We start from the raw sequence: 127,864 nt of genomic DNA on the forward strand, positions 1-127,864 counted from the left end.
ACACATATTAATATGGAGAACAAGATGAACAGTTTGGATCGACCGTTAGAATTTTGAAAAGTCGAATATTGATCCGTTGCATGGAGGCCCTCTATGCTATGCATAGCATGCTAGCATATTCCATATATATATATATATATAGGCTGCGGCTAATTTGCTGCCGGCAGTGCTGCCGCCCCTTTTTTTATTTTATGATGTCCAAACAACAAATCCAAATCATTAGATGTTTAATCTATATTATAATCTACTTGAAGACCAAATTTTACATTTTTTGGATTTTTTTTACTATTTATTAAGCTGGTTTGAAAACCGCTGATTTCAATGCTGCAGAAATTTACTGAAATCAACGGTTTTCAAACCAGCTTAAGAAATAGTAAAAAAATTCCAAAAAATGTAAAATTTGGTCTCCAAGTAGATTATAATATAGATTAAACATCTAACGGTTTGGATTTGTTGTTTGGACATTAGAAAATAAAAAAAAGGAGCGGCAGCACCTCCGGCTAAAATGCTGCTGGCAGCAAATTAGCCGGACCCATATATATATATATATATATAGAGAGTTAGGCTGGGGTGCTATGGATAGCATAGTGACCTCTATGCTACGGCTCAATATTCGAGTTTTCAAAATCCAAACGGTCGATCCGAACCGTTCATCTTATTCTCCATATTAATATCTGCTTGGAGACCAAATTTTACATTTTTCTGAATTTTTTTACTATTTATTAAGTATTTTACAAAATTGTTGATCCAACGGTGGCTGCACAAAACAGTAAAACCGTTGGATTAGCGATTTTCAAAGTGGCTTAATAAATAGTAAAAAAATTCAGAAAATTATAAAATTTGGTCTACAAGCAGATATTAATATGGAGAATAAGATGAACGGTTCGGATCGACCGTTTGGATTTTGAAAACTCGAATATTGAGCCGTAGCATAGAGGCCACTATGCTATCCATAGCACCCAGCCTAACTCTATATATATAATAGTTAAGAGATAATATATAGTACGTATATATATACAGTATTGATTGAAGTTCTGTACGGCAATACGTAGTGCCAAATGTTAGCTTTCTATAGCACTTGTGAAAATGATATTTTGAAAGAGACATCCCTGTATACATTTAGAAATGTATTAACACTTGATTGTGTTTCTAAAAATAAGACAAAGATCATTTAGGGTGAGGTGCACGCTTTGCAGGGAGAAGAAGAAATTAATGAAACATGCGGCTGTCAATGTGTCATACAGTTGAAATGATAATTAGATGGTGATTCTAATTGTACAGCAACCAGTAGATGGCTTAAGAATGACGGTTATATATTTTTTTTAATATTAAATTTCACTTGCTCCTTTCAAAAGACAAACGGGGGGTTTAGTCATTAGTGGCAGCAGATTTTCAAGATTTAACATGTCAATTTGCAAATTTTGACATTCACGCCCCTGAAATATGATAAATTAGTTAATTTGGGAGGTTAATGATGCTTGTATTTGTTATAATCAGTGTTGTAAAAAACGTATGTTGAGGCCGATTAGTCGTTGGCGGTGATCAAATCGTTATGGATTTTTTTGACTAATCGACCGATTATTTCCGATTATAGCCGATTATTCCCGATTAATCGCTTGGCGGTACACTATCCATCCGACAACTGCATACCATTATTTACAACACTGGTTATAATCACTCTGAATTATTAGTTTGCCATCCCTTTGTTCCTTATTCCTAATTAGCACATACAATTGGAACTGGGTAGTTAATTATAATATTTTTATTTTATTTTGCTGGTTCCCTTTATTGAGGATTTTTCACCAATTCTATCAATTAGTTTATAGGATAAAAAGTTTTATGTAACCACACCCACCAAAATAATTCATACTTTAAATTAGTTTCAAATTAGTCCTTGTAATGATGCTAAATTTTTTCCATCGCAGGAACATTCTGCTGCAACCGTGATAATTATTTTATTTTGAGTCCTTCAAAAAAAATTATTTTATTTTGATGATGACTAGCTCCCTGACATGCACTGTATTTATCTGTACATGTTTCGACTTTTTATTGGGTAATATAGACATTTGGAACAAATTTATTACTTTATGAATTACACGTGGATCATCTATGTCCACTTGTTCTTTTTATTATCCTGGTCAATAAAACAAAAAAAAGGGTCTGAATAGTCAAAATAATTACTAGAAATTAATTGTTAATAAGGACGTGTTCGGATGGCTAATTTTTCATATTGATGGGATGAGATTTATATCCCGAAGTGTGTTTGGCAGTCATCTGATAATGGAAAAATTGACTCACGGAAAAGAACAAAAATATAAAAATCAAATTTGTATGTAAATGCATGAAAAAGAAACACGAGGTTAGACTTAAATTTGTTTCCCACATGTCATCTCGTGCTCACTCTACTCTCTCCCTTTGCATATTATTAATTTTGTTTTTTTTCATCATCACCTTTGCGTTTAATTTTGATAATATTATTATTCAATATATTATCATATTTTAATTATTAAACTTCAGATTATTAGAATTGATCATAATTTTATCAAAAATTATTAATAAAAACATATTATTGACAACTAGTATTTAAAAAGAATAAATATATTATTTTTATGAATATTTTTCTCACATTAAAATTTCCCACAACTATACTGCACAATCGAACCAACATTCATTTTAGCACATGTCCATAACCATTTACATGCATCTCCAGGGGTATGGATTCTCATGAATTAATTTGTGAATTTTCCGTATCTGAAAAATCTCATCCCGTGATAATCGAAGATGTCCTAAGAGAGTTTAAAAATACAGTAATAAAACATAATAAATTGTATCAATCAACGTAAACCTTGCATGATTAAAAAAGGGAAATATGCCTATATATTGAAAAATGTCTCATATGCATGTACATATAGCAATATTTGTTTTTTTAACCTAATAATTTTCTTGATAAAACTTATAATTACTTTCTACGTGGCATTTTTTTTTATGAGAACCCATAAGAGATTGTGAGATATGTATGCTTAAATAAACATAAACATTTTTATTACGTAAACCATTTACTTTCTGCTAAATTGAGAAAGCATCTTCGGACGTAAAGATGGTTCCATACTTCCAAGTAATAATTGGTTAGTACCTTTTTTTAACTTAATTATGTGATCGATAGGTTGAGTCATTAATTAATTAGGTAGGTTTCTAAGCTTATTCACATACTTTTATTCGACAGTTGACTTGAGATACCAATCATTTACTGTATCATTTCCAGTTCTTTTGATAAATTATATGAAATAAACCATCTACTGTATCATTAACAGTACTTCCTGATAAATTATTTGAAAAGAACCATCCGCTGTATAATTAACAGTACTTCCTGATAAAATATTTGAAAAGAACCATCTACTGTATAAACCCCAAAAAAATATTGTCCAGGGACCGTTGGCCGTTTGGATAGAGACGTTGCAGAAACATGCATTAAATTCTCATGCAACCAAAATCTTTCTACATACTTTTCTCTACCTCTCGGCCATACACTTGGCCACAAATAACGGCATATATATGTAACCACGTACTCATGTCCACATTAAGAGCTTGATAGCTTGTTTTATTCTACTATGATCTATACTTCTACTGGTCAATTGACTTGTAAGCATACCATCTTAGTGTAGTAATTAATATTATAATGCAAATTGTAATTCTTGAGTTATATATATAATTAGGTGCCGTACGTAAATACGGGGACAATTTTTCTTGTTTGACAAAGTAAACACAAAAAGTCATGGTTACTTAAATATATTGTGTCTCTTTGAAATGACTGTTTAAAAAGGCAGGAAAATTAATTATGATAAAAAAAAAAAATTATCAGGTACCAACAAAAATTAAATGCAGAGACCGGAATCTTGGGGAAAAAAACTGCCATCGTGTCTCCTCGTCCTTTCTGTTCTTTGCTTTCAGAAATCACCATTTTTTTCACTTTGACAATCATTCCACCAAAATGCTTAAATATATTCACATTTTCTGACAAATCATCGCTAGTACAATTTTCAGCAGTAGTGATAAGTGATAACTAGTTTTGTGAAATTTGGCGCTGACTCCCATTTTGTTGTTTTCGTATTATCCTTGTAACTTGTAAGTTCCGAAATAGGCAACCAATTAACTAGTTATCCATCATGTCATTTCTAGCTGAACTTTATTCAGATAGTAAAAAAGTTGGTGTAAAATACTATTATTCGGGTCAAAGTGCTGATTTTTATAATTTGACAAAGATGTTGATTTTATGCTTGTATGAATATAAGGTTAAAATAATTTAATTTATATGTAACTCAGAATAATGTTAATTTGAATAGTGTTAATAAATTATTTCGACAAAAAAATTATCAGCTTAATAGAAGTAATTCAATTTTTATTTTGCAAATTAAGAAAATTATATTTGGAATGCATCCGAATATAAGAGCAGTACTAGTTTGAAGTTAGTGTGGTGGATCCAGACATATCATATATTTTCTTCAAACACCATTTGAACAACTTAAAATTAAGCTGCTTTCTAAGAATCCAAGTGCAAGAGTACTCTTAGTTATAATTATGACAAATTATAATTTCAAACTTGCTAAATATTGACACAAGTATGTACTCCGTGCTCGAGTAGGATTTGACCATTGATTCCCCATCAAGTAATATTAGAGTAGTCGTCAAAATAACAATTCAAGAATATTATAAGAGCTTGTATCTTACGCAAAGGAGAGAACAAAATTAAATAAGAGTTGTTGTTTTTGTGAAACCATGAGCAATATCATCTCTCTCTATATTACATAATATGCACAAAACTAACAACCATCTGAAGATGAAAAAAAAAAAGAGGAGCAACAAAAAAAAAAAAAGGAGGGATGAGGCAAAAAACTTCTCAGCCATTGACAAAATGTGAGAGTCTTGAGAGGACCAAAAGAAAAAGAGATAAATTTCGTCAAATACCCAAAGGCACCAATTATAATTCATTGATATGACGCATATCTCCATAGTGCTTAATTATGCTAAAGGAGTAGTAATGATGAAGGTACTGTGTAATCATTTTGTCTAAGGACTGGAATCAACATCTAGTGGTGCCTTGTTTTCATTACCGATCTTAATGAGATATAATAATATGTCATTGTCTTTTAAGATCAAGATAGAGGCACAAACCAAATAATATCAGCCCCTTTTTAAATGACCCACAAAAGAAAAAAAAAAGAAGAAAAAAAAGACAACAAAATGTATTTACTAAGAAAGCGGAATTTAGAAATCCCAGAGCAAAGTTGAACCAAACGCACTAGGCACGCAAGCATCGGATTGAACCCACATCTCATCCGACCCGAGTCCAACATCGAAATCGAACCCGTATCCAATCTCATCATGCTCAGCATGGATCACAAACTCATCAGTAAAATCTGAACCGTTAACAAAATCAGACCCAGTCGACTCGGAGCCCTCGTCTTCTAATCTCGGAAGCTCCACAATTTCATCCAACAGCTCCTCTTCAACTGCGGCTGCATCGCGATTTGCACAATGATCGGTTGTTACCTCCATTGCAGCTGCCTGTGCTGCTGCAGCCTGAACATCACGGGGCGAGAGAGTGGCCGGGCGTGGCAACATAGCGGCCAATTCGGGGAAGTTTAGCACAGCACCTGCACCCTTGATACTCAATGCAGCGACGTCATGCGCACGTGCCGCCATCTCCGGCGTGGGGAATGTACCTAGCCAGATGCGGGATTTCTTTTTGGGCTCGCGAATCTCCGACACCCATTTGCCCCACGTGCGCATGCGGACACCACGGTACGACGGGTGGTGTTGGCTGGACTCACGGGCCCGTTTCAGTTTAGAGGTTTCGGGTGTCAGGCCCGGGTTACCAGGCTGGCTTGAAGATGAAGCTGAGGATGAGGTGGTTGATTCGTGATCAGATGAATCTGGCACTTGTGAAACCGTCATCTCTTGCTCTTGGTCAATTGAGCAAAGAAATTACTAAAACGGTTGAGTCGAAAAATGATCAGCCTTCTCAGTGCAGAGATGTACGTGAGTGTTAAAAAGATATTGAAGGATATATAATTGACAAGTTTTGTGGAGAGGGAGCGGAGAGAAAGAGGGGGAGATCAGAGAGAGAGAGAGAGAGGAAGAAGTGGAACTGTGAATGGGAGAAAGAAAGACAGAGAAGGAGAGAGAGGTAAGGGGTTAAATTGAATTGAAGGGAGTAATATTTCAGAGCGACATTACAACCACCATGGCACCATCCTTTTCTAAGTGACGCCTCCGTTCTTGGTGGGTCCCAATCCTGGCCCCGCTTTTTCTCCCGCAAATCATATATTTTTTTTCTTCTTTCGGATCTTCTCGGCTAGAAGAAAGAAAAAAATATATACGGGAAATAGAAAGCCGGGCCTACGGGCTTGCGTTCCCTTGTAACCCCCCCAGAAAGAACAAAAATAGAAAGTCATACTAACTACGGCCGTATTTGGGAGCGGCGCGTGTAAGTTTATTAATCTTGCTTGAATTCAGTATCATTTAATAATTGCTTTTAGTTAATTGTTTGCTTAAGTGTTATTTTATGATGTCATTGTCGTCGCTCTGTCTTTTGAAAGAAATTTGATATTCGTGTCGAGTGCAGACAATTAATACCAAATAATTCAGCCTACACTTAATTGTGGTGACGGTGATGATGATATCAGACTGTCAGTTGTTACTGTTATTTGCAGTGTTTTAATAATCTGTTTTTTTTTTTTTCTGTATTGAGAAAGCCACTCTATACTGTATATATGGTATGCGACCGCATATTCGGATTTTTATTCGAATTTATATATTCAGGTTTTCAAATGAAAAATTATAGACATTAACTCTAATAAACATAAATAAACATTACAAATAAACATAAATAAAACATAACAGAAGTTAGAACAACTTAACAACCCATAGTATAAATTACAAAATTACAAATAAACATAAATAAAACATAAGTTCAAACTTAAATAAATTGAATTATTCGGTTCTTATTCGAATTCTTATTCTCTATTTAGAAAAATTCAGCCGAATAGATAATATGCGGAAAAAAATATGCGGCAGAATATGATAATGATACAGTCACTTATAAAGTAAAATTTACCATTATTTACTATTCGTATTTAATTAGATAAAAAATTATAATGAAATGTTCCTATAAATATTCCATTGCCAACATAATTATGATAATGATATAGTCACTTATAAAGTAAAATTTACCGTGCGAAAGGGAAATAAATATTAAGAAAAGGGAGGTTCAAATGTCATTTTAGGTGTCTTGACTATATACCTTCACTTCTAAAATTTTAATAATTGAGAATCTAAATTTTAAATATAAAAAAATATCACTATTAAATGTGGACTATATAATTTTTCACATTAACAAAAACATTACGATTTTTCTACTCTATTTTGAATTTTTGATTGCCGACCACAATTCGCATATAAAAAACGTGATGTCATAATTTGTGTCATGGATTTTTGAAATTGTGAATTCTCATCAAAATAAAGCCCATGAGCTGCAATTTTTTGTGAGCGTGTAGAGGAGCATAGAAAAAGTACATATAGATCATGTGCAGTAAATTTATAAAAGTGTAGAGGAGCATAGGAAAAGTACATATAAAACCTTAAAACTTGCGTGTTTCTCCCTTCAAAATTCGTAATACGAAATTACTCTTCTAAACTACTAAGACTTCTCATAGTTGTCCAATCTATTATCTTTCCCCTTCTCATAGTTGTCCAATCTCTCATTCTTGTTTCACCAATCTTCTCTCTCTCTCATTGTTGCCCTCAAGTCCAATAAAGGCTTGAACTGATGCACATATATCGCTCATTATATAATTACTACAAGAATGAAAAGCTATCTGCAAGGATAAAAGTAATTATTCGTGAGGGTATACCGATATAAAAGTATTTTTTAAAAAAACGACAATAGTATCCGCGACCATATACCGATAGTATCCCTTGCGGATACTGTCCTATATATATATATGATCATCACTTATTCTCTATAATTCTTGGGCATCTAGTGTGACCGAGTTATTAATTAGGTGGCGAAGAAAAGTGAGAAGCCATGGATATAATGAAATATGCAAAACATTGGAGATGAGGTGTGTCATGCGTGACAGAGAAAAATATGAAGCTTGAAGTGAATGAAAAGGGGGAGTATGAACAATGCTTTATATCATCTTTAGAGTTATACATATGCTGATGGGATTGAGAGAAAAAAAAGGGTGTATATAAGTCCATTAAATGTGAACTAATTAAGGTCTATATTTGAGGTTTTGTGTATTTTATTGAACAATAGGTAAATACAATATTATAAATATTAGAAGAGAAAGGACATATATGAAATACTGCCTTCATCATCATCATCATCATCATCAAAGGTTAAAAAATGAAGACGCCAATTTTTAAAAGAAATATGGTTACCCCACCTAATTCTGTAGAAACAGACAATGCCTACGGAATAGGATAAGCAAAACTTGTGTTAATGCTCATTTAAACCAACTGAGTACGTACTATCCACTTGTAGAACTTAGAATCTGACCTAACCAATCATCCTCTTGATCATGGCTGTTATCTAAAGGAGAGGAAGAAATTAATTGAATTTCAAGCAAGTACGCATATGCTATATTTAGGGGTGTAAACGGATCGGATATTATCCGATTTCGGCTGAATTCATATCCGGAAAATTACTTAAATTATCCGATTCGTATCCGTATCCAGAAAATTACTTAATTTATCCGATTCATATCCGCATCCGAGACTATCCGTATCCATATCCGAAAAATTATAACAGATAAGGATACAATAAGGATTTTAACTATCTGTATACGACCGTTTACACTCCTTTACCATAACAAATGTACTCTATGTTCTTAAATTGATTTATTAAAATGTATATAACACTATGACATGATTAGTGACTAATGTTTTGATAATATGATATATATTTTGTAACCAATAAACTTATTATGAAAAATACTATATCTAATTTATGAGTTAAAAAATTATATTTAGATGCTATTATTTAATATAATGTACATTAGTAAATTTTTTTAATTATCCGAATTATATTAATATCCGTATTCGTATCCGTCCGATATCCAATCCATATCCGTATTTGTATCCGTATCCGACCATTTACAGCCCTGGCTATATTCAAAATTAATTATTTGCAAAAATCAGTTTTATGCCGTACATGTAAAACATCTGTGTTGATTAAAGCAATGCAGGGCTTATCCTCTATAGCAAATATATTATAAAATATAGCGGATGTACATATCGATCTAACTGAAACTTGATGCCTTTATTGTTGCCGACTACCTTATTAATGTCTTTTTTTTTTAATAAACCTGGCAGTTGCTGCCTAGGATAAATTTTTATTTAAATATAACTACCTTATTAATGTCAATAATTTTTCTTTCATTAACACCTTTCCAGAAAGTGACAAAAATTATACTTTCACTTTATGATATCTTTCCAAAGACCTACGCAATTATTACCGATTTTTTTATTTATATCCAAAATAAAATATAAATTTAAAAAACTAACCAACTAGCTAATGAAATTGCAAAACTATCCAAACCGGTTAACCATTAACCGGACTCAAATCAAATTTCCGGTTATTGGTTTTCCGGATTCATTGAAATAGTCCGGTTAACCATTAACCGGAAATTTGATTTGAGTCCGGTTAATGGTTAACCGGATTTGTGAATTTTCCTTTTTTTTTTTTATTATTAAAATATTAGAAATGTTGAATATATTTCTTTGAAAATAAATGGAATACAATATAATTTGATTTATTAGAAAGACTGCAACTAATAACCCGGATCAATATTTTTCAGGCCGGATTTTTCGCGGCTGTACGAAAAATTAATATATTTCTTTATGTGCTATTGGAAAAAAATAAAAATGCTTAGATTCTGAGTTATTGATCCCGGTTCAAAAGTCACTTCTATGCAATCTAGAAAATATTGTGATCCTTCTAGGACATTTAATTTATAAAAAGTTGTATCTATTTTGAGAATTCTTTTTAAAAACAATTATTAAATAAATTAAAGTTTTTATTTTTTTTTCAAAAATAGAAACAACTTTTCATAAATTAAATGTCCTAGAAGGATCACAATATTTTCTAGATTGCATAGAAGTGACTTTTGAACCGGGATCAATAACTCAGAATCTAAGCATTTTTATTTTTTTCCAATAGCACATAAAGAAATATATTAATTTTTCGTACAACCGCGAAAAATCCGGCCTGAAAAATATTGATCCGAGTTATTAGTTGCAGTCTTTCTAATAAATCAAATTATATTGTATTCCATTTATTTTCAAAGAAATATATTCAACATTTCTAATATTTTAATACAAAAATAAAATAAAATAAAAAATTTCTGTTTTCAAAAAAAAAAAAAAAAAAAAAAAAGGAAAATTCACAAATCCGGTTAACCATTAACCGGACTCAAATCAAATTTCCGGTTAATGGTTAACCGGACTATTTCAATGGATCCGGGAAACCAATAACCGGAAATTTGATTTGAGTCCGGTTAATGGTTAACCGGTTTGGATAGTTTTGCAATTTCATTAGCTAGTTGGTTAGTTTTTTAAATTTATATTTTATTTTGGATATAAATAAAAAAATCGGCAATTATTATCATTTATACTTCTACCACTATTTTGATACCAATGTCTGGTTCATTAATTAAACTAGCTAAGATCTATAATGTACATGTATACCTATTGATCTTCATTGAATTAGGTGATATTTACTAAACAAATTAATGAATTTCTCCAAAGTTTAGGTGATAATTTTGAATCCTTTTGCAGGGTCAGAACACTATTAATGATAGTTTTCAAGATATTGGCGGCTGGTGGCTTTACCATTCTTTTTTTTTTTATTATTGTTTGTTTGTTTGGGCTTTATATGATATCTTCATCCGTTGGGTGTGCTATGGATTTGAAAGCATAGGATATGACTATTTTCCATTTCAAGTCATCTCTAGCTTGTTCTGTTGTGGGTTTTGTTTTGTATAAATTGATGCATGCTCTGTCAATATATATCTCAACGTGTAAAGTTTCATTCAGCGTTGGAATTTTCAATTAAACGACAAAACTGCCAAGAAAAATAAATCCATTGTCACCCCCAAATAATCTAATAAACCTTTCTCATTTTGTGATTTTCAAGAAAGTTACCTTACCAGTCTGATCTATCTGGCGGTTTTGGGTAATTTCAGTAAATCATCGCTAACTATGTTTACTATTTAGTATTATTGGTACATGCTGGTACGTAAATCGGACTTAAACTGTATACAACAGCATCAGCACACTGGTATTTTCAATTTGTCGAATTGGCACCTATCTGAAATTTCGCTATAGGTACAAGAAACCATAGCAATAATGAATCTGTTCTGTAACGAAGAAAAACGAAGTAGAGATCAATTAATACTTTTACTGGGTTTCCAATAATATATAGTAGCATAAACAATATGCAAACTGTGAGAGACTGTGGGAAAGTTTGTAATTTGCCCCTTAGGCCTTAGTACACTTATAGTTAGTGCCAGGTCACCTGTTCATGCTGCTAACAGTAGGAAATTTGTAATGTAGCCTACAGAAAAGAACTACTACAATTATTAATAATGAAATTCACTGGTCAGAAACTTGGCCTTATTGAAAAACTATGGCTGTCGATCGATACCCCATTTTAAAAGAAATGTTCATGTAATCCTGGCCTAGAGATGCCAGAGGTGGTTACAAAATTTTGTTATTGGACGGATTCCTTTTTTTTCTTTTGAAAACATGACAGAAGCTTGGACGGATTCCTTACCTTTGGATTCGGATGTTGATTTTGGATCAACTATCATAATTAACTAATTATTGAAAGAAAATTTGAACCAAGTAGTACATTTTTGGATCCACCACGTACTATTAAAGATTCCTTGGGAAGTGGTGGGAACATATATATTGCTCACAAAAAGTTGAAATACTGTAATTTTAGGCGTATTATAATATTATAAAATCAGAGAAGGTTCATTTTTACTGTATTACTATATAAATTTTTAATTATTTGGCTACATGATGTTTGCTTTAATTATTTGAAAAATAAAAAAATAATAATACATAAACCTTGTCAGTTGCCAATGATTTGATGACTTATGAGCATCTGTTTTGAGCTATCCAAAATTTGTTTTCGCTATACATTGCATTCACCATCTGCTCTGAGTTTAGATCCAGTGAAGTAACCCAAACTTTGGAATTTAAATCGGAACCTCCAGTTCGAATTCGAATAATCTATCTGAAGTAGAGTGCATACATCTCGAGAAATGAATTCGAATCGCGAAGCAATCTCAAGCGACAGATTCGAATCGGCGGTCTCTATCCAAAACCCAAAGATTGGGTTCCTGTAGGGGGTCCGGACCCATCTGCTCTAACGCTCTCTTCATATAATTTAATGTAAATTAATGTAACAACCGGCTTCAGAAAAAGAAATCAAGCATGGGCCCAAAATCTAAAATGGATCGATTTCTTAAAAGTTTCACTAGAGGACAGAAATGGGGACACCTGATCAATTCAATTATTTATTGTGACATATTGAATGGTAAAAAGGTGTAATATAAGGAAGTCTTTCTGACCTTGTTTGTACTGGCAAACCCTTTGGAGTGGTCTGAGTGTCACCTTGATTTTAGACAGTAAAGTGAAACCAAACTTTCTACTTTTCACTGTACCAGAAGTATGTTGAAAATATGCATTTATTTATAGGCAAAGGCTTCTATGGACATAAGGATCTATTTGTAAAATGAACATATTTTTATTTTCAAAGCTCAAACAGTCGATCCGAACCGTTCATCTTGTTCTCCATATTAATATGTGCTTGGAGACCAAATTTTATATTTTTCTGAATTTTTTTACTATTTATTAAGATGGGTACAAAAAATATCAAATTCAGACCATTGAATTTTGTACCCATCTTAATAAATAGTAAACAAATTCAGAAAAATGTAAACTTTGGTCTCCAAGCACATATTAATATGGAGAACAAGATGAACGGTTCAGATCGACTGTTTGAACTTTGAAAATAAAAATATGTTCAATTTACAAATAGGTCCTTATGTCCAAATAAGCATCACTCTTATTTATATATACAATTACAAGCTGTAAACCCTAACCAGCTTTACAATTCTGGCATGGTTGCTTATTTGTTTTTGCATGAAACTTCACCTTGGTTCTTCTGTGGCACAACAAAATTTGAACTTCATTGTTCAAGTACCAGGAGTTTACCACTGTTACCTAAAGTTAGATTTTTTTTTTTTTTATTATTATTATTATAGTTTGTAGGTCCCATAAACACATTTTTTTTTTTGCCTTTTGCAGAGATCGAATCCACTTTTAATGTGAAAGACAAACAATTAACCTCACCGAAGTAGTCATTATGATCCACATATATATAATGAAAATATTTTGGAACATCAATCTTTACTATTTACCAAAAAAATATGTTTCAGATTATTTTTAAGAAGACCCTGAAATAGTAAAAAATAAAAATAAATATTTGCATATTAAATTATGTCAACTCTCATAAATTCCAAAATTAGTAAAATAAAGTTCCGAAAACAGTTAAACTCGTCATCCTATTAGATTTTGATATGCAATTCACATTGGGCGACTTGAATTGACTGTTTGATTATGAAAAAAAATATGATCTGAACAATTATTGTTTTGGTTATATTATACAATTTTTTTTGAAGGACAGCTGGCAATATATTAATAAAAAAAAGACTATTTACATATATATTATACAATTTTTTATGTATATTTATTTGAATAATTTAGGAACTTTGATACATGATATTCTTTTTAATCTGATTTTCTATCTGTGTAAAGAGAATTATATCAAGTAAAGATAAACTTTGCTGATATATATTGTGCGTAACTCTCTCCTAACACTAGCCGATTTTGGTCATTTCTTAAAATTTATTTATTTATCTCTATGTAACATCTGCATGTATTTTGGCTATTGATATGCTATTTCAAATTAAATTAATACTGGTAAATTATTTCATTTCAGTTTTAAGTTAAATTCATGAGTGAGAGGCTATGGTTTTCTACATATAAAATCTCATATATGCAGTCAAGTTCAATTAGTTATGAATATACATGCTCATATACGGTCCATGTGGACTTGAAAAAGGCCTAAAAATCACTTTGCGTTGAAAGAAATTATAATTTATAAACCTTTATAATGTGATAAAGAACACAAACTACTAGATTAAACAAGTTTTTAGATATAAATTAGTTTTATTTTATCTATATTTCTTTAATAAAGTATAATAAAACTGCATTATTGCATATGTACTTTCACGAGTTTGGCTAGTATAACATCAGTGTCATTTCAGCCTATATAACACCAACTCAAAAATCTATCAAATCGACTTCGAACGACTAATCCAAACCGTTCAAACCAATTTACATTATGTGTGATGCATTTACATACAAATTTTTTATATTTTCAAGTTATTTTAGTATCAAATCAAGCGGTAAAAATATTGAAAAATGAATATATTAAAATTAACATAAAAACTCACATATTTGACCGCTTGACTTAATACTAAATAAATTCGAAAAGTTATAAATTTTGCATGTAAATGCATAATTAATGAAGTAAATCGGTTTGAACGGTTTGAATTTACCATTTGAAGTCAATTTAATAGATTTTAGAATTTGAGTTATATAGGTTGAAATGACACTGATATTATATTAGCCAAATTCGTACTCTTACATACAAATTCACATATGCAACGTGGTATGCACTATGCATGAGCTTTCTAAATGCATGAACAAAGCGATATTTTAGAATCCTGTGTATCATTGTGGATGGTTAGTTGTATCTTAGGTCTCAAATGAAGGCAAGACAAGTGTCCAAGCGAGGCGTACCTTTTCTAAATTACGTGGTGGCTGGTGCTATAGCTGTAGGCCTGTATAGTTTGTTTGGCGTCCAACCTTTAAACTCATGGCAGAAAAAATAAATAGGTGTTCCTCATCAGCTCGTGCCACTTGTGCGTGCGATAGAGGATGAGAGAGGGGGTGGGGGCGTACGGAAGCAAATTTGACCAGAGAACAGTATTTTGCATGCACCTAGCTGGCCTACAGTATTAATAAAGCACGTATGGGTCCACTGGATTTACAGTAAAATCAAATTCACAAGGAGATAGATTTACACTCTTTTTAAGAGAATGTTCGTTTACTTTTTTTTTTTCTGACAAAACTTGAGGACCAGGTATATTTTGAATTTTTGAGAAAAAATAACAATTAATATTGATCTGGTGATTTTTAAATGCAGTGAGTGATATAAGTAACTTATTTTTAGAAATATTTGTTTTGGTTATTTTTTATTATTTAGCGGGCTTAGATTCTCAAATCATCCCCATCATATGTACTAAATCTCGAACATATATTCCTTTTTACCAAAAGTAATGTCTTAATTTAATATTATTACTGTTGTTGTGTTAATCAAGGAATTAAAATAAGTTTATGTATATTAATGAAGAGCAAGTCAATCAATTAAACAAATGAAGCCCAATTTTAGACCGAACTAATAAGCTAGTCAGATTTTCAACTATAAACTCTCATTTATTCCCCAAAATTCCGTATTAATTAAGTAATAGAACACTGAACCCTGAACACTGAACACTGAACACTGAGCCGAAATTTTTATTAATAGGAAAAATATTAATTAAATTTCGAGATTGAAGAAAGCTTTTGAATTTTTTTCAGAAATAAGGAAAACGAGATGGAAAATCACGGCCATTGGCCGTTATGGTTTATCACGGCCATAGTTAGCGCCTAATTACTTAATAACTGATATAACTGATGAACCGGAAAAAAACCAAAAAAAAAACCGGTCTGTTATGGGGTAAAACGGACATTGTCCGTGATGCCCCATAACGGCCAAAGCCTGTGATGCCCCATAACGGCCAAAGAAATAGCGAGAGAGCGAGAGACAGAGAGTATTATTTTTCCCTTGTCCGTGATGGCCCATCACGGGCTTCTTTTTTTTTTTTCCTACGTCTGTTACTGCGCATCACGGACAGCTTTTGTTTTTTTTTATTTTTTTCGCTACTTTATCCCTGGCCGTAGTGCGCCATCACGGACAGTGTCCGTTTTACCCCATAACGGACCGGTTTGGTTTTTTCCCGGTTCATCAGTTATTGAGCTTAGGCACTAACTATGTTCGTGATAAACCATAACGGCCAAGGGCCGTGATTTCCCATCTCGTTTTCCTTATTTCTGAAAAAAATTCAAAAGCTTTCTTCAATCTCGAAATTTAATTAATATTTTTCCTATTAATAAAAATTTCGGAACACTGAGTGGTGAGTACTGATTTGTACCAAGGGAGAGTTGGAAGTTACCAAAACACCTTCGGACTTAAAAGAGGAAAACATTCAATGTTTGTATACCAACGAATGTAAGATGTACTTGAATTCCCTTTTAAACTTCATATTTGTGCATATTGAAGCCTCTAATGTGTGGGCCAGCATATTAATTTTCGTCTGTTCAGAAAAACTTTAATTGGTATTTAATTGAGAGTAAAGCTAGGGTGTGATATGCTTATCAAGAGAGTTTTGGTGAGTATAACTCCAAAAGTTCATCAGATCGACTTCAAACACCGAATCCAAACCGTTGAAATTCATGTGCTTCATGAGTGATGCATGTGCATGCAAAATTTTGAAAGTTTCGAGTTCATTTGCTATACAGTTAAGCGGTCAAAGAAATAAACATTTTATTAAGTTAATTTATAAGTTGTTTTATATAGTCAATTTTTATTATTTCTTTGACCGCTTGACCGTGTAACAAATAAACTCAAAACTTTTAAAATTTTGCATGCACATGCATCACTCATGAAGCACATGGATTTCAACGATTTAAATTTGACGTTTAAAATTGATCCGATGAACTTTTGGAGTTGTGTTCACCAAACTCTCTTGGTGAGTACATGCATCACACTCTAGCTTTACTCTTTAATTGAGACCTGAATGATTTACAATAAACATTTTTTTTACGATCATGGCTAAAGAAAGCCAAGCTTGTTTTGGACTGTTTGGACTGTTTGAACTAATGAACAGCACTGCAGACTTGCGTTCAAAATTAACAAATGTAGTTAGATAGTTTTGAATTTTTTTTTTTTTTTGAGAAAAAAACTAATGTCTTAGCATTAGTTTGATGTATTGGATTATTTTGAATGTTGTATTCTGCTTGGCTTCATATGTAATTCAGTAAATGATGGTTTGAACGCACGTCTTCGGTGAGAGCTTAATAAACGCATGTCTTCAATTCTGATACACATGACAGAGCTGTTTTTGATTCATGCAGTACAAATATCATGTATAAGATTGTTTTGAGCTCTATTGCAGTGATCTGTATGAATCAAAAACAGCTCTGTTAAAATGTGTACCTTCAATTCAATGTATAGAGTAAAATATTAAAAACATGAATACTATTGTTATTCTTTTTTTTTAATTGAGAATATAGAATAGAGAGTTATTTCTCTATTTTTATTTTTTTTATACAATGAGTTATTCCTCATAATTTACTTTTTTAATTGGCAATAGTGAAAATAAATCACATTCCCTCATGTTGAAATATCTCTTCGAGATTATCATTTTTATAGACTAAATTTTTCATTCCTCCTATGAATTGTCTTATTTCATCCAATTCGAATAGAGTGCGTATTTTAGAAAGAGAGGCAGACGAAGATTTCATATATTTTCACAGAAAACAATGGTAAATTCTTTTTTATTTAACAAATCTGAGCTATCAATTAAAATTTGACTGTTGAGAATTTAGAGGATGATATATATATATATATATCTATAAGAAAAAATAGCTTATAAAAGTCGTTAGGGTTTTGGCTCAATTTATATCATTAATTCTAAATTGAAAGGTTCAATTAATATGATACGTTTCATATAAACCACCTGATAAAATCCGAAGTGAACTACTCCACATAAATGCACCTTTTACATGTACTTCACTTGTATTTTTTTTATTTCATACTGGAAATAGAAAACTTAAAACTTATATATTTACATATTCAATACTATTTAACTTGAACTTTATTATAAGCATTCAGATAAGGAGATATGATGAGCATTTTGCAAGTAAAATATTAATACCTACGAATTCGGATATGAGCTACAAATTTATTAGGGATAAATATTTATAAAGTGTATATAAAATAAATTTATCTATATTTATAAATTTATTAATGATTTAATAAATTTATTAATGATTTAATAAATTTATTAATGATAAATTATCTATATTAATAAATTTATTAGGGATAAATATTTATAAAGTGTATATAATAATAAATATGATACCAAAATTTACTATATTAATTATTTTATTAGATTATTGACAAACGGACTTAATATAATAATAAAAAAATTATCTGCATATCAAATAATGTCATCTTTCAAAAGAAAAATATATTGTAAAAATAATCTAGAATTACCATATCCTATAAGGTTGTAATGTGTGAAAATATTGAGTGATATGAATTAACTGTACAAATAAATTAAGTATTATATATTTCAATCAAAATATAAATATTTAAATATTCACTAAACTTTAAGAAGCGCAAAGATAATTTGTGTATGCATTTGAAAGATCTCTTTCTTCCCATGTATAGATATAATTTAATTGACAATATTTAAATTGTATGGTAATGTGCTATTGAGCTACCACTTCTTGCTTTTGAGATAAAAGCCAGGTAACTTTTGACAAGACCTAACAAAATCTGACTTGTAAATTGTAATCAGTTCAATAAATTCAACATCCGAATTTAATCAGAATTAAAGAATAAAGGTGGAGTAAATTTCTTACTCCACGCTTAAGGAGCCAAACGAGGAGTAACATAAGCAGTTTAAGATGGAGTAAGATTTGAGCTAAATCGGAGTAACTTACACCACCTAGAGAGGTGGTTTAGCTTACTCCATCAAACATGATTAACTTATTCCGATTTAACTTGAAGTAAAAAATTTAATCCGGTTTAACTTTACTCCACAACCAAACATGACCAAAGCGTTTAGAAGGCCATGATAGAAGTTGCTCGAAAATTTACTCTCCTGTTGCATACGTGACAGGACAACCAAGGCAACTAGTGTCTAGTGATACTGCCAAATGCAACGAGACAATTTTTCCCAGGTAATTAGATCATATGCAATTACGAGTACTGCAATTCCTTGAAATTCATACGGGATTCCGGGAAATTCAGATGAATTTGGATCATCTGCATTAATGCACCGTGCGTTACTAGATCTAGATCTTTCGATTGAGATCTGCACTAATATTAAAGGGCTCTGTACATTAAAGGCGAGAATCGAATTGGCTTTTCGATCATTCTGATCAGCATAGTGACAAATGAATTATTCGGGTTCGATTCGGCAAGATCAAAAATTCGTGATTCAGGTATAATTCGGGAATGATTTGGAATTATTCGGACTAGAAATCTCAGTTCTGTAAGAGATAAAAAAAGAAAGAGAAAATGTAATGTCCCCCGGGCTACAGTCCCCAAAAAATCCCCGTGTATAAAAGCCTTCCTTTTTTAGCTTAGTTCTGACGCGTTTTTAACCGTCACAACTGCCATAATTTTAACTGCTATAATTTCAAGTACAATATGTATGTTTACAGAATTATATGTGTATGTTATAGGATAATATGTGTATGTTTACAGAATAATATGTGTATGTTTACAGGATATTATGTGCATGTTCACAGAAGGTGGTCCCCAACAGCTGTCACGCGTTTTCAACAGCTTTCACGCGTTTTTATGTTTACAGGATTTGTTGAATTAGTTTACAGAATTTAGTATTGATGTTTACATGATTTAGTATTGATGTTTACAGAATTAGTTGAAAATATCTGGGAATTTTTGGGAGATTGTTAGCTGCTTGAAAAAAAAAACCAAAAAAATAAATTGTTCTGGAAAAAATTTGGAAAAAATTCGTGAATAATTCGTAAAATTTGAGAAAAATTCATAAAATTCACGAATTATTCGGGTTTAATTCGGTCAACCGAATAATTCGGCGTTCGGTTCGGCATCACCCAAAAAATGAATTATTTAGATATAATTCGGATATAATTCGCGAATCTTATAGCTATGCTGATCAGACGACTGATATGCATTAAACTCAAACGATTCTCTTTGGAGTTGATGCAGAGGATACACGTTCAAATCCAGATCCAGTTCGATAGCCGACGTAGAATTTTTAAATTCAGAACGTTCTTTAATATGAAATGAATTTCAAAATGGACTCTTATTGTAAATAAAAACACTGAATTTTAATTGCTCGACTGAGATTGTTCCACGTTAATGTGTGACTGATCAGTTCAGTAACAGAGAGGTTTTCTTTTTCACTTTTAACACAAGAAACTTGAATCAATTTGAATAAAATTATATTTTTTTCAGATTTAGAAAAAAGTAAGTGAAGTCATCACTATTTGCGTTAAAAATTAATAAATTATTATGAAGTAAAAAAATCTACAAACTCAAACATGACATAAGAATTAAATTAGAAACTCGAAAAATAGAGGAGGAATTCACTTACAATATTCTATAGTTATTTCATCTTACAGCATGATTTTACAAAATTCAAACAGTTGATCCAAACTGTTCAATATGATCTTTATATTAAAATATGCTTGGAAAAAAAAGTTTATATATTTTTTAATTTTTTATTAAGTATTTTACAAAACTGTCTTTTTCAGACCATGGATTTTATACCCATCTTAATAAATAGTAAAAAAATTAAAAACAAATCTAAAATTTGATCTCCAAGCACATTTTATTATAAAGATCATGTTGAACGATTTGGATCGACCGCTTGAACTTTGAAAAATCATATTGTAAGATATTGTAAATGTTGTAAATGAATTCCTCCTCGGAAAAATATTATGATTTTTTTAATTTTCATTTTATGTGGCTCTATCTAAGATTGATTAGAGACTTTTTTATATTTCCAGAAAAGAATTAGAAACCTATAAAAAGAATCTTACTGAAATATGTTTAAAACAAAAATATTTTACACAAAACTCTAATTTAAGTTTTTTGAATTCAAAAAAAGCTGGTCTTTGCATCTGCAAAATATCTGACAATTTGCCAATTTAATGCAAAAAATTGTTGAAGATTGGCATAATTTAAAAGAGTGAAAATAACAGAAGGAAAATCATTTATTGGGATCATGAAAATTTTATACTTTGTTAATAAAGTGTAAATAAACCAATAGTTTGGAAGGGGCCATGTTAATTGCTAGCTAGGACCTAGGAGCGTACACATGTTGGTTTCATTTAATTTTGTGTATGCTTTTGATTTGAATTTTATAGTTGTCGGATTATGATACTTTCAATCCATAATCAATCATCATAATTATAACAAGTTGAATCTGTTATAATTTGATTTTTTTAGGCGCACATATTTTGCTAATTCGATGGCTTTCATTAATAAAAAATATATGACATGAACAAAAAATAATTAATTATTAATAACTAAGAAATATAAATAAAACAAAAACCCAACAAATGATATCATTCATGAGATTCTTAATAAGAACAAAAAATATATTCTAGCACTAGTATTCTATATAATCCAACACAACAATTTTAATAATAACAAGAACGTCATTTACTTAAAATACTATAAATATAGGGAAAATTTCTAGTGTACCCATACAAACTTTTGAAATAGCCAATTTCCCTATGAGGAGGGTTCAAATGCCTCCATCATGCCTCCATTTTTTAAAAATTTCATAATTCAAAATTTAAAACTTAAAAGTCAAAATAAAACCGTTGGATATGATCTACATCATTTTATCTATGCACGTGTAAAAAATTATGACATTTCAATTTTATTTGGGTTGTCATCAAGAGCTTGTTAAAAACTTACTAATGTGGATCATTTCTAGACGTTGATTTTTGAACTTATTGATTCACATAAAAACAAAATTAAAATGTCATAATTTTTTATGAGCACATAGAGAAAATAACATAGATCACATCTAATGGCTTTATTTTAACTTTTAAGTTTAAAATTTTGAGTTATTAATGTTTTAAAAAATAGAGGCATGATGGAGGCAAAAAAACGGAGGCATTTGAACCCTCCTCTTTTATAATTTGAATTGACTAATTTGTCCTTTAGTTTTAATGGAATAATCAATTTCTTCTAATTGTCTTCTTCTCTCCTTTTGCACACAATTATCTTCTCCACCAACAACCGAAATAAAACCAAAAAGAAAACACCAACCAAGGAAACAAATGATGAGATTTGCACCACTAATGCTCCATTTAGATCCCTATTATCGATAAATTACACCAGTTGTGAAACCCAAATGGACATAGACCTTTAATGCAAATTTTTAGAAACCATTGATTCTGTTGCTGAGGTTGTCAAACGATTTTGTTGTCATTATAACCTATAAATATACATAAAAGCACAAAAGGAGACATTAAGCTTTTGATGTTCGCCCTAAGGTTTAACTTATGAAGAAGGTTTCATTCTTTAAGCTAATCCTTTTTTCAAATGTTAAAATAAGTACGATACATAAAATAATGCATTGATGATTTTCGCCCCGGGTATGAAAAAAGTAGTATCTGATAAAAGAAATTGTGCATCGGTACTATAGTAAGAAATTGAGTTGACTTAGGATTTGATTAAAATGGGTCTAATTGGGTTATCAAATTGGATCCAAATCATTTCCTTTTTGTCATTTCTAGTGAAATTCAGACCCATTAACCATGGCTAGAGTTCAAGCTGTGTACTTCTTTTTTCTTATTCAATCCCATATATATTTTAAGAGACACCGCCATTTAAAATGAAGGGTATATTTGTCAATTCAAATTTTATAATAACTAAATAAAAATAGAGGAGGGTTCGAATGCCTCATTTTTTTCATACCTCATATTTTATATTTTCGTTTTCAAAGTCCAAATTGTTGATCCGAACTGTTCAACAAAATATTTATACTAAAATATGCATAGAGATGAAATTTTATAATTTTTGGAAATTTTTTGCTATTTTTTAAGATAGGTACAAAATCACTGTTTTTGAACCGTTCAAAAAACAGTGATTTTCTACCCATCTTAAAAATAGTAAAAAATTTCCAAAAATTATAAAATTTCATTCCTAACCATATTTTAGTATGGATATCATGTTGAACGGTTCGGATCGACAATTTAGACTTTGAATATGAAAGAAATGAAGATATAAAATATGAGGTATGATGAGATATAAAAAAAAAATAAGGCATTGGAACCCTCCTCATAAAAATATTAAGTAGATAAAAGGGGATAGAAGAGATTATGTTAAATTATTATGGGGATAGTGGCTATTATGTCATTTTTATGGGTAAATTGGCTATTATAGAAATTTAGATGGGTACACTAGAAAAGATAAAAGATAGATATACTTTCCTCACAAAAAAAAGCATCTGCCAAGATCTTTAAAAAAAGAAAAGAAAAAAGACGGTCATTTTTATTAATACCCAAAAAAAGGAAATTTTAAAATTGTTTCTGTATTTGATTTTTTTTTAAAACTACCCAAAAAAAGATAGATATACTTTCATTTTTATTAATACCCAAACCGCCCCTTATGGGGGCGGGCCACACCTCTAGCAGACCGCCTGTGGTCCGGGCGGTCCTTTTTTCTTTTAGAGAGATCTTAATATTTTGATTTAAATAATTTTATGAAATTTTTTTTTTCTTGTTTAGAGTGTATGCCAAAAAATAAGACATTTGGTATATTTATACAGTGATGTCGTAACTCTTTACAACTTTGATTTGATTTGTCAGTTGGATATCACAAGTCTAAAGATCACATTAATTAAGGACTTGACATTGATTCTTAATATTTATTTTATTCAAATATACACAAGGAAATATAGTTAGATTGCCTCAATGATGTCAACTTTTTTTTTTTTGGAGAATAATTGGATTATTTGATTATTGTCAACATATATCATTTGCTCGGAGATAGGCAAACAAACACAATAAATAGTAAATGCATTTTAAAATAATTATATGAATAATTCTTGAATAATCTTAGGCTTTTGACTAAACAAAATACCGATCGTTGTACGTCTACCGTTGAACGAAATACAGGTGGTCTGGTCCCTAGTGAACCCCCTCTGGCTCGAGTGGTCTGCTAGAGGTGTGGCCCGCCTCTGCAGGGCGTGGTCTGGTAGGGGTGTGGCCCGCCCCTGTAGGGGGCGGCTTGCTTGGTGTTTAGGGCCGCCCCTTGACCCAGCGGTCCGGGCAGTTTTGAAAAAAAAAAACAAACATGGGGCAATTTTAAATTTTTTTTTTTTGGAGGGTATTAATAAAATTGGCCGGAAAAAGATAGACAATTTTAACCATTCAAAAGATTTTTTCTATTAAATTGTGTTGATTAAAAATACAATTTAGAGGTCTTTCAAAAAATTATGTGAGATCCAAAATTAATTATATTATATGGTCAAATCGGACTTTAACTGAAATATTTCTTAAAATTTATAATCATTATGTATTTGATGATGGGTTAAAATTGCACTTCATATCTTACCAAATAAATTTAAATTCATTAATTGTGATACTGTTAACCAGATCGATCGGATTGGACAGATCGGGTTAGATGAATTGACCCTAAACCCTAATGATTGTGCCAATATAACACGACTAATCAGAGACAATTGTAGATGATTTGGTCCCACAAGATAATGGGGCAAACAAGGAAGTGTAGATGCCTTCTCTTTAATTATATTATATATTGATATTAGAAATTTTTTCATAAACCATAATTAATAAAATGAATTTTACGGAAACAATATGATTGATTTTTTTTTTCAAAAACCATAAGGACCTTGGGGTTCCCACGATCTCAATTTTATTTTCTTTTAAAAAAAAACATAATTTTTTTTCCAGACCATGGGGTTCCCACGATCTCAATTTTTTTTTTATAAAAATAATTTTTTTAAATTTTTTTGTATTAAAATATTAGAAATGTTGAATATATTTCTTTGAAAATAGATGAAATACAATATAATTTAATTTATTAGAAAGACTGCAATAAATAACCCGGATCAATATTTTTCAGGTCGGATTTTTTCGCGGCTGTAAGAAAAATTAATATATTTCTTTATGTGTTATTAGAACAAAATAAAAATGCTTAGATTCTGAGTTATTGATCCCGGTTCAAAAGTCACTTCTAGGTAATCCATAAAATATTGTGATCCTTATAGTACATTTAATTTATGAAAAGTTGTATCTATTTTTGAAAAAAAACAAAAACTTTTAAGTTATTTAATGATTGTTATTCGAAAAAATTCTCAAAATAGATATAACTTTTATAAATTAAATGTCCTAGAAGGATCACAATATTTTCTGGATTACATAGAAGTGACTTTTGAACCGGGATCAATAACTCAGAATCTAAGCATTTTTATTTTTTTTTTCTAATAACACATAAAGAAATATATTAATTTTTCTTATAGCCGCGAAAAATTCGACCCGAAAAATATTGATCCGGGTTATTTATTGCAGTTTTTCTAATAAATCAAATTATAATGTATTTCATCTATTTTCAAAGAAATATATTCAACATTTTTAATATTTTAATACAAAAAATTAAAAATTAAAAAAAATTCAGTTTTTAAAAAAAAAAAAAATTGAGACCGTGGGAACCCCACAGTCCTTGTGGTTTTTGAAAAAAAAAACCAATCATATTAGTTCTGTAAAATTCGTTTTATTAATTATGGTTTATGAAAAAAATTCTTTATAGTAGGAGTCCGAAATGGTACGGCCGTTTTGCGACTTTATATCACCTATTAAGTCTGTAACATGTTAAACTTTATTTTTATTCTCTCTCTCTCTCTCTCTTTTCTTCTGTAAAAGAGACAAATAGTACACTGTGCACCATAGTGATATTAAGTTGATTTTTTCCTCAAGAAAAAGATATTAAGTTGATTTGACTTCAAAAGGTAAATTGGGACCAGGAAGGGAGATGAGATAACACTTGGAAAAGAAGATGCTCATGTTGGAAACAAGTGAGAAGAGCATTATTTGGAACAAAAATTAGAATAATATATTTCATTTTGTATTTTCATTAGATTTGGTACTTCTAAGTGCAAGTTTTAACAAATTTTAATTTACACCTTGGCAGTCTTTGTCAAGTTTTAACAAACAAAAATTCTAATTAATCCATCAATCAGGGATAGCAATAGTTTGAGGAAAAAAAAAAAAAACCTAAAATGAAAATGCGGAAGCTTTACTCTACGGTTACTTGAAATTCATCTAGATCAACTTTATCTACATTTATTGTACTCTTTTTTTTTAATTAACTTATATTGTACTCTCAATTAATCTATATCTAGCTAATTCTATATATTGATAATAGAGTTGAGATAACCAAACTTGACACATGACATAATTAAATAATAGGAGGATGTTTTTTTTTTTTTGGTAAATTTTGATTAGATATCTATCTAATACAAATATAAATTTATAAATGCTAATTGTTAAACTTTTTTCAGTAACCTTTTATCTTTTAACGTTAATACAAATAATATATTCTTTATGAGTTCTTGGCAAACTGAAGAAATATCATTGACGAGTGCTCTTCTAGTCTTCTGCTATCATGTACATTTGCACGGTATATTGAACGAGCCTTCTCGTAAATGTATGATAAGTATTTTTCAAATGAATTGGAGCTTGCTGTTACCTAGGAATGAACATTATTTTTTTTATACGGTCATAGACTCGTAGCCAAAGATGCAGTCTCACCGGCCTATTTGTTTGTTCCTTACCATTGTGACAAATGGAAATCAATATTAAAGAAAACCAAGGAACCAGCTAATTTTTTCACAAACATTACTAGTTCTTTTTTTCTTTCTCTGTGTGATATATTACTTGCTGAACCATTATGCTATGTCCCTATGACGACGACCACTATAATATATAGGTGGTATGTGTTACAACTACAAGTAATATGCTATTAAATTTGCCAATCACTGAGTACAGTGATACTTTTGACGATTTACCAACCACTAATACAGTGATACTTTTTTAATAACTTGCCAATCATTGATACAGAGATCGTTTTCTATGATTCGGCAATAATAAACGTGTCAATTCGGTGATACTTTTGACGTACACGATCATTCTGGTCAACAAAACAACAAATCAAGTGCAGGAGCTTCAGAATTCCTATTGATCTATTAGAACTAAAAAAAATATTAATTATACACGACATATCATATATTGATACAATAAAATTCAAATTACAGTGTGTAAAGAGAGAAAGCACACGCGCAAAAATGAACTAAATCATATACACACGGTCAATTAAAATTAAACAGTATACTAAAGACACATGAGTCACCCTATGAATGCATTAGCTAGTGTAGTCTACTTGTAAGGCGCGAAGGAATACACTAGCTAGCTCGAGCTGTTGTGCTCAATACATCTAAAGTTGTGTGACGATCTGCTGCGTAGGACTTGCCAGTTGCGGCTTCTAGACCCAACATGTACACAAAGTTGGCCGTGACAGCCCATACGATTTGGGATCACATGTCATTAGCTAGCCGTATCTTTTTTTCCTGGGTAATAGGAAATGGGCATCGATCGACGAGGTGGCTCTGCCCCAGAGATGTAGGCATTTTAAATCGAACTCCCTTATCAACCTGAGTGTCAAATATCTCTATACTACAACAAAGTAAACGCTTTTTGCGAGGGAAAAAACGCATTTATGACGGTACTCCCTCGCGAAAAGTACCGTCGCAAAAAGAAAAAGCTGAATAATGAGAGTAGTCCGTCGCAAAAAATCACTTTTTTATCCTCGCGAAAAGTGTCTCATTCTTGTTGTCTATTTACTTTATTTGTACACGATTATTTAACTTGATTAGTTTAGAGGGTTAATCGAAAAACGTCTAAAGTGTTTCTGAAACTCTAATTAACCGCACTCTAAGTGTCGTTAGGGACAACACAAGTAAGACAGTCGGTTTAAACACCATATGGATGTTCCATCGGTCCCTCCACATTTTTGAAATCAATGTATTCTTGATTCATGGTTAAATTGAAATGACAAGCTGACTACTTAAAGACAAAAATGTTACTTATAAAAATTAAAGCAAGCATATCACATAAATTAAAACTATATTTCTTCTCCAAAAAGTTGCATATGTATGTTGTATATTTTGTTGAATTATAAATGTATATGTATGTTAAATAAATGTTGAATCTATTAATTGTTTCTGTATATTGAATGTTAAATGAATATTATTGTGTTTAGTATATTGTACATGTCGAATACTTCTGAAATTATAGATGTGTAATATTGTACCAGTATTATACATGTACATTGCAACGGAAACATATATATTATAAGAGAACAAAAATTATCACATGCTAAATAACATATTTTCATAAAAAAAATCGACTAAATAAAAAATAACATTTTTTGAATGACATATAAATGACCGATTTTTTTATAAATATTAAAAAAATATATAAAATTACGAAATCTACCCACTGTTTGATTGAAATTCGAAAAATACCCAATCCGGTTAACCAATAACCGGATTTGGGAAAAACTTCCGGTTAACCATTAACCGGTTACCCATTAACCATTCAAAACAATATATCCGGTTAATGGTTAACCGGAAAGTTGTTGTTGTTTTTTTTTTTTTTTTTTTTTTAAAACAGAAAATTAATTTTTTTTTGTATTGAAATATTAGGAATGTTGAATATATTTCTTTGAAAATAGATGAAATACAATATAATTTGATTTATTAGAAAGACTGCAACAAATAACCGGATCAATATTTTTCAGGCTGGATTTTTCGCGGCTGTAAGAAAAATTAATATATTTCTTTATGTGTTATTGGAAAAAAAATAAAAATGCTTAAATTCTGAGTTATTGATCCCGGTTCAAAAGTCACTTCTATGTAATCCAGAAAATATTGTAATCCTTCTAGGGCATTTAATTTATAAAAAGTTGTATCTATTTTGATAGTTCTTTTTTAATAACAATTATTAAATAACTTAAAGTTTATATATTTTTTCAAAAATAGATACAACTTTTCATAAATTAAATGTCCTAGAAGGATCACAATATTTTCTGGATTACATAGAAGTGACTTTTGAACCGGGATCAATAACTCAGAATCTAAGCATTTTTATTTTTTTCCAATAAAACATAAAGAAATATATTAATTTTTCTTACAGCCGCGAAAAATCCGGCCTGAAAAATATTGATCCGGGTTATTTGTTGCAGTCTTTCTAATAAATCAAATTATATTGTATTTCATCTATTTTCAAAGAAATATATTCAACATTTCTAATATTTCAATACAAAAAATAAAAAAAAATTAAAATTTTCTGTTTAAAAAAAAAAAAAAAACCCAACAACTTTCCGGTTAACCATTAACCGGATATATTGTTTTGAATGGTTAATGGGTAACCGGTTAATGGTTAACCGGAAGTTTTTCCCAAATCTGGTTATTGGTTAACCGGATTGGATATTTTTCGAATTTCAATCAGACAGTGGGTAGATTTCGTAATTTTATATTTCTTTTGGGTATTTATAAAAAAATCGGTATAAATGACATCTACGCATAAATAACATATTAAATGACATATATTTTTTGTTATCTTCATATTTTTCATAAAAAATCTCAAACAAAATGACATATTAAATGACAAATAATATTCCATAAATCATATTAAAATAAATAAATAAATGAATACATGACCAATAAATTGAAAATTCCATAAATGATATTTTAAAAATATAAACAAATTAGGACCAATCAGAAAGATGATACAATTTGCATATGGAGAATACGTGTGGTGAGAACATGTCTAAATAAATTTCAACTTCTACACGTAAAAAAATATAAAAAATATGCATAGAATCAAAATATTTGATCGGAGGGCTAATATTCAACCCAAATTTCATCTTTTAATCAAAATCATTGGCTGATCAGGACATCTACGTGCTTAATATAATACTGGAGATGTTAAATGACTAGGAAATATGAACGCTAGCCAATTATAAATCAAATTTAAAAAAAATAACAATCATACACGGTTCTTAAAAACAAATTTTGTACATAGAGTAGCATACACGGTTTGTATGGTTTTCAAAAATCATACACAAATCTTTTGCGAAGAGCATGTATATAACCCTAGTTATTATACACACTTACTATATCTGTGTATAAATCACTTTGTTTCAGTGCCTTTGTTTTAATATCGTATACGGTTATAGGAACCATGTATATATATATATGTTAGTACTATATTTCCTTTTTATGAAAGTCCGTAGGATGTTAGTACTATATATATTGATATGGTTCTGCAACGTGTGCAGTGGATTGACCTTAATTTTCAAATCAAACACGGTCACAGAACTGTGAGTCATTAGTTTTTTGAACCATGCACGTATAATCGCCTTTTCTGTAGTATTAGTGGTGGTTTTTCATCTAAATTGTATTTCAACAAAATATATATATATATATATAGAGGATGGCTAAGCTCAAATCGTTTGTTCCTGGACTCAGGAACAAACGATTCAGTTCTCTGATTTCCGAAGTTCAAATGGCCGATCCAAACCGTTATATGTTTAATCTATATTAAAATGTGCTTGGAGACAAAATTTTATATTTTTTGGAATTATTTTACTATTTATTAAGAGGGTTTGAAAGTCGCTGTTTTTTTATGGTGCAGAATTTTAATAAAAACAGCAACTTTCAAACCCTCTTAATAAATAGTAAAATAATTCCAAAAAATATAAAATTTTGTCTCCAAGCACATTTTAATATAGATTAAACATATAATGGTTTGGATCGGCCATTTGAACTTCGGAAATCAGAGAACTGAATCGTTTGTTCCTGAGTCTAGGAACAAACGATTTGAGCTTAGCCATTCTCTCTCTCTCTCTCTATATATATATATATATATTCAAACCATATATTGAAAAACTATAGTCTGAAGTCGACGATGTGGTAATATATTTGAATTATTTTCGTAATTTCGTTTGAATCAATATGGGACTATTCTGAATTTCTGATAGACATCCTTTATAGATTCTATTGAAAGCAAAGGCAGTATTCTGGTATAGTTATCGCGGAGTTTTTTTTTTATAAACTTAAAATTTAATTCTTTAAAAAATAGAAAGAACCACATTAAATTAAGATACGATATATTCCACCAAATACATATTTCTGGAACCCTATTAGTGGTGTGGTTTCAATATCTTTCCAATGTTAATTAAACTCCATATTGATTCCATATTTACCCAAAACTGTTGAGACCACACCGTAATCAAAACAGATCAATCCATACTAGTTGTTTTTTACATAATCAAAATTCTTTATACTAAAATTTCAAGTGAGATATAGAAAAGACGTACTGCTGGAACTTTTTGAGCAGTAGCAACGACGTTGACCCGAAATTTCATGATACTAACATAATTGAACAGTTTTTTTTTTTTTTTTTTGAGAAAGATAACTGAACAGTTTTACGTACATATAATTAAGATGCATGTGTTTGAAGAAAATGACATGTTCGCTTTTTTATGGATCCTATACAGTCCATGCGACCATGCATGCATGATTGATGGTTATATTTGATGGATGCATGCATCTTTTTAGGTTGCAACACGTGATCCTTGAGAGAATTCATATGTTGTACAGATGGTTTAAATTAAACCACAGCTAGACACGCTCACATGTTTCTCAAAGCCATGTTATGGCGGTATATATATGAATATGACATGCATGCATGTCGGGTCGGGTAAAGATTGTGAAGAGTGGATTAGATGTCAAATTGATTACGGGCTCAAGTTTTTGATATTGCAATCTATAGTGTATATAAAGTTATAACTACCTGTAGTGTATAGTTACAAGTACTGAGACGTTTCATATACATGGGTCCATATATACGTAATCGATGCACATGACCAAACTGTTTAGTGTATATATAACAACAAGCTTTTTGAATGAAAGAGGGGGTGTGATGTAGACATTTTTCCTTTTATTTTTTAAAAAGAAATTTCAAAAGAAAAATGATTAATTAATTAATTGGGCCCGATCATCATCTCGATAGTAATCACAAGTTGTCAGGAAACGACAAAACTAGCTACCATACCAAGTGATCCTAATATTGACCATGGAATCACTTTAAATTTTAAAATAATTCTTGAAAATAGAACAAATGTCTACATGCTTAAATTCGTATTTTCACTCAACAAATGGTTTTCATTGTGCTGTGGTCAGGGGACAAAAGACAGGCACTTTTCGCGAGGATAAAAAGTGACTTTTTGCAACGGAGTACCGTTATAAACGTGTGCTTTTTTATTTGCGACGGTACTTTTCGTGACGGAGTCCTGTCATAAATGCGTTTTTTCTCTCACGAAAAGTGCATACTTTGTAGTACAGGAGAAGTGGGATAATCGGCTTAGTCCCTTTATAAATTAATTTTATTTTCATTTCTATCATTTAAAAATATTAAATTTTATAAAAAAATAATTATTAGTATCCCTCATCAAATAAAATGAATAGAGATAGCGTGTTATCCGTGATATAGTAACATGTCATGCTACTCCTTCAAAATCTATTAGATATGCTTTAACGATGAATTCAAACCGTTCAAACTGATGTAATTCACGAGTAATATGCATTTACATGCAAAAATTATAAATTTTTGTACTCATTTTGTATAAACTCTAGCAGTAAAAAAAATAAAGATTGATAAGTCAATTTTAATGTATTTATTTTCATTATTTTTTTACCGCTTGAATTTATACTAAACTAATATAAAAATTTATAAATTTTATATGTAATATTTTACTTGTGAAGTAGATCGGTTTCTACCGTTTGAATTCTTCATTTAATATATATTCAATAAGTTTTTAAAAAAATAGTACAGCATGTCACTATGCTATAGACAGCACACTAGCCTTCTCCAAATAAAATTACGTAATATTTATTTATTCAGTTGTCAATTTTAATTTTCCCCGACTTGTTTTCCTTGTTTTCAGGTTTGACAACTATATATATGAGAGGATTTATATATAATATATTAAAAGATTTTGCAAATCGTCCCACCTCAAGAAAAAAAAAAGCCTCATGTATGCGCATGGAATAGTCCCAATTGCCCCCATAAACTTTCTTAATTAGAAAAATATTTTTCATCAAAAGTGTATACAAATAATTCTGTATATTCAGAAAGGCGCTGTTCCAATGACGTAAGAAGGCATATTTAACAGAAAATTCAATGCTTTGTTGGTATGTTGAGGGACAAACAGATTCACACCTATTAATGTATAAAGGTCCATAAAAATTCAAATTGAGTAGGCTCAAGAGTCAAAAGATGCAAATAATTTTACATCATAGTTTTGTAAATTGTTCCAAGGATTACCAAAATAATTAAAGTTAAACAAAATAGAGGGTTCCTTGCATATACAGAACAAAACTAATTTCAGACAATTTCCCTGTCAAAATTACCCCAAAGATTAAAAATCTACGCCTTTTGGGGTACTTTCTGTTTGATAAAATGTTCTATTGTAAGATTTTAACACTGTAAAAATAATTTATCTCTCGTACTTCTCTGTAATTTCTATTAATGGAACCTCTTTTAGATAATTGGGAGACCGTAATGAAATTGGCTATTTCTTTAAAAGAAAGGTGGCTGAAGCACGGCACTTTGGGTCCAAGTATCTGATCAAATTAAAGAATATATATCAAATCAAATTCTTTACAAAAGCCAATTCAAATGGGCCGAATTTCCCACAGAACTATTATACGCTACGTTCTGATTTACCATCTCAACTTTTGTTTTGGGCTAAAATTCAGCCCATTTAATACGGGCTTTGTAAAAAATAACTTGCCAAAACCATCAGCCTATTTGAAAAGTAGGCCTTTATTTCATGGTGGATGTCACAACCCTTATCCCAAACAGTGACAGTGATAAGCACCGCTCACTTTTTTCTGATTGAGAATTTCTCCCTGTATTTCTCTGTTTTTAGTGGAAGATGCTTGTTTGACGGAGAAAGAAGTGTGTGAAAGACAGCAGTAAAATCCAGGAGATGAAGGAAGAAAAGTAGAATAAGAGAACCAAAAGAGATGAGGTTCACAGGATATAAAGCAAGCTCTAATTTTTTCAATAAAGATATTTTTAGTAGGCTAGTAGATCAAGCAACAATTTTGCTTTCCTTATATTTTATGTATCAGATGCTTATTTATCATTCCATAAAAATTTCTTTTGGTACTAGTGATTATTGAACATGGTCTATACAATTATTTGTTAATTGAGGTTAGAGGTTTTACTATTGACAAAGGATTTTTTACATATCTTTTATTTTGTATCGTTAAATGTTTGAAAATCATCGAAACAAAACTTAAAATAAGAGGAATTTTAATTGAATGTTAAGCATAAAGCAGTTTTGTCCTTTATGACTTTTGCTGTATTGTTTTGGTGGCGTGTTGAAAAGGCAGACCTAAATTAATATGTGGAGAAAATGATATTCACTTACCATCAAATTTCGGCGAATCTTTCCTGATATTTGGATTTTGGAGCACTAACAAAAATCAATAAAATATTTTATAGTGTTTGCTTCTTCATGTCTTTGTTTTCAAGGTCAGATACTTTTTGAATTCGCATCCTCCAAGATATCTCATATTTTGCGTGACTTTTTGGAAAATCTCAACCGTTACAATACATTCTGCACCAATCTCAAAGCTCAAATAATACTGGCCCCCTACGTCACCCCCGAATAGGCACCGGACACATCGGTCACACAAAATATGAGATATCTCAGAGGATACGCACTCATACTTTTTTGGTTTTCTTATGTTGATTTTCTTTTTTAACAGACAGGAAGAATCTACATATCAGCTAATTTTTAAACAGAATATATGGATTTAAATAATGTTTTTTAGCATTTTTATGTCAAGGCTTGTTAACCAGATATATTGCTTTACATGTCAAACACAATTTAAGTGCAGCCACAAGTTAATAAATATATAGAAGATAAGATTTTACCAGGAAATATTTCAATTTGAGTTAAATGTCATTTTCATTAAAAAAAATACATGTAGGGGGGATCTTCAGTACCAGTATGGATAGACAAAACATAGATTAGAATTAATGGACGAATCAAAACCATGCGTGAACAAAATGATAAGTAGGGGCAAAGCCAATAATTATAATGAAGAGGGTTCAAATGCCTTCATTTTTTGTGTCTCCATCATATCTCCATTTTTAAAAACTTAAATAACTCAAAGTTTAAAACTTAAACGTCAAAATAAAACCGTTAAATGTAATCTATGTTATTTTTTCTATGTGCCCATAAAAAATTATCACATTTTGATTTTGCTTTTATATGAATCAATAAGTTGAAAAATCAACGTCTAGAAATTATCCACATTTGTATACAGTTTTACAAGCTCAAGATGACAATCAAAACAAAGTTGAAATGCCATAATTTTTTACATGTGCATAGATAAAATGATATAGTTCATATCCAACGGTTTTATTTTGAATTTTAAGATTTAAATTTTGAGTTATTAAAATTTTTAAAAATAGAGACATGATGGAGGCATTTGAACCCTCCTCAATTATAATAGAATGTGACAAAATTTTACATTGGATTTAATTTCATAAATATTTTGAACAGTAATCATATTTTTAAGTTTTTTCTTAAAAATAACATAATAAGAAAACTTTATTATATTGTTGATTGTATATCTATACATGTGATAAAGTTTTTTTTTTTTTTTTTGAAGCTGTCCTTCATGACGTACTTCTCATTTTTCTCGTACTTAGATATAATAGGGATAATATTTCATTAATTACGTGATGAAAAAATGAAAATGAGTTGCAGGAAATGGTTCAAGAGACCTGCTATTTTCATGTGATAATTTCTTCAGAGAAGCGCCAAAATTAATTGTCAATAGGAAATTTTAGAGTCACACTCTACAGCAAAACCGTGATTTTTATTTTTACCCAAAAAAATAATAATTTAATATAAATAACCACGGTTTAGCAGGAATTTTATACGGTCCCAAAAAAAAAAAAAATTCGGGCCATAAATATTCTATACGGTCCCCAAAAAAAGAAAAAAGTTTTGGACCGTAAATATTCTATACGGTTCGGAATTTTAATTCCGGACCGTATATATTCTACACGGTTTGGGCAAAAATAAAATTCCTGCTAAACGGTGGTTATTTATATTAAATTTTTTTTTTTTGGGTAAAAATAAAAATCACGGACAGCAAAAGCCCAACGTTCTTTGTTTGTTTCCTTTGCTAGAATTGATATTGCAGTCTTTCAATTCGATGGAACTGTTTCATTAAAAAAAAAAAAATTCATATATATGGGGTGATTCAATATTTTAAACCCTTTTTTTCTATATTGTAACCACACATCATATATTGTTGTAGTGGAACATAAAAATTAAAGCCGACTGAAGATCCAATTGAAAAGAAAAGAAAGAAAGAAAAAACAAGAGAAGAACCTACGTTATAGAGTTAGCATCAGTTGGACTTATTAAAACAAAGATTTGGGATTCCTTTACAATTAATAATTTGACAATCTCCATAATATATTTTCAAGCTAATTTAATTTTTCTTTTAAAATATAGAAAAAGATTGTAGACATGTTCTTGAATTTTTGAAATTGATTTCATATCAAGTTTTCAAGTCTACTTTTTTTTTTTGCATATTAAAAGCAATAAATATAATAATACGCAAAAACATAGGAAAAGCAATATAGTATTATGAAAAAAAAAATTATTGCTTTTAATATGCAAAAAAAAAAATACAATATATCAAACTTCACAGGGTAGGACATTAAATTTCCGAGATAGGATAACAACCCAATATCATATGGTCGAAAAAAATATATCAAAATCTAGAATAAGATAGATGCCCTACCCTAGACTATAGTGGCTCCACCACTAAGTCACAAATCACGTAACTTCATATTTTAAACTTTTAAATATTTTTTTAATTATTGTTAAAATTATCAAGTTAGCATTTCTATTTAATTTCCATCAATAAAAGAAAGCCTATATTATTGGGACTTCTTCATTTTTCAACCCGAATATAAGGAAATTAGCAAGAGCCAGCGTACCTGTATGCGACGCACAAAGTAAGAAAATAATTTTTGCCGCCTGAAAAATTTTAATTTTTTTTTGTAGAAAAAAAAACATAGGAAAAACAATATAGTAGCTAGAGCTAGGGCTGTCAAAAAAGCTCGCGGCTCGTGGCTCGCCTCTAGCTCGCTCGCTAACAGCTCGCTCGGTAGTGGACCGAGCTGTTAACGAGCCAGCTCGGCTCAGGCTCGGGCCAAAATAAACGAGCTGAGCCAGGGGTCAGCTCGGACCGGGCCAGCTCGGCTCGTTAAGCTACAGTGGACTTAGGGTTTAGCTCCGTATAATTTTAAGTCCAGTCCCATTTTTAAAGGCACAATTATGCAAAATTGATGTATTTTTGGTCTGAGAAGAAAGGATATGGGTTTCAGTTGCTTCAAGATGTGCCTGCTGAACGATTTCTTAAATTTTTTGAATGAGCGTTCTTATTTTTATATTTTTGAATTTGTATAATAGCAGCCCAATAAAGCCTAGCGAGTCAGCTCGTCAGCTCACGAGCTAGCTCGGGCTGGCTTGTCACGAGCGAGCCAGGAGTTTTTAGCTCGGATGACCTAGGTCCAGCTCGCTCGGTCCAGGCTCGGGCCAAAATAAACGAGCCGAGCTAAGGCCCAGCTCGGCCCGAGCCAGCTCGTTTACACCCCTAGCTAGAGCCGCTAGAAGAACCGACTTTAAAAAAAGAAACAATTAAGATTTTCTTAAAAAGTCTAAAAAGAAAATTCAATTTCTTCTGTGAAATATAAATATGGATGCAATTCATCTACTAATATTCTATATTATTTTTTATCTTTATACAATTTATAGAAATAAAAAATTCTGGTGGAGTGGGATCATTAAATGATGTTAATTAAATAATGATTACATCCTTTCTAGTCGCGCGTTAGCATTGCCCGCTTTAATAATTGAGAAAAGATTATGGTCCACAGATCTTTGATTGGATCAAGTTTAAACTGCCACTAACTTCCATTTTTAACTGTCTGTCTCTAACTTTGTTATTTTAAATGGCTGCCTCCAATTTTTCTAAAGGGCTTTCAAATAATAAAAAAAAAAATTATCTCATCGTCTCGTCTCGTCTGATCTTCCTCCTTCCCCTCGAATCTACACCTCCACCTCCTGTTCTTTCTTCGACGAACTTGTCTGCTCCATTTCAGATCTGGTGAAATTAGTTTCGATTTGGAGAGGCAAAAATCGCAAGGGCAGTGCGATTTGGAGAGGTCGAAATAGCGAGGTTTAGGATCTGACCCTGATTCTCACGAAGATGTATGGATTTGATTACGATTGCATCTTACTTTGAACCAGCGACTAAAATTTACTTATGATTGCATCTTACAATTGCATCTCACGAAGAACAGGGCAAAATTTAAATCTAGTGAGTTATTTCTTTATTTATGTTGAATTTGTTGTTTGATTTGATGCAGTAACGGATCTAGCATGTTTTGAACTTTTATTTGAATTTGTTGTTTGATTTGATGCAGTAATGGATCTCATAATATTTATTTATTTCTGTCAAGGTTCTAAATAGCGATTATAGCGGCATAGCGGGGAGATAAAAAAAAAAAAAGCTATTGCGAATAGCGTAGCTATAGCGGAAGCTATCACACATAGCGATTTCCCTTTTCAAACTTTATATTCTATATTTATACTAATTATCAACATAATCAATATTAGAGAATTGATGTAACAACTAAATGACAACTAATATAAGTCTATACTTTTTATCAATTACACAAATAAGAAGGAAAAAAAATCTAAAAAGTAATATTATTTAATAGTTTATACTTCATGGTATTACATATTATAATAGACAAAGAGCAATTAATTTTATAAGGTAAATGAAGTCAATATACATATTTAAACATTTTATAATTATAATAATAATCAAAATCAGCTTTCAATTGAAACGAACGATAATAATTTTACAAATGAATACTATAAAAAGAGTAATCAAAATGAAGAATTAGTATTTTAATATTTCTCGATATAGAATGATAGAATAAATCACAAATAAAAATAGAAGCATATAGTTTGGTTTAGTATACTTATCGTAGAAGACCATGTAACATTAGAAATAAGAATAGAAGTACAGAAGTCCATATAAATTCCAAAAAAAAAACCATGTAGCATAGCGGTAGCTATAGCGGGTCTCATATAGCGGTAATAGCGGTCAGCTATTATAGCTATAGCGGTCGTAGCTGAGTTAGCGCAATTTTATCTCATAGCTTAGCGTTTATGGTCCGGAAAAGCTATAGCGTAGCTATAGCGCCGCTATAGCTAGCTATTTAGAAGCCTGATTTCTGTTGAATTTTGATATGGATGAGAGATAAAAGCAATGCGATATAGAGTATTAATCTTGTCATTTTACAGTATCCATCACGTTAATTTTACATTATTCATCTTGTGATTTTACAGTATTCATCTTATGGAAATTTGGAGGAATGAGATGATAAAGAGGTGATATGGAGTATTGATCTTGTCATTTTACAGTATTCACCCTGTTAATTTTATAATATTCACCATGTTAATTTTACAGTATTCATCTTATAATTTTATAGTATTCATCTTGTGAAAATCTGGAGGAAAGAGATGATAGAGGGGCGATATGAAGTATTGATCTTGTCATTTTACAGTATTCATCTGTTAATTTTACAGTATCCATCTTGTGATTTTATAATATTCATCTTGTGGAAATCTAGAGGAAAGAGATGATAGAGAGGCGATATGAAGTATTGATCTTGTCATTTTACAGTATTAACCTGTTAATTTTACAATATTAATAATGTAATTTTATAGTATTCATCTTGTATAAATCTGGAAGAAAGAGATGATAGAGAAGCGATATGGAGTATTGATCATGTCATTTTACAGTATTCACCCCATTAATTTTACAGTATTCATCTTGTAATTTTACAGTGTTCATTTTGTGGAAATCTAAAGGAAAAAGATGATAGAGAGGTCATATGGAGTATTGATCTTGTCATTTTACAGTATTCAACGGGTTAATTTTACAGTATTCATCTTATGAACAGTTACTAATGTTTAACAATGTGATTGTGAATATTTGATGTATTGGTGATTTATAGTTTGCATCTGTTAGTTTTATTGTTTACATCTTTTAAATTTATAGTATTGAATTTTGCAGTGTGTTTCTCTTATTTTTATAGTGTTTTAGGTTTCAGATTTAAAGTTTTATAGTTTGCATCTGTTAGTTTTATAGTTTACATTTGAAAATTTTACAGTATTGAAGTTCTATAGTTTGCATCTGTATGTTTTACAGTATGTATAATGTTAATTCATAGGATATAGATGCATATATAAATATTAATAATTGAAGAAAAAGATTATGAATTTTTTTTTTCAAAAAAAATAAAATTAATTTTAATTTTGAAAAAGAAGTGGTTTGGCAAGTTGTGTAAGTTGTGCAAGTTGTAAGAACTACAGTTAGTTTGGCAAGTTGTGCAAGTTGCAAGTATACAAAGTGGTCCCGTTGAATATTATAAATTTAAAGTGTGTTTTATATAAGATTAGTAACATAAGTTTACAGCATTGAATATGTAATTTTACAGGATTCGGGCAAATCAAATGACAGTTTTTTTTTATAAATAAAACGTGGACAACTAGTTGTAGATAATTAGGTGCTTCCTTAATCATTTACTTTGCCAAAACAATATTGTATAATAAAATCAAGTAGACGATACAAACACCTCTCCACCACTAGCCATGCATTAGAGGAGATAAGATTCCCAATCAGACAGGGCCCTTGAGTCGTGTGCCAATCACACAAAGCGTGTGCGTCACTCGTGTAGGCACCATGCTCTATGCTCCACTATTTAAGGAGGGTGAGACCTAGCATCTCTCTTCACACAAAGCGATCTTAAAACCCTCAGTTCAAAACTACAGTTCCTATTCAATCCTTTCCTTCTCCATTAACCATGTCGGACAAGTGCGGTAACTGCGACTGTGCTGACAAGACCCAGTGCACGTAAGTATATATACTCTCTGCTATCTCTCTCTTTTTTACACACAAACACATGCATGCACGCACCTCACAATAAAAGGATGAAATTCAGTTACATGCATGCATGTTGCCAAGGATCCTTCCTTAGTATATGTAGTACTCTATCTCTCTGTCTTGGTATGATTTACAAATCATTATATTGCTAATTTTCTAAAAGAAAGGTTCTTAATTTCTTGAATAATCCAGCATATGTTTTATGGTTGACTTCATTTCAATAGTAACTTGAGCTTGCATCAACATAACAACATAGATACAGAACGAAGAATGTTCAATTCAAGCCTTTTTTTTTTTCTTAACCATGTGCGTTTTGCATAAAGTTGGCAATAAAAATTTTATTTTAATAAATATTAATTGTTCTCCTTTTGTGTACTACTGCAGGAAGAAGGGAAACAGCCTTGTTCTCATGACTGAGAGGTATACGCAAATTAAACTTTTTGGTTGAGTTTATAAAACAATAATACTGATAATAATAACGATAATAATAATAACATGATTATTTATAAGAATACTTAAATCCTATGATCTGATTATGAAAGTATAATTACAAATAAAAGAAACAAGAAAGAAGACAAGATTGGACTGAATAAACTGGGCATAACCCTGGATAAACTATTGGTATATATTCACATAAAACAGGGGCATCGAACCCGCTTATTATAGACTAATTAATATAGTTTATTAAATTCAAACTTGAATTTTGTTTTATTATTTCAGCTACACCGAGGTTGCCGAGGTCTCGATGGTGGCCGAACACGACCCGAAATGCAAGTGCGGCTCCACCTGCACCTGCACCGACTGCGGCTGCGGCAAATGAACAATCCCAAAATATTAAGAATTGGTATTGTATGAATTACAAGTTTGGGTTGTGGTTGATAGCTTGTTATGTTGTGGTGTTGAGTGTTGGTGGTGTTTTTACTTTTTAAGTGTGTGTGTAAGGGTGTAGCCTTCCCTGGCTCTGCCCTCTTGTGCTTGCAGTAATGTAACTTGCTTGCCATGTGATAGAAATAAAAATCTTATTATTATACTTGGCCGTGCAATTTACCGTTTAGTTGATTTAAAAATTTCCACTGGAAATTACAAGAGAGGACTAAAAGTGGAATAAGTGCGTTCAACTGCATGTTGCTATCTGAACTTTTCTTTTTTTTAGAAAAGTTAAAACTCTTACGAGTCAAACGAAAGGGCTTGCACAGCAAGTCAGCAACAATGGAAAAGAAAGTTCTTGTCCGTGTCCAATACGTACCAAGATTGTTGTACTTAGCATGTTTTACGAAAATAGCGTCTCTGATTGATCAGGATAGAAATGGACGAAAGAGCCCAAAATATTTGGAAATTCGGCTGGACCGATTGAGCCCGGAGAGAGAGAGAAGCTCTCAAGGCCTGATAAAGCCCAGAGAGATGCATGAGCATATAGCAACATGCGGGTTGCGGCCATATCTAGGGGTGAAAACGGATCGAATACGGATATTCGTATCCATTTTTATTTTCCGGATACGGATACGAATCGGATATTAATCGGATACGAATACGGATTGGATATTAATCGAATACGAATACGAATCGAATATTAGTCGAATACAAATACAAATACTGATATAAATTGAATTTCTAATTTGGATATATATATATTACAACAAGATTGTATAACATCAGTGGAGTGAATTAAAATTTTTAATTGTAAAACAACAAGTATCCACATTTGAAATCAGAACAAAATTAATTAACTAATGTGTTATTTAATAAAAATAAAATGACTCATCATAAACAATAAATTACATCAAAACTCAATTAATTAAATGAGAAAATAATTACAAAAAATGATTATTAGTATTTTTGAAAATTTATTATGGATTTTTAAACCTAAGATTTAACTTAATGAGAGAAATAAAAATTCAAGATGTTGTTTGAATGACGATAGGGTCTCATGGCAGGACTTCTCACTCACGGATGGCCACATAGATCCCACCTCTTAATTCTCCTCTCTCTATTTCTATTACAAGCGGACCCCACTTGTATCCGAATATCCGAAAAATTATCCGATTATCCGAAAAATATATCCGAAAAATGAAAAATTCGGATATCCGAAAAATCAATGTATCCGGATTCGGATAATTATCCGAATCCGTATTCGCTTCCGAAATTAAAACCGAATTCGTATTCGTATCTGAATAAATCATATCCGTATCCGTATTCGTATCCGCAAATTATCCGTATCCGACTATCCGAATTCAGTCGAATAATATCCGACCCGTTTTCACCCCCATATCGCATAAAGCAACATGTACTAATCAACTATATGCGAAAAACATTTTTTTCTCCTGGGCCATGGGTTTATATGATTGACAGAAAGTCTAGCGAGAAGGCCCATCAGTACCTCTAACAAATCAATTGATTTCGGCTTTAGTTATAACTCGCAGTATCTGTAAAGAGGAGGGTTCAAATGCATTCATTTTTTGTCTCCATCGTGTTTTTATTTTTTAAAAATTAAATAACTTAAAATTTAAATTATAAATATCAAAATAAAATGATTAGATGTAATCTATGTTATTTTCTCTGTATGCTCATAAAATATTATCACATTTCAATTTGGTTTTATGTGAATTAATAAGTTGAAAAATCAACGTCTAGAAACTATTCACATTAATACAATCTATTGATGATAATCAAAACAAAGTTGAAATGTCGTAATATTTTACATGTGCATAGATAAAATGATGTAGATCATATCCAACGGTTTTATTTTGACTTTTAAGTTTCAAATTTTTAGTTATTAAAGTTTTTAAAATTAGAGGCATGATGAAGGCATTTGAACCCTTCTCATTTTTAAATCCGGATTTGTTCATACCTGACCACTACATATTGTATATGCAGCTTTTAATTCGGAAGTATATATATAGTTTTATTATACATTTTTAAAAGAATATATATATAATAAAACTAATTTATAACATAGGTTTTAGTTTAGTGGTTTGTGCTCTTTGCCACTCTCTTAGATCATTATTTCAATTCTCATCCAATTAGGGGTGTAAACAGATACGAATAATTTCCTCCGTATCCGGAGATTATCCGAATCTGGATTAAATGGATATGGATAATTACGAATACAGATATTTTTTGTATATGGTGAAATAATTGCTGATACGGATACGAAAAATTTCATGAAGGTGAATATCCGTATCCGTATTCGCAATTATCTGGATCCAAAATTGCTCTCAACCGGCTCTGACTTTACTGCTTCGGATAGAAGCCGTGATATAATTATCTCATATTCATTTCAGTCTTGGTTGTGGGATAAATTATAATACGATTTGATTTTCAATTTAATCTCTTTTTTACTGATAATGGTGCTACAATAGCGCTAATTTTTTTTTCATTTTTACCTCCATTTCTTCACTCTTTATTCTTTTCCATTCAAGACTTTAGCACGTGAATGTAGTATATTTTTAGTCTTTGTTAAATTGGTTCTAGCCATTATTTCAAGTATCTTAAAGTGTATAACTCAATTATTCAATAATTATTCGTTTCGTATCCGTATTTGTAAATCATCCACTCTGTATCTGTATCTGTTTAAGGCGGATTTGGTTTAAAATTTTGATATATGTTTACTATCAGTATCCATATCTGTATCTACTCATTGAAAGGCGGATACAGATATGATATTAGCATTATCTGCTCCGTTTACACCCCTACACCCAATGCATGCAATTTCTTGATTGATTGATTTATTTATTTTGGAGCAACTAACAAATTTACATGGACTGATTATGTGTCCGCATATTTAAATCGACACGAAAGGAATTGCATGACATAAATATGTAGTATCCGACAGCATATACATATACGGTCCATGACCGCATTTTAAAACACCGGTTATAAATGACCTTGCCTAGCAGGTGCTTTGGTCAATATATAAATATGGAGGAGGGTTCAAATGCACCCAAATGCACTCTATCTTTCAAAAAAAAAATTTCCGTTTTCAAAGTCCGAACAGTCAATCTGAACCGTTAAATGCGATCTATATATTAAGATGTGCTTGGAGACCAAATTTTACATTTTTTGAAATTTTTTTACTATTTATTAAGCCACTTTGAAAATCGCTGATTTTACATTTTATGGACCATTGGATCAGCGATTTTCAAAGTGGTTTAATAAATAGTAAAAAAATTCCAAAAAATGTAAAATTTGGTCTCCAAGCACATCTTAATATATAGATCGCATCTAACGGTTCGGATTGACTGTTCGGACTTTGAAAACGGAAATTTTTTTTTTGAAAGATAGAGTGCATTTGGATACACAAAAATTTGGGTGCATTTGAATCCTCCTCATAAATATGACCCTGTGTCCCTGTTGGGCTGTTGGCTTTCAAAACATCATTGATGTCCTATATTTAGAAAATAAATCTTTCTTGGGGAATTACAGGACCTGTAATTCCAATCCGAACCATTAGTCTTTCTTGATATTTGTGCATGAAAACTTGCTTTTTTTCGAGATCTGTGCAGAAAATATTTGAACGATTGATATTAGAATTTCAGAGCCTTGTAATTCCTTCCGGGATTACAGCAGATTCGGACTCCTATATTTATATTATATTTCGTTTCCCACAAAATTAATAACTGTCGGATATGATTTGGTGTCAGGGTCAATTACTGGCTTCCACTTTGACTTTTTTTTTTTCCATTAATAGAATAGTTGCCAGTTCAATGCCAAATTGCCACACAAGAAATGTAATCCTTTTTTACATTATCATTACAAATTAAAAAAAAAAACAAATATAATGATCCTGCCCCAAAGAAGTCTTTGGTTGCGCTGTTTGACTAGTTGTAACTTAAAGCAGACTTTAAAAGTGGCTATTTAAGACATTGCCAGCAAGTACAGAGATGGATCTGTGTGTATGTTAAGAGTACTAAGCAACCTCATAATTTTTTTTTTTTTTTTTATAATGTAAATTAAAATTTAATTAAATTTTGTTCCTTTTTAAGTTTTCATACAAGTTAATCTCTCATAAAATGATAAATGTGTCCTTGTAACTTAGTGGTTAGAGTTTTGTTTGGTGTTTGTGAAATCTTGAGCTCAATTTCCAATGACCACAATTCATGTATTATGTATTTTATAGTTTAGCTCTATTCAAAATTTCTAGTTCTGCCCCGAGTTAATATCACATGAGCATGGACCCAAATGCAAGCTTTCATTTTCTCTCTATTTTTTGGTTGAAACAGGGTGCATTCATATTTAAAAACACTAAATGTCATGCAGCCAAGATAACCTCCAACCATCATTGTTCAAGATTACAATTCTACAATCTAAATGGCATATTTGCTTAAACAAGTCTACTACATCCACTCATGATATTAGTTCAAACCAAGTCATCTCAGGTCCCATCTTCATTTAATCAAATTATCTAAAAATCCATGAAACTCTTCATAGGATAGCAACATCCAAATAGTCCCCGATCTATATCAAAGAAATTTTAAAGAGTTAATTTAGAATACCAGAAAGATCATAGATTGAAAAATAATATATACATGCAACAAACACCCAAGGATTAGAATATTGTATGGAGTTGCATTTCATTCAGCTATGGCTAACAATAAACCAGTATTTTCCCAGTGGATGTGGTAGTGGACTATCAATTTGACCCAAAGTTTCTATATTCCCCTTGTCTGTTTTCAGTTACACAAGTGACGGTAAATTAGGCAGCATGAGTTTGGTTGATGGATAAAAGTTTAGCTTAATTCAGGCTGAATTCCATAATTGATGCTTCAGAATTGAACTAGGTTAGCTGAGATTACTGCACAATTCGGGCTTAAATTAAGTTAAAGTGAGGTTTAGTGGCAACTCAAACCCTCGATTTTACCTGAAAGTCAAGGTCAGCAAGTGTTTTTCCATCATCTAGTCTCCCATTTCCAAATGAGAACGTCCTCCCCACCTTGTAAAATAATGAAGAATGAATAAATAGATCTGTAAGAGCAAATAAGAAAACTTCGGACCTCCTGGATATGGCATCACTTCAAGCTTATATTTCTTTTAATGAGCTTGAAGCTCATATATACAAGGTATTAGCCTGATTGGTATGCTAACAGATGTTTGATAAACATCGATCGATACGATACTAGAAAAATAAACCCTACAATATTATAAAACATACCGGTCTAACTATGAAACGGCCATTCTTATCAGGATAGACAAATGCAAATGAAAGTTTTGCATCTCTTTTCCTAGCTGCTGGAGCCACCTCTTTTACCTACAACAAAGCATAAGAAGTCACATTTGAAGAGTTTTACTCTGTTAAAGAATCATGTATATGAACAGAACTCCCTCTGCTGTTTACTAGAATCACATACATTAACAGAACTTCCGCCATTGTTTACTAGAGTAAAAGCTTACAATTATTTAAAAATTAGGTTTTCTCAAGAAAAAACTTATGTATAGCAATGTTTTAAGCACTAAAAGATTAGAGTTTGATTAAGGTGCTATGGATAGCATAAGATGTTCCGTGCTATTGTCTTGAAAACATATCGGATTAACTTCAAACGACAAATCCAATCCATTAAAACCGATGTACTTTGTCATTGATGCGTTTACATGCAAAATTTATAAATTCTTTAATTCATTTAGTATAAAGTCAAGTGGTCAAAAATTGATGATTTTTAAGATCATTTTAGTATGTTCAGTTTTCATCATTTTTTGACCGCTTGAATTTATACTAAATGAATTCAAAAATTATAAATTTCACATGTATACGCATCAATGGCAAAGTAGATTTGTTTTAACGGATTGGATTCGTCGTTTGAAGTCATCCAATAGGTTTTCGAAGCAATAGCACTAGACGTCATATGCTACCCATAGCACCTTAGCCAAACTCAAAAGATTAATAATCATTGCAGTCTACTTACTGAAAGTACACAAAAGCTGATGCACTATATCATTTCCCTTCCAAATTACAACAAAAAAAAAATCATATTTAACAGCCCTGTCTGTGAACCTAATAAAACAAAAGTATAGCAAATAAAAATTCTGAACAATTCTGGCTTCAAAATAAGTAAAGCTAAAAAGACGATATCATGAGAGATCATTACAGAGCTAGCCCTGCTACTTTTTGTGTACCAAGATTGCTAGAAACAGATAAAAGAAGTAAATGTTTAAGGAATCACTAACTTCTATAAAATTGACTCAAAAGAACTAGCTTCTATAAAATTAACTCAAAAGAACTAGGTTCTATAAAAGGATAATAACTTTAAAACCTATGGTTTACAGTTTAACGACGACCAATCACCAGGAAAAATAATCCTAAATATTTAACTTCACTAAACGATAATAAAAATAATAAAACAGGTTTGGCAGAGACATAACTAGAAAAAAGAAAATATTTAGTAGAAAAGTATGCATTACCAGGTCCGTAAGTTCTCTCAGGGTGGCATCCTTCCAAGTGTAAATTTGAACCTCATCTTTTGGCTCTTTACCTCTCACTTTGAAGTCCTCATTCAAATGGTGGCCTCCAGTCTGTGTTTTACAAAATTACTCAGGACAAAGCTTCAAATTGTTTTGTTTTAGAAGACTTTAATTAAAAACTAAAAGAAATAAACCAGACCCCAAAATTAGGTCGTATGTGTACCTGAGCTATCCTATACCCAACTTAGAGACAAACCCAAGCCCAATGGGAACTGAAACTCAATGACCAAAATGGAAACTGAACCTATAGAATCACCCAATCTGAACTGATAAACTCAACTTTTGTACTATAATGTATAAGGATTATAGCACAAATCCAAGCACATAACTCAGCCAACATAAAATTAAAAAAGAAGGTATGATTCAGAATGGCAAGAGATAAAAATTCAGCTACAGAGAAAAGGAGTATAACCCATAAATAACTCTGACTTCACCATCCCAACTTCTATTGGAATAACCTTGTGAATCTTGAATCTAATAAACCGTAATTTATCCTTTCTAAACTTTAAAAAAAAAAAATTGACATACAAACATGTTGGGGTATACCTTTGTGAAAACTCGAAGCAACAAAGGGCAAGTCTGAAAAATAGAAAACAATCCGGTCAAATAATATCAAATGAATAAATAAAGTGAAATTTGAATAGAGACCTATCATTCATTGGGATTCTTACAAAAAAAAAAAAATATACAATTAATAAAGGAGGGTCTCTAATAGTACCTACTACCTATACATGTCTGTACATTATACAGTAATGCACCTGATTGGTACAACATCAGCTTTCTTATACCTAAGCTTCAGAGAAGAACAACTAAACACACACCAAATTGGTAGGGTTTGGCACCAACTGGATATACTATCTGCCTATACCAGTAGAATGAAGGTACCAGCTCTAACATAATCAGATAAAGAATAAGTCAAAGACCTTCTCACGGTCAACAGGTTCGAAACGAGGGCGATTTGATGCGGGAGGTGGAGGTGGACCTCTTCCATGCATAGGTGGGCCTGCTCTTCCTGGTCTATTTGCTGCATCTCCTCGGCCAGCCATGCTCTTCTTTTTAATTATCCTATATTTTTACAGTGATCTAGATGGAGGTTAGCAAGAAAAGCGTAAATTAAAACAGGGAAGTGATGTAGGCAAAAGTGGAGCATACAGTCTAAATATGAGCAATTTACTCCTTTTTCTCACTATATAAAAAGTTGAGTTTCTTGCACAAAATCATCCATAAAATAAGAAGAAACTATTAGCGGATGAGCATCCCAATCTACCATATGATAGGAATAGTCTCATACATCGAATCAACCATTCGATTAAAAATGAAAATGGAGATAATAATTGCAACTAGAGCTAGAGAAGATAGAAAGAAGATACTGAAAACCAGACCAGCAATGTCAAAAAGAGAAGATGAGGAAAGAAATTGAGCGAATACTTACTGGAGAGAAGGAGAAAGAGAGAGTTGCGAGGGAGCGACAAGTAGGGTTTCTTATCGCAACTCGCAAGTTCGCAACGAAGCATAATTACAAAGAGTCCCTCAATTTTGAGAATATTGTGCCCGCAGTCCGTTGCCTAACTTTTTCTCCATTGTGGATTTCTTTAGGGCCCAATTTGGGTACAAAATATAATAAAAAACACAAAAAAAAGTCGAAATTCAAACATTAAAAAAAAACCAAGTCTATGAAAAAATGCATTAATAGGTTATTGATTTTCTGACGTCTAAGAGACATTTTTGCGACGTTTCCAAGCGGAGAATCCGTATCCAGATTTACTTTCAGTCTAAATTTTTAAATTGGTACGAATCTCAAAGCACAAATAATACTGCCCCAGTCACCGACTGAGAGTAAATCTGAGCCGTCCGTTTCAGTACCTGGGAGGATACGGATCCCAAGTGGAGGCATGCCATCGTAAAAATTATACAGAGTCGAAGATCATAAAATCCACTGTTATTAAAACCGGACCGGACCGGACGGACGGACCCGAAAAAACCGGAACCGGATCTATTTACGGTTTGGTTTGTTTAGATGATTGGATCTGCAACTGAACCGTCAAATATCGGTTTAATTGACCGTTTTTTTAGTAAAAATCAGTAACTTGTTCTTGAGAAAACCGGGTTTTAAACGGGCTCAACTTTTGATACACCTTTTCAGCATTAATTAAGAGAGAAACAAAAAATGAACAGCTATTGCACTAGACTCTCATCCGTACCGTACACACATCATGTAAAGTTACAAATGTAGGTACTAAGATGTGATTTATTTTATATTATAAAATTTACACAAAAGACATTAAGGTTTTAGATATATTAAACTACTTAATTATGTATGGTATAAAAAGTAAAACTATATTTTTTTGTATATATCTGTTTCATTTCAAAATAACATATGTTATTATTCTTTATTTGTTGTTATTTTTGTTGAAGCACTATGTCTTTTATTAAAGACATCATATATTATTATTACAAAAAACATTTAGTTATTTTTAATAAAATCACTATATTCATTTTAGTTAGATGTTAAAAATATATATGTGCAAACTTTTATGAATTCTATATAAAAATATTATTATTTTATAACAATTTTTACATTTCATACATATATAATTATTTAAAAAACCAGCAATTGAACCGGTTGATCCATCGGTCTGACTAGTAAACCGTTGAACCGAAAGTTTACCGGGTCGATATACGGTCCGGTTCTGATAACATTGATAAAATCGATGGAGATGTGATTTAGATAAACAACACCACACAATCTGCCAGATTATTTACATGGATGCTGGCGTCTTGCTTGCAGGTCTAAATCCAAGCAAAACTTAGATGCCTAATTTTGTTTTTCACGGTAAAATTGGTATATTTTTAATTCTCAAGTAGATAAGTAACTTGTATAATTCGAATGCTAAATTTTCTAAACAATCTAATTAATCAGCCAGATAATAGTTAATTACTTGTGTCTAATCGTCCACAAAACGCATAAAACGAATACCTTGTTCTACAGCACCATTTGATCGACATTTTTTTAGTCTACGCAATAATTAGAAAGCAACCCTCCCTATTTTTATGTTCTCGTTATTGTTTCCAGAGTGAAGGAAAAAACAAAATCACAAGTTCTCATCATGTTATTGTGCTTACTAGAACTTGAATCTGAAATCTTAGAAGTCAATCTAATACTTTATTACTGAAGCTTTAATTGATTCTGCCATTGACTCTACTTGTTTACTGGCACTTTTGTGGAATCCGGGCTGTCAATGTAGCACAATATGGAATCCTCCAGTCTGTCATTTCAATCTGTTTATGAGTCTCATTATTATGAACTTCCTTAAGATATATATACGTTTGACATATTAGATACTTATTGGACTACTTAGGCCGCGAAGGACATATTGTCTGTTTGTAGTGCATAATTTCTTTCTAAATTTCAAGTAAATTGGAAGTATGCTATTGAAAGATCTTGTGAAATTGTTCGTTTGGCTATTATAACATCTCTGGTTTTGAAAATTAATTAGATGCCAGTTATTAAAAATTAAATAAAAGTTGGATAAAATACGTTATGCGAACAATAATAATAGTCAATAATTAAATGGATACAATTTTAGTTACTTCATGGTATGAAGTCAACTAAATGTAGTAGCTTGGCATAAATGCTGAAACTATCATTTATAGCATACTGTAGATAAACTTCGGTTTGACTCAGTTGTTTGCGTCCTGAGATTATTATTTGGCATTAGTGCTAACACTGTTCAAATTCAGAGGACAACTAAAATATGTTCTTGATACAAAGCATCTGGTACACCTTGATTAATTGTCAAACACAATCTGAAGATAATTGCTAAGAATGTAACCTACGTTTTCTTTGTAGCACAATGTTGGTTAGCAAACTAGGTCTGAAATTAGGACCTTTATTTATCAAAATTTTACAGCTAAAATAAAATGGTATTTTACAAGTTTTCTTCTACATACTGCACTGAAAAAAAATATATATATATATATTTTAACTAGAATATTCATAGTAGCAGCTAAGCCAGAAGTGACACTGCTGATCTCATCATTCACAACTCATCCTTTTTCTCAGCATCTGTTTCTTCTCCTTGTCCAATTTTCTCATTAATGAAGTTGATCACATCTTGGAAGCTCGACTTTTTACTCACCTTGATCTGTAACATAGATGTAATTAATATTTAGAAGAAAAAAATATATATAGTTTTGAAATCTCAATTTAACAAAATTATACGAGATTGCATACCGGATTTGATTTGTCTCCCACTGGATAAAACAAAAGAGCCGGGTAGTTACTAGTCTGCAACAACATAATCATTCACATTATCGTCAGTGCATTCAAAGTGACATAAACCACACCTAGGGAACGTAAGTACTACCCACTACCCAACTAGAATACCTCATATGCTAATGAGAAATCAATTATACCCTTCCTCCCCAAATTTCTCGAAACACAAGAGTATAGAGAAACAATGAGAAAGGGGTAGTTCTCACATCCTTGGTTCACGTGGGTTTAAAGATGGTCCTACAGAATGATATTGATGCCTCTAACGGGAACTGATGGTTGATGTTTTCGAATGGTACAATTTAAGCCATTCTTTTTATATATTACTTAGAACTTACCTCAAGGTTTGGATGCTCATTTGAAGAAGCATCGATTCTTGCAAATTTAAGGTTTGAATTTCCTTCGAAGTGTTTAGCTGCCTTCTCTACCACTTTTGTTGTGGAATCACATTCCACACAATTTGGCGCATACACCTATCATTGTTTTGAAAATAATATACCTGGTTAGTATTCGTAAAACTGAATCAGGATATGTGGCGACCAACATATTTGGTCTTTTGCAAGGCATATGGTATATGCAGTGGTTATTACGGATTTATGGTACAATTATGGAACTGTATATGGGCAAACCTCAAGAAAAACATTTTCAGGGCTCTCCAAGACTGCAGCTTCAAAATTCTTGCTCACAACCTTTTCAATTAACCCTTTCTACATTGAGGAAAAAAAAATGAAATTAAGTTAGATTGGTCAAATATTCAACGAGAATAGGATCTTATATGCAAAGAAATTTTAGTTATTAACTTACCTCTTTTGGTATTGGTTCCGATTTTAAATAACGTGGATGAATACCTTGTTCAAGTGCCATACAAAATTCCTATTGAACAAATACCAAAAAGTTAATATTGACTGGATAACAAAAACAAAAGTGAAGATGATTTGATGCTTGCTGAAATGTTACTTCTAAGTTGGCCTTCGTAAGCTTTTTCTCCATCAAATGCTTTGAACCATTTCTGTTATCAAAAGCTGTGACCTGTGAAAGTGAATCGTCCTTTTGTCAGGGCTAAATAAAGCAGAAGTAGAAATGTAAAATTACCAGGATTCTACCAGGATAACAGCAGTTCACTATATAATAGATCAAAAAGCACAAAAAGGTAAGGAGTATGTTGATCTGCTAACGGATCAAAACCAGTGAGCACATACTGGTACCAGGCTTATCGTGGTTCAGATCATGGTTCTGAAACTTGGAATCGGAATCGGAATCAGCAACGGTATGTTTTCTCTAGAATCGGAAACAGCAACTTGGATCAGAAACTCAGATTTTTCTCCAAAACACTTATTTTATGCTTTAAACATAGAAAAAAAAGTGTTATAGAAAGAGTGTTCAAAATTATGTTACTACAAAATATTCATTATATAACCCAATTGTAGAATAAGATGCAAGTATACAAAAAATCAACAAAAAGGCTAAACTAGATTTTTTTTCGGATCCAGGCATATTGCAGTAATTTCTTATAAATCATCTCCTGAAGATATAATAAAATAATTGTTATAGAATGTAAATCACAAATAAAGTATTGCTGAAGTTCATTACATTTACAAATTATCCATACATAATATACATGTTATATTTTTAATTTCAAATGTCAAGAAATGTATCATATGAAAAGATAAAATCATAATTGGAACACAATAATAATAATTTTTCACTATGATTTGTTATTTAGTAAATTTGTGTGATAAGTTAAAAGTGATTTGACTCACTACCTGTTAAATACGTCCAACTAGTAATGCCTTACGTTTGAATGTTAAGGCCCAAGTAAACTTTTTGTTGCCCTTTGTTCACTATGGACCAACTATTTTGTCTATTTTTATATCTAATAGTCCAATACACCAAGTCTATTCCAAAACACCAAGTTTATTTTATTTTGTTGAAATAAAATCGACAAAACTCTTTCTGTTAAACCCAAATTGATGAAATTAGTTGTATATTAGAACAATTCGACTTTATTTCGGCCTATTTTTCTTCCATTCTTCTGAGTCACCTTCTCCTTGTACCAGGCTCATTCAAATTTTGTTAAAAGAAAAATTATTTTTGGCAGAAAAATCACATTAATTGGGTGAAACTCGAATCGTCATCAGCCCATTCCGGAAGAAAAATCGCAAGAGCGCATTAATTGGGTGACTCAGCCAATCAAACTATCATTTGGATTGTGATCTCACAGGGAACTTAAATCTCAGTGCTCAAAAGTAAAAGAAGTAATAAGAATAAATTATAAAGAGCATGAACCAGTAATCAGTACATTGAAAAACAATTCAGAAAAAAAACTTACAAGGGTGTCATCTGGTTCGGTCCCAAACAAAGTAAAGAAAGGCTTTGCAAGTTCTTCTTCAGTCGAGTCCACGTAGACAAACATTACCTACGTTTTTTCATAGAAAGAGATAACTCAGCCATAATAAAGAAAACAATCAAATATAATTCTGGCACTAAATTTTTGTAGATTAATCAGCGAGTGAAAATGAAGAGAATCTATTTCTGGTGTCATAAAATAAACATAATAGACATGCAGGACCAACATAATATAGTATCTGCCCTAACTGGGACATGCTTTTAATTTTTTATCACCCGACAAACACATGCAGTTTAATAGTAAGCAGGACATGCATTTTCCTATCTCTAATTGCTCAGAGAAGGGAAGGGTTCAAGGGCATGTTGATACCTTTGTTTTGAATTTCCTTGCAACCTCTTCAACAAATGGCTTATCATCTTCGAAGTCTTCTTCTTCCGCAAAAATATAAACCTATTATCAGACAAAAAAATCATAGACACAAAAACATAATCAAAACAAAGATGAGGAGCTTTTAAATGCCTCCAATATATTTCCTTCTTAAAATTTTAATAACTCAAAATTTAATTCTTAATTTAAAAATAAAATAAAAAACCATTGTTACTCGTGTTTGTAACAGACCCAACATTGGATTGTTAGCAAAGAATAACCTGCAACTTTAGGGCAGACAAAATAAACAGATGTACAAATCACTCCCAACGTATTATACTAAAACAATCTGCTCATACAAGTTCCAGCAAATTTGAAACCCAATGTATAGTGACTGGATTTGGTTGATCTTGGTTCAATTTAGTCTTTAGCAGAAAAAACCTATCTATAAAACCTCATGAATGTTGCAGTTCCACTGCAACTTCCAAATACTGACAATTTTTATGTTTTTTGCAAAAGATAAAATAATACTATATGTAAATAACTGAAACCAACATAATCAAATACCCAACAAAAGACATAAACTAAGGAAATAAAAAATAATATTTACCTGGATCTTGATAGGGCTGGAATAGATCCATCCAGAATTTTCTTCAGTTAACACACTCACCAATGGAAATTTATTCTTCTCTACAAAATCTAAAATTTCTCCTTCCTCAAACTTTCCCTCTGTATGGTGCAACAATTCAGAGAGCTATTAGTATGTGCTTCTTCAAGCAATCTAAAATGCAATATCTGATTGTTAAAAAATCATCTACTTACCGAATTTTTCAAATTTGTCATTTTCAGTTTTGACAAGGCCTACAAAGTTCTTTTTAGAAGAAATTTGTGGATACAGCAATTTAGCAATTTCAAAATTATCTGTCGCCACAAATTGTGTTTCATTATTAGTTGATGCTGCTTTTGCAAATGCTTCTGACTCAGGTCCCTGGAACAAAAAAAAAATGGTGCTAAAGCAAATTAAATTGACAAGCATAAAAACTAGTCATCTAACCAAGCACTACAAGAATGTCATATTATCATTTCTAAAAAATATAGGAAACTTTACCATACCATTCCAAAGTACAAAGAAATCCTATGTACCCCTTTCTGCCCACAGTCAAACAGTACTAAACTTATGTTCTGCTTCGTGCTAACCTCAATGCAATGAGAATGACGATAAGGCTTATTTGGCCATTAAAAGATGGAAGAGGCAAATACAGGTCACATGTTCCCTCAAATTAAAGGGTTACATGAGAATATGAGATGTTTCCTCCTTTGAAGTGGTATACATTATTCACTCCTTGTTTATAAAGGCATAGATTAAAATCTTTACTTTGATAGTAATGGTACATTAAGACTGCATAGATGGCAGCCAGGTCCAGTGGCAGTATATAAGAGGTTCTGATCCAGTATCCAGTATCTACTGGCTTGGTATAGAATTTAGAAAGTAGATGTATTAATATGAATCAGCCAAAAAGGTTCTGATGCCAATCATGCAGTCACATCAAAGCAACTTACATTGGCAATTAACAAATTGTACCTCATAATTATCAAAAAGACCAATAGCATAGTTCTTGCACTTTTTCAAGAATTGTTTAGCTGAATCTTCTGAAGAAAGCCTGACAACTGGCACACCTGTCTTCTTTCTAACCCAAATTACTATTTCATCCCTAGTCATAAAAGAAGAAGAAGAAGAACAACAACAACATATAACTAACATTTAATTAATTGTTGGGATGATAAAAAATAAAGGGATACCAATCACAAATTACTATAATTCTACCATATAGTATGCATTACACAGAAAAATTCCCAAGGAATTGGTTTCACTTCGTATAATTTTCCCATCACATGAACTGGTGACAGAAATACAAGCAGCCGGTCAACTTAAGAGAAAAGGAAAGAAAGAAAAATTGGGGGTATTTGTCCATTTTTTTATAATGCACAAGGACACTACACAATCTGTTCATCTGGTGTCTGCTGTGTGGGACCCACATTGTAAATTTCATACAGTATTCTATTATAAACTTACACATAAATAATAAAGTACTCAAATTATTCTCTTACCCAGTGATTCCTCCACTATATCTCAGAGAGGTGCCATTAACAAACAGCAAAAAAGTAGGAAAACCCTTGATGCCATACAGAGAAGCAACCTTCGGGTACCTCTCAGCATCCACCTTGGCCATTACAACAGGACTGCCCATCTCTCTCAGCTCAGTAGCCGCCTGAGCAAACCTGGGCATCAGAGCGGCGCTCTTCTTGTCCCAAGGCGCGTACCCAAGGAGGAGGACCAACTCGTTCTCTTCTACCACTCTCCTCGAATTGTCGTTGTTCAGATCGGTCACGATTTTCTGAGCTTTTCGCAAAAGCTGGGGCTCGGAGGTGGAAGCACCGGCGCTCTCCTCTGAGTCGTCAATGGCGATAAGGGAGTCGAATTCTTCGTCATCCTCTTCACTCCAGTCGAGGTCCTCGTCGGCGAGAGAAGGGATGGATTTGGCGAGGGTTTGCGAGAGGAGGAGAGAGAGGAGAAGGAGGAGGAGGGGTTTTGACAGGTGCATTATTCCGGAGATGGATAGCAAGAGGAAAGGTAGAGATGGGAAAAAAGAAGAGAAAATTGAGAGAGATCTTGAAGGGAAAAAATGAAGAGAATCACGCAAGTGAGCTGTTGACTGTGGAGGGAGAGGGTTTTAAAAATGGGGCGAAAGGAGCAGAGCACATGGAGGGTGCGACTATTTGGGGTTTTTGAGAGGAGGTGTGATCGAGACGGATTGTCGATGTCGACGTAGGGATGACGGATCGGATCGGATCGGATCCACCACGTTTAACGAAAGCATAGTAGTGAATCCGATTCAGGCTCCTCTCTGATCGTAGTGAATATGGTCTGTCCATAGAGGATCCAACGGCAGATATTAAATCTGATCTACTAGTTTTACAGTTGCGGCCGTTCTGCACACTGTAGCAGACTTGCAGTGTGTTGCTAGGTTGGAAATAGACGATCCAGATCATTCTAGCAGTAACATCGATCTAACAGGACCAATGGATCCGGATATGGCAAGTGGGAATCGGTAAACGTCCTTTTTCGGTCCAAACTCCGTAATTGTGATGCATTTTCTTCCCTGCTTCACAATAAAAGCAAGATGTATCCGACCCAGGCACTCAACATCATTATATATTTGTGTCACAAAATGTATTCAATATAATTCAATTACAGAAACAGAATTGTACATAATTTAACAAAGTATACAAATCGATCACATTTTTTCGTGTATTTCCGAATTTTGCATTTGAGTGCTTCATCAGGATACTGTCTAGACTGAACATAATCCTATGCGGCATGTGACTCACTGACAGGTGGTGTCGGTCTAATCTGAGTTTTTGGTTCGGCCATCTCTACTAAGCCCACGACTTTCCAGTGATTGAAGTACCCTTCTCTCATAGTCATCCTTGAATAATTTGTTATTACTCCATTGTAAGAAAAAAAAACCTCCATCTAAAAATCCAAGAAAGTAAATCAAATTAAAACTGAAATTTTTTATACCAAACTATCCATAGATGTAATCTTTTCAAATGTCAAATCTGACCTCATTTTTGGAGAGCTCCTCTAAGGCTTCTATTTCTCTCTTTGGTAAGGGCCCTTACTGCTTTGTTTAGTGTTGCAAGCTTTTCCTGGTAAAAAACATTATATATAAAATTCTCTTTGGTAAGGGCCCTTATTTCTTCGTTTAGTGTTGCAAGCTTGTGAGATTTACAATTTGAATCATCACAAAAATTTCATTAAATCCGTGTTCAAAGCAAGAAAGTGTGCTTCCGAAAATTTGCTTCACAATTCATGCACGGAAAAGCAAGCGCAATCAAAATTGCAAAAAAACTAAAGAGAAGAGACTCAAAACTTAAATTAAAGTTTCCGATTAAATTTTTTTCTTTCTAATTTTTTATTTTGTACTTTTTTTATACCATACTAAGGAAAATGGAAATAATCTGCAGCGCGAGGGAATCTTTCAACTTGCAATATGGAAATAATTTGTTCAACCAACTAAAGAAACATACCGCTTCGTAGCGGTCTGATTTAAGCAATATTTCATGTGCCTTCTCCATTTTAGAGTTTGCAGTACTGATTTGCTATTTCAGTAATCTTATTTCAGGATCTAATGCATTCAAATCCTTTCAGAAACGTTTGCATTTCTCCATTCGCTCCAGTTGCATCTCCTTCATAATTTTAATGAACTTAACTTGGGACTGAAAGAAAGAGCAACAAATTAGACCAAACATAGATTATTATTTTTCTCTTCATACCTCTATTTGTGGATACTTGAAACAAATTCAAATATAATCAGATTATTGCGATTACCGTAATGAAAGAAAAAATAATTTGGGCTGAGCACGCAGCCAAGTGCACCCATAAATTTTAACACTGTAAATGGTACAGTACTTGAACCATGAAACTGGTACAGTACTTGAACCATTGTCAACTTATTACATTAAAATCAATCAAACTTAATTGACATCTAATCACCAATGCGTGTACTTAAAAAATAGTATAAGTATTCACTTAGATTTCTACTATTTCGAGAATCAACACATTTGAAAAAATGATTATTAAATTTAATGTTTCAAGCATCTTGCATGATAAAGAACCACCTTTTAGTTTTGATCCAGTGGCAAAAGACATCACCCTTCGTATGGAAGGTCATGAATTTGTAACCTGGATAAGGAGTTCTTTAAAACACCTGCAATTTTGGGGTTGTCTAGCATAAGCATGTATTTATAATCTATATAAAAATAAATTTGATCCTTGAACGATTAGTGTTTAATTTATAGATTACCTAGAGAAATCCAAAGAATACATATCATACTATTTTAGAAACCGGAAATGTAAATTTTATTGAAAATTGTGAAGTTAGTGGAAGTAACTTCTAAATGGGAAAGGATAGAGCTTATTTATCAGTGTTTTAAATAGCGCGCTATAGCGGCGCTATAGCGCCGCTATAGCGTTTTCCGACCAAAAAAGCTATGGCGCTATGCCCAAATAGCGCCGCTATTTGAGCATAGCGCAATTTTTTTAACCCGTACGCTATTTCGCAATAAACGCTATTTAAACCATTGTTATTTATACTTGTTTATATATAATCTTGTACGTCTATCAAATACCAAATGAATATATTAAATTTAGTTTGCTATTAATAGTGGAAAGCCAAACGAATTGAAACAGAAATTTAATAACAGAGTTTCAAAACTTTATTTTTGTGACTAAAAACTCTCAAATATATATATCACTTTAATTTAGAATTTAATCTAACACCTAATTGTATATACAACAATAAAAAATGTATGTCAAAAGTATATGTTACCTTGACCCACACTTTGACCGGTGCATTTCCAATTTTTTTAAATAGCCATTGGTATTGTTTCTTCTCGTTCTCCTCTCTCTCTTGGTTTTGCTTGGCCTCCAAATAAGCATTGGCCATGATTTTCTCTCTGGTTGCTTCTATCTCTTTAATTTTCTTTATCAATTTCTTTTCTTCATATGCACTCATGATCTTGTATTGCACATGATGATTCAATCCCGACATTTTTATTTTTACCCCATTAAAAAAATATTTTAATAATAATAACCAAAATTTAGTAACAATTTTAAAAATACCCCACCATGGAATTTTTCCACGGGCTGAATTTTTTTTTTTTAAAACAGAAATTTATTTATTTTTTTTTTTTTTGTATTGAAATATTAGAAATGTTGGATATATTTCTTTGAAAATAGATGGAATATAATATAATTTGATTTATTAGAAAGACTGTAACAAATAACCCGGATCAATATTTTTCAGGCCGGATTTTTCGCGGCTGTAAGAAAAATTAATATATTTCTTTATGTGTTATTGGAAAAAAATAAAAATGCTTAGATTCTGAGTTATTGATCCCGGTTCAAAAGTCACTTCTATGTAATCTAGAAAATATTGTGATTCTTCTAGGACATTTAATTTATAAAAAATTGTATCTATTTTGAGAATTCTTTTTGCATAATAATTATTAAATAACTTAAAGTTTTTGTTTTTTTTCAAAAATAGATACAACTTTTCATAAATTAAATGTCCTAGAAGGATCACAATATTTTCTAGATTACATAGAAGTGACTTTTGAACCGGGATCAATAACTCAGAATCTAAGCATTTTTATTTTTTTCCAATAACACATAAAGAAATATATTAATTTTTCTTACAGCCGCGAAAAATCCGGCCTGAAAAATATTGATCCGGGTTATTTGTTACAGTCTTTCTAATAAATCAAATTATATTGTATTCCATCTATTTTCAAAGAAATATATCCAACATTTCTAATATTTCAATACAAAAAATAAAAAATAAAAACAAATTTCTGTTTTATAAAAAAAAAAAAATTCAGCCCGTGAAAAAATTCGGGTATTTTTAAAATTGTTACTAAATTTTGGTTATTATTATTAAAATATTTTTTTAATGGGGTAAAAATAAAAATGTCGGGATTCAATGCCTTTATCTATATAATAAATTTAGTATTATAGCTCAACAAATTAATTGAAAACAACACAAAAAATAAGGAAACATCGGTACAAGGTAAAAGTACAATGATCAAAATCTTCTAAAGTTGCTCATTACTTGCTCTCTGAATATCATAAGAAAAAAAATAAAGGAGAAACGACTGAAACTGATGGGCTTCATTAACATCACAAATTCCGAAGGCTCCATAAAGTTTTTATTGGATCGGATGATCAAATTATTGATTAAATTTTCTGTCACAAAATATGGTGTACTGGAGAATAACTCTAAAATGAAATGCATAATTAAATTAAGGGGCCAATTTTAAACTTTACAAAATATACACACGGCTGAACTCACAGATTTAATAAGCAGTTGATCTTCCTCGGAAAGATGCGGCTTCATCTTGTTCTTTGTATCTTTTCGCAACAAGTCTTGAATTCAAGCCAGTTCCTTGCTCTTCGAATAAGCAATCCTCCCATAATAATTCTCCCAATAAAGATTGACATGTAGGATTTTTCTGATGGACATGCGCTTCTCCTATTTCATATGATGTCAGGAAAAAAGTCCTTCACCATTAAGCATAACAATGTGATAAAGTATTGCAAAAAAAGAGTTTCAATGTCAGCTAAACCAGTACAATATAGGAAATTAGGGATAGCTATTTGTGGTTTTAAATTATGCGGGTGAAAAATAATTTGATCCTGTTATGATATAATTGTGAACATGCATATGTAGTCATCATTGAATGTCTTTTAATGTTTTCCTTAATTGATTTTTTTTTTCCTTCTGATGGATTCTTATTTCTTAATCAATATCAGATCATTCAAGAGGAAAATGAGAAATTGGAGAAATTTTTGTGTACAACCCGCAGGAATAAAACAAATTTGCAACCTCTGTACCAAAGAAACAGAACCCAAAAGCAATTCAAAATGATCTAACATATAAGAAGCAATTGAAAATCTAAAATAGGACTTGTGAAAAAAAATCTAGAAAGCAAACATACATACAAAACCTCCAGCTAATTATATCTCAACCATTTGACTTTAGTCTCCCCTCAAAAATCTTTAGTTAGTCATTGAAAATGCTTCCTATTTTAACTAAAGCAGAAATATATTTGTCAACATTGTGGTCATTTACGAATGGAGAGTTTCGATCGAATTGATTCTTTTATTGATGCGGGTACTTGGGATTCTATGGATGAGAATATGATTTCTACTTATCCCTATGAGATTCTTAGAAAAACCCTTGCGTCTGCTTTGTAAGATTCTGAAGAATTTCTGGAATCACAAGAAGCAGAATAGTACCATACTTGGTATAAGAGAATCTGTAGTTGAAATATTACAAATATGCAACTGTTGATTAAAAAAAAAACAAATTCTAAGCCTCACTATACCTCAATAGTCAATAATACTTCATTTAAACGGTCAATTTCCTCCATTCTTCTTTGGATCTCAAAAGTGGCATGTGCTACTTTGCGAATAATTTTTGGGTCTTTGTGTGGTCGATACTTGATAAAATAGAAGGTCTGAACATGATTTGGCAATGCTTCTGTCCATTGGTCTGCTTCCTGCACAAAATCCATATCATTGCTACCATAATTATCCTCTCCGTGCCTCTTATGATGTTCTAGATTCATGATTTTTACCAGAAAGAAAATAACAAATTAAGTAATTCTTGATGATTTTGGAGAACAAGTTTCTGTGGCCCCTTTATGTTCAAAAGTTGGAGGTCAAAAGATGTGGTACTTTTTGTGATAACTCCAGCAGTTGTTGGTTCAGACGTTGTACATAATTTACATGAGACTAAAGAACAGAGAAAGTGGTAAACAATGTAGACAAAAAGTGATTGATGTATAAAATTAAGAACTAAGGGTGGAATAGAGTAATGTAAACTTGACTTGTTACATACTGGCAACCAGCCTTGACTTGTGCGGTATCCAATCAGAGCCATCTGATTTATTTAAAGATTTGTGCCGGCCTGCTAAACAAGCCGGGCCGGCTCATGGGCTTTGAGCTGGACTCTTGAATGAGCTGAATTGAGCTGAGCTCAATTTGAGTTGAGTCCAAACTCAGCTCGAACTCGAAATAGAACATCCTTTCCATAATCGATCCGAGCCGAGCCGGGCCGCCCATTGAGTCGAACCATCGCTCCGTTTCTCTTCCTTCGCTTTCCTTCGCTTCGCTAGGAGAAGCTCCGTCGCTCTCTCGCTCGGTTGCTCTCCAGTTTCCATCTTCTCTCTCACTCCGTCGCTCTCCAATTTCCATCTTCTCTCTTCTATCAAGTGCGCTATCTCTCTCTCTCTGAGCTGTTATAACCTATAAAAAAATTGATACTGGTAGTGCTTTTATTCTGTGGGTTTTGTTAAATTGGTACTGTTTTATCACTGGTACTGTGTTTATTTTTGCGGTAAATTGGTACTGTTTTATCACTGGTAAATTGGTACTGTGTTTATTCACTGGTAAATTGGTACTGTATCTGATTTGTGTTAGAATTGCGAAGTAATAGATTCGAAACACAAATCAGACCCAATTCTAACCAAGCATTACCATGTACTGGTAAATTGGTACTGTATCTGATTCACTGGTAAATTGGTACTGTTTCACTGGTAAATTGGTACTGTTTCGAATCTATTACTGTGTTTATTCACTGGTAAATTGGTATCTTTGTCAACTGCATCATATCTTAGGGATACACAAATCAGATATTTTTGCCCTGAGCTCATCAAATTACTTCTTTAATGTTACCTTTGAACTAGCTAATATAAAAATCTTAACCTATGGAACATAAACTACATACCTCTTCCTGGGCGCAACCTTGACTCCTCAATAGCTCCTCTTTCTCCTGCTCCAATCTCTGAATCCTCCTCTGATACTCGTTATTACTTCTCTTCATTCTATTAATCTCATTTTTCAAATATCCCGATTGAAATAAATATTTATTACTAAAAAATGAGGTCTGCACCAATAAATATTCATTCTATTAATAAGAATTGGGTCTGCACCAATAAATAAATATCTTTCTTACTACAAAATTTGATTCTAGTTCCAATTCCTTTTGAAAGGTGAAAGGAAAAGGAAACATCCAGAGTCTAATAGATTGCAAATGCATCTTCTTCATGAAATGCATACCAGTAATGTTGAATTGATACTTGGTCAAAATTCAGAAGCCCAAATATTGATTTAGAACCTTCTCCTCCTGTAACAATTTTTTTCATGAAAAGTATGTGTATGGACCAGTAACCTTCTCCTCTTGTAACAATTCTCATGCATCACCATAGATTCGGATCAGACCCAATTCTGATATTTGGACTTCAAGTGTAATGGCAAGCCTACTGGTACTGTTATGACTTAGGAGTATTTAGTTGTGGGAACTTTTCTTGCTTCATGCTACCTATATGATGATATATAGTATAATAGACTCATGTTCTTATGATACACCTGCATCATTGTCAAAGAAGATTTAAGATCCAAATTAGCCTTAGAAAATATAATTGAGTGATGGTTTAATATTCAAATTAGCCTTCAACAATGAAATAAAATAAATGGTCCCAGTTCCAGCTGGGTTCCCAGTACTGGTACAGAGCTTAACTGATACTATTGACATCTATCACGGTAATCTTTGCTAGCAAAAGTTTATTATGCTTTCAAATAAAAGCAGCCATTTTTTCATAATTTTTATACAATGAAGTTGCTTTGTTAACTCAATTAGCTAAATTTTTGCAAGAGAGCGAGGGGTTGCAGTGCCTCGGTGTCTGCCACTTGTTCTGTTAAGTTCCTCAATCAGACATCTGATTCGCATCTCAAACTTATTTGTATGTATGCATAGCTTAGCAGTTGATTAGCTGTATCGTGTGATGGTAGAATTGAATACTTAGGGAGATGTATTTGTTATATATGATGTGCTTACTGATATGTTTGCTTAAATATTTATAAATGATATGTATTGGAGTATTTTTAAGCTCGTCCGTTGAGCACCTAGTAATGTATTTTTATACTTGGGAGATGAATTTGCATTGTGGCAACCTCTTTGCAGTCTCCAGGTTTCCCAGATCTCAGCATAGGATCTCCAATCAGCAATAACTGGTAGACCTGCAGTTAGCGAGTTAACTGTCTCCATTAATTTCAAAATAGGCTCCGGAAGCAAACTTTTAATGTCAAATTTAATGAATGTATATATATATTTTTTAAAGGGTGCTATTTCTATTCTATTTTATGAGATCTAATGAAATCAGAGAGGGGTCGATGAGCAAGTAGGTGATGGTAAGTGTGAACACATTTAGTACATGTTTTTGAAATATATTACAATTAATTGAGTTTGAGCCGAGTTCGGGCCGAGCCTAAAGAGTCCAATGGACCGAGCCAAGACTAAAGAGTCTAATGGACCTAGCCGAGTTGGGCTTTACTCTTCAAAATTGAGTCGAGCCGAGTCAGGTTCTAATGAAAGAATGAATGGGCCGGGCTGAGTTTTGAGCGAGTTACCGCTCATTAGCAGGCCTATTTGTGTGGATCAAGTTCAGACAAATTTTAATACGAATCGGATGGTACAGACCAGGCATAAGACCGATTTTGGTCTGGTGCCCATGGGACGCCCCAGTTCTGGTATATTGGATATAAGAGTATATCTCCTCCTTATTAAGGAGTTTAATGTCTAGATCCTGAATTTCCAGAATGATGCTCAGCCGTTGAATTTCCAGATTGTACATAGATGAATTTTTCAAATTATGAGCTTCAACACTTAAGTATGCACGGGATTCGAACTCAGTTGGGTTCTGTTGGTGCCAAAATTCTTACCACTACACTAGAGTTCACATGTATTATCTTGTAGATAAATATAATATTTAACTATTTTTCTCTACAAATTTGATTTAAATTATCTCACCTCCTTATTAAGGAGCTTAATGATTTCTACTACATAATTTGCTTCCGTAACTGTGCACGGGCACGATTACTAGTATATATTATATGGCTAGAATTACCCCAAGAGTAACATATATGGCTTGCATTTTAAATTTTAGACAGTGAACATGTTTTGCTCTGCTATTAACATGTAACTGACCATGTAATTGCTCTTACTCCTTAGAAATGTTGAATTGTTCGCAGATGCAATAATATTTAAAATACACTCTTAAATAGTGAGATAATAAAAGATGAAATAATATTTAAAATACAATCTGAAGTAATAATTATATGAATTTGACTTAGTCCGAACTGAAGGTTACTTGTGGAAGAATTTAATAATGGAATCAGAGTTTCAAACTAATCAACCATATGAACATCAGAATATTGATTCTATGCTTGTTTTCCATATCAGAAGGTACAATAATTTGATCATTCATTTTTACTAGTAATACAATTGAACTTATTTGATCAATAAAATTAAATTTTACTTGACAAAAATTAGTATGTGTTCTTCACATCAAACCTTTTGTCATAAGGTTTCTACAGAATGTTTTACCTTTCCACCTCAGAAGGTTTGCATAATATGCTTTCTTTTGAAGTAAAGAAAAAACACAAACACAAAAATAAAAGACTCGTATGATGGTATCAGATCAGCTGGTTATGGACACAGGCCATGGTATGTCACTGTTTCTTTAATTTCCACTTTGCTGTCAATTTTCTGAATCGGTACATAGGTCGATCAAAACCAATCATGCACCAATTCTTCTGCACAAGTAGATTAGTTGACAAGACGTGACATTAGTTATAGATTCAAAGAAACACTTTACTGTCTAATGGGTTTCAAATAATATCGACAATAATACTTGATTATTGAAAATGCAAAATTAACAGTGTGTTCACCATGCAATGTATTCATGAATAACAGTCATGGCCACATTACTCAAGAAACTCGCAAGGGTTTCTACTCCGTCCATCTGTGCTGAACCCGTGACTATCAAGTGACAAAACTGCCCTTTTTCCATAGTGCATCCTGAAAGCTTTATCAGTGTTCCATTTTGAAAAGAATTTTTCCACCTGAAAAGGAATAGGTGAACCAAAAAATTAAAGAAAATCGCATCAGATATAGATGAACAGGGAACAAAGAAAAATTTGATTAGTCTAACCGTGCTCCTCGAAAGCTCAGCCAAAGCAGCTTTGTCTTTCTTTGCAACAAGTTCCTGGGCATCAGTTATGAGTTCACGGCTCCTGCTGCAGTATTCATTCTGAAAAAAAAAACACACACACACACATAAAAAAAGATTTTGTTATGAATAGTAACATTTAGACACAGTGATTGCAAATGAATGCTTTTATATTTACTTTATACCAATGGAGGACCGAGCTAGTGATTGCATATGAATGCTTTTATCATTTTATTTTTAGTTCATTCTTGTGATTAGTCGATCTTGTGATGGAACTACCAGTTTTAATTACTCTTTCTTGATGGCAACAAGAAGGGCCTTAAAAAATGGCAGACAAAAGCATAATCTTATTTCAACATATCCCATCATCAACATATATTTATAACATACAATTGTGAAACACAAAAAAAAAAAAAAAAAAAAGTAAAAGCATTGCTATTTCTCCAGGTTTGATGACCTACATTATCATAATAGGTTTAGAAAGGTAGCCATATAACCTATTATACTTATTTTGCTAGAAGAAACATACCGCTTCATCCTGCATTTTCTCTGATTTAAGAATCACACAATGTGCCTTATCCCTTTTAAAAACTGCAACATTTATTTTCTCTTGCAATCTTCTCATACCCCTATCAAGTACATCCAAGTCCTTCCTCAATTGTCTAGTTCTCTCCATTAAATGGACATTAAAAGTCTTCATGTGGTCAATTTTATCAGCTATATACTTAATGAGCAAAAAGGAAAATATTATAATAATACAAGCCAGTACAAAACTCTGAATCCAAAGGAGAGCTTTAGAATGAAAAAGATAAGAAACATTACTAAACTTACTTGAATTGTTTCTTCAACACAACCATCAATTTCCTCTTCATCTTTTGACGGACCATTGGCTCTGATGTGATCTATCTGTTTTTGAAGTGATTCCATCTGCTTTATCAGCTTCCTTTCTTCAATGGATTTGAGGTTCTCATTTTGGATACGGTGCTTCAATTCTTTGATCTGTTCAGTCAAAAGAATGCATATTAACACCAGCTCACATTTGCATTCTACCAAACTTGATGAATTCTTTAATAGAATTGTGCTTACAAGATCAATAATTTCTCTTTCCTTGGTAGTGCAGTGCCCCTTAAGACTTGCCAATTCCTCGCTCTTTGATGCAATTTCCTGAGAAGTGTTCATATCTCTATACTTCAACTCCGCCACAATAGGATCTCTTTTTGACTACATCAATAATTAAATTCAGAATTACAGAATATCTAAAATAACATTTACAAAGAAAAATAACAACTATGGTCAGTTGGTCATCAAATAATAATAAAAATGCCAATAACAACATCAATTATCAACATTTTATGCCAATTAGATCAGCACAAAAACTATACCTTGATTTGCCTCAGAGTATCAGTTAAATTCTCAATTTCTTTCCTTCTCTTTCGAATCTCTAGTTGGGCTTCTTCAATTTTGCATACCATTTCTGGGGTTAACTCATATTGATGATGTTTCACGAAATAAAACATGTGGGTCCGCTTCTGTGCCCCCTCGGTCCTTGAATCTGCTCCATGCACCGAATCCATGTCGGCGTGTTCGTCTTGACTTGAAATTTGACCAGTTTCCGTTTCACCGCCAGTCAAATTCTCCTCTCCAGTTGCTTCCAGGAATATTTCCCTTGCATTGATCACCAGTTGCTCCATGTTGACGAGGTTTCTGGGAGAAAACAATTTGTTATATCAACGGTTGTATCCTAATTTCTGACTTAAAATTCTTGAACAGATAATATATCAGTTTCTTTTAAACCTTGCGAATTCGTTACGCACTAGATTCCGGAACTAAACGTCGAATTGATTGAGAGAGAAAAGAGCAAGGCAACCGGAATAATGAGAAGAACAAAGTCGCGCGTATACTCGTATCGCCGCTTGACAAAAAGAAATTATTATTTAGGAGAATTTCACGTAAACCCTAAAAATTCTCTTAATTATGTAGTTCCCCTCTGAAATTCATAATTTCATAGTTATCCTTCAAATTTATTCAAATTTATCAATTTTTTTTTTTGATAAAATGGATAAATCTCACCGATTTCATTAGAAACCAGAGTGTTCAAATACTTTGAAGCTCCAAACAGCTATAACAAAAAAGCATATACTAAAAAACTGAAATGAGCCAATAAACAAACATAACAAAAATACATCACAAAAAACATCCAACTAAAAACATTAGCCTACTAAACATCAACATAAACAACCCACTGAACAGTAAGACATCTAAGCTATATATCCAGGGCTGTACCAAGCACAAGGGTTAAATCTCCTTGTGTCAGCAGGGTTGTTTCTCCTTTCTCTTCCTTTGACAAGTTCATCTCTTCCTCTAACATTAGAGGTTGTAATTCCTGGGTAATCAAATCATTAGTATCCAAAGGTAAGATTAAAGATAAGTGAAATAGTATAACCATTATTAAGAGTGCTGCACCAGAAACTAGTAAGAGAGATAATTTTAGAATCTACTGATTTCAGAGAAGGAATACAAGTGTCTTGAAAACATAATTTGTTCATTTCCAACCATATACTAATATACACCAAAAGAGACCTCTCACAAGCTCAACTAGAGATATATTTTTTAAAGGGAAATTTTACGTAATGCCCTTCTTTTTAAAAATATAGAACAAAATACCCTCCTTCCAAAATTCTTAATAAAATATCCTTATGGGTCCCATATTTTTCCTCTCTTCACCTCCCTCCCACTCTTCTCTATTTACTCCCCTCTATTCTTTGTTTAAATAAAAAATACAAATGTGATCTCAAATTCACAATTTGAATCATTTTTTTTCTTTCATAACTGATGATTTAGAAATAAAAAATTAATTATAAAATTTTATGTGTTAAAATCAGAAAGAAAGGTTGTATGTCTTTTCTTTTGTGAAAGGGAATGAAAAAAGAAGGGTAGAAAATGATAAATGTTAAATTCATGGATCCAGGAGAGCATTTGTTAAAAATATTTAAGGGAAGAGAATTTTGTTTCAACTGTTGTATAAGATAATATTTTGTAAGATTTTCTCATACATTGATTTTTCACAATCTCATTTTGTGATTTTTTTTAATTTCAAAATTAAAATTAAATATTCCAGGAAGAAATTGAACGATTTTCTTCTTTAAAGAATTGATGAAATCACATAGTGGGACAGTTTCACCAGCAATAGGTTTACGGGACCACACCAATAGTGCAGTTTTAGTATTTTTCATATCTTATTTCTCACACTGACTACATATATGCTAAAAAAACTATTCGTGACCATAGATTTGTCCGAAAACATCTGGACCGTACCATTAGTACAATTCCATATTTTTTCTGAAGAAAAAGACAATTAATTCATTTATTGAAGATTTGATTTTTTAACTATGTAGGTTATTTGGTTTCGGTGCTATATTAAAGTTATAATGTTTATAAGTATTGAACCTCAAATAAAAAATTACAATAAAATGAATACTTAAAAAAAGAATCATATTTTTGTACTCTGGGTGCACAACTTTTTTTTTTTCAGATTTGTTTTAAGAAAATTAAAAACTATCAATTAAATGTGCTAAAGCGTACGTTCTCTCTTTCTATTCCTTTAATCATATTGTTTTTGCTCTTATTTTTCTCCGGAAATGTTCTACCATATCCATCTCACTACACTTAATTAATTTAAACACAGTGGAAAGAATATAAATGTTTTCTAAAATAATTAATAAATCCATTAAAAAATGTGATATTAAACCAACCTAAATCATATTTGAGTTGAAATATAAATAATTGGGGATGCTAACATTAATTTCAGTTATTTTCATATCCGACCGGTATCTATAAGATAAAATTTATTCACTGTAACAAAAGAAAAGACATACAACCTTTCTTTCTTTTTTATTTTATCAAATAAAATTTTACAATTATTTTTTATTTCTAAATATCAGTTATAAAAGTTAAAAAATGATTCAAATTGTGAATGAGATAACATTTGTATTTTTATTTAAACAAAGAATAGAGGGGAGTAAATAGAGAAGAGTGGGAGGGAGGTGAAGAGGGGGAGAACATGGGACCCACAAGGGTATTTTGTTAAGAATTTTAGGAGGATATTTTGTTCTATATTTTGGAAAAGAATGTCATTATGTAAAATTTCCCATTTTTTAAAGGAATAGATGCATTATTCAAATTTATTCAAATAGAGAAATAAATATTAATTAGGAGACTGGATATTTATGGTACGGACTAGATATATTTCTATTTTTTAATAAATGAAATGGGAAGTAAATAAATTTAAAATAAGTTTTAATAGAGAAAATAGTTAGATAAATTTAGGAGTTAACGATAAATATGATATTATAAATTTTAGAAGGATAAATACGACAGTTCGATAATTTTGTACGTCCACCGTCCACGTACCACATAGTGGAGACTATTTGAGCCTTTATGGATAAAAGAAACAAAAAAAAGTGCAATTCTTGCTATTTTGGCGGCTCTTGTCGTTGTCGGTTCTGAATCATGAAATCAAATTATTGTTTTATTAAGAGTTAAACTAGGTGTGATTTCAACTATAAAATAATCTAATCAATTTTTAAATACGAATTCAAATTACGTCATAAATAATACAATTATATGTCAAATCTAAAGAATTTGAAGTTCATATTATAGACTATTTAGGGGTCCAAAAAAAAAAAGTAACGCATCAACGATTCAGCATATACTACTAAATTTTTTTTTTTTACTTGTCACCTTTTGTGCTAAATGAACTAATGTAGAATTATTTCCAATAATTTAGATTTATTATTGAACTTATTTTTTTGAAAGGTCGGATAAATTAAACCATCCAATTGTGAATTCTTCATTAAAGTGTCAAACTTATATTTAAGAATTACATTTTGTTATTTGACTAAAGATGATTATTTAGATTCATTATAGAAACTGATCCCATACTTTTTTGAATTAACATTACAAATTATTGGATCAAAAACATAAAAAAATCTGATAGCCTTAATTATATAAACAAAAAAAAAAACTAAAACAAAATTAAAATTATGCTATCTGCATCGTAATACATTACCTTTAAACATATTTCATCTTTTACTATTGAAATCACCACTAAAATAATTTGAAATTGGACATGAAATGGCTGATGATAGTGTAAAAATACATATATTATTAGAAATAAAATTCAGGAACTATTTAATCAATTATGGGAGAATTTCCTGTCATTTGAAATAAGTATTGTAGCTTAAAAGGGATATTACTATTAAGTTTTTCTTTGTATATCATGTTTGATGGAAATGAACCAAACACAAAAAAATAGAGAGAAACGGTTAGTAGGAAAAGAATTGAGATCCGTGATAACATGGATCCGTATCCTCCCAGGTACCTGACTCAACACAATTAAAAAGGACGGCCCAGATTTAATTTCATCCGGTTCTTGCTCAGAATGACTGAATGGGCAGTATTTTTTGAGCTTTGAGATTCGTTCCAAGTTATAAAGAATAATTTTGAACCATCCGATTCAATTATACTCAGTCTGATTAGGGCTGTAAACGAGCTGGGCCTCAGCTCAGCTCGTTTATTTTGGTTCGAGCCTGGACCGAGCGAGCTGGACCTAGGTCACCCGAGCCAAAACCCCTGGCTAGCTCGCGAGCTGACTCGTTGGGCTTTATTGGGCTGTTATTATACAAATTCAAAAATAAAAAAAATAAGAAATCCCATTCAAAAAATTTAAGAAATTGTCCAGCAGGCACATCTTCAAGCAACTAAAGCCATATTTTTTCTTCCCAAACCGAAAATACATCAATTTTGCATAATTGCGCCTTTAAAAATGGGACTGGACTTAAAATTATACGGGACTAAACCCTAAATTCACTGTAGCTTAACGAGCCGAGCTGGCCCGGTCCGAGCTAACCCCTGGCTCAGCTCGTTTATTTTGGCCCGAGCCTGAGCCGAGCTGGCTCGTTAACAGCTCGGTCCACTACCGAGCGAGCTGTTAGCGAGCGAGCTAGAGGCGAGCCACGAGCCGCGAGCTTTTTTGACAGCCCTAAGTCTGATAGCCTGAGAGGATGTGAATTATGATAACATGGTCTCAGGATAGGGAAAGGTGTAGGTCCGATGCCCATCGGACCTAGTTTGGTTCCGATGGACAGATCTACCGCCTAATTTGTTTCAAGATTTGTGCGCACGAATATTAAAGCAGATGCGAAGTTCTGGCGCGAATCCTAAAGCTAATCTGACGGTGAGTGACCGTTGAAACCAAAGTAGGTCCGATGCCCATGGACCTACTCTGTTTCCCTCAGGATAACAGCAGATTAATAATTTAGGTGTTTTTTTGATGTCACAATTATAATTTACATGTTTTATCCAAAATATCAATACAGCTTACAATTAAAAAGTTCACAACAAATCTTTCCCAAATATTCTATCAAATTTTTCAACCTAAAATACTTTCCTAAACATTCTATCAAATATTCTCAATCTTAAATATTTTCCTAAACAACTCAAAGCAAATCTTTCCTAAACATTCTATTAAATATTCTCAATATTATATACCATAAAACATCCTATCAAATATTCTCGATATCATATACCATTAATTCAGATTCTCTGTACAATTAGCGTTAATTTCTTGGTCAAAGGACTAATGAATATGGTCAATGCATAACTGATGAAAACAATGGGCCAATTAGAATTTTCGGTGCACTTAAAGCCTAATTGATCGTAAATGGGCCTGGTCTGCACCACTCTTCTATAAGTAAAGATGTAATTAGTGTTTATTACTTTATAGTGGAACGGTTGAAAAGATGATGCTATTGTCATATTGTGCTATTATAGCGCATAGCACCAACTGCGCCATAGTTTTTATGGTTCAAAAATGCTATAGCAACACTATAACGCGCTATTTAAAATCCTGAGTTTAAGTTTCGGTAATCCCTTTCAAAATTTGTAATTAACAAATATCAATTATCGAAATCTATAGAAGGAAATGATGAATTTTACGGAAACAAATTATGAATTTTATAGAAATAAAATATTTATAATAGAAAATAAAATTAAAACGTCTTTATTTGAAACAATGAATTTGACCTGTTGATTTGAAGCATATTTTATCAACTTCACGAACCAAGCTATGTATTGAAACATTTTTATTCAAATTTATTTTATATAAGATCAAGAATTGAAAATTCAACTATTTTTAACATTCATTTTTAAAAAGGTCCAATATTCAACGATTTGATCAAACACAAAAACAAACTTGAAAAAATTAAAAAATTGAAACACAAGTGCTTTGCTTACCAATTGTATCAACATGAATAGTTTGAATTTGTCAATTGTAACTGATTTAACAATTATAAGGGCTAAACTTACAAATTACTTTGATGAATTTATTAAGCTCGTACCAGCTTTATCCATTTTTTTAAAATCTAAAAATAGTTCAATTAATTATCAACTCAAAGCAGAGAGGACAAGAGAAAAACAAAATGAAATGGTACCACGCAAGATTAAATTCAAAGAAATCAACAATTGGATCCCTAATAAGTTAATAGAATAACACAAAAAGTTTGCACAAGCACTCCAATAATTCTTGAGCAACATGAACTGCTTGAAGCTTTTTCTCCAGCATAAACATTTTCTTATTTACTTTGGACAAGAAAAAGGAATCGAACAACCATCTTCCCATTTGTTAAAAACATTATGTAATACTTGGAAAATGTCCAAATCTGTATGTCTTTTCAGCCAATTACTTCAAATTTGCAAAGTGCAAAGAAACCAGCTTCCATTTCCTCTTTTAATTTCCTGTATTGGAAGTGATCAAGTTCAAATCGTATCACACAAGATAGCATTAAATCTAATACCAGCTGCAGTTCTTTCAATATTATTCTCTTCCTAATCATAATTTTTATTTGAAGCAAAGTTACCTGACTATTATTCATGCATATATAATAGGTGCTTATACATGCTTAAGCAAGCTGATACCTCTATTTTCCTTTGAGCTGTCAGTCAAGACCTTATTTGAAGACAGGGGTGCGCCATGGGATCAAACTTTCTTGTATAGTAGATTTTTCATCAGGATTTCTTATCCGACCATCTTTACTGAGCCCGCGTATGTCAAGTGACCAAAGTACCCTTCTGCTGTAGTCATTTCTAAAGGTTTTATCGTCATTCCATTGCGAAAAGAATTTCTCTAACTAATGAAGTAGCCAAAAAGAAACATAAATTTGAATATAAAGATATGGGATGAAATGAAATCAGATATGAGAATTTTTCAATGATCTAATTACCTCACTATTTGAAAGCTCAGCTAAAGCAGCTATGTTCTTTGTAACTGCAAGGTGTTTGGCACTATTTAATAATCCCTGGTTTTTGTAGTAACACGCGTTCTGAATTAAATTACAAAAAACAATTAATTAGAAGGGGGTGAAACAATGGAACTAGGCCCTTTGGCATCATGTACATAAAAAATCTATAAAAAAAAAAAAATTAAGTAATCTGACTTCATCTGACTATTATTTAAATGCATTAACCTAACCTTTTGAATGACTCAAAATTAAAAATCCCCAAATTATATGAGGCATAAAGAGAAAATTTATATAACTTCAAATAAAAGATTGTACCAATTGATCAGCCGATTCTTTTGATTTACGACGCATTTCAATTGTCCTATCCCTTTCTGAAATTGCAGTGTCCATTTTCTGAATAACATAGGAGATCTGGTTGTCTATGTCTTCCAAATATTGCTCGAAATACTTCATTTCTTTTCTAGCATCAAGCGTCCTTGACTTTAGGTTATCAATCTCTTCAGTTAAAGACTAACAAAAGACAAGCTAAATAAATTAAAAATGGAAGTAAAAAAAGAGACATGATAAGACTAAATTTTCAGAAAGTTCATGCAGTAATATACAAGTAAATCTTACTGTAAGTAAATCTCCCTAAAAATCTATTCTTCAAAAAAAAAAAATTTAAAGAGCTCCCCCTAAGTACATAAGTTTCATGATGCAAGATAATTAGAACCTGTAGGTACCTTTCACCACATATAAGACCCACAGACATGATATAAAGGATTCCAGATCCAAATCTTACCTGGGGCCATTCTTCCATGGGTGTTTTCATGAAATAGTGCAATCGATCTATGTAGAATTTAACAACCTCATCTTTTTTCTTTTGTTTGTCAGAAACAATAGTAACAACTTTGTTATTTTCTCCTTTCAGCTCTTTCATCTGCTTGATCATTTGTTTTTCTTCTTTCAAGGTAAGCCTCCCCTTTTGCACTCTGTGTTTCAACCCACTTATCTGTTCAGTAAAATGAAATACATCAACCAGTTACTTGGGAGACACAAAAAATTAGGGTCACTTGGCCATTAATTGTACCAGTAGGTATGACATCTGCTATTACTCTATCAGGTCAGCGTTCACTTATATATATAGTTTGTACTTTATAGAAATGGTGACTTAAGCTTATGGTTAAGACTTAAGACTGATGTGTCAAAAAAAATATCAGGATACATGGAATCATGAATTAATATTCCTGAAAGAATATCACAGAAAAAATCTCCCAATATATATATTACTCAAAAAAGAATTAAAAGTAAAGAAAGATAATTAAAGCAATTCAACTTACATGCTTGCTTAACTCCGTGACCTCTGGAGATAGCATAACAGCTCTGTTGCCAGTAAATTTTTTATTCAAAGCAATTTTTACGTAAGACAAGTTTTCTCTTTTTCGATAAATCGACTGTGTCCAGTCCCCACAATGAATTGTCCAGGTCTGTAGTTTCCATTCAGCACTCTTTTTATCTTCCTAGTGTGCGCACAAGAAGCAGATACAGTTTATGACATACAAATTCTTAAACTATGGAAATGAAATGAATAGCAGAATAGGGAACTTGACTATACAAAATTTTGCAGAATAATTTTTTCTAAGAGCCTGCAATTCACAAACAACTGTTACATTTGCATTAACCAACATACCTTTAAAAACATATGCATCAGCAAAAAAACACATTTTAAATTATCCTGACTGATTTTCTAAGATGTTGGGCCATATGCTGGATGAAAAAAGGAAGAAATTAAGTTCAATTATACCCGATACTGCTTCAGGTCTTTAGAATAATCGTCAATAACTTCATTTTTCTTTTTAATCTCCAAATTGGCTTCTTCGATTTTGCGTGTGATTTCTATATCCTCGTATCGATGGTGCTTCACAAAATAAAAGGTGATGATATTTTTTGTGCTTTTGGCCTCTGCAGTTGTGTCATAAACCGAGTCTATCTCAGATGTTTCACCATGGTTTAAGATTGAATCACCTCCCATCTTATCACTGGTACGATTTCCCTTTCCTTGAAGCAGTCTTTTTTAAGTAAAGGTCGGAGGTCAAGAACGGAGTTGACGATCTAAAAGCAATTCCAAAGCGAAAGCTCCTATCAGCAATTAATTTGCTAATATATATTTTTTTGAAGGTCAATTAATTTGCTAATATTAAAAGGAATGGGTCAAAATAAATGGAATTAAAGGATTCAAATTTTAGCTCGCAATTAGTATTTCCAAAACCTAATTAAAACAAGATACAGATGGAGAGCCTTTTTTTTCCAAGCCATAGCCTGAAATTTACCGGAGCAAATATGACTACGGGAACAGAAATACAGAAGGAAATTCAGAAATTGAAAAATCAACAATCCAATGAAAAGGTACCTCCTGTTAAATTAAAAGGACTCCCATATTTTTGATACCTTTTAATTACGAAACCCTCTACAGTTGATAGTTATCTCTTTTCTTCGAATCGCTGTCTTAAAAGTTAAAACCATGCACGCTCTTCTTTTATATACTGGCTAAATTATAGGAACCTGATGGAGGAGCTTTGGAGATTATTAAATCCTCAAGTTGGTTAATATTCTGTGCATTACTGCGTAGGAGCGCCCCTGTTTGGAAATTATTCGAATAATTTTCACATACTTGAGTCACTTAGACACATTTTTGTTTCTTGGCCCCGAAGTTGCGCTTGATATTATGTGCTATTCGGTACGGTGTGGAGATACAGTACCGGTACTAAGTTGTATATTTCCCTGATAGCTACTATCGGGTTTTCAAAAAAGATGTTATGTGCTATTCTCCGTGTTGGATTGCATGTTGTCAGTCGGTCAGAGCGAATTGATTGGTAATTTGGTATCATCAAAAGTTCTCGGCCATCTGACTTAACCACTTTTTAATGATTGAGCTCACAGCCTCATCACCCACGGGCCGAACTATATGTTATCTTATCTGTAGATCAATTATATCCCGTTTCTAAAGATATATTTGAATCTTTAACAAAGAAATAAACAGTGTAAAGTAATGTTATTTGAGTTAGAATAGTATAAAGGAGGGTTCAAAGAATTCACATCCGCAATACCTGAGAAGCAATAAATAGATCCCGGGCCGTTCTTTTTACCTGGCAAAATTTTTAAAATAGACTCCTTGTAGTTTTTACAGGCAATAGATTGAATTTGGTCCGACTGAGATTAATGTGAACCGTTAATTTCTCATGCAATAGTCTCAGGTATCTGATATCTCAGATATCTGAGGAGATACGGACTCAATTTCAAATGCTTCTATTTTTTCAATTTTCTAATAATAAAATTTTCTAATAATGATATGATAAAGATATGATAAAAATGAGTGGGGTTAAAATGCCCAACAGTTCATGCCCCAAGATTATCTCACTATTTGGACTGCTCATTTAAATTCAGATCAACGATTCATATTGCCACCGCTTCAGACTTTTCATTTTCTCAAACTCACGTGCTTGTTTCTCTCTCTCCTCTCCAATGGCGTCTCTGTTCGCTCCTCTTTTCCATTTAAACAAAATTCGCTCGGCGAAATTCGCTCTCTCCCACGCACTTACCTCTTCCTCTGACCTATCTAGCAATGAATTTCGCTCGTCTCTCCAGTTCGCTTCTTCTCTATTTCTTTTTTTTCCAAAAATCTTGACAGTGGCAGTTTGCTTCTTCTCTATAATAAACAATACTCGCGCAGTGAACGAAACTCACGAAACTCACTCTTCTTCCAATAGTGAACACGGGATGGCTCTTCCTTGCGCCTAGCCCTCCAACGAACTAGATAAATCTTCATCACTGGTCCAAGTATGGCAGCTCTGTCGAGTCCTCATAGCGAAAGAGACAAGATGATATTGAATTTAAACTGTTTCTTTTTTGAGCTCATAGTAAAATTAAGAGACTATATGAGAATTGATACGAAAGGACTGTGCTAGGAATCTTCACCTATATGTTGATTTTGGTCATTTAATTTTTGTTGCCGATATGCTTTAAAGATTTCTTTTATCAGTATCTAATAGTATCAGTACTATTTGCTGATTTGTTTTAGAGTGAGTCTATGGTACTATGCATATCACGGGTTGTTACCGTGCTACGGCTCTATATTTGAGTTTTCAAATCTTAACGGTCGATCCAAACCGTTCATCTTGTTCTCCATATTAATATGTGTTTGTAGAAAAAATTTTACATTTTTTAAAATTTTTTTACTATTTTTTTAGATATTTAGAAAATCACTTGATCTGAAAATTCTGGACCATCCAAAAACAGTGATTTTCAATAAATCTAAAAAAATAGTAAACAAATTTCAAAAAATGTAAAATTTGGTCTCCAAACACATATTAATATGGAGAACAAGATGAACGGTTCGGATCGACCGTTAGGATTTGAAAACTCGAATATAAATCCGTAGCACAGTAACAAATCGTAGTATGCATAGTACCATAGACTCACTCTTTGTTTTATATTACTCTTTTATGTCATTAATTATGGTTGTTTGTAATAGTATGTACAAATTAATGTTGGAAAGAGAAAGAAACGTCTTGCGGACTTGATTTTATTTTGTGGTTTTTTTTCTTTCTATTTTTCTATTTTGGAGGTTGTTACATTACATTTGGGTTTTAGACATCCGTAGGGTCTCTATCTGTATCCAACACAATGCATTATTACATAGTAAATAAATAGTAAATACCGAAATCCTTTTATCACAAACCTGCAACTAGAACATGTCGCAAACCTGCAACTAAATTCCTATCTGCTGAAAATACATAATTATGGAGTACTCTAGTACGGTAATGTTTGATTGTGGACTAAACTTAATAAGGTCTAACTTGGTTATTTCAACTTAGGCTGATCTAAATTATTCATGTTTGGTTGATATTTAAAGTTATACGTTAACTTAAATTATTCCTTGTTTGATAAGAATTTGATAGCTCAAGGCATGATTTGATATTACAAATTATTTTGTCTTACAAAATTTGTAATATCAATAATAAAACTATTATTCGTATTTTTCTTTTTCATTTTGATTGAAAGAAATTGTACAAGAAAATGAGTTATGAATAAATTAATTTTATATCTTAGAGAAGCACATTGTATTTAATGAATCTTATTTAATTAAAGTTATGTGTACCAATTTATTTGTCAAAAATGTGTTAGGTTGCTGAACAAAAAATTTATTATTTTGTAGTACAATTTAAAAAATATTTTATTTAATTATTTTCTAGATTACATATTTTGTTGATTTAGAAAGTTATGCCATTTAAAAAAAATATTGACTCTATAATTGATAAAGTTATATGTTTTCTTATAAGTAAATAAAAAAATAATAATTGCTTATTTTATATTTCTTAAAAAGTAATTAAAAATAATAAAAATAATGAAAAGTTAGGCCTCATACGTACTCAATTAAAATTAAACCACATAGAGAGGTGGGTTAGTTTAGGCCAATTTAGTCTGGTCTAAAGATTGACTTAATCCGTCTTAGTCCGGCGCAATTAAACCACGTTTGGTGGAATAAGTGAGGCCTAAAGCTCTTATTCCCATGTTTAGTCCACAACCAAACATGACCGTAGAGTGTTTGTAAATTCGCCAAATTTATTTGTGAACTCCAACTCTAAAAACTATTGGATGGCTTCAAATGACGAATCCGAATAGCTGAAATTCATCTATCTTACGAGTTATGTGTCTATATGTGAAAAAAAATTAAAATTTTTAAATTAATTTTGTATAAAGTCAAGTGGTAAAAAATATTTAAATAATGGATGCATTAAAATTAATTTATGAACTTTCTTATTTTAACATCTTGACTTGTTACTAAATTAATTTGAAAGTTTAAAATTTTTACATGCAAATGCGTCATTTGTAAGCATAGTGATAGATGAATAATTCGGGTTCGGTTTAGTGGAGTCAAAAGTTCATGATTCGGGAATAATTTGAGTATAATTCTATAATGATTTGGAATTATTCAGATCAGATATCTCAGTCACACAAAAGAGTAAAAATAATGTTTGGTAAAATTCTCGAATTATTCGTGAATAATTCGGTCAAAGTTTGATTAACCGAATAATTCGGCGTTCGGTTCTCCATCACAAAAAAGAAAAAAAATATTCGCGAATCTTATGACTACGCTCATAATGTAGATAGATTTTAACAATTCAGATTCATCATTTAAAACCAATCCAATAAATTTTAGAATTAAATTTATAAAAAAAACTTCATAAACTTAACATATTACTTTACCTTAGAAACGTTAATTTTGCCAATCTAATAAATTTTAGAATTAAGTTTATAAAAAAAAAACTCCATAAACTTCAGATATTACTTTATCTTAGAAACGTTAATTTTGAGTTTGAAAAACTGAGAACATTCCAACTCATCTAGAAATTGGTGAACTTAAGAGATGACCTTGAGACCAATCCGGTTACACCCTACTTCTACTACATGACTATGGGAATGTATAGAATATTCAGAGGCAAGCTGGTACCGGATTGGGTCCTTGGAGAAAGAATAATCCAAGAAGGAACAATGTGGTTGAAATATTGTTGAAAGAAAGGGGTTTATTTGCAAACAAGTTAGTCAGGATGGTTTTTGATTTTATATTTGTAACTGTAACTCTAATTTGACAGCTACTGTCAATTGAATATCAAAATAAATAGACCATGGGAAATGGGAATGTATCTCCAACGTTAATATTGGATTTGAAAAACTGAGAACATTCCAAATTATCTAGAAATTGGGCTCACAGCTTTTACGAGGTTTTGTACGTACATACAAGCCCAACAAAATATTACTTCACCGTGGACCGTACTTTTGAAATTCAATGGCTGGTGAAACAGTTCATCAGCCCACGTGAATGTCGGGGAATGCATCTGATACTTTGCTCAATTTTGAATGAATCTATGCTACTATGCACTATGATTAGTTCGTAACGCAGATTAATATATTTTTACTTTTAAAATTCTTTGATTCAAACTATTTAACATGATTTTTATATAAATATATACTTACAAATCAAATTTTATACTTTTTAGAATTTTTTTACTATTTTTTAAGATAGATAGAAAATCAAATAGTAAACAAATTAAAAAAATATATAAAATTTGATCAGTAAGTATATATTCATATGGAAATCATGATGAACAATTCATATTAATCATTAGAATTTTGAAAACGAAAATATTGATCCGTATTACGGATCAATGCGTGCTATGCATAGTAACATAGACTCACTCATTTTGAATTACAAATACTGTGTCGCAGGTTCTGACTCAATGCATGTAATACTGTGTTTGCTGGTAATGAAATGCTCACGGACAGCAAATTAAAAAAAAAAAAACTTTGAATTCCAAATAGGATCAGTGATTGCACTTACTTTAAAAATTGGCAGAAGGTGCAGTGAAATTTTTTATTATAATAAGCTCGATAATAAGTTCCCCATTTTTAGGAGTATTGAAGTCCCGAGTTTCATATGCAAAATCTATGTATATAATTTCTTCCTTGAAGTAATATGAATTTTGTTTATCATACTTTCTTAGAAATTGTGATTGGAAGTAGTATTTAAAGTTTTCCTTATAGCTGAAATAATTACTCACTTTCACAAATAAAAGTAGCTAGGTGGTGTTATTTCAAATTTTCTAATATACTAAATTTAAAATTTAAAATTTACTGATGATAGACTTGCAAGTCTACTACATTTGAACTTTGAAATATCTGGGAAGTGCTAATTTTCGGCTTATGCTATTTTATTACTGCAACAATAAATCACAATCTTGAACTGGCCAATTTATGCATTATTAGAACTAGTTCAAAACAAGATAAAAAAATAAATTAATTACAGAGATTGAATATATGGCAAAAAAAATAGGAGCATCTCATCAACTAAGAAATGGCAATCACAGCTACGCAGACATGCATTGATAACTATTATATAATTATTTATGACAAGAAATGAGATTTTGTTTCTTGATCCAGACCACCTAATTTAAAATTTAAGGACCAAAAATCTACTACATCATGCCTTCATATAAAAATATTTTAAATATGAGTCTGATTCGTCCAATTTATATTCACAAACGATTAACAAATTGTCTTTCATTCATGAAAAATAGTGAATGTTTGCCGAAATATTTAGTTTTACCATCTTAAAAAAAAAAAAAATCAAATAATCATAATATTTTTGAGAATTTTATTTTCACCATATCTGCAGTTTTAAACGGCAGATTCATAAGTCATAACTGTTCCGTGGTTTAAACTACAGACCTTATTTTTTTTTTTTGAATAATTATATTCATCCCCACACACCTACCCCCCTCTATCCCCATAGCTATAATTTAGAAGGATTGTACTATGATCTCTACTAATTATTTAAATACTTCTAAAATTAAAAGGTCCATGTTGATAATTTTTAGATGTTGTACTATGGTCCCCACTAATCATTTATCCATACAAAAAAAAGAGTCATCACGATGAATATACAAGGTGATTATTCAAGTATTTTTTTACATAGGTATAAATACTCCAGTGCATAGGTATAAATACTTGTAATAATTGATACTAATACATTCATATGTCAGCTGTGTCATATGTAAAAATTATTTGCAAGTATAGGTATAAATATTTGCACGATGAGGTATAAATACTTGTGTGATGACGAGTCCAAAAGTATGTCATCATTGATCTTATTTGAAATATAAAATTGCACAGAAGACGTTCGTGATTTTAGATTCGCAAAATTCCTCATAAATTATCATAAATGTGGACAAGGTTGAATGAAGAAAAAAAAACTCACCTCTAGAAACATGTATGATCCCCCCATATAGTTTGATATTTGATAGGAGAGACAATTATTTATGTAAAATTTATTTAACTTATAGACATAAAATTTCATGTCCTTAGGTATAAATACTTTCGTGCATGGAGATTAATATTTTTAAAAAAAATCAGTGCCAGATCTTTTATGGTTCCAAAACAGTTATAGAAGTCAAGTGCAGAGATAAATGAAAGAATAGAGGTGCATGACAATTATCATATATATATATTTTTTTTAATTTGGGATTTGGGAAATCACGGTGCATTAAGCTCCAAAAGGCAAGAATAAAAGCTAATAATATGTTGCTTAGGTTGGTTGATTGGTCAAGACAGCAACTGTATCCAAGTTTTAATAAATATTATAGAGAAAATTGGTTATTTGCCACTTCAAAACGTCTAAATTTGAAAAATGTCATTCCGAAATTTAAAATTATAATAATGTCACTCTAAACTTCATTAATTTTTAATTTTGTCACTCCAAATAATTAATGACTAAAATATTATTTCTTCTTCTCCTCCTCTTCTTCTTCTCCTACCTTCCCTTCTTCTTTATATTTTCCTCCCATGACTATGGCCATGTCGAAAATTGGTAAAACAAATTTGCTGGCCAGGAATGATGTATTCCCTACTGAATCCGACATTTTTAAAAATACCCAATTAACTAAATCTTTTAATAGTAATAACCAGATTTGAACCAAATTAATAAAAATACCCAAACCGTGAAAAATTTCCACGGTTTGGGTTTTTTTTTTTTTTTTACAAAACAGAATTTGTTTTTGTTTTTTTGTATTAAAATATTAGAAATGTTAAATATATTTCTTTGAAAATAGATGGAATATAATATAATTTGATTTATTAGAAAGACTATAACAAATAACCCGATCAACATTTTTCAAGCCGGATTTTTCGCGGATATAAGAAAAATTAATATATTTCTTTATGTGTTATTGGAAAAAATAAAAATGCTGGAGTTCTGAGTTATTAATCCCGGTTCAAAAGTCACTTCTAGGTAATATATAAAATATTGTGATCCTTCTAGTACATTTAATTTCTAAAAAGTTGTATCTATTTTGAGAATTCTTTTTGAATAACAATCATTAAATAACTTAAAGTTTTTATTTTTTTTTCAAAAATAGATACAACTTTTTAGAAATTAAATGGAATAGAAGGATCACAATATTTTTTGTATTACCTAGAAGTGACTTTTGAACAGGGATCAATAACTCAGAATCGAAACATTTTTATTTTTTTCCAATAACACATAAAAAATATATTAATTTTTCTTACAGCCGCGAAAAATCCGGCCTGAAAAATGTTGATTGGATTATTTGTTGCAGTCTTTCTAATAAATCAAATTATATTTATTCCATCTATTTTCAAAAAAAAATATTCAAGATTTCTAATATTTCAATAAAAAAACAAAAAAATTTAAAAAATTTCTGTTTTGCAAAAAAAAAAAACCGGTTTCAATGTAACGGATGAATTCAGGTTTTGGTTTCATTTTTTTTTTTTACATAACAGATTTTTTTTGTATTGAAATATTAGAAATTTTGAATATATTTCTTTGAAAATAGATGGAATACAATATAATTTAATTTATTAGAAAGACTGCAATAAATAACCCGATCAACATTTTTCAGACCGAATTTTTTGCGGCTGTAAGAAAAATTAATATATTTTTTTTATGTGTTATTGGAAAAAAAATAAAAATGCTTGGATTCTGAGTTATTGATCCCGGTTCAAAAGTCACTTCTAGGTAATACAGAAAATATTGTGATCCTTCTAGTACATTTAATTTCTAAAAAGTTGTATCTATTTTTGAAAAAAAACAAAAACTTTAAGTTATTTAATGATTGTTATTAAAAAAAATTCTCAAAATAGATACACCTTTTTAGAAATTAAATGTACTAGAAGGATCACTATATTTTCTATATTACCTAGAAGTGACATTTGAACCGGGATCAATAACTCAGAATCCAAGCATTTTTATTATTTTCCAATAACACATAAAGAAATATATTTATTTTTCTTACAGCTGCAAAAAATCCGGCCTAAAAAATGTTGATTGGGTTATTTGTTACAGTCTTTCTAATAAATCAAATTATATTGTATTTTATCTATTTTTAAAGAAATATATTTAACATTTCTAATATTTTAATACAAAAAATCAAAAAATTTCTGTTTTGCAAAAAAAAAAAAAAATCCAAACCGTGGAAAATTTCCACGGTTTGGACATTTTTATTAATTTGACTTATTATTATTAAAAGATTTAGTTAATTGAGTATTTTTAAAAATGCCGGCTACTGAATTGGTCCTGGAATGACCAGCATATAAGGTGGGCAATTATTATTAAATTTTAGGTTTAAATAATCTTGCTGATGGGATCGCATCAAGGATGCAATGCACTGGTCGATCGCCATTCCTTTTATTCCTTACCATGCTTTTCGTGACCAATTCAGTAGGGGAATACATCATTCCTGGCCAGCAAATTTGTTTTACCCACCGTATTTCACTGTCACGAATGATAAATTTTCTTGTAGGGCAAATGATAAATTTTCTTAGTGGCAAATAACTAATTTTCGACATGGCTATAGTTATAGAAGAAAAATATAAAGAAGAAGAGAAGGCAAGAGAAGAAGAAGAGGAGAAAAAGAGAAAATATTTTAGTCATTAATTATTTAGAGTGGCAAAATTATTAAAGTTTAGAGTGACATTATTATAATTTCAAATTTTGGAATGACATTTTTCAAATTTGAAGGTTTTAGAGTAGCAAATAACCACTTTTGTATAACTAGAGAAGAAAATACGTGATACGTAGTGACGTGACGCGATCAACTTTATTTTTCCGGCCATTTTTTTTAATACCCCAAAAAAAAAGGAAATTATTAAAAATAACCTCTGTTCTGGATTTTTTTCATATATGCCCTGACCGCCTGGAAACGGGGCGGGCCAAAGTTTGCTACCAAACCGCCCATATTTTGGGCGGTCCACTTTTTTTTTTTTTTTTTAAACAGAAATTTTTATTTTTTTTTTATTTTTTGTATTGAAATATTAGAAATGTTGAATATATTTTTTTAAAAATAGATGAAATACAATATAATTTGATTTATTAGAAAGACTGCAACAAATAACCCGGATCAATATTTTTCAGGCCGGATTTTTCGCGGCTGTAAGAAAAATTAATATATTTCTTTATGTGTTATTGGACAAAAATAAAAATGCTCAGATTCCGAGTTATTGATCCCGGTTCAAAAGTCACTTCTATGTAATCTAGAAAATATTATAATCCTTCTAGGACATTTAATTTATAAAAAGTTGTATCTGTTTTTGAAAAAAAATAAAAACTTTAAGTTATTTAATAATTGTTATTCAAAAAGAATTCTCAAAATAGATACAACTTTTTATAAATTAAATGTACTAGAAGGATTATAATATTTTTTATATTACATAGAAGTGACTTTTGAACCGGGATCAATAACTCGGAATCTGAGCATTTTTATTTTTGTCCAATAACACATAAAGAAATATATTAATTTTTCTTACAGCCGCGAAAAATTCGGCCTGAAAAATATTGATCCGGGTTATTTGTTGCAGTCTTTCTAATAAATCAAATTATATTGTATTTCATCTATTTTTAAAAAAATATATTCAACATTTCTAATATTTCAATACAAAAAATAAAAAATAAAAAAATTTCTGTTTAAAAAAAAAAAAAAAAAAAAAAAAAAAAAAAAAAAGTGGACCGCCCAAAATATGGGCGGTTTGGTAGCAAACTTTGGCCCGCCCCGTTTCCAGGCGGTCAGGGCATATATGAAAAAAATCCAGAACAGAGGTTATTTTTAATAATTTCCTTTTTTTTTGGGGTATTAAAAAAAATGGCCGTTATTTTTCACGTGATATGACGTGACTAAAATGGTGAAGTATAGTCATGTCACGCGAATGATCACGTCAAACATTTTTTATATTTTAATTTAAATTGTTGAAAAGACATAAAAAGATTTAAAAACTTCTAAAAATTGTAAAATAAGTAAATAATGTTGCAATTTTTTTTTTCTGAGGAAAGACCATTTGACATCTGATATTACTTTAAAAATTAAAATTATAAATATTTATTAGACTAAATTAGAGAAAATAAAAATTAGTACTACATGAGTATCAGTATCTCACTGAACCTACACTAAAAAAAAGAACCTTGATATTCTATGCGTACCAAAAAAGTTGGATACTTTATATTTCATACCATGACGAGAGCACGTGACGTAACGTTGACATGACTGATTCACGTGACGTGTAATTTCCGCTCGAATGCAGTTACGTCACGTGAATGGTCACGTTATGCGACACGCGAGTCACGTCTCGTAATCAATACACATGACGTTCCGTAACGTAATTGATCAGAACCTGTGACACACGTCGCTGTCATTTGCACCTATGCTGATGAAATTTTTGGCACGTTTATTTTGACTCGATCGATTATTGGCACATGTTTGCCTCCTATGCAACCGAGAGACTAAAAAAGAAAAAATAAAGTTGTTCCGTACGTTGTTAAAACCGCAGACTCGTTAAGCTGTTAAGCGGTTTGTTGTTTGAAACTTCGGATACTTGATATTTTGAAACTGCAGATATGATGAAAATGAAATTTCTCAGATAATGCCAAAGCATGAAAATCAAAATCTTCTAAAAAATTGATTCTTTTTTTTTTTAAGATGGTCAAAAACAAAGTTCAAGAATGTTTGTTTACACAACTGTAAAGACGCAACGGCAAAACCGAGAGCAATCACAATCAGTACATTCATAATAACCTGACCAACCCAGAATTAATCAAATGTAACCTAACTCTTATTCTCTGACTGACCCCACAAGATTATCTTTTCGTGTGATCCAAGTGAAACGTTGCATTAATACATATAATATAAAATCACAAGGAACACGTTCAGTAAAAAAGAGTTTTGGTACCGAAGCTTAATTTTGCACGATGTTTTTTTCCTTAAAATATATATTTATATCTTTTCGAAGTAACTTTGAGCACAAATCTACGGTCAAAAACACCATCGATTGTCTATTATTTTATTTTTTTTGTCTTTGTGGATTTTGAAACATTCACTATATCTCTAAAACTGCCTTCACACTTTACTTGTTTATTTGTTAGGATGTACAACTGATAATCAATATTGAATGCCGAAATATTTGCTCAAGTGTCACAAGGTCTAGAACTTAATTTGTAGACCAGTTCCAGGCTCTGAAAAAAAGCAAAACTAATAAATTAATTTTCTCATCCCCTCATTATCACAGAAAAGTATTTAACTGCTACAAATGATTCTGTGATCCTTTCCATTTGTATTTAAAAACATATCGACATATAGGGAAAAATAAATAAATCAAAAGCTGTAACCGTCGTCATTCGTCAACAGTTGCAAATTCTCCCTTCCTTCGTCCTCAGTCAAAAGAGAAAAAGACACCATTCTTTCCATTCCCATCATAAATTCATAATTAAGAAAAAATATTCTTACCTCACATATTCTGTACTTCTTAACTATATCTCAAAAATATTTATAACTGTACACGTTATTAATTTATATCTAAATTCACAATTTTTTATACTTCGTACAGAAAGTGTTTATTATTATTTTTTTTCTTTTTTAAAATGGTCATAATTTTTTTTATATTAACTATTAGTATAGGGGCGGAGCTAGATTTTTGAACTATGGAGATCAAATATAAATAGAAGTCAAGTATATAAAATTTTCATATTTCGAATAGAGGTCAATTTTAAAGTATTTATAACTTTTACTCTAAATATATAGAAAATCTTATATAAATACATTTATTTTCTTAAAATAATGAAGATTAATTGACCTCCAATATTCATGAATGGGGGATTTGTCCCTGTTAGTACTTCATTAGACTTACCATTTTGATAAATTACTATCAGCTCGAGTAGGAGCTGATCTAGAATTTTTGTCAGGGGAGCAAAAAAATATTGAATCGAGTTTAAATAGCTAATTGGATTTAAACTCATTAACTAATTGAGTAATCGATAAAAAAAAAAAATATTTTGACTTATACTTTTCAGTACTCTGACTTATAATTTCTGATGCTTTAACTTATAATTCTAATTACTAATTATAATTAAAAAAATATATTTTGATTTTAATACTAAATTTAATCCAAATTACAAATTAAATATTGAGAGGGACAAAAGAAAATTTTCATAAAAGGCAACGTCGATCATCAGACTATTAGTCCTTACGTTCACAATAATATTTTTTCTTGGTTCTGACCAACGAGTCCACGCACATATTAATTAGTCTCACAAGCCTTTCTGCATATTCATATATATAATAGAGGACACAGAAGAACTTGTGTTAATTCTACCACGTGAAGCACGAAAGAAAGAATCACTCCCACCTTAAACACCTCTGACACCTCTTTAATGGATATTTCACCGCCTCCACCTCCTCCTCCATTACCCCCACCTCAATCTAAGCCTGATCGGAAAACGGTAGAGAAAAATAGAAGAAACCAAATGAAGTACCTCTATTCCAAGCTTGATTCTCTCATCTCAAGCTCCCCATCTGCCTCCACTTCTGTAAGCAATATTATATATTTCTTTTCCTCTTGAACTACATAATAAATTAAGTATACATTTATGATATATATAGCAGACAAGTACACATGATCGAGTAAAAATAGGGACAGTGTGTACCGGTACAGCTTTTACATTTTACACCACTGGAAACATGCATGGGAACATTTCTCTCTTTTTCAGTAATTCATCATACTTGTTCAAAATATGGCTTTAATTATGTGTAAAAGCTAAATAAAAATGCACCCCTGTCAATTTAAACAAGTATAAATTGACTAACATCCGTTACATTCTTTATAACTGTAGCCTGTATATCAAAATAAATTTATCTCATTTATAACATTTTTGTTTCAAGGGACAACCGTTGCCAGACAAACTTGACGAAGCAACAAACTACATAAAAAGGGTGCAAGAGAGAATTGAGCAATTAAAGGAGAAGAAGAGACAGCTAATTGGCTCCTCTGAGGGTACAAGCAATGAAAAAAGTTCACCTCAGATAGAGGTCCATGAATTGGGTTCTGGTAAACATGCGGTGCTGATTGTTTCATCGGATCATGATCGGGCTATCATGCACAAATCGATACGTGCAGTAGAAGAAGGAGGTGCCGAGGTCTTCAATGCACACTATTCGTCTTTCGGAGATAAATTCATTGTGTCACTTCATGCCTCGGTAAGCTAGCAGAACTGATTTAGATTTCATATATAATTAAGTAATAGAATTCTTGACTAGCTCCCATATTTTTAATTCAAAAAGTAATAGAATTAATATTGTTGGAGACAAAAATTAATTAATAGTTAAATATTCATTCACAACTCACAAATAAGAGTGAAAATGGCGTTTGTTTATTTCAATCCCTAACCCCTAATATCGTTCTTATTGAACTATGCTGGTATGGAAAAGTTTTTTTCAGGTTAATATCTCATATCATTCATAATTGAAATATATTTTCGATGATATATGTCATATTCCTAATTATTTCATATTTTCGATTAATCAATTCATAATTGAGTTTTTATCATTTTTGGATTAATAAACATTAATTACACTATTTTACCATTTATATCCCATGTTTATATATCCATGGAACTTTCACTAAATTGTCACTTTTTGGTATATATAACTATATATTTCGTTACTATTTTACTTGATCACCTTAATGCAAGGATACTCTGGGTGTTCATATATATAGTTAAGGTGATCAAAAAATAAATTGTCACCTTACTGTAGAAGTATTTTCATATCCTTATATGTCAAAAAATAAATTTATTCGTGCTTCATCCTTGCTCATTGAGTATTAGTTTTCTCTTTTATACTTATCTGTACTTTATCCTAAACTTGAATCCAACAATAGGTATTGAAACCTTTTTCATTTTCCAAATTGGATGAAATATTTTTCTAGGCAACAGCTCATATATGGTAATAGTATATATACTATAAAAACATTTCACTATCAGCGAGAATAAAAAGTGAATATTTATCATGATTCTAAATAGCTAGCGCGTTATAGCGGTGCTGTAGCGCCGCTATAGTATTTTTAAATCATAAAAGTTATGACGCTATCGTTGCTGTAGCACGCTTTAACGACACAATATGGCAATAACGTCATTTTTTCAACTGTTATGTTATGATGCAATAAACGTTATTTAAATCTTTGATTTTTACGAGGATGCACTGACAAAAATTATTATTTTCAGATGTATTAGTATTACCGACAGAAACATCTGCGAAGATACTGTCAATAAAAAATACTTTTATCCTCACATATAATGATAGATTTTAAAATTTAGAACCCAATTTCAGAAGAAAATTGATTAGGTTTAATTTGAGGAATGCGTTCGGCATGTACGATTGTACGTCCATATATATGTTGCACTGAGTTCTATCATTTTATAGTACTGTTGTACTTCAAAAGAATATAATATGTTTCTACATATATCTCGATTTACCCTCGTTTTGATTTATGTAGGTAACAGACACCAACGAATCGGGTTCTGTCACGGGAAGCATGATGGATAGGCTAAAAAGGGTATTTTAATCGTGCCAATCACAATCATGGAGATTCTACTACATTTATAAAGGAAGCTTTTTTTTTTTTTTTTTTTTTGTATGAACGCACCTTTTGATTCTTTATCGGCCGAAATTTGAACAGTGCTTGACTGCTTGGGAGTTGGAAGTTGAGACTTGAGAGTAGACTAGTCTAAAGTATAACTCTAGTCGTTGGTGCGCAAACATAATGCGTCATGTTTTTTTTTTTTTTTTCTAGTGTGTATTGCATTAATCGTCTTGACTTTTAGATGCTTTTGAATCGTCAAATAAAAAATAGTAATCAGTATTATATGAATTAGTGTATAAAAATAACATAAAAATATTAATCAAATAATAACAGAAATATGTTAATTTTATGTTAATCAGAATATTAAAAATATTGTATAATTCGAAATAGTATTAATTTTTTTTATTTAATAATTTAATTTGAATAATAAAATAATCGCTAATAATTAAAATTATTCCGTATAGTACGATTATATCCGAATTCAGAATAATATTAATATTTTTAAGTAAATGTTATTCGAATGCATCAAATACACCCTTATCGTAAAACTTCCACCTTTTTAGCACGCCCTTAATTTGTCCTCTCGTCAATTTTCGCGTAGAGAGAAATAAAGGATGTTATCATGAAGGTTTTACTTTGTAATTAGTGACTTAATCCGACATTTGTGCTGTATTTTTATAAAGAAAAAATGCCTTCGTTGAATGCAACATGCACGTCGTGTACTATAAAAATAGACTATTAATTATCTGTGAAGATAAAAATTAAGCGAGAGTATATTGATAGAAAAATTCTCTTTTTGAGCGTATCAATATTATTAGAGTATTCGCAAAAATATCGTCAGTAAAAAAACACTTTTATTCTCGCGAATAGTGAGACATTTTTGTGATAGTGTATATATAACTTGATTTAGATATATATACACCTGGCCTAAACTACTGGTTTTGAAATGTCAAAAAATTTAATCTGAATCAACCTGAAATATAAAATGGCACAAAAGGTATGCTTGTTTGTCAAGAGATTTGGCGGAATGAGAATTCACTTCTGAAAAAGTGAGAAACCTATAAATATGAATATGCACATGATATATTTGTTTATAAAAATGTGCTAAAATGAGTATTTGGTTGTACTATAGAATTAATGGTGAGAAATCTTAATTCATTTTAAAAATATGTATTTCTATCTAAATCAATTGAATTAGACCAATAATGTGATATAAATTTTCCATGACTATTTAATTTTTTTTTCATTTATTTAGTTAGGATCAATAATGTGCTATAAAATTTATCATATACTAAATTAATTGGTTTTACAAATGTGTTGTAAAAAAAATGTCGTCCGGATATATTGGGGAGTAAATTAGTCCCACGTTGGTAGTCAAACATGGAGAGAGATGGTTATATATACACCATAAATAAAGAAGAAGAATGAGAGAGAGAGAGTACCTATAAAAGATTTCGGAACTAAATTTCGATCGGATTGTGCGAAAAATTTCCTAGCATTTCACCTGTTTGGATTCGGAACTAAATTTCAATTGGTCTCAAATTCCACCAACTTCCAACCAAATTTTTTTTTAATTAGCACCAATCAGAATTAAATGATTACCACCCAATCAATCATATTTAAAATCATACCACCTATGCATATTCAGTTGGCACACTAAAATTAAATGGTGCGCAGACTGGAGATGTGCACCAATTCGGTGCGCCAACTGATTGTGCGCACCAATTTTTTTTTTCTATTTTGCAATAAATTCATATACAATCCATTTGTTTTTTTGGAAGTACGCACCATAGTGGATTTCTCTTTTGTTCTGATTTCCGAGATCTGTTTTGCGCAGATACGATGTGCAAAATAAATATATGATTATCGAGGACTCGTTTGCGTAGATATGATGTGCCAAATAAATATATTATACATTAAGGGCCTGTTCGGAAATTATTGTTCATGTGGGAAAAAAAATTCACTCAGACTGAATCTTTTTTTTCTCCATGTGAACAGTAAAAATCAGTTCAAAAATTTTGCATTCCTATATGCACGCCAAATAGGCCCTAAGCTAAATGTCTCCTTTATTAAAAAAAAACTACTTTTGTTCTGATTACGGAGGAAATTCCCAACTACCATAAAGTACATTTATTTGGTAGATATCGAGATTCACAATTCATATTCATTTGTACTAAATTTATTACAAAACCGAAAGAAAGAAATTCGTGCACATATTCAGTCGGCACACTAAATTGGTGCGCGTCTCTAGTGTGCGCACCAATTCAATTTGGTGCGCCGATTGGATCCGCATAGGTAGTAGGTTTTGAAATACGACTTGAAAAGTGGTAATAATTTAATTTGGATTTTACGAGGTGCTAACTAAAAACTTTCGGATTCCAATGGGGAGTGGATCACATCCGAATAGGTCCGAAATGTTGTAAACTCGATTCGGTATATATCCCTCAAGTGCGAAATTAAGTAGGTGTTGCATCTTGTGTTCTAGCAAATATACTACATTACATGGACATGCAACCAATTGCTCCTTATTCAGGACAGTATTGTAAATAACGGTATGCGGTCATCGGACGGACATATGGTACTGCCAAGTAATTAATCGGAAATAATTGGAAATAATCGGCCAATTAGTCGGAAAAATTCATGACGGTTTGGTTACCGCCAACGATTAATTGGCCTAAACGGACGTTTTTTACAACACTGATCTAGGTGTGTATATAAATAGATCAGATATTATTCGGTTTTATATAAATTCGAATTTAAAATTTTATTTAAGCTATCTAATATGTATCCGTATATATATGAAACTATTCATATATTTATTCGTAATAAAAAAATATAACGGATAATGATACTTCAAAGTTGGTTGGGAAAAACATAATAAGCTTTTCCATCCAATTTTTTTTTCTTTTTTTCATTAAAAAACAAACTATAATTGGGTGTCGATCCACGGGGAATTATTGTTTAGGTCTTGAGCAATCAGACCTCAACCTTTCAAAATACTACACAAAATCTGAAATTTAAGAGTTATTGTTTTGATATTTAAAATTATTAAAAATAGTAAAAGCAAAATAATTAGAAATAAGATGATACAGTGAATTCTTAGGATTTTGGTTTAGCAATGCTACTCAATTCATTTCAATAAAGTCTCATTCAGTGTTTGGTTTCCTGTTGTTGTTTGAATCTTTCTAATCCAATTTAGTGACTATCGCTATCACATTAATATAGTCACCATACCTATCAATAGATCCGGCTAAGGCTTGTCTTAATTGGTGCAATAAGTTTTGTGATTAGTCCAAAAATTTCAAATTTCACTTAACTAGATTCTTTGTCCTACTTTCTTGTTTTACTGGGTGTTCTCATGGTGAGGCAAGACAATGCGACATTCATCTGCAAATGTTGAGACTCTCATGCATGTATACTTTTGTTGGTCCAATTAATTGTGTCTCCGGTTAAGATTTCCACCACTAATCTATGATTTTTATTCTCCTTATGCTAACTCGGTTAGCCTAATTGTGTCTAACTTCCAGGTGTTGTCAATACCATGATGGACTAGGTCTAACAAACGAAATCAAGTAAAGATGAACATAATACGCAAAAGCAATCAAGCAAACAAAAGTAATTTCAAATACCAAAGTAAAATTAAATTAAAACTTCATAAATAACAAGTTTACTGTGTGGCCCTAAAAATTAGGAACTCAGTCTTGGAATGACATGATTATAACAATAAGAAAGAGAGAGATACAACTATGACAGAAAATATCCTTCTAATACTCTCAAGCACTCCAATTTCTAGTACTAATTAACCCTCTTACTTAGAGTAGATCTCAATAAATCTGAAGGTGTGATCTCACCAAGTGGAGAGATGAGTTTATTTCTGTTTGGGAGGCTTATATAGGCTCTCCATAGGTCTAGGTACGCCTCTATACTTGCTCCTCAAGTTCTGGATGAGTTCTGAACTATTTGGAGTTCAAAAACGTGCCATAACTGTTCACAGCGTTAGGCTGAATACGGACCATATTGGCTAGTACATACCGTATGTTCATATTTTGGCCATAAATCGGTCATCTGGACTTCAACAAATTTCATTACCTGCGCCTGTGGGACTAAGTGAAAGTCAGATCCGACAAGATTAATATTTTTTTTACAGATTGTTGAAATAGGTGTGATTATTTTTGTGTTAAATAGATGTGTATTTTTACAATATTTTTAATTAATTTTGTATATTCTTTTCTTCTTTTAAATAGGTGAAATAAGTGTGATTATTTTGTGTGAATTAAATATGTGTGTATTTTTACAATATTTCTAATTATTTTTGTATATTTTGTTCTTCTTTTAAATGGTGAAATTTATTGATGAAATAGGCGTGACTATTTTTTGTGTATTTTTACAATATTTTTAGTTATTTCTATATATTTTTCTTCTTCTTTTAAATATATAGGTGAAATTTAAATAAAAAATATATTTTTTTAAAATAAGTCAAAATTTCCCCTGACTAATCCCATGATGCAACCGAACACTCATTTCAATAAATTTTCATAAATAATCCTGTGCGTACCTGTGCCTATGGGTCTCTCACTTTTTGAAAAGTGGATTCTCATCTCCGCCAATTCTCATCCTACGTAATCCCGTGACAACATCATGCGAAATGAAGGAAATGTATATTCAGAGTAGCTAAAACCCTGAATTCTGCCCTGATTAGCTAATTGGTACTGGGCCAGATTTGCTTGACCTCTGCACGAGCACAATTGAGCACGATAGTGAACAATTAACGGCGATTGCTAGTCAGAAAGAGATTGGCGAGTTCTTGAGAATCTGTATGGATCACACAACACTGAAAACCCCTGGATTGGTTGCATGTACACAGTACACCAAGCATATATACTCGTGATTTTGAGGTCTTACAACAGAAATATAAGTTACCTCTTGAGTTGGGATCGATGGGCTTTGTTCTATCAACTATTTGTAATGTATGGTGCCTTTTGCCTTATGACATCGCCCCGGTTTTCAGTTTTCACATTTCACACTGCAACTCCCGCTTAGTCTAGACCTTTTTTTAGTAAATTTATTTTTGAAATTCTATAATTCACATTAATTATATTTTTATAAATTATATACTATCTCTATGCCTACATTTTTTTTTTGTATTTAATAATATTGTAATTTTAAATTTAGCATCCATGTAATTGTGAACTAAAACCAATTGTATTACTTATAGAAAGATTGCTAATTTAGTAATCTTATTTTAACACTTGCTTCACATTTCTGTAATTAAAATTACAATTGTGATAGCCGCTTTTGCAATTACTTTTAAGTTAGATACTGAGATATAGATACTTTATAAGTTGAAGATGAAACAAATTCAGCGGGACGTAAAAAGGCCAATTTGGATTTTGCTTTACAGTTGGGCCGTTTGCCCAAGGATTTTGGGCCTAATATTAATTTGACTAGCCGTTCTCTCTGATTTAGGCCGACGTGTAGGCGAAGCCTACAAGACAGAGAGCAATCTTTCTTACTTAAAAAGGAAATTCAAATATAATATTCGTTATAACTTTGAGCTTGGATACTTTTTAATTAAAATTTTAAAATTAACTATGTTATCATCTAAATTATTTATTAGTAATATTTGTATATTTTATTAATTAATTAAATATATATATTAATATTAATAAAAATAATATGTATGTCCTCTGGCTAGTATGGATGAAAACTGTATGAACATCCAATCCGTATTTGATTTGTATTCAAAAAATTAGATGTGAATATCTATATGAATATGGATACTGATATGGTTTTACGTTTCAATTATCCATATCCAAACAATTATATTTATTGTGAAAAAATTATATTTAGATAAACATTATGAATATTAATATTTTTTGTTATTTTAAAAAATATCCGATTCAATCCATATCCATATTTATATTCGACTAATATCTGAACTGTAATAAAAAATAAAAAATAAAAATATGAAGATGAAGATGAAGATGATTTTACCACTATCCACTCCGTTTTTACACCTACTTCTAGGGGACCATGGTTGTTTAGTCAGAGACCTCCGAATAATAAAAGAGCATGACTTAGTTTCCAACCGGGTCCTCTAGGGGACCGTGGCCACCTCCTCTTATTGAATGCAAAAGTTAACAAGTACACCGGGTCCCGGGAGGCCGGAACACGAAATTTTTTGATAAATCATAATTAAGAAAATTATTTTTACTAAACCTACATGATTGTTTTTTTTTTTTTGAAAAACCACAAAGACCGAACGGAGCATTCGGTCTCCCCTTTTCTCTAGACCGAATGGTCCGTTCGGTCTCAACAATTCTCAAACTTTTTTATACGGGAAAGTGACCATCACCACAGAAGATCCGAAAATGGCCAGACCCTAGGAGCCATTCGGTCTTGTGGGTTTTGTTAATTTCTGCGCACCCGTCTCTGTCTGCGTGGCTCCTCCCATTTCTCTCGAATTCGTATCCTCTGAGATATCTCAAACTTTGCGTGACTTTATGGAAAATCCAAACCGTTTAGTTGCGTTATACACGAATCTCAAAGCACACATAATATGGCCCTCTACATCACCCCCGAATAGGCACCGGACACGTCGGTCACGCAAAAGTTGAGATATCTCAGAGGATACGCACTCATTTCTCTCTTCCTCTCTTCCTTCCTCTTGTTAAGTCACCGTTGGATCAACAATTTTGTAAAATACTTAGTAAATAGTAAAAAAATTCAGAAAAATGTAAAATTTGGTCTCCAAGCACATATTAATATGGAGAACAAGATGAACTGTTCGGATCGATTGTTTGGATTTTGAAAAGTCAAATTTGGACCGTATGTATTTCGGCCCATATACATTCGAATGCACATTAGTCTCTCTCTCTCTCTCTCTCTATATATATATAGGTTGGCTAATATCAAATCGATTGTTCCTGAGGTCCCGTGCAACTAAGTCATTTTTTAATTTTCAAAGTCCAAAAAGTCAATTCAAACAGTTAGATGTGATCTCTATATTAAAATGTTCTTGGAGACCAAATTTTACATTTTTTCTGAATTTTTTACTATTTATTAAGTCACTTTGAAAATCATTGATTCACCGTAACTTTGAAAATCGTTGATCCAACTGGGACTTATGATTAAATGCATTGGCATGTAATTCCAACACATTTTTGTTTTCATTTTGAAATACATTAGGTTAGTGCTATATTGCAAACCAAACATTTTGTAAAAAAAAAAAAAAAAAAGGATTAGGTTTAGGGTTTAACATAAATAGCATCATTTGTACTATTCTAAAATAAATAAAGCTAAACCTTTTAAATTTCAAATTGTTTAACAAAATTTTATAATTGCCTATATCTAAGTAATTGTAAGTATATTATAATTTTTTTTCTCAAGTGTTGTGGATTTGGAACATTTGTCAAAAAAAATATTATTATTGTTGTTTTCGCTGCTGCTGTTGCTGTTGTTAATTTGTCATAATTAAGTCATTCAATTTTCTATTTGTTCCAAATTGGTCATCACTCTATAACTTTTTCATCTAAAATACTAACAGAATATTTTCATTATATCAGTATTTTTGACGGAGTATGCTTATTCCGTTAGAATTTTGGACGGAATGAGCATAGTCCGTTAACATCTTGGACGGAATGGGCATATTCCGTTAGCATTTCAGACGAAAAAGTTATAGAGTGATCAATTTGAGACAAATTAAAATTGAGTGACTTAATAAAGTTTAGTGACTCTTGCGAAATTTACCTATATAAATTTTATGTACGAATTTCCAAATAAATAAATGTGTGACATTGAAATTGCCGAGTTCTGTGATTATTTGGAATCACATCAGATTTACTTCCACCTCCTCTAAAAGCACTCAATACCCCTCATGAGTCATGACCCCACCCCTCATAGATACGGACCGCCCGATCTTTTAATATTCGTCAAGATTCTGATTGAACTGTCTGTATCTAAAAAAAATTATCTGTTAGAATTCCCCCACACCCCACCGCCTGGCGCCTCCTGCTACCTATACTGGCAATCCCACCAAAAATCTACTGTCACTTCACATTATACCAGACCCCAACTATGGTACGCGGTACGTTATTGCCCAAAGCAATGTCTCTATGTTCAATTCACTATTTAAATCTAGAGGGACCACATGTGTGTCAGCTTCTGTCACATTTCTCAGGAAAAAAAAAAAAATCTAGAGGGGACTGCAACAACAGTCTACAGCTTAGAGTATACCTTCATTCTGACCCGATACCAGGTACTACTATCAGTATCACCATGTACTATGCCAGTGAATGGTGTAAATATCTTGTGAAAATTTAATTGAAGGTAGTGCATCGGTTCGACTGTTACAGCATATCCGAATGAAATAAAAAGGACCAGTATTATAAATACGTCAATAATGTACTACTGAACACATTACATATTTATTTTGATTGAAATTATTAAAGTAAGTTGTTTTAATACAAGCAACGTAGTGAATGCGATGAAAGAAAGCAGAAAAATCAAATACTTCCATTAAGTTATCCCTGGAGGCAGGAAATAAAAGAAATGATTTCTATATGTAATTACTCTATGAATTTAAGTTTTGTTCAACTTGCTGGCTTCCAGGATTCTTTGGAATGATATTTTCATGCAAGAGGTTAGGTGCTGGGAATTTATGAAGCCTTGCTGTGCACCCATGACCACCTTTAATTTCCCCATGTAGCTCACAACTGTAATTGTTAGACTCTGCAACCAACACATGTAATCAATTAGCAACAACTTATTGGTCCTCTCAACTATACTTATCATGTCTGTCTGAAATAATATAAGAGTAATTTACCGCAGGGACCATTTCAGGTTGCAAATGTACCTATTTGGTGAATGCTGGTTAATTTTCTTTATGATTAGGTAGAACAATAAAAAATAATAAGAAAAATTAATGAAGGTTGACCGAAGGGTGGCGAAATGTCTAAAAGACATATTAGGAAAAAATTCAAAATGTAGCTGCCCAGAAAAAAAAAATTGAAGAAACAAAATCAATATTGTTTGCAGTTTTGATAATGAGCAACTCTCTAACCAAAACTGAAGCATAATACTGTCAAAATTAATATGTGATTTTCAGTTGAAGTGATTTGGTTGATTGTTTCTTACCTGAGGAGCCCCAACAACCATGAAATGGAAGCTCTTAACAGGATGACCAGCAATTATCATCTGTTCCATGGGTCCCATCAAGTTCGAGATAGTCATGCTTGTGTTCTTCAAGGTAGCGTGTATATACTTAGCAGTGACCTGTAAATAAAAAGGAAAATAATAACAATGCTATTATTCAAATTTATCATTCTATATAATGAAGATTAGATCTCTCCTTCATTTTAGATATGAATAAGTGTTTAATTTATTACCTCAGGACCTCTTATTTTCCTCATAAATTCCAGAAACCTCCCTGTGAGGAAGACAGAGAGAGAACTCCTCTTTGATTTGATTATTTTTCTCGCAGAGGTTACAAAGAAGAGTGGATCTACTTCCTTTGCATTTTCACATTTTGGTATGGTGGCATGGAGAAATCCAAAGTTATTTCCCCAGGGAGTTCTGGCCTTCGGCTTAGTCAACTCTTCAAGTGTCTGGTAACTGTTAACACTTCGCGTGTTGAGCAACACGAGTGCAGTCACCTTGCTGGCATTGGTATCATGGCCACAGCCTAGCATGTAGAGATGTAGTCCATAAAAGACGACCCCACTAATGACATCATTTATTGTCTGAAAAATTACAAATAGGAACCAATGTTAAGAAATATTCTTCCTTTCTTTTCACATAATTGGAAATTTACGAGTCCCTGCAAGTAAAATTTTGGGAAGACCAATTTTGTCTTCTTTTTTTTTATTCTCAATTCATCTTTTTTTTTTTTTATGAAGATGATGAGTAAGGGAGTAATTTATCGGTTTCAACTTTGAATTGAACAGAACCAAATTTACAGAAGGTAAATGAAATAATAAGCTTTCCAAGTTTTAGACAAACATACCCCACCAATTTTGTCCTTAATTCGCTTAATATCATCTAAGCCAAATTCATTGCTGCAGATGCTAACAGGTCTAAACTCAACTCCAATTTCACCCGATCTCACCGGACTCAAGTCATCCTCCCCAAGAGTGCTTTTCCAAAGGCTCCAACCAAAGTCCTTGACTGTGTTTAAGCCCATCGATATGCCTCTTATCGTATTACTCCAAAGAGATCTCTTTTTTGACATTTTTGCCTTATGGGATGGGAAGGTTAGGGGCTTTGAAGGATCGTCAGCCCGTTGAACACAGGAGAATAGTGCGCCCATGAGAGAGAACCCATCACCGAGGGCGTGATGGAGTTTAAATACCAATGTACCTACAATGGTGCTAGTTTAATTCATAGTGTTCTGTAATGATACCCTCTGTTAATGGTTGTATTTGTGAAGTTTTGCTGAAATATATTATTTTAGAATGTAAATTAAAATGAAACGAGGAAAATAGTAAAGAAAATATTAGCCCTTGATCAGCTTACTTAGAAATCTAGAACTATCCTTCACAAAAGTATTTTAAAAACGGCAAACTTAATTACAAGAGAATAGCAGGCAGTGAACACATACCTTGTGCATTTTTGGTTGGGTATTTGATTATGTGAATTTCCCACAATGGCTTTGATTGTGAAAGCTGATTGAGTGCAATTTTAGACATGTAATCATCCACATAGTCGTCATAGAGCTCCAATTTGGGAGGGAAAGAAGGGATGTTTATGTGGTCTTCTAAATTGACTTTGACCTTTTTCCATCTTGTTACACCATTTTCATCTTTAATCTGCTAGAGAAAAAAAATGGTTAATGTACAGACAAATTTTCTTTAAAAAAAAATATTGCGGTGTGATGTGGGAGAGACAACAAGCTATCAAAATCCTACAATGTCAAACCAAGCGATACAAATTGATACATAAACAAAATAAGCATTTTTTTAAAGATCACAAACGAAGCAAAAATTGATCATTTTTATCTTTTCTTTTCATGATCCTAATTAATATCAATTTAGTAAATTTTGGTAAGCGTGATTATATAGATGAAATAAATACATAGGAGATAATAGGAACATCTGCTGAACCGTGCTAAAGATAAAAATGGATTGGCATCAATTATTTTGAATTTGGATTGACATCGTCTCAGAGCATCGTACAGGAAAAGAATGACAAGGTAGGTAAGAGAAATAATGCTCTACTTTCAAATAAATAACAATCACTCCTTGGTTGTTTCTCCAACTACCAAATTACAAAAGTTAAATCAAGTAGCTATCACCAACACGCAAGAGGACCACTTCTAAAGTTTGCTTAGAAAGAATTCGATTTATGCAAAACATCATTATTTTTTCAAGAAAATAAAATTCATGCACCACTCGTGGCTCGTGTAGCAAAGAAAAGAATATATGTACTAATTTGTCTAACGCTGCTTTGAACTAGAACTAACAATTAGAAACTAGATAAATGCCACAAAGGAAGAACAATGTATAAGAAATGGCAATACAAAGGGGATAAAAATATGAGGTAGAAATTGACCATAATGGAAGAGAAGCGTGGATTGACTGGTAGGAATATATTCTCAAGTGTATCAACTGTAGGTGAGTCATCGATTGGTATCTCCGACTCGAAAACCGCCAAGACACTAACTGAGAGTGCCGAGCTATTGAAATACTGCCCCGTCGGGCTCACCGGAGGCTCCTCTTCCCATAAGAGGCATTGATCCTTAGCTTTTTCCATTTTCTTCTCTAATGTTCAATACCCCTTTAGAAATGTACACTAGTTACTTCAATTCTACAAGACTATCTGAGCACTATTTATAGGCCACCGCTGGTTTGAAATGTGGAACAGAGGTGAGGTGACAGTTGAAAGTTGAAACAGAGCTGGAGCCTCTAGTTATTCATGCAAGGCTTGCGGGGAACTTTTTCAACACGCACGTGAATAAAAAGAGTAAAAAATAAATAAAACTAGAAAGGAACAAAATAAAAACAGAATGAAGTGCTCGCATGAGCATGAACTTTTTTTTTTTAAAGTAAAAATTGAAGATTAAGCCACTTAAATATTTAATATCCTTATTATTATAACAAATGATTTCTTTTATTTAGTTTTCGAACATATGACTTCTCATATATAAATCATGCGTCTTTGTCACTAGACTAAAGGCTAATTTTTACATGAACATAATTTAAATTGTCTACTTAAATGATGAAATAAAGTTTTTATTGTGGTTTATGTGGAAGTAAAGGAATGAGAAGGTTTTTAGAAATAAGGTGTTGCCTTCAATGAATTTAGTTGATTGAATTCATGAGAGAATTTTGCGGCTGAAATTTTGCAATGACAAATTAAGGTAGATATGAAAGGTTGTAAGGAGAGACAATGACTGTAATTTTTATTATTGTTGTTTCATTTTTGAATTTGGTAGCTTCTACCAACATTGTAAAAAAAAATATTAAAGTTTTCATCTTGATGTACTCGATGAGTCACATTTAAACTTCTATTTTTTTATTGTATTGTACAAGTATATCAAGAGGTTAGGAAATAAATTATTTTGATACGTACTTTACTTTTCAATAGCTTTTTATTTCTTGATTTAAATAAACAAAAAATAATGTTGTTGATCTTATTTTTTTAATAATGTTTGATAAAATTAAGGGTCTGTTCAATTGTCACATGATTATGCAGAATCAGATTTTATAGTCTGCAAACCTATATATTAATTTACGGAAACTCATACCCTATTAGTTTGTACTAGATATCGATATACCGAAATGAATGTTCAGTCATACCCTAGAACTAGTTGTGGTAAAACCTATATTTTATTATATATACTGACATTAAATTAATTACTAGAATCAAAATTAAGAAATTAAATAAAGTTAATAAAAATGATTTGAATAAACAAAATAAAGCGCTAAAAACATTCAAATTGTAAAATGATGGAACATACAAAGGTAAAACATTAATTAGTACTTTAAGTAAAGTATTATGTTTAATTTTATAACTTCTTTAACATAAAAATATGTGAAAGAAAAAATCATATTCGAAGATGTAAAAAGATTTTCCCCAATTATAAGGTAACTGGGTCACAGGGATTTCGAAGAAACTTTGTTCGCAGCCCATAAAGAATAAAAAGACAAACGAACGTTAACAGGGAATTTTTTTCTTATGATCGAGGTTGCTTTTTTCAAAATTTTCCATACAAAATATGACTTGCTGCACAGGCCCCATGTGCATAAACAATTTTTTTCTTCAAAAAGAGGAACATATATATCGGAAAACAGCATTTGCGTATGTGATATGTATAGGTGCACATGTATTTGTATATGTATGATGCGTATATAGATCTATATTCACGAGGAGACACATATGTATTAATAATGCAATGCAGAATACAAACTTCATCCCAACAAATAACAACAATCGCGGTGTGATTCATACATTAAAGTCCTGTTCGGATAACATGAGAAATCTAAATACGGAAAGAAATGGGAATTGGATAGTCTGGAGTAGGTTTCTCAACGCTCTGTTTGGATGACAATTCTTGTATGTTTGGATGCACTCTAGAATAGTTAGAATAGCTACTATTTGAGATTAGTAGATGAGAATAGTGATTTTTGGAAGAGTGTGAGAATAGTGTTGACGTGGTGCTATTCGAAATAGCGAAAATATTGTTTGGATTGAATATTTAGAATAGCGATGGAGGAATTGAATATTTGAGAGAGCACCAATTGCTATTCCAACTTTTTGTAGGAATAGCGGAACAACGTTATTCTCGCTGTTCCGAATAGCAAATGAGTATGTTTGAATGGATTGAAACAGTGCTATTCTCGTTATTCTCGCTATTCTCAGTACATCCAAACAGCCTACGAAATGAGATTTTGTTACTTTTGTCATCCTTCATCTCAACCAATGTAAACTGGCAGGAAAAAAAATTAATGAAGTCAGACTAATTAATTGTATTTTTTTTCCCACGGTGGAAGAGTTAGATCATTTTCTAATTTAAACTGACTTAATCTGGTGTTATTTTTTAAATTTGTCTTTCTACTGGACGAAACAATAAAAAATACAAAATACAAAAAAAAAAAGGATAGAAAACTAGTTTTTAGTCTAGTAGCAAAGATAATGCTCTCCATGTATAATGTCACAAATTCAAAACTCATAAAAAGCAATTCTTTTGTTTTGTTTTGTTTTTTTTTGGTATCATTCATAACCCGTAGGTCTTACAATAGTTCAATCCTCACACTGTCGCACAGCTATCCAATTCCTCAAAACTTAAATAAAAACCCTGTTCTATCCTATTCCAACCAATTTTTCTTCCCAAATTAGCTAATAGGTGGGACATTTGCAGTCTTGTATCATTTGTCACAGCGAGCTGCACTTAGTTGAGAGACCCTAGAAATTTGCAGTAGCCAAGTTTCCCACACCTTATGTCACACCCCAAATTCCGGGTCTGACAGCCTGCCGCGTATATTTATTAAGGCATATATATACGCAAGGCAGTGGATCTTTTATATGCATTACCAATATCCTCATCTGCTGTATCCCTGTAATAAACCTGAAAATGACCCAAAGGGAGGGGGTGAGAATAAATTCTCAGTGCGAATTTGCCACAGTTAGATTATTGAACTTGCAATCAAACTCCATATTCAAAAATGAAACCCATTCAATAGCAATTCAAACAAATACATATTCATAATAAAAAGGAATGTATATGCTCGACAACAAATAATAAATCGAATCACAGTTTACGGAATTTCCAAGGTGAATTTCCAAAATAAACACCTAGTTGGCTTAACTCGACTTATTAGGGCTGGTAACAACTACAGATGTTCTTTCGAGCTGGACCCTTTATCAAACCCACATCTGTAGGGTTACTGGCACCTACAGATGGCCCACCGAGTTGGACCTTTTATCTGACACCCATCTGTAGCTGTTTGGCTTAATCATTTCCTAAGGTCTGGTTACAAGTCACCTATACAGGTCAACTTGACAAAAATGCAATCACGCGGAATCAAAGTCAGCCATACTGCTCAACTTTGCAATTTCATTCAAATAGAACCAAAGTCGGCTATCAGCCTTGCAAAATTCAGTAAACAGATCAACGGATAGGTCACCGTCACCTGATCCAGCCACCTAAACAGGTCGGCCTGGCAAATTCAGAAACAGATCAACGGATAGGTCACCGTCACCTGATCCAGCCACCTAAACAGGTCGGCCTGGCAAATTCAGAAACAGATCAACGGATAGGTCACCGTCACCTGATCCAGCCACCTAAACAGGTCGGCCTGGCAGATCCATTCACGTATAGAACAATTAATAGAACTAATCAAATAATAACCATACAAACATGCCAATTTACCTTAACCTAACAATTCAATCATTCTCATTTATGCAACAATCAATATGCAGCATGAATTTCAAAGTATGCAACAATTAAGCATTCAACATGACAAACGAATAAACAGTTTAATTCCTGAAAATAAAGTATCAAACAAGTCCAAGAATCCCGCACCTGATTACGACGAGCGTACCGCTTAGTTATGGATCAGACGTCTCGAAATGTCCCGCAAAGTCTTGCTCGACCGAGCCTATACCTATATTACATGTACCCTTGGTTTAACCTTTGTTCAAATGATTGCTTGAGTTGTATTAATCTCTTTATACTTTCCTTAACGAAATTCATATATTTTGGTGTCAACCCTTTCTTTATTGGTCTTAATTACTTAACCTCTCTTATCAATTCTCATATTCACGTTTGGGTCCTCTAGACCATACACAATTCCAATTTGGTAACAATTCCTTTACCGTCTCACTATTTTGGTTCTCGTAACAATTCAATTTGCCGATTAATTAAACCCTAATTTGGTCGAAAATTGAATTAATCGCTCTATGTCAAGGTTGAGAAAGAGGTTTACCGATTACAAGTCTATTTGGTCGGATTAGCCTAAGCGATCAACAACATTTCCCAATTTCGGATTTGGTACCAAAAACCCTAGAAATGGGAATCCAAAATCGAGGTGAAATCGGGAAAAGAATCGACACATAAACAACCAAGGAGGCTCAAGGAGCTAGTCTACAAGTAATTCAACCACAAATCTCGGGTTTAAAACGAAAAACCCTAACAATGGTGAAATTCGGATTTTGAGAGAGAAGAGGAGAGAAGGGATTACCAAATGGGAGGGCTAGATGAGAGAAGCAACTAATTTCTCGCTCCTTCCTTCGATTTCACGGGAGTTTTGGTGAGTTTTGGAGGGAAGGGAAGCTCTCTCTCTCTTTTCTTCTTTCTTTGGCGGAACACACAAGAGGCAAGGAGAAGGGACGAAGTGAGAGAGAAAGAGACACATAATTTTGCTAATAGACCCTCACATTGTCGGATAAAACGTTATAACGTTTTGGTAAATCGTTATAACGATTCAGCTGGTGAAAAACGTAGGAAATAGTGTACAAAACGCATAATTTGGTGTATAAAACGTTATAACGTTTTCTGAAAACGTTATGACGTTTTAATTGAATCCAACCTTCATAAAATTGCTATTTTTATCAAGTTTTATAGCGAAAAACGTTACATAACGTTTTACGAATTTTTTTTTTTTTTTTTTTTTTTTTTTGTGCAGATGTAACACCTTATTAAATGATTTCCAATCCTTGTGAATATCAAATATTTAAGTGACTTGACTTCTAAATTTTATTAAAAAAGTATTTTAAAAAAAGAATGCTTGAGTACATACCTCTTCAAGTTGAGTTAGGCTAATATGACATTGGTGTTATTTCAAACTAAATAACACCACATCTTAAACCCTTATATCTGCTTTAATATTCGTACAAAATAAAGTGCTTGAACAGTAAAAGCAGATTGTACGAATATTAAAGCAGATCTAAGGGTTTAAGATGTGGTGTTATTTAGTTTGAAATAACACCAATGTCATATTAGCCTAACTCCTTCAAGTTATGTCTTAGTTTTTATTTGTGGGACATAAAAAAAAAACTGTTGTTCAAACAGGAGCAGCACATTCTTGTAATCATATTTTCTACATTACAATATTAGCCTAATTATTTTTTTTTATAGTTTTTTATTTTAAATAAGTGAGAAGTTTAGATAGAAATATATATTTTTAAAATAAATCAAGATTTTTCATGTCTAATTTTACGGTATGACTGATCACTCAATTCAGCATATTCTCATAATTTATTTTGTGTGTATATGTCCATGTCATGAGTATGAGTTCCTACAAATTAACTAGTGGGTCCCGACAGGGGCAAAGCTACAGCCACATAGGTAGGCGGTTATCTAGCTTTGAATTTTGAAAAACGCTACATTCTTATGTATAATTGGGTTAGATTTTAATTTGTCTATTTCTGAATTTATATTTTTTTTTCTTTTTGCATACTTCTAATTAGATCTCAACTCTCAATGAATTAGTCCGGAGCATTGAATAAGAAACTTTACTATAAGGCTCTAGGTAGAGGTGCTATCGGGTCGGGTCGGGTCCGGCTACTATTATATTTGGACCCGGACCCTAAAAGTGTTCGGGTCCAAATTTCGATCTATATACTTATTTGTTTCAAATCGGGTCGGGTCCGGATCCAGATACCTATCTACTAGTAGATATTTCGGGTCCAGTCTTTCGGTTCCGGGTAAATAGATACCCGTAACTTGTTTGTGGATTATCGGGTCCGGTTCGGATACGGGGCGGTTCCGGATCCAGAACGAGTATAGGTCACAACTCCAAAGTATTCCAGAAATTATTTACATTTAAATATAATTATAATTTCTTAAACATCTCATATAATAAATCATTACAATATAAATTAAAAACTACTGCAAAATAAAAATTATACTATTAATCATGTTTATAAATAATAAAATATATCATGCTACATAGCAAAATAAAAATAATAACTCTAAATTATTAGTTGGTTGTTGGTTATTTGGAGTACTCATGGTGTAACAAAAAAATATTGAATTCAGTTTTTTGTTAATAGTTTTTGAATTCAGAAGGATGGAGGAGATATAATTTTTAGAAAGTAAAATATTAGAGATGATGATTTCCTTTTCTATAATTCAAGAAAAATCTATGAATTGAATGTAATAGAAGAAAAAGGTATAAAATAAGCTGGTTATGGAAGAATAAATTTGATAATCATGTGTCATGTGTCACATGTGTATAATATAGAACAAAAATTAAAGGGCGTAATTAAAGGGCTAGTTAAGGATGTAATTAAAGGGTAGTGTAAAACAGTAGCATAAATTTGGTTAAGTTTTATCAAATTATAGCTCAGCTGAAATATATTATCTAACACAAAAACTTGATGTAGAGTTATTAATATATATTTTATCGGGTATTTATACGGGTATCGGGTCTAGTCCGGTTATGGGTCGGATAATTAAATGATACCCATATCCTACCTATTACAGTATCGGTTCCGGTTCGGATCCGGGTCGGATATTAAATTATTAATTTTGTACCCATACCCATAATTTAATCGGTTATATTTTTTAAACCATACCGTATCCAAATTAATCGGATCCGGGTCGGTTCCGGGTCGGATCCGGTTCGGTTCCGGATCGGATCCGGGTAATCGGGTAAGAGTAGCACCTCTAGCTCTAGGTTTTCAATTTGGGACACAATATCGAAGTGTTTTCCAGAAAGAGGTGTGCTGCTGGGAAAATGATATGGTTCATATGATTTTTGCGTAGACTCGTTTTATTATATATTTTTTTGAAAATTTTTATTGGTAGAAATGATTAAAAAAATAAGAAAGAGAAATGAAAAGAGTACAGCAGGTGTAATATTAATAGTACTAGCAGAGCAGCAAAATCTGATCCAAAATTTGAAGCCTAATTGGAGATTCCAGTCCAAACAATTTTTTTCCGCATCATTGAAAGTTATCTTGTAATATATTAAGACCGGTTGTTGTAATCACATTTATTAATACAAGTACGGTAGCATTTACCAAGTTTTCCAAAAAAAAAAAATCATGGAAAGTTGCTCGGAATTGGAAGAATGAAGAAATCCGGTCCAATTCTTTTCATTTTTTTTTTCATCCATTTAAAAAGAGAGGAAGGGTCCCACTGTTTGATAAGGTTTCTGCTTTGGACAGATTCTGCAGCCTCCTATATTCAGGATTTTCAATGACAGTTCCAGTTTAAAGAGTGTGATATGAAAGGAAATTAAAAGAAAAAAAAAATATTTGAACCGGAATTTCTAATTAGACTTCAAACTTTGAATCAGATTTTGCTATTCCATTATTATTATCAATATATATACCTCCTACACTTTTTTTGCTTCTTTCTTTTATTTTCTAATAATTTCTATTAATGAAAAATTCTCTATTCTTCCAACACTTTTAAATTTGTTCCATGGTTCAAGATAGATCAGATTCTGTTATATAAACTGAGTACATTTATTTGACTTCAGCTTGAGTCTGATGGTCATTGGACCCAAAGTGGTTCCAATGAGTTCGCTCACCATCGGATCTATTTTAGGATTTGTGCGCATAAATTTTAAAGCATACGCAAAAGTGCGGGTGCAAATCCTAAAGCAGATCCAATGGTGAGCAAACTCATTGGAACCACTTTGGATCCAATGGCCATCGGACCCAAGCTGTTCTCCATTTATTTATCTATTCTTACAAAGTAACATGTATCTATTTCTGAACTGCTGTGCTTACTTCTTAGGCGCTCTCAATATAACGGATCAATTTCATATATTTTTATGAATTGCCACATTAGAGGTCGTAAAAACATACCATGCAAATCATAATATAAACTAGTGGATTCCTCCGTATGACCGTATGTCCATTTTGACTTCTATTTTACTCTGAAATTTTTAAATATACTATTTGTTTAAAAAAAAAAAAAAAAAAAAGACCTTATCTGATTAAATAATTTTGTTTTTTTCTTCTATCCTATGTGCATTTTTATATTTTTTTTACGTACAGAAGTCTAAATTTAATTAGACATGTACTTGCTAACAACTTTCCGGTGTTCTTTCTAGCTCACAGAACTTATGCTTCCTTTTTTTCCATTTTTTCGAAGAACTTTCTATACCTCTTATTTAATTACCATATACTCAATTTGTTATTAGTTCTGAATTTTTGCCATTTTTAAATGTCATTTTTTTTTTGGATTAAATGATAGTTGATTGGTGATGTCTTTATTCTTTTTCCAATTTATTTTAATATCATTAATGGATAGTGTTTAATATTTATTAATTTTATTAGTCCATTTGTTTATAAAAGTGTGCCTTTTGTATGGGATTATTTTTTGTTTTCTTAGAATATATTTTGTTGTAATGTATGGACATGATACTAATATTATGTTGTACGTTTGTATTTAATTAGTTTATATAAGTGATTCTTTTGTCTTAACATATTTGAACAAATCATTGTTTTTATATTTTTCTATAATTTTATACAGTAGATTATTATTTGAGTGTAATATTTTTTCTAACTATAATTTTGTACAAAAAAAAATATTTTTTGAATAAAAAATAAGATTATCTTCAAAATATACGAGATTCAGTCCAATTTAGCTGATTCGTATTTATTTTGATTTCTATTCCGTAGTAACTTATCGATTCCACTTGCGATTCCGGTTTTTAGAATTGTGATTTTATCTTGACATTTCTAACGGATTGTTTGAAAATAAAAGGGATCTTCATTTTTAAGAAAGGGTGTAATGGCAATTTTAATTATTAAGAATAAAAATAATAATAAATTAATAATGATGAGGGTTCAAATGCCTTCATTTTTTGTGTTTTCATCATATCTCTATTTTTAAAACTTTAATAACTCAAAATTTAAAACTTAAAAGTCAAAATAAAACTGTTGGATGTGATCTATGTTATTTTTTTCCGATTTTTTTTTTAAAATATCCAAAAAAATAATTAAAATTTAAAAAATAACCAAAGTTGGGTAGGATTTCGAAATCTACCCAAACTGGAATTTTTTTTTCCAGTAATTCAGTCTAAAACCGAAAAAAAATTCCGATTTTAGAATTCCAAAAATAGCGGCCTAAAAAAAATAAAAAACTATAATTTTTTTTTCGGTTTCAATATTATTTTTCTTTTTTCATATTTTTTTTTATTTAAATAGAAATATTTATAATTTATTTATTTATTTATTTATTGTATTGAAATATTAGAAATATTTAATATATTTATTTGAAAATAGATGAAATACTATATAGAGTTAGGCTGGGGTGCTATGGATAGCATAGTGGCCTCTATGCTACGGCTCAATATTCGAGTTTTCAAAATCCAAACAGTCGATCCGAACCATTCATCTTATTCTCCATATTAATATCTGCTTGGAGACCAAATTTTATAATTTTCTGAAATTTTTTACTATTTATTAAGCCACTTTGAAAATCGCTAATCCAACAGTTTTACTGTTTTGTGCAGCCACCGTTGGATCAACAATTTTGTAAAATACTTAATAAATAGTAAAAACATTCAGAAAAATATAAAATTTGGTCTCCAAGCAGATATTAATATGGAGAATAAGATGAACGGTTCGGATCGACCGTTTGGATTTTGAAAACTCGAATATTGAGCCGTAGCATAGAGGCCATTATGCTATCCATAGCACCTCAGCCTAACTCATACTATATAATTTAATTTATTAGAAAGACTGCTACAAATAACCCGGATCAATATTTTTCATGTCGGATTTTTTGCAATTGTAAGAAAAATTAATATATTTATTTATGTGTTATTGGAAAAAAAATAAAAATGTTTGGATTCTGAGTTATTGATCCCGGTTCAAAAGTCACTTCTAAGTAAATACAGAAAATATTGTCATCTTTCTAGTACATTTAATTTATAAAAAGTTGTATCTATTTTGAGAATTCCTTTTAATAACAATCATTAAATAATTTAAATTTTTTATTTTTTTTAAAATAGATACCAATTTTTAGAAATTAAATGTACTGGAAAGATGACAATATTTTCTGTATTTACTTAGAAGTGACTTTTGAACCGGGATCAATAACTCAGAATCCAAACATTTTTTTTTCCAATAACACATAAATAAATATATTAATTTTTCTTACAACCGCAAAAAATCCGACATGAAAAATATTGATCCGGGTTATTTGTAGCAGTCTTTCTAATAAATTAAATTATATAGTATTTCATTTATTTTCAAAGAAATATATTAAATATTTCTAATATTTCAATACAATAAATAAATAAATTATAAATATTTCTATTTAAATAAACAAAATCTGAAAAAAAAAAATAATATTGAAACGGGAAATTTTTTTACAGTTTTTTTTTTTTTTAGCCGCTGGTTTTGGAATTTTAAAACTGAATTTTTTTTTCCAGTTTTAGACAAAATTACCGGAAATTTTTTTTTCCGGTTTGGGTAGATTTCGAAATCCTGTTCAACTTTGATTTTTTTTATATGTATAAAAAATTCGGTATTTTCTCTATGTGCTTATAAAAAATTATCATATTTCAATTATGTTTTTATGTGAATCAATAAGTTGAAAAATTAACGTCTCTAAATTATCCACATTAGTACATTTTTTGCTAGCTCTTGATGGCTACCAAAATTAAGTTGGAATGCCATAATTTTTTACACGTGTATAGATAAAATGATGTATATCATATTCAATGTTTTATTTTGACTCTTAAGTTTTAATTTTTTTTTTTGTTATTTAAATTTTTAAAAATAGAGACATGATGGAGATACAAAAATTGAAGGTAATTGAACCCTCCTCGTTAATAATATATTTTTTTTGCCATCTTCTGATTAAAATTCTAACTAGGCTTCAAATTCTCGAACCATAAAATCTATTTCCACTCAATCCGTGACAAAGGAACATGATCTTGGGCTCCCAATCAATAGAGATCATAATTAATCAAACAATATCTAAGAAACTTAACTCGATGTAAACCGTAATGGAATCCGCTGGCATAATTATAGATGTGGGACATTTTGTTGTCTAGACCATAATGCGACAAGACAAGACAAGACAGCTGATCATTATTACATTTCTCATTTCTCATTTCTCATGTCCCTGATATATGTAGTGTGTGTAAGCAAAAAAAGATCGTATTATATTATAATTGAAATCAAAATGAAATTCTCAAGGCGCCTCGCGAGAATCAAGATAAAACATCTGCATCTAGTGACATTGTTTGAAATCCTTAATTTCTCTTGGTTAATTGAATTTGGGAAATACTTATTTAATGATCCTGCTCTTTTCCAAAGGAATTAATATACTATTTACTGATCATTTTTCCGTCACCTTTGATTGTCAATTTCGTTTTATTTTTGACATGTTCCATGTTGTTGTTGTTGTTGTTGTCTTTTTTTTTTTTTTTTTGTGTGTCTTCCACAGCGTCGTGTCTAATGAAAAAACTTGATTTTTCACCGAGCCTTGGTCCCTGAACGGAAGAGAATAGGCAAGATGCGTTTGTACTCTCCAAACTAAGAGAATAGGCAAGATCACATTATTTTTACCTAATTCTCTCTCTTCAAACCCTCTCTCATTAATGCGTCTGCATGTATTTCCTTATTTTGATATCATGTTTTTTTTACTATTATTATTAGAGAAAATGTAATGTCCCCCGGGCTACAGTCTTCCAAAAATTCCCGTGTATAAAAGCCTTTTTTTTTTAGCTTACGCGTTTTTAACTGCCACAACTGCCATAATTTCAACTGCTATAATTTCAAGTACACTATGTATGTTTACAGAATTATATGTGTATGTTTATAGGATAATATGTGTATGTTTACAGGATAATATGTGTATGTTTACAGGATATTATGTGTATGTTCACAGAAATAAAAGGTAATGTTTACAGAATTATATATGTATGTTTATAGGATAATATGTGTATGTTTACAGGATAATATGTGTATATTTACAGGATATTATGTGTATGTTTATAGAAGATGGTCCCCAACAGCTGTCACGCGTTTTCAACAGCTGTCACGCGTTTTTATGTTTACAGGATTTGTTGAATTAGTTTACAGGATTTAGTATTGATGTTTACAGAATTAGTTGAAAATCTCTGAAGATTTTTGGAGGACTGGAGTTGGGGGACTGTTAGCTGCTTCCTTATTATTATAGTCCGTAGACAACACACATTTTTTTTTCTGACCCACGTTCTCCCTAAGGAGAGTGGGGTGTCCTAACCAGCTGTACTAGACGGAAGCGTATCCTCTGCGGAGCTTTTAATCTGGTCTGTTCGTTTCGGATCAGACGGATCAGATTAGATCTTGTCCGAATTGAAAAAAAATATATTCTCAAAATTTGCAAGATCTGATCTGATCCGTTCGATTTGAAACGAATGGAACAGATAAAAAGCTCCGCACAGCTCCACAAGAATTGGCTCCGCAGAGGATACGCTTCCGCACTAGACAGCGTATAAGATCAAAATACCAGATTAAACAGGTAAAGAGACGCCTCTAGGCTCTAGTTCCCTGATTTGTTGGCAACACGCTACAGTGCGTTGTAATGGTTGGGCCTTGGGTTGTAAACCACGCTGGAAAACATCAAAGCGTTAAACAACACACTGTTGATTGCATTGCCAGCCCCTAAAACGCTTGTTTCAAGCTATATTTAATCAATCTAATATTGATTCAATTTAATCGGTGTTGAACTGTTGATTTAAATACTTTAGTATTCATCTAATAAAACTTTTTAGGAATAATCCATTACATTGTTTCCAGATGAATCTATTTATGTGTTTCAAGATGAATTTATTACTTTTTTTTTTATTGAAAGCTACATATTGTATTTTTTTTTTCTTGGGGATATACCATGCAAGTATGCAATAGATGGAATGACCACTCAGTAGTTAATTTACAATATATTGATAAATTTTAGTATATAGTTACTAATATTTTCTTGATAAATTTATTCCTATTTAAATATTTTTTATGAATTATAAAACTTGGCAACTTCAATATCAATTGTTACTTAATCATTCTTTCACAATATTTTCTATGTTTTATGTATAAAAAATAGTATTGGCAATTATAATTTATTATGAAATTAAATATCCTGTAAATTTCAATAATGCATGCAAATAAAAATAAAAACGATATAGCAGACAATTCGTATATGAATATTTAATCAAGTGTCAGCATTTAAAAAATTACCAAGTTTCCACGAAGTAAATAAGTCATATATCATAAGTATTTTAAATATACTAAAAGACCTCAATTAATGTACTGTGTTAATTTAAACATGAAGATGAGCATCAAACAATAAATTTGCTGTCGGTAAAGAGAGATTATTGCCACTAATTGCATATTTATTTTTCTTTTCGGGCGATAGGGGCTGGGTTGATTCAAAATCAAAAAACTTAAACTAATTTATCACAAATTAAAAATTTAGAGGTATCTTATAATAGAGGAGGGTTCCAATGCCTCATTTTTTTTTTCATACCTCATTATGCCTCATATTTTATATTTTCGTTTTCAAAGTCCAAATTGTCGATCCGAACCGTTCAACAAAATATTTATACTAAAATATGCATGGAGATGAAATTTTATATTTTTTGCTATTTTTTTGCTATTTTTTAAAATAGGTACAAAATCACTGTTTTTGAACCGTTCAAAAAACAGTGATTTTCTACCTATCTTAAAAAATAGCAAATAAATTCCAAAAAATATAAAATTTCATCCCTAACCATATTTTAGTTTGGATATCATGTTGAACAGTTCGGATCGACAATTTAGACTTTAAATATGAAGAAAATGAAAATATAAAATATGAGGTATAATGAGATATAAAAAAAAAATGAGGCATTGGAACCTCCTCCTTATAATATTACCTCTCTTTTTCTTTTTTTCTTATTTTGGTTTTGGAGGGCGACAGATTTGCAGGAGTAGCTACTAAGTACAGAATATTAATGCTTGTATATGAAAGCTACTAATAAGTACAGAATATTAATGCTTGCATATGAGTACGTATGGCTAATCTGTTCCGAGCAATAAATCAAATAACATACGTCTAAACTCACAGCCACACCACAATAAACGCACCCCATACTTCCAAAATCCCTACCAAGAAATGATGTATTATAGTATCTACTAATTATATGATTCTTCTTTCTCAATTTTTGCACTTTTGTCCGCATCAATTTTTCATAGATATAGATACTTAAAATATAATATATTAATACTTGAAAAATAAGATATGAATACTTTGATGCGCAACTTATTATGATCATTTTTTTTCAGTTCTCCAATTGTCCCCGCATCAACCTCCATCTAATGAAGTAGTGGGGATCCCTTATGTTCGCATCAACTTTCTCCAATCGTCTCCACGTCATTTTTTTCTAACAAAAATAGTTGATCTTATAAGTATAAATAATACTTCAATGCATAAGTATAAATACTCGCAATACTTGATATTAATACTTTCCGACGTCAATCTGTGTTATATGTAAAAAAAATATTTGTAAGTATAAGTATAAATATTTGCACAACAAGATAGAAATACTTGCGTGACGACAATGCTGAAACGTCATCATGGATCTCATTTGAAAGAGAAAATTGAGTGGAAGACGTTTGTGGCTTTAGATTTGCAAAATTCTTCACAAATCATTAGAAAAAAAAGGATGAGATTGAACGGAGAAAAAAAAAACCACCTCTATAAATGTGTATGGTCCCTTCATGTAGTTTGAGTGGTCTTCCACATATATTTATGGTAGGGACACATTTTAAAAATTTAATTGGAGAGACAATTATTAACGTAACAATTATTCACCTAATAGGGATAAATATTTTTGTACGTATTTATTAAGAGATACTGGAGTGTATAAAAAGTTTTAAAAATAAAATTGTATTAAATTTCAATATATAAAATTAAAATTTTAAAATTATATAATAAGCTATTTTTGGTTAAGCCTTGAATCCGTCCCGGCAAATCGGCTTCACTTCGTATAAAATGTGTTCTATATATGAAATCTATCTATAGATATAATTTAAGGAAGCGTCTAATTGTCCACAAGTTTTTGTCCACCATTTGTCCACAGATTTAACTTGTGCAAATATTGTAAAACTACTTTTACATGCTGTATAATTATACAATATATCACATAAAATATATCAGTTAATCACAAAACATCCAGCAACTATTTGAAGTGGTCCCATGATAGTTAGAAACATATTGCAACTTGCACAACAGGACAACAAATATATATTTTCAAACTATACTTTCAGAAATTACAATTATTGACAGTTAGTGTTAGTTATTAGCAGTTATTTTGACAAAAAACGTGATAAAATGTCAATTTTCAATACTGTAAAATTGTAAACTTAAATTGTAAAAATAAAAAGTAAAAACTATAAATTTATAACAATGTAAAATTAGCAGATAATAACGATTAAATGCAATTTAAAAAATATAAATTTTCAATACTGTAAAATTGTGAATTTAAATTGTGAAAACAAAACGTAAAAACTATAAAATTTCAATAATGTAAAATAAGCAAATGAAAATGATAGAATAAAATGTAAAAAATATAAAATTTCAACTTAAACTACAAAAACAAAACATACAACCAACAAACAATCAATACTGTAAAATTTCTAAATCTAAACTATAAATCAATTTCATGTATACTGTAAAATTTCTAAATCCAAACATGTATCCATCATCTATTCAACAAAACTATAATATTCACCACACTATTGAAAACATCATTGTTCAACAGTAGCAAAAACAAACAATAACATTTTAAACACAAATTCATACATTCCACACAAACATACTATTCAACATACAAAAACTTTTACTTCATAACCCTTTGTTTAGTATTGTTTGGATGATTTGGAAGCCTCATCACTAGAACAATGCGTTCTTTAAAAATATCATCCTGCAAAAAAACAAAACAAAACTGTGACCTATATCCTGTAAAAACTCTGCATATCCTGTAAAACCGTAAACTATATTCTTTAAAATTGTGAACTACATACTGTAAACCTTTAAACATCAATAATAATAGAAATGGTAAAATGATGCATATATCATGTAAAACTGTGAATTATATCCGATAAAATAATCTACATAACTTTTAAACCTGATTCATATATCCTGTAAAATATTGTATAGATCCTGTAAATCTATTAGAAAAATACTTGAAATTTAAGTCAATAAAATTGTTAACTTGGTCTTGTAATATTGCATATATGCTGTAAACATCAATAACCTGTAAAATATTGCATATCATGTAGGTACTGTAAAACTGTGACTATATCCTGTAAAAAACTCTACATATCATGTAAAACTATAAACTATATCATGTACAATTGTGAATTATATACTGTAAACCTATAAATATCAATAATAATAGATACTGTAAGATGGTGCATATATTATGTAAAATTGTGAACTATATCATATAAAATTACTCTATATAACCTTAGAACTTGATTCATATATCATGTAAAATATTGTATAAATTATGTAAATATATTAGAAAAATACTGAAAATTTAAATAAGTAAAACTCTTAACTAGATCTCGTAAATATTGCATATATGTTGTAAGCTGTTGCACATATATCATTTGAAACTATTAAACAGATCCAGTAAAATAAAATAAAATAAAAACAATACAATGCATAGCTCATATAAAATATATGATATATCTTGTAAGACTATGAAACATATCATAAAAAATACTATACAGAAATTCAAAACCTAACTAACCGATCCTGTAAAATAATGTATAGAACCTATAAACTGATTATATGCATCTTGAAAATTTAAATCCGTAAATAACTCACTCAATTTATATTTCGCCGCTGCTCTTCAATCCAAATCGCAAATGATGATTCGTCGTGTTTTCTTTTCAAAAGTGAAATCGAATACTGTAAATCAAAATATCAAATTATGTAAGTTCCTAAATCAGAAAATTCAAATCGACGATATTACGAAAACAATTTATGTAATTTTGAATGCAGATATCAAATTCAAAATAAAAAAAATCAAATATCAATCCAAAAGAATAATTCATCGGCTTCTACATTTAACAAGACATGATTAAAGAAAAGTATTTCTTTAGGAGTATATCAAATGTACGTACAATCAAACTTTATAATAGCTAAAAAGTTTCAACAAACCTTATCATGGTAATAAGAGATGTTATACCAACTTATAGGGGGCATCAAGGGCACCAATCTAAGCTCAAACCGCTTTGTCAACCTTGATGGTAGTTTCTTTACTATTCTGACCTCATCTCTTAGTGAATTTATGAAATGGCCCACATGAAAAAATGTCTTGGAAATCACACTACAATTTTGAATAATTGCATACAGTCAGTGTTCTTACAACTTGTGGCCCAAAAATCATATAAAAAAAAAAAATCAAGCACACCTAGAATCCTGTCAAAGCGAGGTCTTTTCTAACTCTGGTACAACCAAAGTAGCATTTTTTCATGTGTATATATACAATTGATGACATTATGTACATATGCATGATCTCATGTGTTCAATAAATTTAGAAGAAAACCAATTAAGTTGCAAAGCTCTGAAAAATAAAAAGGCTGTAGGAATTGAAATGTTGGCCTCTGACATACCAAGCAACTTGTACTCCAACCTTCCCTAGAGTTCGCATGGCCATATATACCTGAATTAAGATATTAATTAAACAAAGTGATTATTTGCTATTTTTTATAAAACTGTCTATACACTAGCAGGTGTAAGTATTTACTGTCACCATTTATGGTTCCATGCTGTCAGAGACTGCAATTACTGGCAAAATATGTGTTTGTAAATCTTTTTACTTAATTTACTTTATTGGATTGATCATAAACCATAAGCCTTGAATCCTCAAGCTGTGCATTAGTGCATATAACCAGGGAAACATTGAAAAATAAAAGATTGGAAATAAAAAAGGAAAGATGAAAGAAAAAACTAAGATCTGTGCAGGTCCAAGAGGTTCATACTGGAAAATTGAGGTAAAATCAAGAAAAGATATTGTGAAATTACCAACAAGACACCTCCAGATCCTAGCTCACACATGGTGTTTACATTTACTTCTGCAACAAGTAAACCTGTCACAACCTGAAATTCAAAGTTGCGAGAACTCAATTGGCACTGTATGGACCGACCCGTTCCTCGCATGTCGAAGGTGATGGCATGATACCCCTTCTCGGCTAGTCCAGTGATGATCCCACGTAGGAGTCCTTGGAAGCCTCCGAGCACACTGTACGGATGCACCAGGACCAAGGCCAGGTTCTACGGTGCCTGTTCGGCAACTCTAAGACCGATCTCAAAGCGTAAGGATCATTAAATGATCTCATTTCACGGTCTTATCTACAACAAACCTGCAATAACACTCAATTTTATTAATGTTCTCCAAATTAAGAGGATGCATAATATATCAGTAAGGCTATTACTTGTTGCAGAAAAACTAGCCAAAATCTTTGAAGAATTTAATCAAACAATTCACGAGCAGCAGAGATGGAGAGAAGTTAATAAATTGTCACATTGAACTTACCATAATTTACCATAATTTAATTGCATGAAAGCTTAACAAGCAAGCTTAGAACATTAATAAATTGTCACATCGAACTTGATGGCACTGACTTTTGAAAAACTGATTAAATAAACCTTAGAAACTTGGAATCCATGGCACAATATCACGAGATTGTCATATTGAACTTGATCTAACACTCCCACCAGCTTCTCGCCGTGCTGATTTGGTATTAGAATTCTTTGCTTTGAAATTATTGCAAGTACTTAAGAGTCCAGCATGAAACATGAAACTTAAGAAACTCAAAGAGTACTTACTGATTTTCCACCCAGCCAGCTACACAAATAATTTGAACTTGCTGACAAAGGATTTGTCAGTGATTGTGACGACTTCGGGTCAGATGGCCATGTGTGGAGGCAAGAGAAAATTGCTCCAATACTCCGACCAGTGTGGTCCCTTTCGTAGTCGTACGCTCGTACTCCGTCGCTGTCGCCCGTTTGACGCTGCTGGGACCTTGCTTGAAAGGGATCGGTGTCATCTGTAGAGAGATAAAGGGGTTAGTGAGACAGGCAGAGAGAGAACTCCGATCAGTGGTGCCGGGTCCGATTGGTGGTGGATTAGCGAGACAGGGAGATCAAAAAGAACTCCGATCAGTGGTACCGGGTCGATCGGTGGTGCCGCGCCCGATTGAGATGAGAGGAGTGGAGGGATTCCAATTGGAAATCTGTACGGGGAGAGAGATCTGGAAAGAAAAGAGGATGAGATCGGAATTTTTTAAAATGATTAAATGGCGTTAATGAAGAAAGGGAAGAACGGAAGGTTTATCTAAGTAGCTGTCAGACCGTTAAAATTCGTTAGAATTGGATAAAATTAGTTAGTGGACAAAATGTGGACAGACAGAGATGGATAGAAACCTTTTCTCATAATTTAAGATGTCTCGGTTACTGTAGATGAACAGTATTATCTACAGTGACACTCTAATTCTCCTTTGTTCGATCTATTTTTAACGGTTATTGACATATCGCTGATTCATTTAACATTTCCCACCTAATCGACGCGTGTCTTTCATTGTTTCTTCATCGTTCGATCGACACGTGTTTGATTTTGTCGGTGTCTTCGTCTTTCCTCTTTAATTTATCTCCGTCTAAATATTTTCCCCAATGTTCTATCCTCTCCCAGCTCCATCTATTTCCTCCGATTACTCCAGACAAATCGCCCCCCTTTCGCTCTCTCCCCGTCATCAATTCCACTCCCTTCCTCTGTTGCACTGCTCAATCAATTGAAGAAATCACTCTCCTCTTTTGAGCTCACTGCTTCACTCTCTCTTGGATAAAGGTAATGTTGTTTGTTAACTCTCTCTCTCTCTCTCTGGTCGCTCCATTTGTTTTCCATTGATATTGTGATTTACCTCACCAATTTAAGGTGTTTCGTTAGTTTATTGAAGGCAATAATTCCAAAGTTTTCAGAAAAGTCCTATCAAATGCTACTTTTTTGTGAAAGATAATAGACAAAAACTGTGAGTGATAGCGTACAATTTGCAATTACAATAATAGTTGAGGTTGTGGAAAATTAAAAAAGAAAATTTGATTGATAAAGTAGCAAATTTGTGCACTAATTTCTGAAATCTTAAAATATAAGAAAAATTGAACCTAAAAACTAAATTTAGGGTTTGGGGTTTATCAGAAAAATTACAACCTTAAAACTAAATTTAGAGTTTAGGCTGTTCTGTCAGATCTAGTGTTTAGGGTTTTCCTTCTGTTGGACAAATTGGAACATTTTTAACTAAATATGTACTTTTTTTTTACTTTTTAATGCAAGTTGGTTAACAAAAAAGTTCCAATTTGTTTTTGCTTATCTTGCTTGCTGTCTGTCTATCTCTGGTTTTAAAGAGGTATATTGTTATTTTACCTTTTCTCTTTTTATTTTTTGTTTGTCAATTGACTTACTGCTTAATTGGTTGTAGTTACTGAAAACAATACAATTTTATTATAATTTCCTTAAAAAGGAACTGTAAAACACTGAACCAATATATGTTGTTCAAATTTCTATAGATAGCAAAATGTAATATACTTTTGTAGTTTCAATTAGGAAAACAAACATATATTTACATCGAAGATGAAATGCTTTATAATATTTTCAGTTGGGGAAATTATTTAATCGAGCGATAGGAACTTCTTTGTAGATTTTGTCTAATATTGTTAATTTTGTGGGGGTTTTTTAATCAAATCAGGCAAATGTGGGAAAAAATTGTTGGCTGATTTGGCAAAAAAGGCGGAAGTAATGAGAATTTGTGTACTGTGGTATGATCCATTGTGTGGTACTAGTGACTTTATTTGAACTGAATCAATGGTACTCTAAATGGCTAAATTTAAATTGGAATAGTGGCTGGTTGATTTCTCATTTTGTTTATGGTTATGACTTGAAAAAGGATGTGCCAATTGGTGTGTATGAGACGATTGGAAGAGCTAGGGTTAGATTGGCCGGCAATACCGCATGGAGAAATTGGAGAGCCTCATGCATCTCCTATCCCCTTCGAGGTATTTTGTGTACTTTTTTCTTTTTTTAATTTCCTTTTCTGAAACATAGTTCACTTTGGAGGATCTTTGTAACTGATTGATATATGGTCTGAAACTCTGAATGCATTGAATGCCTTGATGCCCGGAAGTACTGGTAAATTAGCGAAGTCAAGCCATATCTATAATAAAAAAATATTTAAGATTAAGATTATTAATTTTGTTGCCTGAAAATGACTAGAGCTATTATACAGAGCAAATCACTTGAGATTATGAAAAATTTATTTAACGTTAATATTACTAATTTATGAAAGTGAGTGCTTAATTAAGAATGAAAGTAATATAATTATTGAATGCACTTGAGATTTAATAAAATGAAATTATGAAAATCTAAGCCGGTACTTTCCCTCCCTAATTTTTTGAACCATTTTTTAACTTCCAACTTATTGGTTGCTTGAAAGCTAAGATAATATTATAATCTCTTACTATTATTGATAGGTATGAATCAAAGGAGAAGCTCTTGAAATACGCTAATGATGTCATGATCGTCGATTAGGTCACTAAGGACTGGTCACTGGGCCCGTCGCAAGCTGAACCTAATTGTAAATGATACTCAAGTGCTAATAAAGGGTAAATCAATGACTTCGCACAAGCTGAACCTAATTGTTTCATATTTAATAAATATGATCATGAAATTTGGTAGTTAAGTGATTTTATTTTACTTCAATTTGGACTTTTAGCAAAAGAACCTATCATGTTTAATTGTAATTGTCAGTAAATATAGTAATTACCTTGTCCATCATGCTAGAATAAAAGTTGGCACTGGGGAGTTATTTGCATCATCCTCATGTGTAATGAGAAAAACCGAAGAGGATTATG

At 31.5% G+C, this 127,864-nt stretch overlaps 6 protein-coding genes, 2 long non-coding RNA genes and 1 pseudogene across 15 annotated transcripts in view; 3 read left to right on the top strand and 6 right to left on the bottom strand.

The window, feature by feature from the left end:
• Positions 1 to 4,695: 4,695 nt before the first annotated feature.
• Positions 4,696 to 6,328, bottom strand: LOC144571597 (ethylene-responsive transcription factor ERF039 pseudogene; annotated as a pseudogene). The gene has a single exon (XR_013517538.1). The product of XR_013517538.1 is annotated as an ethylene-responsive transcription factor ERF039 pseudogene (transcript).
• A 34,612-nt stretch (positions 6,329 to 40,940) lies between these two features.
• LOC144571264 (uncharacterized) lies at positions 40,941 to 42,222 on the top strand. The gene is made up of 3 exons (XR_013517458.1): positions 40,941 to 41,162; positions 41,577 to 41,612; positions 41,913 to 42,222. It is a non-coding gene; the product is annotated as an uncharacterized LOC144571264 (long non-coding RNA).
• Positions 42,223 to 46,438: 4,216 nt separating this feature from the next.
• Positions 46,439 to 50,188, bottom strand: SAP18 (SIN3 associated polypeptide P18). Of its 2 annotated transcripts, none has more exons than XM_078320485.1 (7): positions 50,073 to 50,188; positions 49,568 to 49,709; positions 49,191 to 49,223; positions 48,585 to 48,695; positions 47,341 to 47,436; positions 47,050 to 47,121; positions 46,439 to 46,646 (listed from the first exon to the last, which is right to left on the bottom strand). In XM_078320485.1, exons 1-7 carry the CDS (start codon positions 50,156 to 50,158, stop codon positions 46,614 to 46,616), a joined length of 573 nt encoding a protein of 190 aa, XP_078176611.1. In that variant the 5' UTR covers positions 50,159 to 50,188; the 3' UTR covers positions 46,439 to 46,613. The 2 variants fall into 2 exon arrangements, with proteins under 2 accessions (XP_078176611.1, XP_078176612.1); XM_078320486.1 differs by having other exon boundaries at positions 50,077 to 50,185.
• Positions 50,189 to 52,454: 2,266 nt separating this feature from the next.
• Positions 52,455 to 58,465, bottom strand: LOC144571375 (protein disulfide isomerase-like 1-5). The gene is made up of 12 exons (XM_078320647.1): positions 57,740 to 58,465; positions 57,213 to 57,342; positions 56,453 to 56,618; positions 56,241 to 56,359; positions 55,634 to 55,714; positions 55,247 to 55,333; positions 53,875 to 53,946; positions 53,722 to 53,790; positions 53,547 to 53,624; positions 53,256 to 53,390; positions 52,879 to 52,932; positions 52,455 to 52,789 (listed from the first exon to the last, which is right to left on the bottom strand). Exons 1-12 carry the CDS (start codon positions 58,231 to 58,233, stop codon positions 52,685 to 52,687), a joined length of 1,590 nt encoding a protein of 529 aa, XP_078176773.1. The 5' UTR covers positions 58,234 to 58,465; the 3' UTR covers positions 52,455 to 52,684.
• A 9,387-nt stretch (positions 58,466 to 67,852) lies between these two features.
• On the bottom strand, positions 67,853 to 70,124 carry LOC144571267 (proton pump-interactor BIP103-like). Of its 4 annotated transcripts, XM_078320488.1 has the most exons (7): positions 70,061 to 70,124; positions 69,649 to 69,970; positions 69,353 to 69,487; positions 69,098 to 69,265; positions 68,796 to 68,990; positions 68,249 to 68,347; positions 67,853 to 68,159 (listed from the first exon to the last, which is right to left on the bottom strand). In XM_078320488.1, the coding sequence occupies exons 2-7, from the start codon at positions 69,955 to 69,957 to the stop codon at positions 68,022 to 68,024; spliced, it is 1,044 nt and encodes a 347-aa protein (XP_078176614.1). In that variant the 5' UTR covers positions 69,958 to 69,970; positions 70,061 to 70,124; the 3' UTR covers positions 67,853 to 68,021. The 4 variants fall into 4 exon arrangements, with proteins under 4 accessions (XP_078176614.1, XP_078176617.1, XP_078176613.1 ...); XM_078320491.1 differs by lacking the exon at positions 68,796 to 68,990; XM_078320487.1 differs by having other exon boundaries at positions 67,853 to 68,347.
• Positions 70,125 to 75,803: 5,679 nt separating this feature from the next.
• Positions 75,804 to 78,610, bottom strand: LOC144571268 (proton pump-interactor 1-like). Of its 3 annotated transcripts, none has more exons than XM_078320494.1 (7): positions 78,347 to 78,610; positions 77,883 to 78,062; positions 77,345 to 77,554; positions 76,879 to 77,073; positions 76,546 to 76,644; positions 76,241 to 76,452; positions 75,804 to 76,060 (listed from the first exon to the last, which is right to left on the bottom strand). In XM_078320494.1, the coding sequence occupies exons 1-6, from the start codon at positions 78,572 to 78,574 to the stop codon at positions 76,273 to 76,275; spliced, it is 1,092 nt and encodes a 363-aa protein (XP_078176620.1). In that variant the 5' UTR covers positions 78,575 to 78,610; the 3' UTR covers positions 75,804 to 76,060; positions 76,241 to 76,272. The 3 variants fall into 3 exon arrangements, with proteins under 3 accessions (XP_078176620.1, XP_078176619.1, XP_078176618.1); XM_078320493.1 differs by having other exon boundaries at positions 75,804 to 76,182; XM_078320492.1 differs by having other exon boundaries at positions 75,804 to 76,452.
• Positions 78,611 to 91,739: 13,129 nt separating this feature from the next.
• LOC144571935 (transcription factor bHLH162-like) lies at positions 91,740 to 92,642 on the top strand. The gene is made up of 2 exons (XM_078321327.1): positions 91,740 to 91,966; positions 92,319 to 92,642. The coding sequence occupies exons 1-2, from the start codon at positions 91,811 to 91,813 to the stop codon at positions 92,640 to 92,642; spliced, it is 480 nt and encodes a 159-aa protein (XP_078177453.1). The 5' UTR covers positions 91,740 to 91,810.
• A 9,762-nt stretch (positions 92,643 to 102,404) lies between these two features.
• Positions 102,405 to 105,992, bottom strand: LOC144571981 (wax ester synthase/diacylglycerol acyltransferase 4-like). The gene is made up of 6 exons (XM_078321373.1): positions 105,565 to 105,992; positions 104,615 to 104,822; positions 104,021 to 104,373; positions 103,404 to 103,757; positions 103,153 to 103,290; positions 102,405 to 102,747 (listed from the first exon to the last, which is right to left on the bottom strand). Exons 1-6 carry the CDS (start codon positions 105,763 to 105,765, stop codon positions 102,598 to 102,600), a joined length of 1,404 nt encoding a protein of 467 aa, XP_078177499.1. The 5' UTR covers positions 105,766 to 105,992; the 3' UTR covers positions 102,405 to 102,597.
• Positions 105,993 to 125,650: 19,658 nt separating this feature from the next.
• Positions 125,651 to 127,864, top strand: part of LOC144571639 (uncharacterized) — a 2,955-nt gene continuing 741 nt past the window's right edge. The window contains exons 1-3 of the long non-coding RNA XR_013517544.1: positions 125,651 to 125,807; positions 126,901 to 127,009; positions 127,484 to 127,864. The exon at positions 127,484 to 127,864 is cut by the window's right edge and continues 741 nt beyond it. This is a non-coding gene — a long non-coding RNA (uncharacterized LOC144571639). The remainder of the gene's footprint in view (positions 125,808 to 126,900; positions 127,010 to 127,483) is intronic.

The sequence above is a fragment of the Carex rostrata genome, chromosome 19 (assembly GCF_964058835.1).
Source record: "Carex rostrata chromosome 19, lpCarRost1.2, whole genome shotgun sequence".
Lineage (NCBI taxonomy): Eukaryota > Viridiplantae > Streptophyta > Magnoliopsida > Poales > Cyperaceae > Carex > Carex rostrata.

Coding starts and splice junctions, on each gene's coding strand:
- SAP18 (XM_078320485.1), bottom strand. CDS start 50,158: ATGCTTCGTTGCGAACTTGCGAGTTGCGATAAGAAACCCTACTTGTCG. Junction 48,696..49,190: donor TGCTTCGAGTTTTCACAAAG/GTATACCCCAAC, acceptor TGTAAAACACAG/ACTGGAGGCCACCATTTGAA. Junction 47,437..48,584: donor TGAGAGAACTTACGGACCTG/GTAATGCATACT, acceptor GCTTTGTTGTAG/GTAAAAGAGGTGGCTCCAGC.
- LOC144571268 (XM_078320494.1), bottom strand. CDS start 78,574: ATGGGAGGTGATTCAATCTTAAACCATGGTGAAACATCTGAGATAGAC. Junction 78,063..78,346: donor AAGACCTGAAGCAGTATCGG/GTATAATTGAAC, acceptor TGCGCACACTAG/GAAGATAAAAAGAGTGCTGA. Junction 77,074..77,344: donor CCATGGAAGAATGGCCCCAG/GTAAGATTTGGA, acceptor GTCTTTTGTTAG/TCTTTAACTGAAGAGATTGA.
- LOC144571981 (XM_078321373.1), bottom strand. CDS start 105,765: ATGGAAAAAGCTAAGGATCAATGCCTCTTATGGGAAGAGGAGCCTCCG. Junction 104,823..105,564: donor CACGCTTCTCTTCCATTATG/GTCAATTTCTAC, acceptor TTTCTCTAGCAG/ATTAAAGATGAAAATGGTGT. Junction 103,291..103,403: donor GGAAAATAAGAGGTCCTGAG/GTAATAAATTAA, acceptor TTTTATTTACAG/GTCACTGCTAAGTATATACA.
- LOC144571935 (XM_078321327.1), top strand. CDS start 91,811: ATGGATATTTCACCGCCTCCACCTCCTCCTCCATTACCCCCACCTCAA. Junction 91,967..92,318: donor CCCCATCTGCCTCCACTTCT/GTAAGCAATATT, acceptor TTTTGTTTCAAG/GGACAACCGTTGCCAGACAA.
- LOC144571375 (XM_078320647.1), bottom strand. CDS start 58,233: ATGCACCTGTCAAAACCCCTCCTCCTCCTTCTCCTCTCTCTCCTCCTC. Junction 55,715..56,240: donor CCAGCCCTATCAAGATCCAG/GTAAATATTATT, acceptor GTCTGATAATAG/GTTTATATTTTTGCGGAAGA. Junction 53,391..53,546: donor CTGAAAATGTTTTTCTTGAG/GTTTGCCCATAT, acceptor AAACAATGATAG/GTGTATGCGCCAAATTGTGT.
- LOC144571267 (XM_078320487.1), bottom strand. CDS start 69,957: ATGGAGCAACTGGTGATCAATGCAAGGGAAATATTCCTGGAAGCAACT. Junction 69,266..69,352: donor AAAGAGAAATTATTGATCTT/GTAAGCACAATT, acceptor TTGACTGAACAG/ATCAAAGAATTGAAGCACCG. Junction 68,348..68,795: donor AGAAAATGCAGGATGAAGCG/GTATGTTTCTTC, acceptor TTTTTTTTTCAG/AATGAATACTGCAGCAGGAG.